The sequence below is a fragment of the Rhizophagus irregularis genome, chromosome 32 (assembly GCF_026210795.1).
Source record: "Rhizophagus irregularis chromosome 32, complete sequence".
Lineage (NCBI taxonomy): Eukaryota > Fungi > Glomeromycota > Glomeromycetes > Glomerales > Glomeraceae > Rhizophagus > Rhizophagus irregularis.
The window spans coordinates 1,935,654-2,078,756 of NC_089460.1; the positions used below are offsets into that span (position 1 = coordinate 1,935,654).

The 143,103-nt window shown below is 26.2% G+C and overlaps 29 protein-coding genes across 31 annotated transcripts; 13 read left to right on the plus strand and 16 right to left on the minus strand.

Moving 5' to 3' along the window:
* Positions 1–429: 429 nt before the first annotated feature.
* OCT59_023219 (uncharacterized protein) lies at positions 430–2,850 on the minus strand (the record flags this gene model as incomplete). The annotated part of the gene is made up of 12 exons (XM_025313810.2): positions 430–676; positions 751–955; positions 1,041–1,086; positions 1,151–1,428; positions 1,495–1,586; positions 1,670–1,738; positions 1,804–1,866; positions 1,937–2,002; positions 2,076–2,129; positions 2,199–2,242; positions 2,312–2,319; positions 2,407–2,850. The coding sequence occupies 12 exons, from the start codon at positions 2,848–2,850 to the stop codon at positions 603–605; spliced, it is 1,443 nt and encodes a 480-aa protein (XP_025186540.1). The 3' UTR covers positions 430–602.
* A 145-nt stretch (positions 2,851–2,995) lies between these two features.
* OCT59_023220 (uncharacterized protein) lies at positions 2,996–4,607 on the plus strand. The gene is made up of 7 exons (XM_025313809.2): positions 2,996–3,040; positions 3,110–3,192; positions 3,288–3,366; positions 3,434–3,579; positions 3,659–3,768; positions 3,855–4,050; positions 4,123–4,607. The coding sequence occupies exons 1-7, from the start codon at positions 3,014–3,016 to the stop codon at positions 4,472–4,474; spliced, it is 993 nt and encodes a 330-aa protein (XP_025186539.1). The 5' UTR covers positions 2,996–3,013; the 3' UTR covers positions 4,475–4,607.
* A 3,852-nt stretch (positions 4,608–8,459) lies between these two features.
* OCT59_023221 (uncharacterized protein) lies at positions 8,460–10,395 on the minus strand. The gene has a single exon (XM_025313808.2). The coding sequence runs from the start codon at positions 10,260–10,262 to the stop codon at positions 8,676–8,678; it is 1,587 nt and encodes a 528-aa protein (XP_025186538.1). The 5' UTR covers positions 10,263–10,395; the 3' UTR covers positions 8,460–8,675.
* A 7,117-nt stretch (positions 10,396–17,512) lies between these two features.
* Positions 17,513–19,055, minus strand: OCT59_023222 (uncharacterized protein; the record flags this gene model as incomplete). Its single annotated transcript, XM_025313807.2, has 2 exons — positions 17,513–18,500; positions 18,688–19,055. The coding sequence occupies 2 exons, from the start codon at positions 19,053–19,055 to the stop codon at positions 17,588–17,590; spliced, it is 1,281 nt and encodes a 426-aa protein (XP_025186537.2). The 3' UTR covers positions 17,513–17,587.
* A 19,354-nt stretch (positions 19,056–38,409) lies between these two features.
* Positions 38,410–39,583, minus strand: OCT59_023223 (uncharacterized protein). The gene has a single exon (XM_025313806.2). It carries the CDS (start codon positions 39,350–39,352, stop codon positions 38,672–38,674), a length of 681 nt encoding a protein of 226 aa, XP_025186536.1. The 5' UTR covers positions 39,353–39,583; the 3' UTR covers positions 38,410–38,671.
* A 161-nt stretch (positions 39,584–39,744) lies between these two features.
* OCT59_023224 (uncharacterized protein) lies at positions 39,745–40,648 on the plus strand (the record flags this gene model as incomplete). The annotated part of the gene is made up of 3 exons (XM_066131915.1): positions 39,745–40,137; positions 40,211–40,286; positions 40,482–40,648. 3 exons carry the CDS (start codon positions 39,745–39,747, stop codon positions 40,646–40,648), a joined length of 636 nt encoding a protein of 211 aa, XP_066006630.1.
* A 27-nt stretch (positions 40,649–40,675) lies between these two features.
* Positions 40,676–42,040, plus strand: OCT59_023225 (uncharacterized protein; the record flags this gene model as incomplete). The annotated part of the gene is made up of 5 exons (XM_066131916.1): positions 40,676–40,889; positions 40,990–41,005; positions 41,078–41,291; positions 41,370–41,910; positions 41,985–42,040. 5 exons carry the CDS (start codon positions 40,676–40,678, stop codon positions 42,038–42,040), a joined length of 1,041 nt encoding a protein of 346 aa, XP_066006631.1.
* Positions 42,041–44,444: 2,404 nt separating this feature from the next.
* On the plus strand, positions 44,445–47,038 carry OCT59_023226 (uncharacterized protein). Its single transcript, XM_066131917.1, has 7 exons — positions 44,445–44,779; positions 44,863–44,938; positions 45,102–45,509; positions 45,611–45,626; positions 45,707–45,920; positions 45,999–46,539; positions 46,619–47,038. The coding sequence occupies exons 1-7, from the start codon at positions 44,507–44,509 to the stop codon at positions 46,672–46,674; spliced, it is 1,584 nt and encodes a 527-aa protein (XP_066006632.1). The 5' UTR covers positions 44,445–44,506; the 3' UTR covers positions 46,675–47,038.
* Positions 47,039–51,430: 4,392 nt separating this feature from the next.
* Positions 51,431–53,530, plus strand: OCT59_023227 (uncharacterized protein; the record flags this gene model as incomplete). The annotated part of the gene is made up of 6 exons (XM_025313803.2): positions 51,431–51,469; positions 51,539–51,836; positions 51,909–52,318; positions 52,388–52,796; positions 52,862–52,921; positions 52,990–53,530. 6 exons carry the CDS (start codon positions 51,431–51,433, stop codon positions 53,301–53,303), a joined length of 1,530 nt encoding a protein of 509 aa, XP_025186533.1. The 3' UTR covers positions 53,304–53,530.
* OCT59_023228 (uncharacterized protein) lies at positions 53,425–58,485 on the minus strand. Its single transcript, XM_066131918.1, has 21 exons — positions 58,289–58,485; positions 58,139–58,208; positions 57,962–58,063; positions 57,750–57,881; positions 57,434–57,656; positions 57,252–57,338; positions 57,101–57,183; positions 56,953–57,029; positions 56,457–56,882; positions 56,177–56,378; positions 55,913–56,105; positions 55,656–55,834; positions 55,389–55,595; positions 55,247–55,307; positions 54,869–55,158; positions 54,652–54,795; positions 54,462–54,578; positions 54,200–54,367; positions 54,034–54,123; positions 53,817–53,967; positions 53,425–53,741 (listed from the first exon to the last, which is right to left on the minus strand). Exons 1-21 carry the CDS (start codon positions 58,345–58,347, stop codon positions 53,521–53,523), a joined length of 3,282 nt encoding a protein of 1,093 aa, XP_066006633.1. The 5' UTR covers positions 58,348–58,485; the 3' UTR covers positions 53,425–53,520.
* A 165-nt stretch (positions 58,486–58,650) lies between these two features.
* Positions 58,651–60,546, minus strand: OCT59_023229 (uncharacterized protein; the record flags this gene model as incomplete). The annotated part of the gene is made up of 1 exon (XM_025313802.2): positions 58,651–60,546. The coding sequence occupies one exon, from the start codon at positions 60,544–60,546 to the stop codon at positions 59,005–59,007; it is 1,542 nt and encodes a 513-aa protein (XP_025186531.1). The 3' UTR covers positions 58,651–59,004.
* Positions 60,547–60,847: 301 nt separating this feature from the next.
* OCT59_023230 (Cytochrome c oxidase subunit 6A mitochondrial) lies at positions 60,848–61,801 on the plus strand. Its single transcript, XM_025313801.2, has 4 exons — positions 60,848–60,938; positions 61,004–61,038; positions 61,125–61,279; positions 61,417–61,801. The coding sequence occupies exons 1-4, from the start codon at positions 60,928–60,930 to the stop codon at positions 61,474–61,476; spliced, it is 261 nt and encodes an 86-aa protein (XP_025186530.1). The 5' UTR covers positions 60,848–60,927; the 3' UTR covers positions 61,477–61,801.
* On the plus strand, positions 61,676–63,071 carry OCT59_023231. 2 transcript variants are annotated; one of them, XM_025313800.2, is made up of 5 exons: positions 61,676–61,913; positions 62,088–62,347; positions 62,437–62,687; positions 62,770–62,802; positions 62,914–63,070. In XM_025313800.2, the coding sequence occupies exons 1-5, from the start codon at positions 61,823–61,825 to the stop codon at positions 62,924–62,926; spliced, it is 648 nt and encodes a 215-aa protein (XP_025186529.1). In that variant the 5' UTR covers positions 61,676–61,822; the 3' UTR covers positions 62,927–63,070. The 2 variants fall into 2 exon arrangements, with proteins under 2 accessions (XP_025186529.1, XP_066006634.1); XM_066131919.1 differs by having other exon boundaries at positions 62,770–63,071.
* Positions 63,072–63,291: 220 nt separating this feature from the next.
* Positions 63,292–64,231, plus strand: OCT59_023232 (uncharacterized protein). Its single transcript, XM_025313799.2, has 3 exons — positions 63,292–63,596; positions 63,665–63,746; positions 63,837–64,231. Exons 1-3 carry the CDS (start codon positions 63,357–63,359, stop codon positions 64,019–64,021), a joined length of 507 nt encoding a protein of 168 aa, XP_025186528.1. The 5' UTR covers positions 63,292–63,356; the 3' UTR covers positions 64,022–64,231.
* Positions 64,232–64,728: 497 nt separating this feature from the next.
* OCT59_023233 (uncharacterized protein) lies at positions 64,729–66,844 on the minus strand (the record flags this gene model as incomplete). The annotated part of the gene is made up of 1 exon (XM_066131921.1): positions 64,729–66,844. The coding sequence occupies exon 1, from the start codon at positions 66,529–66,531 to the stop codon at positions 64,729–64,731; it is 1,803 nt and encodes a 600-aa protein (XP_066006635.1). The 5' UTR covers positions 66,532–66,844.
* Positions 66,845–68,159: 1,315 nt separating this feature from the next.
* OCT59_023234 (uncharacterized protein) lies at positions 68,160–69,713 on the plus strand (the record flags this gene model as incomplete). The annotated part of the gene is made up of 2 exons (XM_025313798.2): positions 68,160–69,090; positions 69,170–69,713. 2 exons carry the CDS (start codon positions 68,160–68,162, stop codon positions 69,409–69,411), a joined length of 1,173 nt encoding a protein of 390 aa, XP_025186526.1. The 3' UTR covers positions 69,412–69,713.
* A 295-nt stretch (positions 69,714–70,008) lies between these two features.
* Positions 70,009–73,340, minus strand: OCT59_023235 (uncharacterized protein; the record flags this gene model as incomplete). The annotated part of the gene is made up of 7 exons (XM_066131922.1): positions 70,009–70,014; positions 70,092–70,140; positions 70,239–70,283; positions 70,397–71,965; positions 72,066–73,028; positions 73,102–73,181; positions 73,266–73,340. 7 exons carry the CDS (start codon positions 73,338–73,340, stop codon positions 70,009–70,011), a joined length of 2,787 nt encoding a protein of 928 aa, XP_066006636.1.
* Positions 73,341–75,276: 1,936 nt separating this feature from the next.
* On the plus strand, positions 75,277–79,674 carry OCT59_023236 (uncharacterized protein). The gene is made up of 11 exons (XM_066131923.1): positions 75,277–75,883; positions 75,964–76,284; positions 76,368–76,710; positions 76,782–76,924; positions 77,002–77,253; positions 77,435–77,665; positions 77,742–78,083; positions 78,166–78,405; positions 78,498–79,064; positions 79,146–79,492; positions 79,627–79,674. Exons 1-10 carry the CDS (start codon positions 75,398–75,400, stop codon positions 79,152–79,154), a joined length of 2,934 nt encoding a protein of 977 aa, XP_066006637.1. The 5' UTR covers positions 75,277–75,397; the 3' UTR covers positions 79,155–79,492; positions 79,627–79,674.
* Positions 79,675–81,696: 2,022 nt separating this feature from the next.
* OCT59_023237 (uncharacterized protein) lies at positions 81,697–83,630 on the plus strand. Of its 2 annotated transcripts, XM_025313797.2 has the most exons (7): positions 81,697–81,878; positions 81,953–82,253; positions 82,338–82,368; positions 82,440–82,482; positions 82,562–83,107; positions 83,203–83,263; positions 83,339–83,437. In XM_025313797.2, the coding sequence occupies exons 2-7, from the start codon at positions 81,975–81,977 to the stop codon at positions 83,390–83,392; spliced, it is 1,014 nt and encodes a 337-aa protein (XP_025186523.1). In that variant the 5' UTR covers positions 81,697–81,878; positions 81,953–81,974; the 3' UTR covers positions 83,393–83,437. The 2 variants fall into 2 exon arrangements, with proteins under 2 accessions (XP_025186523.1, XP_066006638.1); XM_066131924.1 differs by having other exon boundaries at positions 83,203–83,630.
* Positions 83,631–83,788: 158 nt separating this feature from the next.
* Positions 83,789–85,271, minus strand: OCT59_023238 (uncharacterized protein; the record flags this gene model as incomplete). Its single annotated transcript, XM_025313796.2, has 6 exons — positions 83,789–83,900; positions 83,977–84,158; positions 84,256–84,343; positions 84,440–84,733; positions 84,817–85,149; positions 85,222–85,271. 6 exons carry the CDS (start codon positions 85,269–85,271, stop codon positions 83,789–83,791), a joined length of 1,059 nt encoding a protein of 352 aa, XP_025186522.1.
* A 3,618-nt stretch (positions 85,272–88,889) lies between these two features.
* Positions 88,890–89,205, minus strand: OCT59_023239 (uncharacterized protein; the record flags this gene model as incomplete). Its single annotated transcript, XM_066131925.1, has 2 exons — positions 88,890–89,138; positions 89,203–89,205. The coding sequence occupies 2 exons, from the start codon at positions 89,203–89,205 to the stop codon at positions 88,890–88,892; spliced, it is 252 nt and encodes an 83-aa protein (XP_066006639.1).
* Positions 89,206–89,727: 522 nt separating this feature from the next.
* Positions 89,728–91,582, minus strand: OCT59_023240 (uncharacterized protein; the record flags this gene model as incomplete). Its single annotated transcript, XM_066131926.1, has 4 exons — positions 89,728–89,880; positions 89,958–89,985; positions 90,639–91,212; positions 91,408–91,582. The coding sequence occupies 4 exons, from the start codon at positions 91,580–91,582 to the stop codon at positions 89,728–89,730; spliced, it is 930 nt and encodes a 309-aa protein (XP_066006640.1).
* Positions 91,583–98,083: 6,501 nt separating this feature from the next.
* On the minus strand, positions 98,084–98,821 carry OCT59_023241 (uncharacterized protein). Its single transcript, XM_025313795.2, has one exon. It carries the CDS (start codon positions 98,797–98,799, stop codon positions 98,203–98,205), a length of 597 nt encoding a protein of 198 aa, XP_025186521.1. The 5' UTR covers positions 98,800–98,821; the 3' UTR covers positions 98,084–98,202.
* A 1,171-nt stretch (positions 98,822–99,992) lies between these two features.
* OCT59_023242 (uncharacterized protein) lies at positions 99,993–104,132 on the plus strand. Its single transcript, XM_025333516.2, has 6 exons — positions 99,993–100,848; positions 100,931–102,787; positions 102,866–103,312; positions 103,388–103,563; positions 103,657–103,730; positions 103,809–104,132. The coding sequence occupies exons 1-6, from the start codon at positions 100,017–100,019 to the stop codon at positions 104,122–104,124; spliced, it is 3,702 nt and encodes a 1,233-aa protein (XP_025186520.2). The 5' UTR covers positions 99,993–100,016; the 3' UTR covers positions 104,125–104,132.
* A 5,894-nt stretch (positions 104,133–110,026) lies between these two features.
* On the minus strand, positions 110,027–111,867 carry OCT59_023243 (uncharacterized protein; the record flags this gene model as incomplete). The annotated part of the gene is made up of 4 exons (XM_066131927.1): positions 110,027–110,336; positions 110,729–110,828; positions 110,897–111,167; positions 111,859–111,867. The coding sequence occupies 4 exons, from the start codon at positions 111,865–111,867 to the stop codon at positions 110,027–110,029; spliced, it is 690 nt and encodes a 229-aa protein (XP_066006641.1).
* Positions 111,868–120,071: 8,204 nt separating this feature from the next.
* Positions 120,072–122,190, minus strand: OCT59_023244 (uncharacterized protein). The gene is made up of 3 exons (XM_066131928.1): positions 121,344–122,190; positions 120,442–121,256; positions 120,072–120,318 (listed from the first exon to the last, which is right to left on the minus strand). The coding sequence occupies exons 1-2, from the start codon at positions 121,969–121,971 to the stop codon at positions 120,454–120,456; spliced, it is 1,431 nt and encodes a 476-aa protein (XP_066006642.1). The 5' UTR covers positions 121,972–122,190; the 3' UTR covers positions 120,072–120,318; positions 120,442–120,453.
* Positions 122,191–122,632: 442 nt separating this feature from the next.
* Positions 122,633–125,519, minus strand: OCT59_023245 (uncharacterized protein). Its single transcript, XM_025310069.2, has 11 exons — positions 125,420–125,519; positions 125,209–125,353; positions 124,969–125,137; positions 124,788–124,879; positions 124,291–124,720; positions 124,083–124,224; positions 123,925–124,005; positions 123,471–123,857; positions 123,246–123,400; positions 123,009–123,169; positions 122,633–122,923 (listed from the first exon to the last, which is right to left on the minus strand). Exons 1-11 carry the CDS (start codon positions 125,498–125,500, stop codon positions 122,766–122,768), a joined length of 2,001 nt encoding a protein of 666 aa, XP_025186515.1. The 5' UTR covers positions 125,501–125,519; the 3' UTR covers positions 122,633–122,765.
* A 123-nt stretch (positions 125,520–125,642) lies between these two features.
* Positions 125,643–127,053, plus strand: OCT59_023246 (uncharacterized protein; the record flags this gene model as incomplete). The annotated part of the gene is made up of 3 exons (XM_025331515.2): positions 125,643–126,373; positions 126,472–126,503; positions 126,591–127,053. Exons 1-3 carry the CDS (start codon positions 125,648–125,650, stop codon positions 127,051–127,053), a joined length of 1,221 nt encoding a protein of 406 aa, XP_025186514.1. The 5' UTR covers positions 125,643–125,647.
* Positions 127,054–129,652: 2,599 nt separating this feature from the next.
* OCT59_023247 (uncharacterized protein) lies at positions 129,653–131,695 on the minus strand (the record flags this gene model as incomplete). Its single annotated transcript, XM_025313791.2, has 4 exons — positions 131,259–131,695; positions 130,477–130,990; positions 129,998–130,381; positions 129,653–129,922 (listed from the first exon to the last, which is right to left on the minus strand). The coding sequence occupies exons 1-4, from the start codon at positions 131,531–131,533 to the stop codon at positions 129,653–129,655; spliced, it is 1,443 nt and encodes a 480-aa protein (XP_025186513.1). The 5' UTR covers positions 131,534–131,695.
* Between the last annotated feature and the right edge of the window lie 11,408 nt (positions 131,696–143,103).

Here is a 143,103-nt window from a genome sequence, read left to right on the forward strand (position 1 = left end):
TTAATTTGCACGAGCCGACTGCAAGTTCTTTTATTAGAGGAGCCGAATATCCGTTGCAATGTATTAATACCGTTTTTTTAATGAAATTTACATAGATATTAATTGCGTAATAAAGTTTATGTATTAATTGCTTAAATCACAAATTTCCTTTACGGCTTTCTAAATAGAGGCCTAACAAAACATTAGAAGCTTCGCTTGAAATCCTAAAGTAAATTAAATAATTAATATTCACTTATTTTATAATTATTAGATAATAAATTTTTTTTCGATATTATATTCTTTTAGATATGCTGGTTTTATTAGATTCAAATTTATTGCTGAAATTTATTTTTTTTCTATTTATTTCCGCGTGTTAAAGTAGTAAAATAAAACGGCAAGAACATTTTATATTTGGTAATTTTCAAGAACATTTTAGAGTATAAGGTTATTGCAAGTCTTTTTATATCTTGATAGAATTATTTATGTAATTATACGTTTTAGAAATCTATTTACAAACTAGCAATTTAATAGATAAAAGGTTTAATAATGTGAATGCAACTCTATCAATTTCTTATCTGAAACAGCAATTATTGTTTTAATGGAAAGCATATACCAACTAAAAATTAATTTGCCAAACAAATAGATTTCTGTTCTGTGAAAAAATTCATACTATATTCACCACCTTCTCTTCCAATACCTAATCGAAAAAGGTGGATTACTTAAGTACGAAATTAATTATATCTCGTGATATCCATGAATTAAAATACGTACCGCTTTGTTTCACCCCTCCGAAAGGTACTCTTAAATCTCTAACCATCCAACAATTAACCCAAACATATCCAACTTGAATAGATTCTGCAACTCTACGTGCACGCTTTCCATTTTCACTCCAGACAGAACAACTTAGGCCGTACTGATTATTATTGGCTAAATCGATTGCTTCCTCTTCAGTTTCAAATGGGTGTACAGTAACAACCTAGGTACAATATAAATCCATTTTTTATAAATCTTAAATCTTAACGATTTATTAAAATATTTTATAAACCAAATTTTAAGCTTACTGGCCCAAAAATTTCTTCCTGTGCAACCCTACAAGATGGCTTGATGCTAAATAACAAAAAATCCATAAGTTTTTAATTTACTTTAATTTTCATATCTCGTTTTTACTCACTTTGTGATTACAGTAGGTTCAACAAAGTACCCATCGCTAAATTCTCCATCAAGTTGTTTCCTTTCCCCTCCGCATTCAATTACACCACCTTCTTGCTTCGCTAATTCAATATATCCAAGGACCTTTTCCATATGTTGTTTGCTAATCAATGCACCAACTTTAGTTTTAGGATCTCTTGGATCCCCAACAACTAATTGACGTACTTTTGGAACAAAAGATTCTAGAAACTTTTTATAAATTGATTTTTGAACAAATATTCGTGATCCACATAAACATATCTATAAAATTCAGAAGTACTAATTATCAAGATAATTTTTTAAATTTGTGAATGATTTAATCATTACCTCTCCTTGATTAGAAAATGCGGCTCTTATGCTTGTGTCAACTGCTTTTTCAAAATCGCAATCTTCAAATATTATATTAGCATTCTTTCCGCCTATAAATAAATATATATAATTTTTTAAGAAAAAAAATGATGCATATGTTTTGCAGCTAAAATGTATTTTGCAAAATAAATACCTAGTTCCAAAGAAACCTTCTTGAATAATGGTGCACAAGTTTCATTCAATTTTTTCCCTGTTACCGTCCCTGAATTATGATAAATATTATTATCTTATCTAAAATGGTTTACACAATTGAGCAATTTCAATTACCGCCAGTGAAGGAAATCAACGGTACTTTAGGATGAGACACGAGCGCCTGTCCGGCTTTTGGTCCTGATAAATAGGATTTATAGTTATTAAATCAGACTTACAAAAGTTAATTGAATGTTCAAGTAACGCTTACCTTTGCCAAATACCATGTTGACTACACCCTCAGGCAAACCAGCTTGTTTGAAAATATCACAAAGCACTTTTTGAAGAAAATAATAAATATCATAAATTAAAATAAAATCAATAAAAATTTCATAATTTTAATTTCTTACTGTATGCAGTCACGCTAGTAAATTCACTAGGTTTGGCTACACAGGTACAACCAGCTACAAAAAAAAAATAATTTAAAATAATAAATAAGACGAGGCAAAATAAAATAAAATAATATTCATCACCTGCAATACAAGGAGCAATTTTCCAAGTTAAAAGATACAAAGGTCTACAAATCAATCAAAAATATATTAACAAGCATATACATGATACATAATTAAATGTAGATAATACTTACAAATTCCACTATTAACAAAAACCATTAAATATAGATAAACATTAATTCTGTATGCTTTTAAAAGGAATTGTTTTACGAGCTTAAATCAAACCTACCGGGGAAATTAACCCAGCAACACCTAAAGGAGATCTTTGAACATAATTCAAATATCCATTATCCATAACAGTAGCTTTTTCTTCCATATGTAATATATGTCCAGCAAAATATCTAAAATTATATATTGACCTAGGAATATCGACATTCTTTGCAAATTCCAAAGTTTTTCCTTGATCTTTAGATTCTGCCATAGCGAATTCATCCAATTTTGATTCAAGAATATCAGCTATTCTGTACATTATTTGAGCTCTTGTTGAGCATGGCGTCTTTGACCATGTATGAAAAGCTTTTTGGGCTGCTTCGACTGCCAAATTAATTTCATGTTCTGAAGAGTCTGGAATTTGTGCATAAACTTTTCCTATTGAAGGATCATAATTATCAATATATAAATTTTCTTCGAGAGAAGCAAATTCTCCACCAATAAAATTAGATAATTTTAACATTGAGCGTCAAAGTCAAAAGAATTTAGATTAAGGTTTGTGGATCTGATTGACTGATTTACAGTAATGTAATTTGTCGATCTGAGAAATTTATTACTAATCCAAATTTATTTATTTTTCAAAGATTTTTCTTTTTTCGAAATGTTTTATCTTCGAAAAAGCAAAAATGTGTGGAAGATATATTGTATATTCAGTAAGTCCTTTTTTTTTTATTTATTATGAAGTTCAAAATAGTTATAATAATTCTAATAAAATGATATAGAGACCGGATCCGTTGCGGCAATCTCTCGAAAGATCAAATTTAAAGTTTACCAAGTGGATTGATGAAGAAAAGTATCGGTCTTCGTAAGTTATTATCATTTCGATTTATGATTCCCCATTTTTAGTCAATTTTTGATAACATTTTCTAAATTTGAAGAAATTCAAATAAATTTAAATAGATACAATGTTGCTCCTTGTCATTTTCAACCTGTTGTTCGCGTCGATTATGATTCACGTGAGACAATTCTTCATACAATGGTATTTATTTTATTGTTAGCCTTTTTTTGTTTAAAAAAAAAATTAATTCAAAAAATCAATAATCTAGAGATGGGGTTTAATCCCTTCTTGGACAAAGACAAAACCTGAATATTCTAAGCTGATAATCAATTGTCGTGATGACTCTTTAACAGATAATAAATCCGTATTTAATTCTATGAAGAATAGAAAACGTTGTATTGTAATTGCTGATGGGTATTACATTTGTTATATATAGTAATGTGAAATATATTTTTTTTTTTGCTTTAAGTAAATTAATTTTGATTTTGTCTAGATTTTATGAATGGCTAAAAAAAGGAAAACAGAGGATTCCTTATTTCATCAAAAGAAAGGATGGAAATTTATTTTTATTTGCTGGATTGTATGATTCTGTAAAGTTTGAAGGTAAAAAAAAAATTTTTTTTTTTATATCAATCTTTTATCAAATTATACTTAATTTAATTCATTATTATTTTAAAAAATCACAACAGATGAAGAGACCACACTTTATACTTATACTATCATTACTACGACATCGTCATCAACTTCGATTGAATTTTTGCATGATAGAATGCCAGTAGTTTTAGAAAATGGCTCAGAAGAATTGTCTACATGGTTAGATCCTCGAACTCCTTGGAGTCCCGAATTGGCTAGGCTTTTAACCCCATTTACAGGTGAACTAGAATTGTAAGTGCCGAATCAATATATTGATTATGTTCAACATTATGCGAATTAAATCAATAACATCTTTATTATTAGTTACCCTGTCTCTGATGATGTTGGAAAAGTTAGCAATAATTCTCCAGATTTAATTATTCCTCTTGATATAAAAAGATCAAAGAATAGTATTGCCAACTTTTTCAAAAAGAAACAAGAGACAAATGAAGATGAGAACGATGGGTCAATTATTCCGGCAAAACGTTCTTCTCATACATCAGATGATGAAACGACTAATAATATGGAAGAGTCCTTATCAAAACCATCATCACCTACAAGGGCACTTAAAAAGTCATTAAGATCCACACCAAAGAAACAAACATCTAAGAAAAAGAAAGTAGATAATGTTAAAGAATCTGAAAAAATTACGAATTATTTTCCCAATCCTCCTTAACTCGCCGTATAATGATATTTTTAACACAAAAGAAAATTTATTACAGTTTAGTGAAGTTAATAATTGTATGTTATATTGAAATTTTTTGTACACAAGGATCAAATAAAGTAAATAACGAAAAAATTTTTTTTAAAAAAACAATGGAAAGTTGCAAATGCTCCAGTTTCATCCCTAGGGAGGGTTCTTAGATGCTGAGTCGACCAGTCCCAAATTGTATTCCTGCTTGAATTCATATTAACGGGAATTCTTCCAACAACTAATCTTGAATGGTGTTCATGGTCGCCTCAGACAGTCAGACCTTAATGAACAGATTTTTTGATGGGAAATTAACTGGATTAAAAATCAAAGTATTCAATCAATTAGGATTTAAGCTTACGCTGGAAAGCGTCATTAGGAATATGTGAAAATATATTTGAGATATTTAAGTTTAACATAGGATTCTATAAGCAAATTATTTTCAGTAGTATTGATATTTTCAGTAATAATCAAATTCTTGTTCTAACACGTGACCGTGAAATTACGTTAAATTGACTCGTGAAAACGTTACGCTCAAGTTTTCTCGCGTTCTCGAACTCTTATTTGAAAAGGAACCGCTCTTTTTTTTTCAAACTTCGATAAAGAGCAAATTTTGATGACGTTGAAATTTCTTCAGGGAGAAAAGCATACAGTCTCGGGGCATGAATTAGACCGATTCAAGCGAGCGAAAGTTGATTGCAAAATTGCCAACGCTTTATTTGCAAGAAAAAGAAGCATTATAGACCAAAGTTAAGAAACATACCTAGGTAGAATTGAAAAGAAAACTCATTGTCACATTTGGCTAATATATGGTTTAAGAATGTCAACTTGAACATATCTGTGACTTTCATGGATATTTATTAATTGTCTCTTTGTGGTGGTTTATATATGCAGAAAGATATGATAGTGTTTATAAGTTTCGATAGTAGTTTAAATGGGGAGATAGAAATTGTGTATAATTTTTCGATCAATATTTGACAATTTTACGATTATTTTGTATAAAGATATACAAAATTTTACGTTAAATTTCATGAAAAGCAAATATTGGTTAATTGGTCGTTGTATTCAAAGTACATTTTCTTCTTTACCTACTTGATCTATATCACTTCCTTTATCTCCGCTACTTTCTTCATTGATGGCATTATTCTTCAATTCTTGATTGAAATATTTCCTTCAGTGCATCAAATAACTAAAATCTTCTGTTAATTAGGAATGTTCGTTGGGCAAGAAATCTTATAGATCTTTGACCAATGTTTGGTATTATTGGCCCGAAAACTCAGAAAGGAATTTTGAAAGAGAGTTGGTAGTTTGTAGACAAATACATCTATAGAGAAATAGATTATTTTTACGCTGTATTAAAAACAACTCAAATGTTGCCTATTCATCAATAGGTATATTCGAATGCACAATTCAAAGTCATCTTTAGCACATCTTGATTAGAGTGCAGGTTATAGTTAAAAGCTACATATAGAATAATTTTTGGAAAAGGGCTAGACTTGCAAAAAAAAAAAATATAAATGAGATGAATTTAGATGTTATTATTTATGAGGCAGTTTGAATGGATATGTAGAGTATAATTGATTTCCAATACAAACTCTTAGTTAATTGTTTTGGAACATTTTTATATCAATCGAAAATGCAAATTCTCCTACTTAATTTTTTTAAAAGTCATTTAATTATTTATCAAAATTTAAGTTTAAATGAAGGTTATTTACGGCCGCTTGTACCAACATCGCTTATTGGATTAAACACTATAGACAACATATAGTACATAAATTAATTAGGTGGGAAGATACGAAAATGCCAAAACTACAATTGTGTATAAGCAGTGATGTACTCTCGGAAGATTGGAAGCATAATTTTCTAATAAAACTTTGGATTGGAAGCTTCCAACCAAATTTTTAAACTATTGGAAGTATAAATGCACATCACTGTGTATAAGTAAGTTTTAATTGTATTAATTATAAAGATGTATATTTCTTTTTAACTTACTATTTTGTTTATTCTAGATTTCACACTACAATAATACCTGCATTTTGAATTGGCCTTGAACTAAATAATGTAAACAATGCGATTTAACAATGCAGAAAAAAAAAGAACCTAATGTTAAAATAACTGCCGGAATCTCTAATTTATTGGGAACGGCCTGTTAAGCGTACATTCTACATAATTGATTCTTGGGCTCCCTGCCGTAATTTCTGATTTAACCAAGAAAGAGAAGGATATTCAATAGTAAATAGAAAATTCAAACATCATCAAACTGTATTATACTAATACAAGAATCTTTTTATTACTTATATTTAAGAATGCAATTACATTACGTGTAACGTACCCGGCATACCAAAATCAAAATCAACTTTTTATAACTAAAATTGGAGGTTTAAAACATTGTTCATTCCATGGAATACTGAAAAATTAAATAATATTCTACGGACTAGGGTTTGGACGGACTAAGGTTTGGCAGTTTTGATAAATAGCTTGGATAAGTTTTTCATAATATATTGAGTTAATGATTATATAAAATAGTATTTTAGCTTATGCAAAATGATATATTCAATGCCATTTAATTGGGTAGAAATGTAATTTTATTTATAAGAATGGGAGTCGAATGTATCGTAGCTATAATGCAGGGGATGAAATACTAGATTTTAACCAAAATTCTCCAAAAAAAATAAAGTTGATATAATTATAAGTGGAGGGTTAAAAGAAATTTAGATCATCTAAGGCATAGATTAATCATTAATGGTATTAATTTTATGATTTATTCACGAATAGTTACTGACTCACCGTATACATACTATCACGTTTAAAATTCGAATTTACGTATAAATTTTACACCAAAAGGTATTAATAAATTATGTGATGGAAAAAAGGAAAAATTGGCAAGAGAAAAATCGAAGTTACGCTGTCCGCTCATAATTTCGTGTCCAGACAATAGGAAGGCTTTAGAGATAGTACATATTACCAGAAAAAGAGACCAAATTGAAACACTAATTCGAACATTTGGCCCTGTTACTCCTGTTACTCTAATCATATTTGTTCAAAAGATTTGCCCGTAATATTATCTATAGCATTAATTGAAAATAATAAAATTTTCGTTCATTCCAGGATTTGTATACGCGTATGCGGTATGATGTGCATGTTGCTAAACTGTATGATCGCGAATGGTTTCTTTTATACATGTTGCCGAAATATTTCGGCTATTTCGCCCACATGACAAACTCTTCAAAGCAAAATCATCTGATTTCATAGATCTGGCTGAAATTAGGCTTCAAATAGGTTAATCCGGGTCTGAAGAACCTATGAAAGAACTTTTGAGGAATTTCGACCAACTTACATAATTTCGGCAGGGCTCTGGAATTTCGGACAACCTATATTTAATATATGGCCAAAACTTTAAAGTCCGATTCGAAATTATTACAGATTATGCCGAAATTTTCTGAAGTCTGCTAAAAGTTGCTGCAGATCTGGCCCAAATTATCTGAGGTTTAAAAAAATTTATTGATATATCTACAAGTAGCTATATTTTGGAGCCGAAATGCGGCCGAAATTGAAAAAAAGTTTCGGCAACATGTATAGTTTCTTTTATCTTGGTGAAAGAATTTCACGCGCGCACAAAGATTTCATATTTGTCGGCAAAGAATTTCATGCGCGCACTTGTTGCCATACTAAACTTTCTGAACGATTTTGATAAAAATCGTGACACTTAAAAAAATATGTTGAAACTAACCATATCAAACATGAATGAATGAATATACGCAGACAACATGGGTATATCTCAAATAAAAATGGGAAAATTTTTTTTTATTTCAATATTTTCAAAAATATATACAAACACACGAAGAATAAAGAAACCTAAAAAAAAAAAAACCAAAAAAAATTTCTACAAAAATCTGCCCAAATAAATAAAGATAAATAAATAAATAAAAAAAATAATGTACATTTTAAACGAAAATCTTTTTTTTTTTTTTTTGAATTATTTTACAAATATATTTACAACAGTATGAAAAGGTTCATAACTAAAGTCACAAAAAGAAAAATAAAAAATCACTATATCTTTTATCACGTTCCTTTTCATCAAATCTTCTTTGATCCAAAATTCTTTCATCTTTCTCTCATCTCTTCCTCAATTTCTTTAGACCTTCTTCTATATATCATCTCATTTTCTCACCTTTCTTCATTATTTTCATATTTCTTCACCTCTTAATTTATCTAAATCAACAGTAAAAAGATATTTTTGTACTTCATCATCTATTTCTTTAGTAAATATTTTATTCACCAAACCAGATTCCCAAGATAAATTAAGGTATAAAAATTTTAAAGATGATTTATCTTTAACATAACCAATAATTTCTGTAAGATATCCTGTATCAATAGACATATTAGGGAATAAAGTTAATTCTTCTAAAGGAACTTTACAAGAATCCAAGAATGTTCCCAAATGACGTAAAGAAAATTCTTGTTCTATATTTAAATGACGTAAAGTATTTGGTAATACTGTTATCATAGCTGATAAAAGATTATTTATATCACTTGGTGTTGAAGAAGTAAGATGTAAATATCTTAATATTTTTAAACCACCAATAATTCTTAAATGTTGAGAAAAATCTAATTGAGGAGTTTCAGATATATCTAAAGAAAGACGAGTTATACGAGTTCCAGATCTTAATATTGAACTAACAATTTCAGATGTTACAGTATTTAATGATAAACTTCTTAAAGAACTTCCACCCATTCTAATTAATTGAGCAGACAATTTTGGAGATTGATTTAATAATTTTAAAGTACGAAGATTGAAAGAAGAACCATTGGCAACAATAGATGAATCATCAGGAACTTCACGAGATACAGGACATAAAGATGATACTATATCAAGAGATTTCAAATTTGAACATTTTCCAAGAATATCTAAAGATTGCCATTGATAATTAATTCTTGAAAATTTTATACTAGTAAGAGATTCTACTTGACTTTCTAAAGCGGATAAGATAGGAATTACTTGATTATGAGATCCACTAAGTCCAAAAGTATTCAAACTTTGTTGAGATTTAATAATATTAGCAATATTTTCAGCTTCAATATTACCATCAAGATCGAATTCAATTGATAAATCACGTATTCCAGTACAAATTTGAGGTAATTTTTTAATAAAATTCGACATATTAGAAGCAAAATTTGTCCAATAAATTTTTAAATTAATTAAATTACTAAAACAATTACCTCTAGTAAATAAAGGTACATTAGGTATATCATCATAAGAATCTAATACTAAAGATTCTAAACGAGACATTCTCATAAATAAATTACAAAGAGCTTTCATTATCGTAATTTGACGATTAGGATTCACTTCAACTTCAGGTTTTGTTGGTTTAATTCTTTTACTAAATTCTTTATCACCTAAATTTCTATAACAATTTCTAACAGCCAAACGAAGTAAAGGATAATTTAATTCTTTCAAAAAGACAGCATATTCAAATAAAGGACTTTTTAAACGATCCATTTGTGATAAATCTTCTTCAGCAAATAATATAGATTTTTCTTCATCATCAAAACAAGATACATAAGTTTCTATAAGACTTCTTGATGCTCGTTCTTTATATATAGGAGGTTTAGGTCTTGCCCATAAGATTGGTACGATTTTTCTACACCAAGCTCTATTTACGAATAAACATGAAAATAATGTAGGTTCATGTTGAATATGTTTGAATATTTCATAAATTGTTTCAGAAGGTAATGAAGGAAAATTATGTTTATTTGAACTTTTCGTTGACATTATTAATAATTAATAATTAATTATTAATAATTTATTATAACGTTATTATTATAATATTATTATAATATTATTATAATTTTTTTAATACAATTTTTTCGAATTTTCAAAATAATATTTTCATCAAAGATACCTTATGAAAAGAAAAAAAAGATCCATTGTTATAAAAATCATTGTTTAAATATCTTTAGATATGTTGTGACCACAGATTATTTCGGAAGGAGGCATCCGTACGATTTCACACGCCATTTGTTTATCGACTAATAGTAAAACCTCCTTCATTGGTTAAAATAATGCTGCAAGGATGATCTGAACTATGGAATTTATCACTATGAAATTATCATTAGTATGATATTCCATGTAAGAAATGTTGTGCTTGAGAGTTAATACCTTGATCGAATAATAGGGAAAAAAAAAGATAATTAAGATTATAAGATACAGATATCGTTATGATAAATTCATTTGATTTTCAGGGGGGCAAACATACCTTACGATTTCCATTAAAATAAACACATGTTCTTACACTTTTTTTTTTTTTTTTTTTGAATAATATTCAAAATGCAAAAATATTCTCAGGCTATCAATGTTCGTAAGTAAATGCATGTGTATTATACCGATTGCATTTCTTTTTCATCGTAAAATCTCTGATTTTCGAGAGAAAAAAAAAAAAAAATGTCTTTGATGCATTTAACGTAAACAATCATTGTTTTTGATCCGGCATATATATACAAACAATCATGGTAAAATTAAAATTACGACATCAATTAATTAAATATATATTAGGTTTCATTCATGTTAAGAAAAAAAAATTTTTTTTTTTTTTGACTATTTTCACGAGTAAACTGATCGTTATCACTTATCAGTTATTACCAGATTAGTATAATTATTAAAAATATGATGGTTAATTAGGTTAATTATAGTAATTTTAATATTACATAAGAAAAAAAAATTTTACCATTGTTTTAAAAATAAAATTTTACGTAGTATAATAAGTATAAAAATGTTTGTCGTCAGATTAATGCTTAGCGCGGTAAAATTCAGATTAATACTTAGCGCGGTAAAATTCAGATTAATGCTTAGCGCGGTAAAACTCAGATTGATACTTAGCGCGGTAAAATTCAGATTAATACTTAGCGCGGTAAAATTCAGATTAATACTTAGCGCGGTAAAATTCAGATTAATGCTTAGTGCGATAAAACTCAGATTGATACTTAGCGCGGTAAAATTCAGATTAGTGCTTAGTGCGGGAAGTTAAGATAGATGCTTTGTGCGGTGAAATTCAGATTGAAGTTTTAGTTCAGATTGCGGTAAAATGCTTTAGCGCGGTAAAATGCTTAACACGGTAGTGCGGTAAAAAAAGAAATTTCGAATTAATGCTTAATTGGGGTAAAAACTCTAAAAAAGAAATTTCAAATAATTTGAAGTGCGGTAAAAACTAATTAATTCTCAATGCGGTAAAAATTTCAAAATAATTTCAGTGCGGTAAGACTCTAAAATTTAAATAATTTAAATAATTTGATTAATTAGTGCGCTAAGACTCTAAAATTCTGAATAAGTTGATATTAAATAATTAATTTATCAATATATTTAAAAAATATATATGTATATATACTGTATGTATATATTATTAATAAACCTGAATTTTCTTCTGATTAAATTGGTTAAATTATTATGAATGATACCGAAAATGAGCTGAATAAATTTGAAAAAAGTATAGGGAAAACTTTTTACCATGATTGAAATAATAATGAATAGATTAATATAGAGCGTTCAAAATTTTAAATATATTGGAATACATATATTTTATTATACTATCAATAGTTTACGTGATGTGAAATGAGTCATTCGACGGGGAATCGTGGAATATCCATTACTTATATATGAAGTATGAAAGGGTTTTTATCGGGGTTCATTTAGAGTTGATGCATATAAGCATATTGCATAATTGGAGCCAATTGGGGATTTGCCAACTGAATTTATCCATTCTATTAATCCAAAGATGGATTCCATGCATTTACAGCTGATCTTTAGTCAGAAAATAGTATTTTCACGAGATACAACGAATATTAGTCGCGTAAATAATTTCAGATCTTTGGACGCGTGATTATCAATTAGGTAGATACTACACGGTGGCAACTACTGTATAAGACTAATAATTGAAATTAAAAAAAATGGCTAGTGCATGGATAAACATACAATTAGTTTAATAAAATAAAGGGATATCCTTATAACGGTAATGTGGAACTATATTGGAAATTTGGAATAGACAGAATAAAAATAAATATAAAAGAAATTCGCTTAAAATTGGAAATACCATGTTATACATGTACCATGGCTGGATATATTGGAATAAATAGAATATAAAAGAATTTTATACCAGTAGATTTCTACGTCATGCAAACATGCATCTGGATGGTCTACTATGCCGAAATAAATAGAATAAATATAAAGAAATTCAAGCAATTCTTCATATATTATATTCCTATCATACCGGTAGATTTCCAACATGACTGGATATGTTGGAATAAAAGAAATTTATACCGGGTTTGATTGTTAGATTGCTACGTCATGCAAACATGTCCACTATGTTGAAATAAATAGTAGAATAAATATAAAGAAATTCAAGCAATTCTTTATATTTAAAATTAGAAATCATATTCCTATTATACCAGTTTTGATTAACGTATACCATAATTATATAATTATAAGTCGAATATGTCTGGATGGTCCACTATATGTTGGAATAGACAGAAATAAAATGTGAATATTTTAAAATCGGAAATACTATGCCAACACGTACCATAATTATTAATTGATTATATGTTACCTGTTTCGGCCTGTCTATGCCTGTCTATTACAGTCTATGAACTCATCCCATTAATAATGTAATGATCCACTCAAGCCGCATAAACTTTTTAGAACTAATAATTCCAAAAAAAAATACATCAATCATAATTATCATGTGATGACAGGCTACTTTGGTATATTATGTAACTGTAATAAGTATCAGGCTGAAAAGAATAAATTCGCCACAATTTTGACCGTTTATTTACCTTTATTACCCCTTTCTAATTAATTATTCAAAAAAAAAGAAAAAATTTTTCAACTTAATAAATCACATGACATAATATAATTTCGCCCTGAATTAAAAATTGAATTTTTACAGCCCAAAAAAAAAAAAATTTATAATCAACATGTAACAAAAAACTTCACACCCCCTACATACCGTTTAACCCCCACATCAAAAGACCCGGGGTATTTTATTTTCTAAGCAGAACGTGTTTGTGTCTGGTTATGTTCTCGTTGTTTTTTTGTGGGCAAAACATAAGCAAAAATTGCATCGCATCAGAGAAATTCAATAAAAATTATTCATAAACTTTATATTCCGTTTTGGATTAAAAAAAAATGTATGTATGTATTTTGTATTTTTTCCGTAAACAAATATGCAAAAAAAAAAAAATTTTTTTTTTTTTGAAAATTTTGAAAATTCAAAAAAAACGTGGCATCATGGCTAATGACTCGTGTGTATTATAAATATTTTACTTATACCAAATATTGTATCATATCAAAAAAATAATACTAAAAAAAAAATTTATTTTATTTATTTGTTTTTTTTTTGTGATATCATTTATTAATTTCCAAATTCACGAAAGGACACGAAAAAAAAAATCAAGTTTTGTTGTTGTGGCTTAGGTTATTTTTTCTTGTTTTTCTTGTAATCTCAATTTTTTTTTAACTAAACCTTATAATGCAAATTGTTTATCAAATCAAAAACGATACAAAAAAAATTATTAATAGTAAACATTGGTAAAGAATTTAGGAATTTAAGAAGTTTTTTTATTTTAAAAACAACAATTTTATTTTAGCCCCTTCCATTTCAAAAAACTCCCCAATCCCCATCCCCCCCAAAAATATGCGTAGTAAAAAAAAACTATATATATTATTATTATTATTATATTGATATTATATTTATTATATATTGAACTTTGAACCCCCAAACAACTTAAATTTCAAGTATATTAACTTGTCCTATTAATAATATTTCTATTTTTCTATTTTTTCTATTTTTTCTATTTTGTATGGGCGGGTTTAAATGTTAAAACAATACATTTACATTGTTATCCTTTGTCATTTCTTTTTCTCTTTAGACCAAAAAAAAAAACCTGTTTATTTTTAAAATAAGATAAAAATGTTATAGAAAAAGAACTTTTTAAAAGAAAAAAAAACGAAAACATTACATAATAATAGAGATCGATCAAAAAAAAAAAAAATTTTAAATGTCTTACAGTCTCAAGTCTCACACAATCTATCTTTTAGTACAATTCCCCCCACGCATTGGTCTCGTTATGTTTGTGTCATTTTTTGTGTTTCAATAATAATAATGTACTAAATGTACGATTATCTTTTATAATAAACAAAATTGAAATTGTTTTCTTTTTATTGATAAGACAAAAGAAGAAAAAAATTACGCCAAGAACTAACAGATTTTAAGATTTTCCAGGAATAATAAATAAATAAGATTCCTTTAGTGATACATACCATACGATAAATTATTTTTCTCTTCCGGTCTTCTCCCCCAATATTTGTTCTATTTAATTTGTCAATTCCCTATTCGTCCCCGTTATTCACCGATCAAATTAGGATTTTTTTAACGAATGTCATAATTTGGGGAACGATTTTTTTTAAAAATATTATGACAACATGACAAATTTATTTACGTGTTACCACAAAGAGTCCATTCCGAATAAGGATGAAGTACATTTTCTTAGTGGATAACTTTATAAACTTTATCAGGATTTAAATCTTGTTCATTGTTTGCATCGCACAAATTGTTTTTTCCAAATGAATATAAAGTAAAAATTTCATGGGGGAATGACCTTTTCCGAACTTCCTTTAGTTCAATATCTTTTTATTATCCTCAATATAAGTAAACAAATCAAAGTTAGATTAAACCCCGGTATATCATGGAAATATTCGGTAATTATGAATTATTATCTTTTTTATAATGTAGATGAAGTCATGAGATTTTAATCTCTTTTAAAAGAAATTTCCCGGTTTTTTTTCTCTTAATAACAATGAAGAGATAACAAAATTTTCTCTTGTTGCACTATTTTGGTATTCTATTTAACCTTCCGAAAGCGGCTATCACCGAAAATGTATACTTATTTGTTATACAGTTAACTTGTCAAATTTTTTTAGTGTCACTATGAAATCGACTGCGGAAATGTCCGTCTAATATAAGAATATAAAGTCCGATATATTATTATATTATTATATGTATATTATGTATTATATGTGAATCAAAATAAAGATAAACGATAAAATAATAAATTTATCGATTTTAAGTTGGTTTTTATTATTATTTTTTTTTTATTTATCCAAATTTAGATTACAATGATTTTTTATTATTAATCATTTTTCAAATTTTCTAACCAAAAAAAAAATAGAAACGAAAGGGAAATAAAAAATCCTATTTTAAATTTTACGACTATGATTTTTTTTTTATTTTTAAATAAAAAAAAATAAAAAACGCCATGATTTTCAAAAGGCTAAATACTAAATTGTATAATTATGTCGTCATTTTTTGCTGCACATTTTTTTTTTAGCTATTTGATAATCATCTATTATTATAATCTCTCTTTTCCCTAAATCCTGAAATGGAATTTGTTGTCAAAATTTGTACTTGTTAATAATAATTTTCCGATATGGTAAGAATCGCGTTTTTTTTTTTATCATGAAAGAATTTTCTGCGAAAGATTTTACAATGATTACAATATTTACAATATTACAATGGGCTCAGCAAAATAAAAATCTCCAAAAATGGATACAGAAGAATTCAGAATTGTAATGCACGCATCATAAAAAAAATATCTCATTTTTTAAAAATAAATTTGCAGACAAGTATTTTTTTTTGTTTGAGAAAAAAAAAAGACGTAATGACCTTTGAAGGGGCCATTCGTTTTTTTTTAATAGATAAACTTTAATAATTTTTTTTTTCTGTTAAATATTAGCTAATTAAGATATATAATGAATAATAGATAAAATATATATATAAAAGAAAAATAAAATATGTAAGAATAGCCTATTTATTAACATCTAAAGAGCAAAAAAAAAAATTAATTGAAAAAGAAAGCAAAAAAGAGCCTTTTCTATTTCCTATTTATCCCAAACAATAAAAATGATCTTTTTCTAACTGTGACAAAAGAAAACCCCAAGTAAAAAGCCAAATCGCAAAAAAAAAATGTAAAAAAGAACAAAAAAATCCCAACTTAAATAATAAGATAAAGGACTATTTTTTCTCGAACCGATGATTCAAACTTGGTATCATACCATGTTCTTCTCTATTGCAAATGTTTTTTAAGATATCATCAATAATTAAAAGAGGACTAATTTAAAAGGACTAATTTAATCTGATATAAGAGGAATCAGATTATTAAAAGAACTACAAATTGATAAAAGAATAATATATATATATAATATAGGTCGTTAAAATAATAAAAAATATATATAATACTTCGACAAAGAACGAAAATTAAGGAAATAAAAAAAAAATTGAATTTTTTTTTTTTTTAAAAAAAATAAAATAAAATAAAATAAAAAAAATAAAACGCATAAAAATAATAAATCTTATGTTTGTCATATTCAGATTTTGCCAATTTGATTTTGCCATAATTAAAAATACTTATATAAAAACCTTATATAAATCATAATATAAAATTAAAGAAACCGAAGTTTTCGTTAAAGTCCATAATTTTTTTAATCCTACAAGAGGATAACATAAATTATTTCCTCAACTTCCGTTTCTTTGCGAGTAAATTCAGATGTAGTTCGTTCGTGTTTTGCCAATTTGCCAATTATAAGAAATACGAGAATGTAAATGTTTGAATTGGAACGATATCGAATCATCGTTCGGAGAATTTTCTAAGTTGGTTTGCGACTGGCGACGGGATCCATACGAGGATATATCCCTTTGCCACGTTATCGTTAAAAGATTTTAAATGAATAAAATGCGATGTGAAAAAAAAAATTTTTTTTTTTTGAAAGGTTTGAAAGGTATTAAAAATTTACAAGCAGGAGATATCTCCTAAAGGGGAATTATCTAAAGAATAAAGTCTAATGAATATGAATAGATAATATATATATATAGAAAAGAAAAAAAAATAATGTGAAGAATATTTATATGTGAGAAATATAGTTCTGAATAAGTAAAATATACTTTTTTTTTTTTGATAAGAAATTTTTTTTTTTTTTTTAAAAGGAAAACTTCCCAAAATTAAGTATTAATGAGATAAAGAAGGGAAGGATGTGTCAAAACAAAAATCATTCATTTAATCCTCATAATAAACACCAGAATCTTCAGGTCTAGTATGAACCATTACAGGTTCATCATCTATAGGTGAAGGTGGTCTTGAAACTAATTTGTAAACAGGGTGACCATCTTTTGTTGCACCAGTTCTTTCGGCCAAAAGAACTATATCATTACACTCCAGAGTATAAAGATTTCGAACTGAATGACGTTTTTGATTTAATGTTGGTGATGACATTACTGTTAAAGATTTTCGAAGAGATGGTTGTTTTTTGAGAGTGAATGATGTTTGACATGCTGGACTTTCCTTAAGAAGTTGACGATTATTGATAGCTAAACGAAATTGTCCAAGACCATGAATTCTTGTTTCAAGTTCTCGAAGTCGTTCCATATTATCATGTTCTCGTTTTTGTTCTTCAACATCAGCAAGAACTTCATCAAGTTTTAATTTAAGTGATACTGTTTTATCATAATCGAAACCATCTTTATCTGTTCCTTTAAGTAAATTTGTGATAAGAAGTGGGTATTTAAGAAGACGTTGAAATGGTTTAAGAAGGTATGTGGTCAAAGGCATATTTCTGCAAGATGGAGATTTTTGTTGTTTTCGGACAAGACGACCTAATTTATCCTTCTTTCTAATAGATTCATCAAGTTCTCTTAATGCATCTTCATAATGAATAAGATATGGTGCATAAGCTCGGAATACCCAAACATATGATAAAAGGATGTCAGAAATACTTCGAACCAATGGGAATTGGTTTTCTTGACGTTCATTTAAACAATTACTAATGACTTCGTGAATGAATAAAAAGTATGAAATTGAATTGAAAACTTTATTCAAATTTTCTGGTACTATATGTTTGCGATGTTTTTCTTCTGCTTGTTTAATAGGATTGATAAAATATTCTTCAATTAAACGTAAATCGCGAACATACCTAAAAAAAAGAGGATAAAAAAGGAAAAAGAAAATCGTTAATCATGTGACTATAAAAAGGACAAATATGACAAATACTAAAAGGAAATTATTAGGAAAATCTTAAGGGGGAGGAAAGAAAGAGAGAGGAAAGAGAAAAAAAAAAAAAAAAAAAGCTTAAAAAGAGAATGATATAAATAAATACTTACTCATGCTCAGTTTTAATAATTTCAAAAAGTACTTCTTGACGATTTAACTCTTTTGGAGCCAAATTTGCAACAAGCTCTTCATCAACATTATCTGACCAAATTGTATTTCGACGACAATCAGTATGATGAACGATAGTTCTACGTCTTAAACTTGGACTATTTTTCTTTTGTGTGGAAGCTAAAACGCTTTGAAGAGTAGAATCTTTTGCTGGAGCAGTTTTTGAGGTATTATGAAAAAATGGGACGTGAAATTTCTTTTTAAATGAAGATGTTGCCATTTTATCTTGTGTCGTTGTGTGTTGTTGTTCTTGAATTTGATTCTTTTTTTGTGAACTATCACGACGACGAATCGTACTTAATAGCGGCATTATTTTTAGTATTTAATTTTTCTTTTAATTATTGTTTAGGTTTTTTATAATTATTAAACGAGACCGCTAATATGGGAGTAATATTAAAAAAAAAAGAAAATTTTTTTTTTTAAAATTTTTTTGAACCATGGGAATTGGGCGTTCCTTTTATAACTGATCTTATCGTGTTCTATTATTGTTGATTTTATTGAAGCTTGTTGGTGACACAAGGATTTTTTTTTTATATTATAGGTGTAATAGTTACGATAAAAACAATTTATATTGTGTATATTAATTACTTTTTTTACTTTATATTTTATTTATATATATTATACTACAAGTCAGTGTGACACAAGAGGATCACCAATTATTTAAGGTTAACATAAAAAAAATTTTTTTCAATTGAGGGCGGCGCGCAAAACCAATTATTACAATTAATTATATATAAATATATATATAAATATACAAAAAAATATACATATACATATACTGTATATAAAAAAAAAATAAAAAAAAAAATAATAATAATAATTTAACTCAGTTCCATAGGAAATAAAATTTTTTTTTTTATTTTTTATTTTTTTTTTAAAAAAAATAAAATAAAATAAAATAAATATATTTATTATTTAATCATTTTATTATCGGTTTGTAAAATTGAGTTTAGTATGTAATAAAGTGAGTAATAAGTTTTATGTGGTAAAATTACTAATTAGTTATTCTAATAATAAATAATATAATATAAGTAATAATATAAGTAATAGTTTAGTAATAGTTAGTAAAGTAGTATTTTTAATCAATGTGGATAATGTGGATTATACAAAATATAAATAATATTAATTAAATGTTTATCTATAAATTACCGATAAAAAAAAAGTCATATATATTATATATAACATTTATTAATTATTACTCATAATTTATTGCTCATATTGCTCATGTGAATCAATAATTGATGGATTGAATCACTCATCTACTCCCCCCTTTTGAGAGAAAGGAAAAAGTTTCGGGAAATGTCCATGTCACGTGATTATACTGTGTAAAATTTTTTATTCACTAGTAATTTTTTTTTTCGCTTGTCCCCGAATTACGAATCGGGATTTTTTTCCTACGATTTTTCTTTTTTATTTTATTCTATTTTAAAAAGAAAGACCTATCATTATCATTAGCCAATGCAATCAAATGATTATTTTTTTTTGCGGCATATTAAAAATTTAATAATCTTTTGTAATCTTTTGGAAACAAATTTTTAGCACTGCCCTACTATTTACCAAACAAATACGTCTGCTGGTTGCCACATTTTTTCATCTTTTGACATTGTTCTCGTGATCCTCGAGATTTTTTTAATCATCACAAATAAGCTACAACAGCTTACAACATTAATTAATAATGTTTCACTATAAACTTATTATAAACTTAGTTATACTTTATTATACTTTTATTATACTTTTATTATACTTTACCTCTTGGCGAAAATTATTTAATAAGGAAATAATATTAACAAGAGATTTTGTAAAGTATAATACCAAAAATATATGGAACAAAGTCAAAATATCTGAAACATCAAAAAAAAGAAGAAACAACGGGCGGGAAAATCATTTCACCACCACATCACATCACATTTAATCAAAGAGAAAATGTAATATAAAGTATTAATATTAAAAATTTTGTTATACGAATGTATTATGTATTGAAAAAAAATTTTGATACATTTTTAATACGTTTTAATACTTATTTACATATATATTACATCCCATTAATGCTTTTATATTAAAACTCTCGAAAATTACTGGTTATAGTAATACCAAAATATGCACAAATATGCATAAAAAGAAATTTTGTTGGAAAACAATAAACAGGAACGGAGAAAGATATTATTAATAAAAGTTACATATACCTTATATACAAGTACGTCAAACATTATTATTACATAATGATGAAATCATTTGTAAACTTTTTTAAACCTTTTTAAAACCGTAATTAACGTAATTAATGTAATTATAATTCGATCGGTTTTAAAAAACAAACAAGAAACAAGAAAGAAATATTTTTTAATGAATTTAATTCCCACATTAATCAATTTTTTATCCCAAAAACAGATTTCCTTTATCTTTTTTTTTTAATTAAAAAAAAAAGTTTCTTTATCCATTTTTTTTTACGTTGTTTGTATTCTTTAATGTTTAACCGAAAATCTTTATGACCATTTTGGATACAATACATGCATCATGTCGCTTATTAACATTTTTTTTTTTTAATTATATTAACTCGGAATAAAAAATGTGTTAATTTTTTTTTGGAAATATAATTATGGCGTAATTTTCTAATTTTCTCTAACAAATTAATAATACAATTAAAAATAATAAAATATTAACAATAATTATAAAACAATTATAAAAAATTATTATTATTATTTTTTTCCATATTTGAAACTATTATAATAAAAAAAAATTGTATTAATTATATTAATTTGTAATTTGTATATAAGGTTATGTATTGTCATGTAACGTATTTAATACTTATTAGTCGGTTATTAAAAAAATAGAATTAGCCGGCTAACCCGGCTCAACTCTAATACCTTTACTTAAAAATCCCCCTTTAGAACCTAAAAAAGAAATTTTTTCATAATGGTGTGTGTTCAGAATGATTTGAACAATACTAATTACTTTGTACAACAAATGTTAAACCAAATTTAGTTATGAGATATGCACATTATCCCATTTAGAAGAAATTCTTTTGCATTATTCATTCGATAATTAGAATGTTTTTTTTTATTCCTAATCAATGAGTGGGTAAAAGTAAAAACTATAAAGCTTTAGAAATCATATTTGTGATGCAGTGAGAAAAAAATTATTTTTTTTTTTGTCAACTTTATTTTATTTAGTTGTGTTTCAATAAACAACACATAACAGCACATATACAACATATATAACACATATATACAACACATATACAACACATATACAACACGTATACAACACATTACAGTACTTTAAACTCTAGAACTCTCTTTTTTTTTTTTTTTTTTATTCGCTATATATTAAATATATTTATGAAGAAAATGTTATTTTTAAAGTTCGAATAATGACAAAAAGTTTATTTTAAAAAAAGAACTGGTTTTATGTGTTATTATTTATTAGGGCTAAGAAAATAAATTAGTAAAAGATTAACGTAAAATTATTATTTTTTTTTTTTTTTCTTGTGAAAAGATAATTGAAACATTCCGGATATATATATTTGATATAATTTTTTTTCCGAATCTTCAAAAAAGTTAATTTATTATTCAATTTCATATATGGATAAATACTAGTATTACTAGTATTACATTTTTACTATTAGACTATTTTAGTTCTTATACACCTGATCTCCGGTATTTTTTTTTCATTTACTTTTTATAATGAATTAAAATGAATAAACTTTTAAACGGAAATATTTAAAAAAAAAAAAATTTTTTTTTTTACCTTCTTCTTATCGACTTCAAACGCCAAATTGCCAAGTTAATTATAATGTTCAAAACTTTATTAGCATTCATTCAATAATAATAAAAAAAAAAATGAGAAGAAGATCGTAGTTGTAAATTATTCGATTACATCGATATAATCTCAAACACAATGTTATTAAAATGAATGATATTATAGTAATATGCCATCAGAACAGAAAATGCAATGTTTGAAGTGAAGAGATTTTCTTTGAATTACTAGGCTTACGCAAACCCTCATCACAAAAAAAAATTACAGCATGAATAATAATTGCATCATACCTTTTTATTTCACAATGAAGATTTATTTTTATATTTTTTTAGAATTATAAATTTTTTTTTTTTAAAACGCGATAATAAATTGATAATGCGAGAATGCGAGATTTTTATTTTTTTTTTATGTATGAAAAGGAGTTTATGTAGTATGAAAAAGGAGTTCATGTAGTGTAGTAATATCAAGTCATGCTCATATATTTCATAATGATTACAATTTAATTCTATAATATTTTAACAGGGGGAACGGATACTCATTAGAGTCAAAGACCAAACCATAAACGCATTGTGTAACGTTTGAAATGGTACATATTGTTTTACATGCATATATTAAAAAAAATAAGGGTCTCAGAATTAAATCCTGCAATAAAAGTCTTGATTAGGTCTCACCAAATTTTCAGCCTTCGCTTAAATATTTTCGACCTACAGACCTAGACCCTATCAACAAGGATTGATCTGTCAAAAGGATCTCTTTTTTTAAAAAAGAAATAGAATTTTATTCTCTTGTTTTACTTAATAAAGTTATTTGATCTAATAATCGTTATCTATACTTTCTTTAATGCCACAACTTTTTACTTGATAAAGAAAAATGTACTCTACGAATCATGTATAATTTTTTAAAACAGAAATCTTCTAGCGTGTAACTAAATATATGCATTAAAAGATATATATATTATGAAAAATATGTGTAATATGTATAATATGTAAGTATGTAATAATATATAATATGTCACCTCCTTTAATGTTATAAGATTTTATAACGATAATGCATGAAAATATGCAATTTTTCACACCATGTGAGTTTCAATTAATACGTGGCCTATAGAAAATTCTAATTAATAATAATAATAATAAGATGATATGTTGGAACATTAGAATAGAATTCATATTTGCTTCACTTGTTTTGATTTTTGATATATATACACATTTGACTTTTATAACCGTAATTTTGTACATCATATACATATCATATACATATCATATACACATCATACACATCATATACACATTATATACACATCATATACACATTACATACACATCATATACACATAATATACACATCATCATATACACATTATATACACATTATATATACATAAAAAGGATCATTTGAAATTTTAAAACTTTTGAAAATAATCATCAACAATCAACAAAAGAGTACAAGAAGATATTATCAGGAGCTTTTACATCGAAGATACCCCTGCACGAAAAAAAAAAAAAAAAAAAAAAAGATTCAAAACTTTAATGAAGATTAAATAAAAAGCAAGGAGAATGTTCGTAATGTATCATATAACAAACAAGGTACGAAATGATGAAAATCATCACGGCATCTGAAACCAATTATCAATGTTCATTAAAAGGAAATCCATATGACATATTATTTTTAAGTCATGAATGAAGAAAAATTAAACTTTTGATTAAATAAAATTAATTATTTACTTTGTTGGTTAGAAGAAATAAATAGATTTCTAATTTAATATTGTAAATGTTGTATAACCTGGCTGTCTTCTTCTGTCTTTGTTCTAAATAAAAACTTTTTTACTAAAAAAGCGTTCAATCAAAATAAATATATAAAAAACTTCATATTTCCCGCGCAAATTTCCTAAATTACAAATAAGATTTCTATATGCAGGGTAATAAATGTCTTACATTTTGGTTTTATATTATGTATCATAACAAAAATATATATTTTTTTTTTTTAGACACACTACATTTTTGACGGAAATTTGTTTGATTTTTTATTCGAATATAGAAGAATTAATTGGTGAGATTGGCTTATATTTATTTTTTTTTACCAGTTTGTTTTTTTTTTTTTTGAAATCTGCTTACTAGTTTGGAATATCTTTTTTTTAAAAAACAAACAACTTGTAATTTAATACTTGATTATGTACAATTATTATTATTTGTTATTAGAGGTTAATCAAAAATTTTCTAAAAAAACGATTATCGAACATGATGAATAAATTTATGAATTTTAAGAAGATACTGTAATTGGAGTAATGATGTTTATTATTTTATTACTATTTAATTAATTAATAATTAATAATATTAATATTACTGGTCAAATGCAATTGGACGATCAAAAAAATGCATTGTCACATAGTACGATCGCTTACAGGTAAACATTATTCGGAGGATGTTCATCCAATTAAATTTCCAATCAAAGCGTGGTAATAAATATAAATATATAAAAAAAAAAATATTTATATATATACTAGGTATATTATCTTAAAATTTATAAACATAAAATTATTTATGCTATGCATATCCATTCTAGTAATAATAATAATCTATACATACATTGCATACTATGCATACGCCACACAACGTATATCTAATTACTAAATTAATTAAACCGTATTACTTATATGCATCGGATAAAAGTTTATGAAATTTTACAACCTTTTTATTTTGAAAGGAGGAAAATAGTAATATGTCCACGTTGCCTACGTTTACTTTTAAAGATTTACATCAAAACCCCCCCCTTTTTTTTTATTAAAAATATCTAAAGGAGACCTGTATAAATTATTTATATTTTTTTTAAAAAAAGAAAAAATCATTATTTATAATCAATCTTTTTTAATTTCTTTTTATTTTATTTTATTTTATTTTTTAAACGAGGGAAATTTCCGTATAGCGAAATTAACATTGTGAATTTGTTTATATTCAACTTATTATTATTGTGATATCTGTGCTTTTAATTTCGAAATTTACCAATCATCTAAAATAACATTTCATCATATGTATAACATGAATTATATCAAAAAAAAAATTACAAATATTTTTAAATAACAAAATAACAAATAAATTTGAATTTTGATTACTTTTTATTTGAAACAAGATTTTTTTGTTAATCTACTCCGTGTTATTATGTTTTATTTATATACCTATCATATTTCATAAATTTATTTATGGATTACCAATAAATTAAAAGAAATGGAATAATAAGAATCCTAATTGTTAAATTAAATTTGATGATGTAAACCATGGAACCATGGAACCATGGAAAGTTGGAAACCATGGATAATAATAGGTAATAATTCATTATTAAAATTAAATTAATTAAATAATCTTGGTACTTCTTGGAACTTTTTATTCAAGATCATTTCCTATTCGTTTGTTAAAATATTAAAATATGCACTTTTATTAAATCTATATAATTTTTTTTAATCCTTTTCTTCCCCCGGTGAATTGGTTTATGAAAAATATCCTCAACCTAAATTAGGCAGAATGTTTGTTTTTTATGAATTTTTTATGCACAGGTCAACCCCTTAATTTGGGATATAAACCCTCCCCTCCCCGCAAGTTGCGTAGTGTTTTGTAAATAAAACTGTTAAATGTTAAACCATTTGCATAATACATTAAGTAATATAAATTTAAGCTTAATAAATATGGCAGAATCTTAAAAAATTTTGGAAAGATCTGGTAATTTTTATCAAAAAGAACCCATAAAAAGAATGTGTTGTACAAATATGTATAAGAACAAAAGATAAAAAATTCCACTTTGTTATAAAACTTTAATAACTTGGAGGGAAACAAGTTTTCTTGATGTATTTGATGTATGAATATCAATCAATGTACAGTATGTAACAGTATGTAAGATGTCGGTAATGATGGGTAAAATGTGAGGGAAAATTTTGAACTATTGTACTTTTATCGCTTTTAACCATAAATTCTGCTCTTCGTTACACCACAACTGCAGATCATACATATATGCGTTGATTAAAGGACCCTTCCGAAAAGAAAAAAAAAACAAGTTCAAAAACCTACGGAAAAAAAAGAGATTTTATTTCATAAAAAATAGATGATAATTTTTGAAATTCACGGTAATTTACATTATCATACATTTACTGCGCCAACCTAATTTTTTCTCACTTATTATTGCATTTGCATTTTTTTTTTTTTGATGATGAATGGATACCTATTGTCATATCGTCATATCGTTTTCACAGGTTTTCATAATAAAGAAATTTTTTTTTTGTTCAATTAATAACCTTACACTTACATAACCCCACATAAAAAATTGACAGCATAACAATGATCTTTTTTTCAATTTTTTTTAACTAAAAAAAAAATCGATTCTGATTCGTTATAAAACCGTAACCGTTCCATATTTTTGATAAATCCAAATCCCTTTTTTTTTTCCATTTTTTCTTTTAACCACATGAAAAGTAAGTATTTATCATGTGTCATTTACATACATTTATAATTCATTTAATCCTATTAAAGAAAATGACGTGAATATAGGATTTCCTACGATAAAATGATTTACACTGCGGCTTAATAATATGAATGGGTCAACTTTATTTGGGTATGAACCCCCGGAGTTAAAACATTTTTTTAGAGAAATTAATTTTGTAATCATATCACAACATCATCACACATATTCATTATTCGAAGATTTTTTTTTTCTTTTTAATTAAAAATTAAATGGTTAAAAATTATCAGTTTATAGTATAAAAAAAATTTTTTTTTTATCTAATTTTATTTAATAAAAAAAATTTTCTTTGTTTTTTTTTTTTGAAATTTTCTTTGTTCTTTCAATTTTTTTTTTTTTTAGTACCGGGGATAATGAATTTTTTGAATTCATTATATTTTCATTATATTTTCATTATATTTTTCTAAAGTAATATTTGAAAGAAAATGAATCCTTTATAGAACTGAAACAAGAATTCCCCACGTTTGTGCGACACAAGGCCCCACTGTCAATCTCCTAACAAGTATTGTTTCTTATCTGTTATATTTATAAAACTTTAAAAAAAGTTTTTCCCGAACTACTCCATTTGTTATACTTAAAAGGACTTATTGATGATGATGACAATAAGGATAAAATATTATTAAAAAACTGAAAACGAGATTTATTTCCTGTGAATTTATTATTTATTCACGTGATTTTTTCGGTGTCGTACTTTTTGGGCGAAAAGGATGTGTTACACATGTATTTAATGACTTGGTGCTTGTATGATGTTTTTTTTTTTAGCCAATTAAAATTCATGAGAAAAGAAAAAAGAAGAAAAAAAAAAATTAATCATGTTTTACATGTTTCAGATTCAAAGTTTAACAGATGAGAAACAATAATTAAAAATTTGACTTTGGTTTCGTATAATTGTAATAATTGTTTATAAAATATTGTTGGCGTTTATAATTAAGTCCTTGAGGCGTTTTTTTAAATATAATCATATACATATCTATTTTATATTACATATCTATTTTATATACATATTTTATATATATATATATATCAGATTGATATATATATATAATATTTATATATAATTTGTTTTAAAAAAAGAATTTTTAAAGTTTGTAACATTTTTTTTTTGATCTTTCAATTGTTTTTTTTGAAAAAAAAAAAGATTTGATTTTTTAGTAATCTGACATTTAAATGAAAACAAAGAAAATTCAATTTTTTGGTTTAATTAAAAATTTTATTGCGATTTTCATTTTTTCATTGAAAAAAAAAATATTTTTTTGTTTTTTTTTTATACATGTTTAATGACATAATTTTACGGTATGTAATTACGGCAATATTTCGGTTCAATCCATTTTTTTAAAACAAAATCAACAAAGTCACTTATTCTTTTTTACTATATTTGGAGATATTGTTTTACTTAACATTTTTTTTTTTCACGGGATCTTAACATTGTTTAATAATAGATCAAAATAATAATAATCATTATTGATTTTAACAATTCAAAATCATTGTACAATATGATTTCTCGGAATTAAGTACAATAAGTAGAGGATTATTGAAAAGTAGAGGATTATTAATAAGTACATTGAGTTATTCAAGTAGATGACTTAAGACTTACGTCAAGTAGAGGACTTGTAAATGACTATTAATAATTCATTCATGTATGTTAACATAGTAGAGGATTGTTAATAATTCATTCATGTATATCAACATAAGAAACTATTAATGATTCATTCATGTATATCAAAAACATAAGAATAATTAATTCATGTATATCAACTAATAATTTCGTTCATAAGAATAATATTAGTTCTTAAGTATATTAAGAATATTAAATAAGACTAATAATAATTCATACTTGAGAATAATATATATTAATAATAATTCATTCATAAGTATACTTTAAAAGATTCTTATTGGATAAGTGTGATTTAGGTTCAGAAAATATCGGAGATAACAGATAACATGCAAATTGTTCAGCAGCATAGGATGACTGCATTTATTGCTTATTGTGATTTTAACAATAAAGAGAGGAAATGCGTATGTGTGTGTGTACGTGTTGCTCCTTTTGGCACACTTAAGATCGTTACATGTTTATTATGATAATCTGCATATCAAATCGATGAATTTCTCGGCGATAACGCAGAACCGTACTTTTAATATATTTCCTCTTCCGTAGTCTTTTAATCCTATCGATCAATTTTCGACCGAATATTAGCATTTGATTATAATTTACCAAAATTGGTTAGATCTTAGAATAGGTTTCCTGTATGTAAAAGATTTCCTGTATGTAAAGATTATTAACTGTAAGTTCTTTCTCTTTGATCTCTTTTTAAATTGTCAATCCATAACAGTAAGAAAACGAACAAAAGTTTAAAGGGATACACAAATTGTTACTCATTGTTCTTTTTAACTATTTTGGCTAGATCTAATCCTCATAATAAGAAGGTGTATCTTTAGAAATTAATTTCCGATCGTGCAACTTATGATTACATATAAGGAAGAATAATAACATTTGATGGAATGATGAACCTATTCGTTAAAAGTAAAATAAGATTGATTAAAGGCATGTGATTTTGACATATCAGTTCTTTCCGATATATATTAAAAATTAATGAAGTTTTATTAACAAATATTTCGTTTTGTTGTTAATCGCTTATTTGTTTATTAAAAAGTCATTGAATGATTAATGATTGTTGTTTTTGTTATACTTGAAGAATATGAAATCTGCCCATGTTTTTTTTTGCCACATGAGTAGGATCGTTCATACTAACTATAATAAAGATCTTCAATAAACATATGACGACCGACGACATTATGCGATGATATAAATACTGAAAAACATGGTATAGTAATAGTAATGATATAAAAGGTAATATAATAACAATACTATAAATATCAAAATAAATGAAAAATATTAAAATATTAAAATATTAAAATATTTTTTTTTTTTTCATAGTCAATATTATTAAATTGGGTGATACAATATAAATTATGTCAAAGAGAAAAAAAAAAAAAAAAAAGATTTCGTAAAGAATGACATTATATTTCGGACATATCCGATATTTTAGTATTAAATCGATTTAATAATATATCTTAAAAAAAAGTAGTCAAATATTTGTTTATTTTTAAAACAAATCTGTACTTGTTGCAAGAAAAAAAAAAACCTTAAAAATAAAAATAAAAAATACAATGAAAAAAAAACCGTAAACCGTAAACTCTTAAAATCGAAGTGGCGTTTTCAAGGACAGAAAGTCATAACTAAATTGAGTTAATTTTGCCCAACTTATGTACCGTTTATTTATGTTCCAAATATAGTCATTTTGTATTACTTTCTCTCTATATATCTATTATATCCTCCCTAAATATTTTCCGAAAAAAAAAAAGAATAAAATTTCTAGAAACTTTTCCTTTAGGAGGGAACTGAAGATAGAGAGAAAGAGAAAAGAATTTCAAATATTAAAAAAAAAAATCCCGAAAATTTCCGGGAATTACAAATTTTTACTTTCCTTTACTAATGAAAATTTTTTGCAAGTTATTTTGTGTAAATAAAAACATGCAAGTATTTGGTTTCTACGCCCAAATCTTTTTTTACGCCAATTATCTTTAAATAAAGAATTTCAAATTTTTCTAAAAAAAAAAAAAAATTCACTTAATTAAATATTTCTGGGTTAAAAAAATATAATCACTATTGGTAGAAAATTTTCAGCCTGCTAACTGGATAAACAAAATAATAATAAAAAAAAAACAAAAAAACAAAAAAACAAAAAAAATGTAAAAATAATTCAATCGTAAGCAAACAAAAACTTTAAAAATTTTCGCTCTTTTTTTATCCATTAGTAAAAAAAAATATATATATATATATTCTTAATCTTAAACATTTTTATTTCTTGAATTGAAAATAATGGCAACATTCGCATATTTATTTACCAAAGATTCATGCAAAACAGTTTGATATTTTAATAAATAAAATATAACCCAAAATTGGATCATAGCAAAAAAATGAGCCAGTCCAGTGAAGTCATTTGAAAATATCATAATACCATAATACCATTAAAAGAACAGTTTTTAATTCCGTGATATTTCTCTTTAACCAGATATGATTTCAATAATAACATACAGTAATTATTATAATATTATTAATATTATTATAATTTCATTTGAACTTTTTAAAATACTATATAAAGTAACGATGCTTGTCAAGTTATGTCAATGAAATCACTGCATTTATTATTTATTTCAGATAATCTTGCGATCAATATAATTACGTTGTATTTCGCCCAAATTTTTTTCCATGCGAAATCGATATCATTCATCCTTTCTGTGTTACAAATATAATGCGAGATAATCCCGTCAAGCTATATTCCGAAAATTTAATTTTCTATATCTTTTTTTTTTGTGTTACTATTTTTGATAAGAAAAAAAAACGAGTTTCCCTATTTCTCCATTTTCTTTCAGCCGTAACAGCCATAATCAAAGAAACTGAAGATCTTACTTTTTATAAATAAATTAAGTTACGTACTAAGATCATTGTGTACTTACATTTGTTGTTGTTGTCCCTCCCTTTCTCGGATTCTCCTCAGTCTCTTACATTTCACAAATCCACATTACGTTCTTTTGCATAATGATTTGTTGATATATTATGCGTTATACGAAAACAAATGACTTTTTTTTATAGGATGTTTGTTTTTTTTGACATTCTTTGTTTAAATTTTATTCAAAGAGCGCATATTTCTTCTTAAGAGGCGTTTTATTTTATTACTTTGGTATGTTTTTTAAAGGGCGTACATTATAATAATTAATAATAATTAATAATAATTCAACCAGTTCAACTAAATTACTATGAAAGATACGAGAACGGAAAGTATTATTTACATGTATATAAATTTTATAATTGTAAAATTGTAAATAATTCCTAACTCTAAGTAACCTGGTTTATTTTAACTGACTGACTTTAACCTTTTTGATTTATAATTTTGCCAGGATTTAATTGACCGCAATTCTTAATATTAATACGTTCTAATACGTTCTAATACATTCTAATACGTTCTAATACGTTCTAATACGTTTTTCTAATACGTTATAAGGACTTTAGATTTCGGATTAAAGGTCATTAAAATCATCACTTAAACTTTGAAAATATGTGATCTCGTGATTTCTCTGAGAAATTCTTAATATTTATTTATTTATCTGTTTATTGTTTGTCATTTGTTATTTATAAAACTCATGATTATTTTATTTGAATTTAACTTTAGTTGGAATCAATTATATGTTGGCTAAATGTTAATTAAAAATATAAGGTTTTATTAAAATTATTAAAAATGTAAATTATTTAACTGTTTACAAGAAGCACATCCGCCATTGTTATTTATCCACTAGACACTTGCAGTAATATTTGTTTTAACACTGCATTTTTGCTTTTTAGTTTTTTTTTTTTAAATTTTCTAATTTGTCGTCAGTAATGAATTTCTGACTATTCTTTTTTTAATCTCTCATGTGAATTCCACAGAATTCCTAGGGAAAATTCATGTTTGATGTTATACATATCCTACATAAATGTTTGCGTTTTTTTTAAAAAAAAAGTTGTCTTCTTAATCCTTTTTTTCTTAATGCCTAATGTTCGGATTCCTAATGTTCGGTCAAATCTTTAATTTCAGCCGATACCCCAAACTTAATTAAAATGTTTCAAAGAAAGGTATTACAAATATTCAATTACCTAAACCAGAATTCTTCATTTGAATCTGAAACATATTATTATTCTATATCGGATAGAATGCTTAATATACAGTCGAATTAAAACTCACTTTCTGATCTTGGTACTATTAAGTATTAACATATCTAAAAATATCCTTCCCCCAAGGTTTGGTATGTTCTAATGAAACGGATGAGTTCTGTTTATATAAACAGTAGATATAACCAGTGATGTGCATTGAAAGCTTCCAATAACTTTTTATTGGAATTGGAATTGAAAGAATTGGAATTGGAAGGCTTGGAATTAATAGAATTGGAATTGGAGGAATTGAAATTAATATAATTGGAATTGGAAGAATTGGAATTAATATAATTGGAATTGGAAGAATTGGAAGATTCCAATATTCCAATAATTTCAACACATATTAGTTTTATATATACTAATATACGGATATATATATTTCTATGTGCTCCAATAAAATTTATTGATATTGGAAGGCTTGGAATTGGAAGAATTGGAAGATTCCAATAGCTTCCAATCTTCCAATGCACATCACTGGATATAACCCATTTGGTGACGAACTTCGCCTAAAGCCAATAGGTGTAGGCCTAGGGAACTATAATATGGACTATCTCACGTACCTTTATCTTGTTCTTTAATTAACCTTACTTTGTGATTATGTTTTAGTTGTACACTTTAAAAAAAACGCGTCAATTCGCAATTAAAATCAAGGAAATTCAAGTCGTCATCTTTACTGCATATTTGGATATTTGGAAATTTTCTTAAAAAAAAGTTTAATTTCTCCAGAATCAGTGGATTTCACATAGGATATTCAATATTGTATGGTAGAGAAATTCTAAATATGCGTATGTCCTATTTTCATATCTGTTTAAAAACTTACTATATTGAAAAATGAGATGCATGAATTTGTATTGTATTGTTCCTTTTATTCATTTTCTTAATATACGCGTTCTTTTTTTACACAAGTTGTAATTCACCATCTATCAGAGGATTGTTTAATTTCTTTCACCTTATATAAATCTAGTCGCCAATTCCTTTTTCTTTGGGATCGTGCATTGACAAAAAAGAAAACAAGTGATAGTCTTGCGTTATTTAAGTAATTTATCAAATTATTTGGATTTATTTATAATTGAATTACTCTTCCAATTCTCTTGTTTAAATTTTATTTTTATTTCTCAACGTGAACAAAGTTACAGTAAAAATTACAAAGAAACTATATACTAGAATCGAAAGTAATTCAAACAAACTGATAACCACCACCTTGGTGTGATAAAAGGAAAAAGAACGAGGATGCTATAAAAAGGTATGCTATAAAAACATAGCCGGACTCCTAATTCTCTTGATTAAAGATTCATTAATCTTAATTGTCTCTTGTATTTCATTTATTGTTATCTTAGTCTGCGGCCCTTGTATCCCCACTTTTTGTTTACTTGTTTCTTTGTTATAATGACGAGTAAACCAATCGGACTCAATCAATATCAATTTTTAATATACCTGATTTTTTTCCTGTTATTGATTACTTTGATTTTCTGGATTAAAGATTATAAGATTATCTATCTTATCTTTAATGATTGTAAATTATTAAATTGAGTAATGAATTTCATTTTCTTTATTGTGAACTTTTTTCCCATAATAAATTGAGGTAAATATTTTGAGTTCACGGGATATGATAATCATGTGATATTCCCAACTACCAACAAAAAGCTCGGGCACGTGATTTTGTGTGCTGCCGAAAATTGCATTTTTTTTTGATTCGAATTTAATATTTAATACATTATGTAATTTTAAAAAGAAATGATAAAGTAACCTTAATAAACAAAATAATTCTTTTTAAAAAATAAATTTTATTTTTTAATATCATAATAAAATTTTCTAACTGAGCATATAAGTATTCATTTATAATATTCTACTGATGGCCCTTCCATGTTAATGGAATAGTTCTCTTTCTTTATTACTTTTCAACTTCTTTAACTAATTTAGTAATGTCATTAAAGGATTTCATTACACTTTTACACCATTTAACATTACCAGCTAATTTTTGTTTCTCTAAGAGAGCACTTCCTGGTTATGTCAATTAAATCATCAAACATTCCAATGTTTTCTTCAGCTGATTCATGCATAATATCTGAATTTTTCCTTTATTATCATTTATATATGTTAATTGATAATTGATTATATTCAATTAAAAAGGGAGGTTGGTAATTTCCATCTTATATTTTCAAAAAATTTATCTGTTATCCCTTAAACGGTTTTGCCGGCAAATTTGCCTGCAATTTTTCAAAATAAATTTATATCCAAATATAAAGTTTGTCAATATGATTTGGATTATCCTATAATTCCGCAGCTATATTGATCTACATTTTTAGCATCAATTGTATGGTTTTGATATGTGGTTAATGACTGCTAATCACCGAAATTAGTCACAAATTAACCTCAAAAAAATAACATCAGAATTTTTATATAATAAATTAATTTTCTTTACCATAATATTCTGCTTCATTACAAAGCATTTTAATATATTTTTTTATTTTTATTATGAAACTTCACACTCTAATGAACAAAATAGAGATGATAAAATTTAACTTTATGCATTTTTTACAAGTTCACAAAAATAATTCTTTTTTTAGGGTTCTATGTAAAGTCAAAATGCCACTTCTAAACATTAAAAATCATCATAACAAAAGTTGTTCATCATAGAAATTTCTACATATTCAATTAAGCTTTAATATAGCTGCAATCAAATCCCAATGAGATCGTCAAAGTTAAATGCAAAATTTTTCGAAATTTTTTGTCATTTAAAAAATATAACTTTTGACCAATGGTCAATCTTCAATCTTATAATATGTAATTAATAAATAATGATTATTGTCACATAAATTATGATTTAAGCTCTTTGCGAAAAAAAATTTTATTAGAATAACTTCATTTTTCATAAAATTAGATGAGAACTGAATTTTCGGTAAAATTGCAGGCAAATTTGCCGGCAATGTTTTACCGTTTAAGGGATAATAATCTAAACCTATTAGTTAAGTAATATGGACATCCACAGATCCAGTTTTCTACATCAGTTATATATTCATTAGAAAATAAGTTGTTTGGACAAACTTTTCCATTTAGATTTGAAATCCTTGATCCAGTTTGACTTCTTCCTTTTATTATGAATCTGTTGCAATTTTCTCAGTTAATGGATAACTTGTTTCATTAAAATATATGCAACAAGATTCATTCTTGAATAAAAAAACTTGTATAAAAAGTCTCTTTTAATTGTTTTCCAATGTCCTTCAATAAACATTGTAGTTTTTAATACAGATATCATATCTTTACATCTATTTAATACATTTATAAACTCAATTAATACATTTTCTTATCTTGATTATATATGGATATTACAGGATTTAATAACAAAATCATATACTAGTGATAAGTATATCCATAATAATTATTTTGATTCACTATACCATTCTATCCATAGATATTGCTAAAGTAAAATTAATGAATTATTCTTGCAAATCTATATATCTCTTAAACAGATACTTCATAAATATTATTTTTACTTAGAAAATTTCCTTTATTTATAGGGATCAAAGGATGTTGGTGAAAATGTTTATCCATTATTTTTCACAATAGTTCTTAAATTCTTTAGAACAAAATTATGCTGCTTGTTGAATTCCATTAAAGGGAAATTTTTTTTCCAAATTCTAATAGTGAGTTGAAACTAAAAGACCTGATATTTTTGTTATTTGATAATCATATAATTATAGCTTTTTTAATATGCTATTTGCACAATTGAATCTTAGTATAAAATCATATAAATCATGCTGCATTAATTTGAGAAAATCTTTGTCTATTAAAAAGAATTTTGGTTATAATTTCTGATCTTAAAAGATAATAAAATACTTTTGTAATATGCTTATTTTTAGTCTATTTTTACATTTACTATTATTTTCAAAAAAGAAATATAATAGTAAGAAACCAATACCATTTACCTTTACATGTAATATATATGATTCAAATCCCAAATTATTAGTATTATAAATTGCATCTATTCTATATTTATTAATATTAATCCCTAATTTATTTAATTGTTTAAAGATATTAATTTCAGCATAAATAGATTTCACTTTCTTTAAGATTATGGAATAAAAAACACCTTCACATTCTTTATATTATTTTTATTCTAAATATATTTACTAGAAATAGATTTAATCTTATTTAATTAATATATCAAGTTCCTTATTAGCAAAATATGTGTATAGGACCCCGGATATCTAATATAAAGGTCATAATGGACTTTTGGCCAAAAACACCCCTTTTTGCTAAAACTCAAAAAATCGTTTTTTGTAAATATCTCAGCATCCAGTAATTCAATTTTAATGAACTTTTTTTTATTTTGTAGCCCTCATTTAGCTCTACAATTTAAAAAAAGTTCATCAAAATTGGACCACTGGATGCCGAGATATTTACAAAAAACGATTTTTTGGGCCCCTGAAAAATGGGCCAATCTGCCGAAAGTGTGACTTATGACCTGTTTTGGAGATATCCGGGGTCCTATGTGTATATTTTTCTTGAAAAAAAACTCAGATTTTTTTCTATAAATTCCTTTATATTTTGATAAAAATTTATCAACTAGTCTTACATATAAATCTTTATAATAGAAAGATATTTCAGCTATCTGAATATACTTATTAATAGAAATTTTTATAATACCATTATAATTGTATTATTCTTTAGATAATACATCCTTTTGCTTTAATGGATCTAAATATTTATATAGTTTTTTTGCTAAATTATCTCTTTGTAAATAGTAATACCAATATATAGTTGTTTTATTACCAATATATTAATGTTAATAATTGTTTAAGTATAATATAGTTAATAAAAAATATATATCTAATTATAAAGAAATTAATATAAAGAATCTATATTCAATTATTATATCTTCAATAAATTCAATTAATTTATTTGCAAATTTCTTTGAATTTTCCAAGACTATTAATCTTTAGTCTTTATTTCATAATGCAAATATAACAAATTATTTGCTATATTATTTTTTAAAAAATTTATTATTATTTTGTTTAAAGTTAATATTAATGATTTCAAACTGATTGTTAAATAATGATATTTATTAAATATTTAAATTTTTTAAAAATATTTTTGGTTTTATAACTTATAAATTCAGAAGATAATTTAGAAGTCTTATAGTTATAATAATAAAAATATGTTGAAAAATAAAGATTTCATTTTTACAATATTTATAATATGTAAAAAAAATTGAAAAGAAATATGAAAATTTTATCACACATTATAAAATTTATTTTGTAATACTTAAATCACAACCATACAAAATCACATATCTAAATTTTTTTTGTTAATTACATCAGTTAGAAAAGATAAAAGAAATTTCAAGTTTAATGGTAAATTACAAAGTATATAAAGAAGTCAAAGAATTACAAAATAAAATTCAATGATTTTATAAAAATAACTATAGATGAATGATTAAAAAAATGATTAATAATAGTGATATGATTGTAAATATTTCAGACAAAGATATTTGATAAATATTACAAATTAATTAAAATAAATAAAGAAATAAAATATAAGATATTTTATAATGAAATAATATATTTATAAAAAAATAATATAAAAATAAAAAATAACATGATAAAAGATATTAATAATAAATATTTGAGAATATTTAAGGAAAAGTATATATGAATTAGTTTTATGATAACCTTTTATATTCTTTATTTTCTTCCATTAAATTATTATTTTTCTTTTTTCTTTTAAATTTTTACATTCTTCTTTTAAAAATTCATATTGTGTTTCAAATACTTGCATTTTTTGTTTTTTAATAGCTTCAGTTTTAATGGATTTGTATCTCTATTAATATATATAAACTTGCTTATATTCTATTATTACTACTATTATTAATTATCCTTATTTTTTATTATAAAAATAAATTTTAGAAAATTATAAAAATTTTAATCATCCTCACAATAAATTCTTATATCTTTTTCTGTTAACCAAATATCTTTCTTATATTTTTCATTATTAATCCTTAACCGTCTAAATATATATGTATATTTATCAATACTAGACTCTCCAAAATCAAAACTTTCAAATTCTTCTACCAAATCTTCTTCATAATAACATCTTATACATTTAATAATTAATTTATCTTTTTTATCTAATTCTTTATTTACTAAATACTCGTTTGTATCCCAATCATATTCTATTTCTTTTCCATAAACGAACATATGTCTATTATTTCTTCTTATGAAACAATTATTACACATTAATGCCTTATTTTCACAATCATTACAATGATATTTATACCCTTTTGGTAAATAAGTCATATCATAACTTTCCCCTTTTATGATTATTCCATAATTATGCTCATCTTCATTATGAAATATTATTCTCTCATATTTTTTATTATATTCCTTTTTAAATACCCCAACAATTATTTTAAATTTATCTGGAAATCCATCTTGAATCATTTTTACATCAACTTTTATTTTTATATTACAATTTTCATACTCCTCAACAGCTCGTTTCCATTTTTTATTTATTAACTTTTTCTCTAATAATTCATACCAATTTCCATAATTAAAATGCCATTTAATAATTTCATATAATATATCAATATTTAATTTATCCATTTTAAATTTTAGGATAGGATTTATGTTAATTTGAAAAAGAAATGATAAATGAATTTGTAGGACGATTATACAAATTTTTGTATATAATTATAATCAAATATTTAAAATAATGTTTGCGCACCAAAGATAACAGTTAAGTTGATTTAAGTATCTATTTAGATCAGTATATAATAAATTTTATAGGAAATAATATAAAAAATGTGGAGTCACAATCCCATTAGAATTATTTTTTCCTCACTTCGAATTTCAAAGGTATTTTTTTTTTTTGATGTCAAACAGATCAAAAATTTTTTTTATTACCCGTAATAAGAAAGGATCAACCAATTTATTTACTATGAAATTTTTAATTTTTTTTTCCTTACTCATATTTCATTATTTTTTATTTATTATTAATGTTTCGCTCTCTAACAAATCTTTGTCAAAAAAATTTAAAATCATCATATTATTTAAGAAGACAAATTTTATTCTTTAACCATATAAATCATAATCATATAAATCATTATAGATTTAATTCAACTAATAAACTCTCGGATTTCGATGGGTTGGTTTTGGGTACTTATAAAGATGGATCATTATCTGAGATAGCATCAAAAGAAATTTCAAATAATATTCAACAAACTATTAAGCAACAACTTCAATGTGCTGGAGTTAAAGGAAAATTGGGTGAAGTAAGAGTTTTATATGGAATTGGCAAGGAAGAAGGTTTACCATCAAAAATTGCCATCGTTAGTTTGGGAACTAAATCCGAAAACCTAAAAGATTCTTTAAATAAAGCCCGTGTTGCGGTATATTTTTATTTCTGTTATACTATATGTCACATGATAAATGTTTGCGTAACTACAAATTTTAAAATTGTAGGCTGCTGCGGGTGTTCGTACCTTATGTGATCAAGGAGCTAAGAATATTGCGATTGATGTTATGACCAGTGAACACGGTATATTTATTTTTTATTATTGTCCGAGAGCAGAGCGCGAAGAATTATATATTATTCTACGCATAAATTACATTTTTGATAATTTTTCAAATACGTAACTTTTGTAACTTTTAAAGTTATCCGTTTGTCTGCCACGATATCGTTAAAAAATAAAATATTACACTATGAATAATATAACGCCTGTTTCTTAATTAGGTGTATCTGAAGGTGCAACTCTTGGTCTCTATAAACCGGATAAGTTAAAATCTATTCAAAATCAAGAAGAATCTGTTAAGATTTCACCATTTGGATCTTTAAATTCAATACAAGATTTCACATGGGAGACTGGTTTAATTTATGCAGATGCTCAAAATTTTGCTTGAACATTAGGAAATTCTCCAGCAAATCATATGACACCTACTATTTTTACTGAAAATGTAAAATCTTTTTTAAAAGATCTGCCGAAAGTTGAAGTTATTGTTAGAGATGAAAAATGGGCTGAAGAAAAAAAAATGGGTTCTTTCCTATCCGTTGGTAGAGGTTCAAATGAACCTTCAAAGTTTTTGGAAATTCATTATAAAGGTGGAAAAGAAGGCGATAAACCTTTGGCCTTGGTTGGAAAAGGTATAGATTTTACGATTTCCCGATTTTTATGATTTTATGATTATATATATATGCTTTTTTTTTAAAATAAATTATGACCTATATTTATATTTAATTTTAGGTGTCACATTCGATTCGTAAGTTTTCAATTTATCAGAAAAATATTTTAATAAATTTGATTATTTATAAAAATACCATAATATCTTTAGCGGTGGTATTTCAATCAAACCTTCTAAACACATGTCTGAAATGAAGATAGATATGGGTGGTGGTGCGGCAGTATCAGCTGCATTATATGGTATAGCAAAACTTGAATTGCCAATCAATGTGGTTGTAACTGTTCCTTTATGTGAAAATTTACTTTCTGGTCATGCAACAAAACCAGGAGATGTGGTTATTGCCATGAATGGTAAATCTATTGAGGTATGGATTTGTTTGATCTAATTATACCTTTTTGTATATCAGATAATAATATCATCACTTATAAAATTTAAAATTTAGGTTGATGATACAGATGCTGAAGGACGTTTAATCTTAGCTGATGCATTATATTATACGAGTTCAACATTTAAACCTCATAGTCTTATTGACATTGCAACCTTAACATATTCAATAATGGCGGGTCTTGGTACTGATAAATATTCTGGAGTTTTTTCTAATTCTGACAAATTATGGGAAGAACTTTTTAAAGCAGGAAAAATAACAAATGATCATTTTTGGCGAATGCCACTTGATGATTTCTATTTAAAAGCTATGACTAAATCTGATGTAGCAGATTATATTAATTGTAGTGATAGTGATTATGGAGATGCATGTAATGCTGCTATTTTCCTTAAAGAGTTTGTTTATGGATTAAGTGATGAAGGAACTGTAGGCAAGGATATTACTTTTATTGATAAAGAAAAAAAAGATGATGTAACCAAAGGAAATATTATTGATAAGGATGCTGATGAGATTAATAAAATCAGATATGCTCATATTGATATGGCAGGTATTATGAATACCAGTGAAGATTCTTGTTGTGATGTTAAAGGCGCAACTGGTAATTATTCAGTTGTATTTTTTTTCTTTTTTTATTGATATCTTTTTTTATTGATTTTTTTTCTTTTACTTTAGGTCGTCCAACCCGTTCTATTATTGAAATTGCTAGAAGGATAGCTGTTTATAAATAAATTTTTTGTCAGTACGTATGAATAATTTTCCTACTTTCATAGAAAGCTGTAAATATAAACTTATTGTACTTTTATGAAGTTCACTCAACTTACTTAATAAATTTTAAGTATTGATTTCAATTTTTATCTTAATTTAATGTATATCTCAAAAATCTCAACCGAACACTAATATTAATATTCATTCGAACCTGTTTAATCACAGAAAGTAAGTAATTTTAATCGTAGGACTAGAGCCTTAGAGTTAGGTATTGGTTTTAATTGACACAAACCACCATAATCCTCCGCGTTCCATATTTATTAAGTAATCTGGGAACAATTTATTCAGTGCAAAAAAAACACTATTTGTTCACTAATTATAAGTCCAAATCTCAATATACTAAACTTTAGGTATATGCCACTCTTCTATCATCATACAGTTCAAGCTTTCTTAGATCTTACTTTTGAATTTACGTGTTTCTTTTTATTGTTTTAAATATTCACATTGAGAATTCCATAGCTTCTTATAGGAAACATGCGTTTTCTTATGAGATATAATTTACTCATACACTTCTAGAAATGCCCCCAGGTATAATATAAATTACCGTCACCTATCCGCAGATTTAACATTTTTCGGTATCTCATATTACTATGTACTAGCATAATAATAAAATTAGTAAAAATTGCATGAACGGTTCCGTCAAGCAGATAATATTATCGTTGGATGATTACTATATCATCCGCACTGCATCAAAAACTGACAATGCCACTATACCAGTGAGGTTATTAGTATATGCCGAATTTTTAGAAATTAAAATGACCTATAACTTTACATAGGGATACTCTCAATAGGGATACTCTCAATGGGGATATTTTAAGCAGCGGTAAATAATTGCGAACAACCTAACCTTAAGCCCTATTTTAACATAAATCCACACGGTTAATTCTAACTGATCGATAACACTAAACTTTTGATTTATAGAAGTTAATATAACAACAATCAATCATCCACAAATCGTTTTTTTTATATGAAAGATGATCTCATAAATCTCCATATATAAGCAGTAATGACGACGAACTGAATTTTCCTGATTTTTAATTGCGAATCGATACGTTTTTTCAAAAACATCGGATTTACTTAGTTAATTTTTGAGTTTTTGATTATTTGCGAGATACTTATCACTTGTATGGCTGTAGGATAGCATAAAATTTTCCAATTAGAATTTCAAATGTGATCTTGTTTGCCTGGAATCAAAACTGCTACTAAAATTGCAAAAATAAAAACGGACGTAAATTTTCTTTTTAGAATAAAAGTTTACAGTAAGAGATTTACTCTTAATCAAAATCTTTTTTTCTATATAAATATTATAAATATAAAATCTTAAAAAATCACTTTATAGTGAAATTCGTTATATCGCATAGCAATTATCTTACAACTCCGATATAACGATATATTAATATCGTTATATCAAATTATACAGATATTTTTATAGTGGTAAAGTAAAATTTTATCGTTATATCGAGTTTTTAATATAATCCAATATATTATATATATATATAATATGTACCACTTAAATCCCTACGGCAAACCGGTAATTTGCTTCGAAAAGTAGAAAAGTAAAATCTACATATTCTGATAGTCAATGTAAATTAATTATCACAAATTGGGTTTAACAGAATGGAAATACAAAAACTCCGTCGCCGATTCCTTCAAATTTTGAGATCGTATTGATAAGTAGATTTCAAATTGTATAAATTATATAATTATTTTATCAACTTTATATCATTAAATAGTACCTCTTACATTTGATATAATAGAATTTGTCAATTTTACCTTCTTTAGAACGAAACTATTATTCCATTTAATGATTTTTTGAAACGATATTCTTGAAAAAACATTTCTTTCAATAATAAATCTTTGACTTATTTTAATTATATTCACAAAGTATATTTATGGATCAAAGATACATAAATCTTAATACCCCTTACTTTAAAATCATGTTTTTTTCTTTTTTTTTACTTATTTTATTGTATAAATTAAAGAAATCAATGATTTTGATTATAAGATAAGATTATCGTATTCTTAAAATGATTGTCAAATTGTCAAATCGAGTAATGAACTTAATGAACTTTATTATAAATGGACCTTTTGAAAAAAATCTATATATAGTTTTATTAATATTTTTGATAATATAAATCTAACTATATTAATCTTAAAGGTATAAAAATGAGCAGATTTCTTCAACCTATCCGTTTAGATTTGTTTTTTCTCTCTCCGAATTTCAGAGGTAAAATTTGATTTTTCTTTGAAGAGAAAAGATTAACCAATCTAATTTATATATGTCATAATTAAAAAAATTCATTATATTATAAATGTTTCGAATATCTCTAACAAATCTTTATAAAAAAAATATAAAATTATCATACTATTTAGGAAAACAAGTTTGTTTTTTTAACAATATAAATCATTATCGATTTAATTCAACGACAATGAGCAATAAACTCGCAAATTTTGATGGATTGGTTTTGGGTGTTTATAAAGATGGATCATTATCTGAATCAGCATCAAAAGAAGTTTCAAATAATGTCCAACAAACTATTAAACAACAACTTCAATGTGCTGGAGTTAAAGGAAAATTGGGTGAAGTAAGAGTTTTATATGGAATTGGTAGGGAAGAAGGGTTACCATCAAAAATTGCCGTAGTTAATTTGGGACCTAAATCCGAAAGTCTGAAAGAATCTTTGAATAAAGCTCGTGTTGCGGTATATTTTATTAAATATTTTTCTATTGTTACTATATTTTGCATGATAAACGGTTGCGTAACTACAAATTTTTAAAATTTTAGGCTGCTGCAGGTGTTCGTTCTTTACGTGATCAAGGAGCTAAGAATATTGCGATTGATGTTATGACTAATGAACACGGTATTTTTATTTCTTATTATTGTCCTATTTCTATGCATAAATTAAAGTTTTGGTATATTATCAAAAACGTAACTTCTTTGTGCGCCACATGATACATAAAACCCGATGAAAAATATAACTCAAGTTTCTGTTAATATCCTGATTTTATCATTTGTTTAATTAGGTGCATCCGAAGGTGCAACTCTCGGTCTTTTTAAACCGGATAATTTAAAATCTATTCAAAATAAAAAAGAATCTGTTAAGATTTCACCATTTGGTTCTTCGTCATCAGCACAAGGTTTCACATGGGAGACTGGTTTAATTTATGCAGATGCTCAAAATTTTGCTCGAATATTAGGAAATTCTCCAGCAAATCATATGACACCTACTATTTTTACTGAAAATGTAAAATCTTTTTTAAAAGATCTGCCGAAAGTTGAAGTTATTGTTAGAGATGAAAAATGGGCTGAAGAAAAAAAAATGGGTTCTTTCCTATCCGTTGGTAGAGGTTCAAATGAACCTTCAAAGTTTTTGGAAATTCATTATAAAGGTGGAAAAGAAGGTGATAAACCTTTGGCTTTGGTTGGAAAAGGTACTGATTTTATGATTTTATGATTTCATGATTTTATGTTCGTCATTTTTTTCAGTTTCATCAAAGTATGACCTATATTTATATGTATTTTTTTAATTTAGGTGTCACATTTGATTCGTAAGTTTCTATAATTCTTACATTATATCATTAAAATATTTTTATTTGTTTATTTATAAAAATATCATTGATAACTTTAGTGGTGGTATTTCATTAAAATCTTCCGCAAACATGTCTGAAATGAAGATAGATATGGGTGGTGGTGCGGCAGTATCAGCTGCATTATATGGTATAGCAAAACTTGAATTGCCAATAAATGTGGTTGTAGCTGTTCCTTTATGTGAGAATTTACCTTCTGGTCATGCAACAAAACCGGGAGATGTAATCATCGCTATGAATGGTAAATCTATTGAGGTATGGATCCATTAGTCTAATTTTATTTACCTTATTAATAGTATGTCAGAAATAACATCACTTATAACATTAATATAGGTTGATAATACAGATGCTGAAGGACGTTTGATTTTAGCTGATGCATTATATTATACGAGTTCAACATTTAAACCTCATAGTCTTATTGACATTGCAACCTTGACAGGTGCAATGGCAGTGGCTCTTGGTGCTGATAGATATTCTGGAGTTTTTTCTAATTCTGACAAATTATGGGAAGAGCTTTTGGAAGCAGGAAAGATAACCAATGATAATTTTTGGCGAATGCCACTTGATGATTTCTATTTGAAAGCTATGACTAAATCTGATGTAGCAGATTACATTAATGCTAGCGGTAGCAGATATGGGGGTGCATGTACTGCTGCTATTTTCCTTAAAGAGTTTGTTTATGGATTAGGTGATGAAGGAACTGTAGGCAAGGATATTACTTCTATTGATAAAGAAAAAAAAGATGATGTAGTCGAAGGAAATATTATTGATAAGGATGCTGATGAGATTAATAAAATCAGATATGCTCATATTGATATGGCAGGTGTCATGATTACTAGTGAAGATTCTTGTTATGATGTTAAAGGCGCAACTGGTATTTATTTAACCATATTGTATTTTTTTTGTTTATTGATATCCTTTTTTATTGAAATTTTTTTTTTCTTTTATTTTAGGACGGCCAACTCGTTCTATTATTGAAGTTGCCAGAAGATTAGCTGCTCCTAAATAAGTTTTTATCAGTACCTATGAATAATTTTCTTATTTTACTGAAAGTTGTAAATATAAATTACACCTATTGTACTTTAAATAACTTATTTTTTATTAATAAATTTAAGTATTGATTTCAAATAATAACTGATAAACAATTTTTCATCTTAATTTGATGTATTCCTTAAATTTTTGGTATTAAATTTAAACAAATACTATTCTGGATGAACAAAAATATATGCTTGTTTAAAAATGTTGCTTTTTAATAAATTTATATAATATTTATTATAAAACAGTGAAGATATTTTTTAAGAACTAATTTGTAAGAAATTGGGCATTATTTTAATAATAAATTTTGGAGGAGATGATACTTCGATAATTCAACATCTAGTAATTATAGAAGTGTACAATTTTGATAAACATTTTTTTTAAAATTATAGAGCTTAATAAAAACTACAAAACAAAGAAAAAAGTTTATCAAAATTGGACTACTAAATGCCAAAAAAATTGCATAACCCTACTTTTTAATCCATTTTATTGAATGGTGGTAATTTTATTTTTCTAAAACTAATATATAGTAAGGTATAATAAAATATAATATTTTTAAAAAATTCAGATTTGCTATTGGTAAAGAAATTATAAATTTTAAAAAATTGATTTTTTGAACTTTATAGAAAAATATCTTTTATTTCTAAAAGAATCTTAAGAATCTTTGAAAATTTGTTAAAGAATATCTAATTGGCAGAACTGTTTTATTTATTTATATAACAGTTATAAATTTCAGAAGTATATTTACAAATTAGCATTTAATTTTGATTTAAAACTTTATTAATTATATATACAGTTAGACTTCTATATACCGATATCCTATGCTAATATCGATAATTATCTATACTAATAAATTTTCTATATTTCATTTTACAATTAATTTAAATCATTTAACTAACACTCCATATATCTCTTTTTAATCAACAATATTTATATTATGCTAATATACATGGATTAATTAGTTAAACAAGCTAATTAGATTGTCTGTAAATATTGTACTTCTCAATTGAATAAATTATAAGTTGATCAGAAAAATATTGGTCAAAATCCAATTGGAAATCCAATAATTAGATGTTCAAGAATTAAGATTTAATAAACCTTTAGAAAATTTATCTAATTTTAATAAATATAGGATAGTATTATGCAACTTGTCTATTACTCTATCTAATTCCAATATAAAAAAAGAAAATAATAATAAATTGATAAGCTTTTTTCAGTTGCTAAAATATACCAAATAATTATTATAAAGACATATATTAAAAAATGTGTATTGCTAAATTTTTAAAAATTATTATTACTTTTTATTGATTTTTATACATGCATAAAATTTTAATTTAATTAGTATTAATAAATTTATATACATTTAAAATTTTATATATATAATGAGTAAAATTTGCATAGTTCTTATTTCTGTAACTTTTAATTATATATTTATTAGTAAAATTTAAATTTTCAAAAGATATGTTAATTAAGATTTATCTGAAATGTTTGCTTATGTTATTACTTTTTTAACTTCATTTTTATTGAAAATATAATATATTCTTTATTAAAATATAAGAAAAGTGAAATGTAAGAAGAATTTAAAATGATACATAACCTTTTGATTAGCAATTATATTTAGTAAATGAATAGATAAAAGATAAAAATGTAATCAGAATGTAATAACAGAACCCACTTACTTATAATAAAGATTACTGTAAAAAATTGGCCTTTTACTAATGATTTTTACTTTACTTTTTCTTAAATTCTATTGGTTAATTAGTTAAAAAAGAAAAAAATCATAACAATATAATATAAAATTTCCTTTTATAGTAGGATCTGCAAAGAATTTTATATATGATTTTTACTTTAGATCTGGAGGTAACCTATCTTATAAGTAAGTGGAGTTCTGTAATAATACCAATATTATGAATATCTTACCGATGTTGTTATTGGATTTTTGCTGCTAAAATTATAGTTATAGTAATAATATAAGCTTCATTGAATTCATTAATTTTAGTTTCAAATAATACTTTTAATATCTAAAATAAAATAATAAAATGGTATAAATAAAGTTAATAATTATATAGAAATTTACAATAATTTACTAGATTTTTTTTAATACTTAATAATCTTCAAATTGCATAAAAAGTCTAAGTTTCTAATAAATTTCATTCAAAATTTTTTATTTAATAGCTAAATATCATAGTTTTTAAATATCAAAAATAAATAGTTAAATAGTTTTAAAATATAAAAAAAATTTTGGATGTAAAGTATAACAACTTTTTATAATTATATTACATATTAATTATATTTAAATAACTCAATATAAAATACTATATCTTTAATTATATTTTTAGAAGTTATAATTGATTAGTTTTTAAATAAAAAAAAATTGATTACAATATATTAAATTTTGACAAACTTTTATATATCTTAAAAATGCTAATTTTACTATAAATTACTAATAATTTTAAAAAATCCTGTAAATTACTGTATATAATCCTATAAGAACTATTTATATTATATTAATTATAAAGATTTAAATATTTTATGCAATTTATCTCTTTTTTCCTCTATTTTTAGTAACAATTTTTTGGTTAAATCATAACAATGTTTATATAAATTTTCAGTACATTTTTTTCCATAAAATTTCAACCATTTTAAAAATAAAAAAAAATTATTTAAACCAAAATTATTTAATTTCTAAGGATGTGTTGAAGCACCCATTGCTCAAGAAAGTAGTTTTTGTGGCGAATGCTATTACTTATTAGTTATTAGTGCATGTTTTTAACAAGTTAATTATATTTACAAAAATTTTGATGTAATAATACCCTACGAAAGGAGTGGGCTTAAAACATATGTCAAAACACTTATGAAGTTGTTGAGTCAATTGTGCGCAATAAAAAGATTGGAAGAGTTATTGATTTAGTTTTAAATACCGTAGTGCAGGTATGACATATTTAATAACAATTATTATATAGATATGAGAAAATTAGGAACAATTTTAATCCGAGAGATTTTTGTAATGATACGAATCATTTGGTTATTACCTCCATTTAAAAAGGCAACCTTAGTTTTAGGTCCTGCAGAAAATAATATCCATTTAGTTATAGTTGGGGACGCAATAAATAAATTCACCGAAATGCTCGCGAAATCATTTATTTACAATGAAACGGTACGGTTGAAATTTTATCTTATAACTCAATTGCGTGATTACCGTTTTGGAAACCATTTATTTACCTGAATTTTTTTTACGGCAAACGTAAACAAAGAATGCAATTCAATCACTGAAAAAATCTTCCGTTATAGCATTTCAAATGTGATATTCAAAAATATGATTCTCAATACACAACTAAGTCTTAAGATTAAAGAAGGTAATGAGTAGGCAGTAATTGATTTAATAACAAAATTAGAAAGAGAAGAGGATTTAGAAAAAGAAGTGCGATAATTTGGATAATTTTTTTTACTCATTAATTGTAATGTATTAGTATTAGAATTTTGATTTTATAGTATATTACATTACAAAAAATATGCGATGGGCTTGTACTAAAAACGTACAACCTCAATGAATGCAAAAAAATATTAACTCTGCTACTATCCATACAGTGTAAATCGCACAAGCTTGCCTCGAGCGCATAGCAAGCATAAATATTAAATATTGAAACAATGAATTTTTTTTCCGATTTATATTGATTGTTTTGTTACTTCTGGAATAAAATTTGTTACAAGTGGGAACCACAACGTTTTTTGATACGTGAGTAGTTTGTTATAGTGTTGCCTGCCGTAAATAGTTGTAAGTCTAAAAATCAAGTAATTATAATGATTGTAAATCAGAATTATCATCTTTTAGTTAACCACAATAGCATAGTATTTACAACCAAATTACAACTTATGTTTATAATATTACAACCCGCTTAGGTTGTAATTCGAAATATAATAATCAATACTTACGGCACACAACCTTAAGTTTGTTACTCTTCATATGGGTGTAACGAATGTCGAAACCATATCCCATTATATTGAACCTTTTTCAAGCTCGATTTTTATTCTTTTCGTAACAAATATCGAATTTGATAATAATATCGCATCAAAGATAGGAGATGTGGTTAAGGCGCAATATTCTCCCGATATTCAAGTTTTAAATAATCAGCCTGACATGTTTATTTTAGCATTGTAATTTATCAATAATAATTTTTTTGTCTGAAACTGATGTCTTCACGAAAAGTCGAAAAGTGGTTGAAAGCAGTGACGTCCTTGAAAGTTTCCAATGACTTTTCATTGGAATTGTAACTTTCAATCCTTTCCAATTCCAATATTACAATACAACAATCCTAAGAACTCTAATTTAGGCCTAAATTAAAGAATTAAGGAAATTTGGTATGTAATACGAAATTTGTATATGTGATCACACTGGACCATTATTATTGGAGGAATAGGAAATTTATTGTAAATGAATCATTTAAAAACTATTATAATTGGCTCCCACTTGTAAATTAAACTTTAATTGCTGATTAGGGAATATTTTTTTTTTTCTATAATACGTCGTATCCACACAATATAGAGATGGGTGCTACTTTGAAATTTATCTTCATGGAGCGGTTTGAAGTCATTAAAAATAAAAAATAATTTCATCAAAGAGTTTGAGAAACACTTTCTATCACATGCGGATCAGCAATTAATTAAAATAAACGGATTGACCTTGAAACCCAGCTTATTTCTTTTCATTAAAAATTTGAAATTTCGTAAAAATGGTATTGGAATTTAATGACGTTAATGAATTTCCTCAGGTAAGGAGTTTCTTTTTTTTCAATTAATATTATAAATTAATTAATATCGTTAAACATTTTATTTAATAGCTCATAGAAGATCTTCGAACTTCCTTTGCTAAACATCTTACAAAACCACTGGGATATCGTAAAAAACAACTCGAACAATTATATAATTTACTCGATGAAAACCAAGATGAATTGTGTGAGGCACTGTATAAAGATCTGCATAAATCTAAAATTCAGTCAATGCTTTCAGAAATAGGACTTGTTAGGGAAGAATGTTTAGAAGCGCTTAATAATTTGGATAGATGGGCTTCTCCAGAATATGTCAAAACGAGTTTGATGTTTAAGATAAATAAGTGTCATATTAAAAAAGATCCTGTTGGTACGCGGATAATTTTTACAAATGGTATCACGTGATTAATTATAAAAAGCTAAATTCAAATTTATTTTTTAGGTACTGTGCTCATAATCGGAGCGTGGAATTATCCTGTGAACGTCTTATTATTACCATTAGTAGGGGCTATCGCAGCTGGTTGTACTGCAGTAATAAAACCATCAGAATTGGCAGCTAATACTGCTGCAGTAATCACAAAACTCTCTTCACAATATTTGGACAAAAATGCTTATCGAATTGTAAATGGAGGAGCCACTGAGACAATGTCTTTATTAGAATATCGGTTTGATCATATATTTTACACAGGTTCCGGGGCTGTTGGAAAGATTATTATGGCAGCAGCTGCTAAGCATTTGACTCCAGTTACTTTGGAATTAGGAGGAAAGAGTCCAGTTATTCTAGCTAATGATGTTGATATTCCTATCACTGCTAAGAGACTCATTTGGGGTAAAACTTTTAATAATGGGCAGGTTAGCAAAACAAAGACGGTAAATCTTTTATATTTAAAAATTCTACTAATGTTGATTCTTTATTAATAGACATGTATTGCACCAGATTATATTCTTTGTACACGAGAAATACAAGAAGCTTTAATTAAGGAGATGCCCAAAGCTATCAAGGATTCTTATGGAAGCGATCCGCAAAATTCTCCAGATTATGGTCGTATAATTAATCAACGACATTTTGATCGCTTGTCAAATCTACTTTCACGAACCAGAGGAAAGAAAGTAATTGGTGGCAACTCTGATCGTGATGACTTATATATTGAACCAACTGTAGTTAGTGATGTGCCCAAAGACGATAGTTTAATGCAGGAAGAAATATTTGGACCTATTTTGCCTATTGTTGTGGTTGAAAGCATTGATGATGCCATTAAGTATATTAATGAAAGAGATACTCCGTTAGCTTTGTATCCATTCAGTAAAAATGACAAAACTATAAAATACAGTAAGTGTTAATACGAGAGAGCAACATTACTTTTGAATTTCTTTAATTACTTTTCTTTTTAATAGTTTTGGATAACACACGGTCAGGTGGTACAGTTATTAATGATACTATGTTGCAAGGGTCTGGTAAGCACTACGCAAAGCTAAATTATTCATTTGTCTTTCTGTCTTTTAACTTATCATTCTTGTTTTAGTGCCAGCTCTTCCATTTGGCGGAACTGGAATGTCAGGCATGGGAGCATACCATGGTCGTTACACGTTTGATACATTCACGCACAAAAGAAGTGTAATGAGTTCACCATTAGCAATTGAAAAGTTATTAGCAAGCAGATACGCACCGCACAAAAAATCCGACTTCAAATTTGCAAGTTATTTTATGTTCTCTAAACCTAAGTTTAAGAACAAAAATTATCAGGGAAGTGACGGAGTGCTAAATTTTAAAAATGTAATTTTAATTGTATGTATGATATTAATTGCTTATATTGCTTTTAATGAATTATCGAATTGAGTTTGATTTTAAAAAAGGAAAAGTTATTTAGATTTCTTTGTCCATTTATTTAATTTCTTTATAAGATGCGTAAATTTATAGTGATGTTGTAGTTCCAAGTCAAAAAGTTTTATTGAGTTATAATAATACATTTTAAATTATAAATAATCTTTTATTTAGTACAATTTTAAGTATATAAAGTATATGACAAAACAAATAAATGAATGACAGAAAGATTTCAGGTGTCTAATACATCTAGCTTAGCTGCCTCCTTTGATGCTTCTTTCTTTGCGGCTTTCTTTGCAATTTTTTTAAATTGTTCGATATTTGGGGCTGATACTTTACATTTACCTAACATTACTAAAGTCATTTCTGTATCAGGTATACTTTTTACAAGTTCTTTTTCTCGTGGTGTCAATTGTGGATCATTTAAGAAGAATGATATTGCTGTCTTACATGCTTTAATAATAAAATAAGAGGAAGATAAGTAATTAATCAATAAAATATAAATCAAATTCACTTGATAATACTTACCTTTTCCTTTCTTTGTTGATCCGGGAGTTAATTTAACCTTATATTTGTATTTTTGTAAAGAAATATATGGCGCACAAACCGGAACAGCAAAAAGTAAATTATCTTCAGGTAATGGTGATCCTGTTAAAGTGTCTAATACCGTCAAACTTTCCTATAAAATGAAAATCTGAATTAAATACCACATTATATTATTAGAAGTTAGATTTAATATAAGTACCATTGTTTCAGGTTCCAATACAGTAATATTCTCTTCCTTAAGAAGTTGTCGGATTTCCTCAGCTTCTTCTTCATCCTTTACACCAGAAGCCTAAAATAATAATAAGAGAAAATAATGTCTAATAAATATAAATTTTCACGTATTTATGATGAACATTTATACTTACTAATTTTTCCTCATCAATATCTTCCTTATCAGCTTCTGGATCTTGTGAAAGGTTATTTTGAAAATTTTGTTCTTTTTCTGGTTTACTTCCCTTGACTGAATTTGGCACACCTTTGTTTGTAGATTCTTTTTTGCCTTTCTTTCCTTTGTTTTTAGGTGCTTTGTTTGACTATTATAGTGTGAATTTACGTTATAATAGTTAATAAAGAAATAACATCGCATATTTTAAAAAGTAGGATTTAAGAAATAATTAAAATAATTACTCCAAGCAATTCCATACGAATTGCCCTTTCCTCTTCATCTTGGTCAGCATATTTATCTTTTAGCTTTTTCATTTTGCCTTTTTTACCGCGTGGAATCTGTGTTGACTTTTTCGCTTGCTGATAAAAAAAAGGAAAACGTAAATATATATTTATCAAGAAAAAAAAACTAATTAAGTAAATTAAACTCTACCTTTTCTTTATCCTCAATATTTGAATCTTTGTTATTAATTTGCTGATTATTATCTATCCTTCCAGAGTCGGTATCTCCTTTGCCTTGTTTTTGTTTTTTCATCGTTCTTTTTTCTTTTACCGATATATATTTCTTTTTCGTGGTCTTTATCATATAAAATATGATTCAATTATAAGAATCAATAAAATTTAAAAAAAGAGTTATAGTAAATATGTACCGGCTTTTCATTACTTCCTTCAATTTCATATTGGTCTTCACCATATTCATCTAAATTGTATTTATCCCATAGGGATTTGTCTATAGTAATAGCAGATCGAACTTTTTCGGAAGACATGTCGTCTATAGTAATAGCAGATCGCACTTTTTCGGAAGACATGTCATCATTAGATTCATCTGAACGTTGCTGTTGTGGCTCTTGTACTTCCTCTAATTCGGGAGAAACTCCGCTGACCTTATGATATATAATATCTGAACGAAATTCCATAACATCATCTTTTTTTTCCTGAGCTTTTTTAGGCAATGAAATAATTCAGGAATCAGCAACTGGATAAAATTCTAAAAACCGTTCATTGTATATTATAATCCAAGTACTTACAATTCATATCTTTTTCGTTTATATAATTATCATTCAGTAAATCATCTTTGATGTTTTGTCCCTATAATAATATTGGGAAAAGTTAATTTATCATTCATTTCGTCATAATAAGAGAAAATAACTTTAAAGAATAATAACATACTTCCGATGCCTGAATTTCTTCGTCTATTTCTTCTTCATTCCTTATTGGACGACGCTCGTGTAAATGATTTGGAATACTTTGTTCATCCAATCGGAAAAGTAAACCAAAACCGTACACCAAATGAACAGGGGGTAAGAAATTCTTTTTACCTCGAATCATAAAAGAGCCCGTTGTGAGGTACTCACCAGTCGGAGCGGTTTTGGAAACCTAAAGTAAATAACGTTAATAAATATTTGGCGAATTATTAAAATTAGATATATGACAAACCTGTTCCGCATGAACCCAATAAGCGCTAGTTATTATTTTAGCTTCCCATGCTTTGCTTTGACAAACGGACATGACTCCAGCTTGGAAAAGTGTACTTGGAGGTATTGGTTGACCTTCATTAGGGTTTTTAATAATTACTGATGCAGCACCATGTAATTCAGCGTGTACATACACGTCACCTATAAAAAATTTATTGAATTAGCAATGAAAAAAAAAAAGAATATGTATAAAAATAGGGAAATAGTTATCGGAATTACCCTTCCTAAGGTATCTCTTTACTAACAGTTCATTTTGTTGCATGTCATGTCCAGCAATAACAAGGTAATTCTCAGAAGAAATAAACCATACAAATTTTTCAAACCAAAAAGGTTTGCGGATCTTGTTAATAGATGCAGTAATTTTCGTCTCTTTGAGATCTTGTTTAATTTTCTGCTCGGCACTTTTGAAAGCCTATCAACAAGATATTAGACACAATTTTTTGGTATTAAAAATTAAAAACCTTACATTGTTATAATTCATACTTTATCAGCAGCAGCTAACGTTTTTTCTTGTTTAAGCGAAGACTGTTTTTTCATATCATAATACTTTCTGGCATTCGCAAATGCAGTTAAATTAATATCAACATCAATTTTCTCTTGTATTATTGACTGAGATATGTTGTTTTCATCTTCAGATTCAGTATTGGCCGAATCGTAGAAAGCTGCTTCATCTTTTTCATGTTCCCTATAAAATTTTTAAGGATTACATTTAAAGTGTTGAATTATACTAATTCTCTCACTTAGATAGGTTTAATTATAATACCTTAATAATAAGGTGATCTGATTTATTTCCAACTTAAATCCAGCAATTACTTCTGCTATAGGAGTGCCTTTCTTCTTCTCCTCTAGCACTAAATTTTCTAAATCTTTCCAATCCATTCCGGAAGCAATCGCGTTTCTTATAATCAAAATCGCTTGATCTACCGTATCCACATTGCTCTCTATCAACCAAGCCTTGCGAATATTTGATAATTGAGAATTTTGAAGATTTTCAACACGTGAATACTGTTCTTTTTTGATGGCCTCTAATTTCTTAAACGCAGACTTTTCTTGATTTCTTTGCTTAAGGGTTAGTTTTTGACTTTCCATCGAGGAATAATATTCATCGACAGCTAAATCAAACGAATCAAATTCTTTGTGTGATTTAGATTTGTGTTGCTCAAAGAGGTAGGGGTTGAATTCATCATAACTTCACGTAAAGTAAGATATATTAGAAACGGATTAATCAATAAAGTTCAAAAGTGATAAGAAAAACTCACGTCTCCCAATCCTCTTGCTGTGAACCATCATCTGTTGTGGAATTTTGTTCTGAATGATGAAGCATGATGATATATCCCTTGATAAAATTTAATAACCATGTTGTTACATAATGTAAATTCCATCCAGATAAAATATTGTCAAACATACCTTTTGTTTAGTATTTCCAATTTCTTCTAAAATTCGATCTGCTTCTTTAAACCCTTTTTCTAATTCAATTAAATGCTCCGAATCTAAAACATTAAATATCGTTACTATACACCATAATACGTAAGTAAAAGATTATGCGAAATTAACTAACCATCGGAGATGTCTATGGTCCCAACTTTCATATTAGGATCTATTTGAGCAAAACGAATTGCGTGCTCAGTCAATGCCTGTCCATAACCTATATTCAACATAATTGGAAGCATAAATCAATTCAATATATCAGAAATGGAATTGTTTTGTAGTATTAACATATAATAAGATTATTCAACCTACTCAATTTATTATTCAAAACCTTTTTTAATGATTCTTTAGATTCTTTACTAGATGAGGTAGTTAATGCTTTTTGTAGTCGTGATCGTGTTACTGGTTCAGTAACACGTGCAACAGAACTAATATCATAAGTTTGCCCAACTGCCATTTTTTCATTTTCTTTAGGCTGAACAACACGTAACAAAGCCAAAATGGTATAATCCTGATCGGTAAAAATAATATTACCCTATAATTCGATTATTTCGATCAATGATTGACGTTAACTTACAAATCTCATAAATATACTTTTGACATAGGAAAAGACATGAATATAAATTACCGATGCGTAAAATTCTGCTATAATATGATATGTGGTGCCCTCTCCAAAACCCGCAAATTCAAAATCAACAATTCTATCAACACCAAGTTGTCTGACGTTGGTCAATCTTCTTGTTCTAATGTGTTTTCGCAACTTAATAAAGAAATACCGTGATCTCATAATTAAGTATCTTAAATAACATCAATTATGATATAATTTAATATTATATATACCTTCATACAAAAATGCGAAGGTGTCATCGATTTATCACGAGAATATTGTGTTGTATGAATTCGAATTCCAGATTCAATCAACAAAAGTTCCTTTTTGTCTGGCTTAATTGTTCAAAATTTAAAAAGTTAATAAAATGCTAAGCCCTGAATATAATAAAGAAATGCATTGAAAAACACCTTTGAAAATTTGAAAAGATAAGTTTTTGGGTTGATATCGTAAACATTCTGTAACCTAAGGCCAACAATCCTAATAAATTGAAAAAAAAAGGAATATTAAAATAACAATAGATCCAGGGCGAATTATTATGTCCCCTATAATTTAAATACCTTTCTTTCAAATCGGATACTGTTGCCCGGACGTCTAGTGCTGAAAACCTTTGTTTCATTTTTTAAATAATTTTGCGATTGAAAAGTAAACGGGTCTCTAAAGTTTTTACAGGCTTTATAAATGCTGCTGTATCTACTTTCTGACTAAGTAAGAATAACCTGATCTCTCCTCCAATTGACCACTTGTTTTATATAACTGATAAGTTCTTCATATAGATTGGTGATTTTTATCAAAAATTTGACATGTTGCACAAAAGAATAGCCCAGTTTAGATTAAAGACACGTGTGACTTTTTCTTATTATTAACCCGTGACTTAATACATATTTGACAGAAATTATAAAGAAATTTTTTCTTGAGTATCTTTCGTTTTAAATCTGAAAATGCATTGAAAGGTGAGAAAGAATATGAAGAGATAAGAAATTAATCTGGATGTTCTTTATCTTCAGCATAAAACCTATATTTAATCTTTCATTTAAATTGTTGAAGTTTGTAAATCATTTTATTTTAAAAGTTGCGATAGTGTAAAGAAAGTATAATAAGACCATGCAAAGCAATTATTTTATTGTTATTATTCAATTGTTAAAAACTACATAGTATTAGTTGATAATTAGATGCAATTAATTCATTATATCAAATTCTAAGTTTACATATTAATTTTCAGCTATAAAACCCTAATGAAAATCTGATTTATATTATTGAATCACTCTTCCATCTTTCAATTAAGAAATCGACAATGAGATGGATTATAAACTGGTGGCTCCCAATATTCATCAAAACACTCACTTTTAATTGTACGATGCTTTTTTACTTTTGAATTCTTAGCCATTTCCATTAATCCACTTGATATTTTTATACAAGGATGTCCTAAATAGATACAAATTCCAATCAAGTGTAAAGTGTATTGAACATCCTTTTGAGCAATACCAGTTTGGTAAGCAATATCATCAATCGAAATTTCTTCATTTGCTTCATTAGCTTTTAGTAATAACTCAGTAATGGCTTCTATCCAATATTGCTGATAAGTTAATAAACCAAGATCTGATAAAGGCTCTTCAGGTGCACCAACTTTATCTTGCATTTTTGATATTGTATATGAAAATGCTATTAAGAATCTACCATAACCTTTTCTTTGATGTTGAGGTAATGTAAGAATACATGCGAGATTATTATTCATATTATATTTTTCTTTTGAGAAATACCCAATTATACAATACCCAATATCATTATAGCAACATAATATATAAAATAGAAATGGTAAAGTATCATAAACAAGTAACTTATGATCAAGAAACAGCTTAGAAAGTAAGCATAAGTTTTTACAATAAGTTTGTTGTCTTTCTCCATCAATTTCAAACACAGCGAGATTCTCTACTTCATCCTTGTAAATTTGATTTCCAGGAGGATGAAATAAATTACATTTCGTTTTATGACGTTTGAATTGAAATTCGCTCATGTAATAACTCAAGCAAAACTCACAAATATATACAATAGGTGCATCTTTAAATTCTTCAGGATATGGTGAGAAATACCAAGGTTCAATCAGATCTTCTCCAATTTGAATTTCTTTGATATTTTTTACACGTATTTTAATTGGTTTATTATTCATACCACCAGAAGTAATTTGTGAATTATTCTGAATTACTTGTGATTTGACTATTTTTGGGCTTGAACTAATCCTACAAGGTGAACTGTCATATGTGATTGAAGATGATGGAGTTGAACATCTTAAATTTGGGACTTCATCACATATAAAATTCGAACCACTATAATCATTCACTTCTGAAGAAACTGGTATTTGTAATGTAAATGATTCTTGACTATAAAATGAATCACCCTGTGAGAATTTGTTTTTTACATGAATTCCCGAAGTAGTAAAAAAATCATCTTGAGAATCTTCAATTATCATAGCAGTTGCATCAGAAATCGCGTTATCTTGATGTATTTTTCTCTTTTTAGGTAATTTGATATCTATCTCTCTTTTAGTATCAATTTGATCAGCTTTAACCCATTCATCAAGTCTTCTATTATAAAACGCGTACGTAATATAATACTCGGGAACATTATCATCACTAAATTTAACAGCAAGAACTTTTCCTACTCGATAATTTTGTTCATCCTCTAAGTTATTTTTGACTGTTACGTAATAATAACTACCAATTGTGATTTGTTCCAACGACTCTTTAACTGGAGTTGTTGAACATGATTCACGCTTTTTTGAAGGAAGGCTAATAGAATCTCTCTTTGATCTCAACCTCATTTTATTAATGGTAGATAGATCTGCTAATACATAGAATCAAAAAATAAATGAATTTTTTTCATTCTTAATGCCGCAGCATATATGAATGTGAATTCCTTTGTATCGTCAAATTAACCAAAAACTGTCAAAATATTTTTGATCTCATATTTAAAAATTACTTATGAATATACCTCAATAAAGCGGATAATATTTGCTAGACAGAGTCAACAGAAAACAACCACAATTTTAACCGCAGTTTCGAAATGTGAGAGCTTGAGCTCCCTGCCTTAAATATAATGCGCCACAGCCGATCACTGTCGTACATAGTTTTTAATAAAATAATTATTAGCTTATGTACCATCTTCACTTTTCATATTCAACATTTGCTATCGATTGAAAACGATGTCTGATAAGTATGTATTAAGACGAATGTAGTTATACTTTATTCCTTATAATACTTACGTAAATTTTGTAACAGCGAAACCGAGACTAAAGCTATTAACATTCGTACCGGTAACTGTACAAACTAATGAACTATTTTCCTTTTTTTAAAAGTTAACCGACTTTTTTTTATTAAGACTAATTGTTTTATTTTTTAGCTGGCTTTGACGCGCGCTTTCCAAATACCAATCAAACTAAACATTGTTGGCAAAATTATGTAGATTATTTTAAGTGTATTAAAGCGCGTGGAGAAGATTTTGCTCCTTGTCAACAATTTTTTAGAGCATACCATAGTTTGTGTCCTAATGATTTTGTAAGTGTTCAAAAGGAAAGAAATTCGATATTTATACAATTATTAATTATTCTAGGAGAGGAATATTTTAATTTTGTTTAATATATGTATACTTTTTTTAAAAAAAAAAAAATATTAAAAAAAATCCATCTTTATAGATTTCAAAGTGGGACACTCAAAGAGAAGAAGGAAATTTTCCAGTTAAACTCGATCCTTAATAAATAATCCTTTGAGATCTAAATCTTTAATATTCAACAAAAATTTGATGAATGGTCATTAAAAAAAAGTTATAGTTCTTCTTTAATAAAATTATTTATTAATAAAGTTAATCCTTATCAAATGAGAATATGCTATTTGCTAATAAATTATTGGATAATCATCATAGCATAAAATCACAAAATCATAAAACGGATCTTCATACAAAAATCATATTACCAAAAACTTTCTTTTCTTGCTTTCTTGTGAATAACGAGCTTAGCATCTTTTCTTTTTTTATTGAAAATTAGCTCTTTTTTATTTATTTTATATAAATATTTTCAATTTAAAGATAACAAATAATTAAAGATGAATATTTTCCGACTTGTAGCAGATTTAATGCATTTGGCGTCTATTTTTATTTTACTTTTAAAAATTCAAAAGACGCGGTCATGTGCTGGTAAGTTTGAATGTTCTTAGAGGAAAGAAGAACTTATGGGAAGTTAATGAATTTCCAACAAAAATCTATAGGACTTATTTATTACATTAAATTAAATTCTCTTATGTCGGAAAATTAGCATTTTTTATTTTAAAAACTAATACACGTTTAAAATTAATCTTAATCTTTTTATAGGTATCTCATTTAAAACCCAATTACTTTATGCTATTGTATTTGTCACAAGATATCTCGACTTATTTACAACATGGATTTCATTGTATAATACAATAATGAAAATATTTTTTATTGCATCATCTATTTATATTTTGTATTTAATGAAATATAAATTCCGAGCTACGTATGATCCCATTTTGGATACTTTTAGAATAGAGTTTTTATTAGGAGGAAGTGTAATATTGGCTTTAATATTTAATTATGACTTTATACCTATGGAGGTAAATTGAAAATTTTTCTTTTTGAAGATTATTCTTTTGCATTACCCTTTGACGAGGAAACTAATTTTTTTTTTATTCGACAATTAAAGATTTTATGGTCATTTTCGATTTTTCTTGAATCAGTCGCAATTCTTCCACAATTATTTATGTTAAGTCGTACGGGAGAAGCAGAAACAATTACTACACATTATATATTCGCACTAGGAGGATATAGAGCTTTGTATTTGTGCAATTGGTTATGGAGATATATATTTGATGGACATGTTGAAGTATATGCATGGATCGCTGGTGTAATTCAAACTGCTTTGTATAGTGACTTCTTTTATATTTATTATACAAAGTAAGTATTTTGATACATACTTCCAAATATTGCAAAGCATTAAATTTCATTAAGCAATTTTACTAATAATTTTCTACTACAGAGTATTACACGGAAAAAAATTCGAATTACCTCAGTCAGTATAAATAATAATTTAATATTGAAATTTATTAAGAAAATATTATTATTTTTAAATTTAATCAATAAACATTATATTATTAACAAAAACATTGCATTTTTATTTTAGGGGTGTTGTATAAAACATCTTTATTTACAAGTTTAAATTGGATTTAAATGAAATAGTTTTTGATTTCAGGTTCTATAATAATATTTGTTATAGTGAGAGTTTTTTTTTATTTCTATGTATTTGACAATCATTTTCAATATAAATTATTGTTATTTTAAAAAAAAATGCGTATTTTTCTTTAGTGTATATCTTATTTAGTTTTCGACGGTTGTAACGCCCATCTCTTTCTTGTGTGTGGCGTAATAGTGAAATAATGATGACGTCTAGTTAATTACGCCATGTATCAATATTAACTTATTAATATAATAATTAAAACTTAGTTCCTTTTCGACTTTCTTTTAAATAATGCAAATAAAAAAAAATATTTATTATTTCCCCAAATTTTTTTATTTGAAAGAATTTTTTTTCTTTAAAGAAAAAAAAAATTATAATTATATATAAAGATGTTTGTTAAAAAAATTTCGACAAATTCTTCCCTCAATCAGATTTTTACAAGAAATGCGAAATTAATGACTAACAAAAAGACCAATATTAATAATCTATTATTCGGAAATAATATTCGTCAATCATCATCATCACAAGAAGAGACTTCTCATATTTCTCGAGGACAAATCGATAACATAACTGATGTTAATCGACCTCCACCGGGACTTGATGCATCTATTATCAAAAATGCTACAAGGGTAAGTTGTATCAAGCGGGTTAACTTATAGAATTATATATATATATTAAAGGAATATTTGATTTACAGGATAAAGAAAATCAAGAAGCAAGAAAAGAATATGATCCTGATGATGCACCTACTACGGTAGATAGTCAAGCTCCCGCAGCTTGTAAGTTTATATGATTTGATTTATTACAATTAATTACAACCATAAGTTTTACAATGAATTTTCTTCAATGATTAATTTGTTTATTTTTAGCTGAATCTGCTAAGCCAGCACAAATTTTTGATCCAAAAGAAAATAAATTTATTGATGCTAATTCTGCGAGCAAAGAATATCAGGGTAAACCCGATGAAAATGAATCTGATTCTGGTGGTAAAAAAATTGGTGATAAGTATGATGATGTGATTGCGGAATTGCCTAGTGAACAAGGTAGCGGATAATCATGTTTTTAAGTGTTAAAATTTTAATTCGAGTTCTTATAGTAAAATTGAATGAACCATTTAATACTTAAAATAGTATACCAATTAACTTAAATTCATATCTTTTATACCATTTGATGATAAAAATAATTCTTTAATAAAAAAAAAAAAAAGTTTGAAACCCTTATTATGAAGAATTGAATAAAAAAAGAAAATTATTTTTTTTTAAAAAAAATCTTTTCAATTTAATAGCAATAATTAATAAAACTAATAAATCCTTACCAAAAATAAATAATATGAACAATAATAATAATATATCACAAATATAACAACAACAACAATAATAAATTCTATCTATCATACAACTAAATAATTTTTTAATGATAATAATAAGAAAAACAATACAATTAATATTTATATATATATATAATAAGGAAAGAGAAAAGATACTAGTAAAGCTTTTTTTTTTTTGGTTTTTTGAGTATGAATGTATTTATGAAAGTGATTAATGAAAGTTGTAAATGTGTATGAAAAATACATAATTACATGTAACAAAATAATAAATATCTACATGTTCTGAATGAATGAAAAGAAATATCGAACAAAAAAAAAAATCGTACATATAATCATCACCAACCATCAAGCATTCTATTTATAATTCCCATTACCTATTATCTTAATGTCTTATTTTAGTGTATTTTTTTTTTCATTTCTTAATAAATTTTCCTTCATTGATCCAAAGAAAGTAATAACTTGTTGCCAATTTTTAAAGCTTTATTCAGAGCAGCTTCATCTTGTAATCTTACAAATTCGCCATTGCTATCTCTATATTTTAAATCGTCGAGATTACCAAACCGATCAAACAATTTCTTTTGGAATCTCGAAAAATTCATATCATCTTTGCTCAGAAGAATAGCGTATAAATCCCCACGATATTCTATTTTAATTCTTAAACCTTCCATTTTATGGGAGGATGTATATGTCGGTGAAGGTGTTGAAGTTGGATCATTCGAACTTTCATCATGAACACGCGATGATCTCATAAACGGAGGCTGTCCTCCAGAAGTGAACGATGAGCCACCTGTATTATGTTTAAAACCTCCATTAAGAGAAGGTTGTTTTTTAGGTTGTTGAAAAACGTTATAAGATGAGGGTTGATATTGCGTAGATGACATTGGAGGGGTAGGATCAATTGGGGAGGAGTCTAAACCTAACAAAGAAGCTCTTCCATTTTCACCAGCTACTTCACCCGGTTGTCTTGGATTATCAGTTTCCACATCATCACTTTTTAATCCGAATAAATCATTCATTAAAGGATCTGACAATATATATCCTGGTAAAGTTAACAACTCTTTAACATAAACATCTAAATCTGTTCTTCTTTGAGATGTAATCATATCATTAACATATGATAATGGACCTGGCATAAATGGTAAAATACGTTGTTTTCCTGTACGTCCTGCTTCCTCTCGAAATTTATTTAAAAGTGCTATTTGAAATTCATAAAAATCTTCATATAATCTGTATAAAAATCTAAACCGTCCTGTAGCCATTTCGACTCTAACCACGAACCAATATTTGTCATCTTTAAAATGAAATGATTCGACTGAAGCCGAAATTATATCATTAATATACCCTTCGTTTACAGGTAAGGTGTCAGAAGCATCAGAATTTCTATTATCATCTCCATTAACTTGACCATAATAATAATCGACATTATCATTATCATCATAATTATCATTATCATTATTATTAAAATCTTGAGGAGAACTTAATTTATCAAACGTTACTGGAGATAAATTAACAGGATCCATTCCTATAGGAGCTAATTTTACATCTTTAGAAAAATCTAAACGACCTAAAGAAATACTATTTTCTTGATAATCTTGAGTCATTTTTTTCCATTCCTCAACTTTTGGAACCACCGATTTATCCATTAATTCTTGAACATTTTCTATTGCTCTACCAGTTGAATGATCCCTTATTTCAATAAAAGATACGGGAATAAGTCCAGGACCTCCTAACCTTCCAATAGGTTTGGCGACAAACCATTCATGATTTGATTGAGCAATTACGATAATTGGTTCACCCGCTTTAGCATCCAATTCATCGGGACGTTCAGCAACGAAATCATAAAGTACAATACCATATAATGGTTGAGGTTTATTCCCTCCAGTTACACCAAAATTATATGATGAATCTAATAAAGGAGTTCCACTCATTCTTCCAACTTTTTCTAATACTTGAAAATAGGAAACAGGAACTAAACCTTGTTTATTTGTTGCAGGGTTACATGCTTCATACCAATCTGGATCATTTTCATTACCAACTACATGAAAGAAATCACCTTTAGAAAATGATAATTCTTTAGGGCCATTCGCATCATAATCATATAATGCTTTTATGACTTTTTTTGGAGGAAGAATTGAAGGGGGTGCTTTTGTTGGGATAGCAATAGGTGTCGAAATTTTATCTTTTGTAACAGACCTACGGAAATCTAAAGGTTTAAAATTTCTAGGAACTTTTTTCATTTTTTAATAAAAGAATTTTTATTTAGGAATTAGGAATGATTTTTAGAGTAATTTTGCAAATTTGTTAACAAGAACTGATAAAATTGCAAAAAAAATGAGATCCAGATAAAAAAGAATGTTGGCTTAGTAATTCAAAAAAATCACGTACATTAATAAAATAAATTATTTTTTTCTTTAAAAAAATAAAAACTTACTATAAAGAGATAAATTTTTTTAATTCAATTAATTAGAGGTTCAAATTTGCATAACACCCAACGTAAATTTATTTACGGTAAACCAATTCAAATAGGTAAACGTAGATTTCTCCTTTTTTTAAAAAAAAAATTAAGAGAAAAGGAAAAAAAAATCCAATTGTCAAAGTTACCATACATGGATTTATTTCATATTGTCATTCCACAATGTGAAACATTGGGAAAAACCGGTCTTTAATTTACTAATTTAGTTAGATTTTTCGTATAACATTTATAAAACCATTTCATCATATTTATTTTCTTGTTTATAAATTCTATACGTCTAATTAAAAAAAAAACATAATATTAATTTTATTTAACCATTAAAGTGACAATATCTATATTTATTTAGCTACATATTTTATCTTTAACCGAAAAGATACGTTATTTTAAAGTTCTTTCTCTTGTTTTATTTGTTACGTTTTTTATATTTCTAGCGGCACAATAATTAAGAGATACTTGAAAAGTCTAGAAGAATAGAATGCAAATTCTCCGATTCTCTATATGTAACATCACGTGATTAATAATAAGTTTCGTTTTTTTTTAAAGCGCGAAAAAAAACACGATATTGTTTGCATAAGGTAACAAATAGACAACATAGGGGGATATAGAGATTAAGAGAGTTTTACTTATTTATAAGGGATTTACTTATTGCAGAAAATTCGATCATTATAATCACGTTTCTATATATATCATATCTATCTAACGATTATATTGTCACACAAAAATCAGCCACACAATTTTGGATTAAAATATAATTGACAGGTTACTACGCCTAATTTAGATGTAGAGATTAGCTAGATTAAATATGGTGCGATCGATCTCGGTAGTTGGATTCATTTTTATCTGAGAATATTAAAAGAATATTACTATTCTTTGGTTATAGTAGATATTGTCTAATATTGAAAAAATTAAATTGTACTACGAGTCTACGATAAACAATAGTTTATCAATTTCATTTTCATGTGACAATTTGTGATTTACTTTTATAATTATGCCACGTTTTTTTTTTAGTTTCCGAGTGCACATGTTTATATGCAAACGAAAATCAGTTGTTTCTTCCCAAAATGACGCAAAATACTCAATAATGCAAATAGTACGATTTAGTTAATTAGCCAATTTTTGGGGATAATCAAAAAAAAATTTTTTTAATGTATATCAAATTTGGAAAATTTTTCAAGATATGAATCTTTTGGGGCTCAAAAAGATTGTCTTTTATTAATGTACTCCTTACATTCATTTTAAAATAAATATGTATATATATATATATCGGGAAAGTATAAAATAAACTGATTCGAATTCATTTTTTGATTTTAAAAAAAAAATTTTTTTTCTTTTTTCTTTTTTTTCGATTATCATTTTCATTATAATTTCATTTGTATATAAATTAAAAAGAATATGGCACCACCTAACACAGAAAAGCTTCAATCTGAATTAACACATCGTCAATCATCATCTGCAATAAAATTTGAACGTGATTATTTACCACCAAATTTCACTATTAAAGAACTTCGACAAACAATACCACCACATTGTTTTGAAAGAGATACACTAAAATCATTTGGTTATACTATTAAAGATTTGGCTATCGTTGGGGCTTTAGCTTATGCTGCTACTTTTATAGACTCTCATCTACCACTCGCTTTACGATATATAGCATGGCCAACTTATTGGTTCTTTTGTGGGGCTTTTGCTACAGGAATTTGGGTGATTGCTCATGAATGTGGTCATCAAGCTTTCTCCCCTTCGAAAAAAATTAATAATACGGTTGGATTTATACTTCATTCAGCTTTATTAGTTCCTTATCATTCATGGAGAATTTCTCATTCAAAACATCATAAACATACTGGTCACGTGGATAAAGACCAAGTCTTTGTACCTAAAACTAGATCACTTTTAAGCTTACCTTTGAAAGATGTAGATACTCCGCAAATGAATCATTCTGTACTTGAAGACACTCCTTTTATAACTTTAATAAATTTAATTGGTCAACAACTACTTGGTTGGCCTTTATATTTAATATTCAATTGTTCTGGTCAAGTTTATGATGGTCGTTGGGCAAATCATTTTAATCCTAATTCACCTATTTTTGATCCTAAAAATTTTACGGATATCATTATTTCAGACATTGGTATCATTATTGGTTTATCAGCTATCTTTTATTTCTCTTATATCTATTCTTTTATTACCGTTGTTAAATATTATTTGATTCCTTACTTTATTGTAAATCATTGGCTTGTCTTAATCACTTACCTTCAACATACTGATCCTAAATTACCTCATTATCGTGAAAATCAATGGAATTTTGTTCGTGGTGCAGTTTGTACAGGTGAATATTTACTTTTTTCTTTTTTTTTTATTTTCTTTCTTTTTGTCAAGATTATTTACTGATTTTATTTATTTTACAGTTGATCGTCATATTGGTTTTCTTGATTCAATCTTTCATAGAATTACTTCAACTCATGTAGCCCATCATTTATTTAGTACAATGCCTCATTATCATGCTGAAGAAGCTACAATTCATATTAAAAAAGTACTTGGACATTATTATATTTTTGATGATACTCCAATATTTGAAGCACTTTGGAGAAGTTTTGCTTCTTGTAAATTTATTGAAGATGAAGGTGATATCATTTTTTATAAAAATTAAAAAGAAAAAGAAAAAGGAAAAAAAAGATAGACATTTGTAATTTTAAAGATTATTATATTATATATATATATTTTGTATAATCACATTTTATAAATAAATCTTTTCTCATTACATACACATGCAGTCTTCAAAATATAATTTAAAAATATTGCATGTTGTATATTTAATCTATAAATAATTTCATCTAATTGATTATTAAATTAGTATAAAATTGATTTTAATAATTTATTTATTCAATTTTTTTTTATAAAAAAAAAACACTTAAAAAAAAATAGTATACAGCACATTATTATTCACAACTAAAGATTACCAACCCGAAAAAAAATATATATATTTAAAATGTTTTTTTTTTTGGTTAACGAAATTATGAATGTTAGATATTTTTTTTGGAATCTTAAATGAATTAATTAATTATACTTCCCGAATTTGCATTCTGATCCAAAAAACATTTCTTTTTACTGGCTATCTTTTTTTTTCTGTCAAAATGTTCTGCTGCTTTACGGTAAAAAAACAAAAAGCTATTTTTTTTTATACCTTTTCCCGTCCGAAACTCATTTATCAAGTGCAGTATAGTATAGTCACGTACACCATTTCTTATTAAAACTAAAGGGAAGACTTTTAATATTCAATCAACAATATTAACAATGTTCTGTAATATGATCACATTTAGCCCGAAATACCTGTCCAATACTTAATTTTCTTGTATTAACTATACAATTATTTTCCTTCCTTTTCAATAATTAAACGGATTAAACGTTCATTAAAAAATCGGTCGAATTCTAACGGGGCAAAATGCGTAACGATGTACGATCTAATCTCATACGTACATTGTGTTAATTAATAATATGGTAAAGGCACAGTTGAATTGTCTCCTGTACCACCGTTATTTCCACCAGTATTAGAGTTATTGAATGTGTTAACTCGCTTGCCTCCATTATTACTTATCCCCATAACATCTGATATCAGCGGATGATTATCAGCAAACATATTAACATCATTCCCGTCACTATGTAGCAATACATGCTGTTGCTGTTGTTGTCGTTGTAAAGAAGATAAAGATCCTGCAGATGAAGAAATTGAAGAAATTCTTGGAATCGGTAAATTTGTAGGTTGAGAGGGTAACGTTGGTGATGCATATTGTGATCCAAGAAATGATGTCCAATCATCTAGATTTGCATTGTGAGGAATACCCCAAAACCCGGAATTTAACGGTTCAAATGTATTATTTCCGACGCTATTATTTGTTGCCATACCTGGAGCAGCGTAGGGATCTGTATCACCTATTGTTGGTTGATTTTGTGGATCGTTCGTGTTTGATGTCATGTACCTAAATCCAAGAGTATTATTGAACATTTGTGCTGACTCAGGTAAATCATGTCTTAACTGTTGCCTTGCAGGTTGTTGCTGAGTAAACTGTGTTGCACTAAATTGTGTAGGTTGAGATGTTATTGGAGCGTGATTAAAACTTAATACCGGTGGTAATCGTTGGTAGGTTGTAGATGGGTTTATTGAGGAGGGAACTGTATTAAATTGCGGAGGCGGTGTTATTGTAGAATTATCGTTATTATTGTCATTTTCTGACGTAGGTTGATTATATTGTGCACGGTATCGAGCCTGCCTCACATGTCTATCAACAACTCCGACAGGTGGAGGTTGTTGATTTGTATTATTGGAAGAATTTACACGTTTCTTCGACCCACGAGATCCATCTGTATTTGTGCTGCCTTTTAGACTTAAAGAAGAATCCAATTGTACATCCTTTAAATCTACTAATCCATTTAAAAGATCAACATATTTGTGTGCTGTTGGCCAAATATTTTTTAATTCATTCAATACATTTATTGATTTAGCAAGATTAACTTTTGCGGGTTGAGATATAGAATTATCTTCTTGTGTAGCATTATATGTGTGAATAACACTAGCAGTGAAAACACAATAGACAACAACATTTAATGAATGCTTTAATATATTACGTTTCATTAATGTTTCCGCTATCTCAGTAATAGCGTTTGCGGCTTGAGAACATATATTATGTGATGATTGTTGTCCTGCTGAATAAGGTTGATGTAATAACATTAAAGCAGAATAATAAAGTATGTGAAGAACAAGTGTAGGTGGATCTGAAGGTTGATCTGAAGAAGGATTATATCGTAAATGTGGAGGTAAAGATATATACCATGAAGTAAGAGAAGAGTCCAAAATTGACAGAACAGTATCGGTTGTCATAGAAACATGTGCACTTCTAATAGCATATACATTCTGTATGACTCGACCCATAATTTCACAAAGTTTCAATAAATGATTAAACCGAGATACAGAATGCGCTCGACAACCGGAATTTTTCTGAGAATGATTTGAATTATTCGATGACACCGGTGATCCTATTAAACTGTTATTACTTGACGATATTGGGGATGAAGTCGATGAAACTGTTACGTGTTCCATTTTAAATGGAAGTGGTTCAAATTCATCTTCCTCTTCTTCCGAAGGATGTGCAGCATCAACATCCTTTTCATCAATAGCTAATGGTCGACCCAAATGTGCACTTGGTATCCTAAAAATTCGGTTGGGAAAAAACATATAAATATATGTAATATTTTTTTTTTAAAAAAAAAATAAAATTCTAAATTCTTATCAATCTAGAATGTATTTACCTATCAAGCACAAAACAAGCCCAAAATACTCGTTTTTGTTCTTCCCGTTCTTCACGAGTCAAATTAATTGGATGCCATTTTTCATTATTACGATGCATTCCTAAATCCTGAGCCATACGAGCGGCCATACCAGACCAAAGCCAAGCTCTTGTGACTCTACCAACACCATATTCCCTTAGAGATAAAGCAAGCAAAGCCTGAATAGTGGACACACGTGCTTTATCATAATCGTTGTCAAGTAACGCCTTTGCACGATCAAAGTAAATATCACCAGCTGTTGTACGATCCTCAGGAATTCTTCGAATATCAATTCTATCAGAGAATAAAGCAGCAAATGAATAAATTGCATTTAATAAAAGATGAGGTAAATGATTTTTATCTTTTAACTGATCAAAAAAGCGTGGTTTGTAAATAAAAGGTAATATAGGGTGCACATGAGTAAAAAAAAGTTCTAACAAATGATCAGATATTTCTTGAGAAGGTAATTCTGTTAATTCTGATCGTTTTAATAAATCGAAATTTTGAGTAGAAGCAATTACTTCACCCTGGTGACCCCAATTTGAACGATTTTTGATTGATAAAATACCATCCTTATATTTATCACTTTTTCTCAATAGATAAAGCCCACTACTTCTACCATGATATCTAACTTGTTTGTTTTCGTCAATACTAAGAATACCCATAACTTCATTTAAATCATCAATTATTGGACTATCTTTACCATCTAGTGTCGGTAAACTAGTATTTAAAACTCCAGATTGTGAACTATCACTAGAAGTAGATGATGAACTATTACGATAAGATGTGAAATCAGCTTTATGTTGAGAACGTAAATCATCATGCATTAATTCTGCTAAAACAGCTTCAGCTCTTGGATCATTACTATGAACTAATCCACCTAAAAGGGATTCCATTCTATGTAATCGAGTTTCAATAGCTTCAATGTAACCTTTTGGAGGTCCTCTAATAAAATAATAAATAATTTTAATATTAAAATAAGATCATGAAAGAATTTTTAAATTTTAAAATGGTTCACCTCTTCTTCGTTGTATCATTATATGTACATTCTAAGTTAAAGGCAGAACAGTTACCGCAAGTTGGTTGAATACCATCACACTAAATTATATATATAAAATTTATGAAATAAATAAGTAAAAAAATTAACTTTAATAAAGAAAGTTTAGAGATTAAATAAAATACCTTCACTTTCTTGCGACGACAAGAATCACAAGCTTTAGAAACGCGTTGTCTTTTGTAAGGAACGTCGTCAGGCATATTGACTATATAGGGAAAGAAAAAAGCTTTTTCTAGGGCAAAAATATTTTCCGGTGTTTATATATTTATTTTTTATAATTATATCGTGGGATTTTTGAAAGAAAAAGTTTCTAAAAAGAAGAGAAATTCAGATATATTTTTTATTTTTTTACTATATAAATTTCACTATTATGGTTACTGTCGTACGACATGAATCAATTAAGGTTTCGATGGTAAAAAAAATAAATTATCAGGTTAGATTTTGGCTGAGTATATGAATTTTGAAGAAATTTGGTAATTTTTATCCATTTCTTGTGTAACGCAGTTTAAATTAGCTGCATTTTTAACGATAATAACGATAATCGTGAATTTTTTCCAAATAAATTTCGGAAAATTCCGAATTTCTCACGGTCTAATGACTATCTTAATAATTCAGGGTTGCTTTTTGTGTTGGGTATGCTGGGACAGCTGGGTACTTGGCATTTCCAAATTACTATAAATAAAATTTTTCGTCCCGCTCTTCCCGTATTATATCATTCACGTGATACACATGAATTAAATTAATCAAATGGATCCGAATAGATCCGATAATCCTAATATTAAATCTGATCCTCTAAATAGAGTTTGGTCTTATAATTCCAATCTGTTAATCAATCATTAATTTTAGATTTATTAGTGAATTTCTATTTTTTTAAAAAAATGAATTATGATAATAAAAGCAAGAATCTTATTGGTGTCTTTAAGAATGTCATTTGACGAACGGATTAACTTCAATCTAAACCTAAATGGTCGAATCCGATTACATTTTATTAATACCTCTCCGACAGGTAAATGCATATTTGAATTTAACAGAATTTTTTTTGTCGATTGTGACTCATTATTAAATAAGGATATTCATAATTTTTAACCTCAATGAAAAAATTAACGATTGTTTCCATGAAAGGAAAACATGAAGAGTTTTCGTGATTTTTAAACATATAATAAAAAAATTCATAATGTCACATGGAACCTCCATTTTTTTTTTCTAAAAAAAAAAAAAAAAAGGTCAAAAAATCCGGAACTCAATTACGAATCACAATTTGTCTAAAAGTGTCAAAATTACAATGCTAAAATATCATTGTGACACAATCTGAGGCTAATTATATCACGTGAAGATTTGTAATACAGCTTTATTAATATTAAATAAATAAAAATTTTATATTTAGAATAGAATTGAATGAAATAAGGAAATCTTAACCATCAAAAATATTAAAATGTGATACATTCTTTTTTTTTTTAATAATAAAATATATTGTATATTCCTTTCTTAATTTATTATTGAGACATTTGAGAATCAAATAAATATAAAGTTATTCATTCTCATGTATTTGGAGTCATACAAAATGATGTTATCAGCTGAATAATAAAAATTAATTACGAAATTAAAGGCGCGAGTTCATCTATTATATAAACTTGCATGCTGTCAGTCAAATTGTTAGCCCATGCCAAGTCAAGTTCTAAACCTGTCCTTTGATGCATAATTTGGTTGCAAAATTTCTCGTAAACGGGTTTTAGGAGTTTGTCACACCACATTTATCACAATATCACAATGAAAATTATAGCACGGTTACTATGCACTTTTCATTACACATTCAAATTGTGTAACTACTGACAAAAAATACGTATTACTGCGTAAAAAAAAAAAAGAAGCGTAGTCAAATTCTCGTAATAACTGATAATTGAATGAAAGCCCTTTGTCCTGATTTTTTTTTTTTTCAGAAACCTAATAATCTGTCCAATCATATATCGCAAAGCCACTGATTGTGTAACGGTAAATGGTGTACAGTAGGGGTAAGTCATCATCATTCAGTAGGTTTTTTTTTGTTGTTGAAAAAAACAGAGTCCTCATCAATCTCATCCAGGGGTCGAAAAAAAAAAAAGTATAAGAATTGAAATTGTTTTATCGACTTCTTTTCTTGTTGTTTAAAATTGTTCTAAACGAATACACCATTTATAACTCTTTAATTTTATTATACCAAAATCTTTTATTGATCTTTGAAAAACGAAAACTTTATTTTCTTTCAAAGAATTAAATAAAGATGACCAAACCAAATGGTAAAAAAGCCCCTTCTACAAGAGGTGCTGCTAAGTCTACTGAAAGTAATGGAAAGAGTGCACCAGCAAAACCTGTTAGGGCAAATGCAAATAAACGTTCACAAGTTATTAAACAAGAACTTGAAGACAAAGAAGCTGAGGCTTCGGGATCTGAAAGTGATGTTCCTATTAGAGAAAGGCTAGGAGCTACATCTAACGGTAAAAGGGTTACAAGGTCAAACGGCCAAACCAAAGAAGTAACTATAAAAAAAGAAGACCCAAGTAACTTCGAAGATCAACAGACGAGGCGTAAGACCAAGAAAAAAATAATACCTGATTCAGAAGAGGATTCTGAAAGCGATGTACCAATTGCCAAGAGAATATCTAAGGGTACTAAGTCTTCAACTAATTCTCTGTCGTCTAAAGGGAAACAGCCAAAGGTCTCTTCTCCTTCCTCTTCGAGACAAACAATACCTGTTAAGAAAGAGCCGGTATATGTTATTTAAATATAGCCTTTATTATTATCATTTTTTTTTTTTGTTTTTAGAATATTCTTTTATGATCTAAATAGGTGGTGAAAACAAAGAGGAAGCGAATAGAGTCCGACTCTGAAGGAGATGATAATAAAAAAACTACACAAAATAAGACAATTAAGACAGAGACAGATAAGGACGTTGAAATGAAAGACGCCGAATTAGAAAGTGTTAAAAAGGTGGGAAAAGCAAATGGTAAAAAGTCGGCTGTTAAGGAAGAACTTTCTGATTCCGAAAGTGATGTACCGCTCGGAAAAAGAGGTAATAAAGGGAAAAAGTCAGCGACTCCTAGTAAAAGAACTACAAGAGCTAATACAGCTAATGCTGCACAGGTCAAACAAGAGAATAAGACACCAAAGGTAAAAATTAATGAAATGATATTAGTTAAACGTGAATATTATATTTGGTTTTTTTTTGAAAATTTAATTGTGTTTAATTATAGACTAATGATACTAAAGCCAAGCGAAAGCGGAATGAGTCTGATTCCGAATTTGACGATAAAAAAAGACCCGCCAAGTCTACTGCCAAAAGCGCAGTAAAAAAGGCCAGTCCTCAGAAAAAGAAAAAAAAGGAAGACCCCGCAGAAAAAGATATGTCAGAAAAAAAGAAGGGTAAACAAAAGGTTGTAAAAGAAGAATCAGATGAGGAAGACGATGAAGAATATCGTTGGTGGGAAGCTGAAAATGCTAAGGGTGATGGTACTGTCAAATGGAATACTCTAGAACATAATGGAGTATATTTTCCTCCTGAATATGTTCCGCATAATGTGAAGATGAAGTATGATGGTAAGCTTTATAATGAATTCTTATTTATTTGAATTAATATTTTATATTTAGTCTTTCGATTTTCTATTTAGGCAAAGAGGTGCATCTTGAACCTGAAGCAGAAGAAGTTGCAACATTTTATGCTGCTGCCTTAAATACTGAACATGTCGAAAACCCCACATTCAATGAAAATTTTTTCAGAGACTTTAAGGCAATTTTGGATAAGTCTGACAAGGTAATTTTGTGTGATCAAAAAAGTAATTATTTTATTATCTTGCTATTAACGATGCAATACGTAATTATAATTTATAGAATCCGCCCATTGAGGATTTCAAGAAATGTGACTTCACGCCAATCTTAGACCACCTTGAACGAGAAAAGGAAAAACGGAAAGCAATGTCAAAGGAAGAAAAACAAAAACTCAAAGAAGAAAAACTTCAATTGGAAGAGAAGTATGGTTATTGTTATTTAGATGGTCGAAAGCAAAAAGTTGGCAATTTCCGAATTGAACCTCCAAGCTTATTCCGTGGTCGTGGTAAACACCCAAAGACAGGTTCATTGAAGGTAATAATCGTAATTCGTAACTGAAACTGATATTTTCATTGCGACCTTGGTTATATCATTGGGATGGAAGCTTATATTCGACGTGAAAGAGCGGATTATAAAATTAATTCTTAGAAATGGTTAATAAATTTAACATATGATTAGTAAGTTAATATTAATTGTATCGAATTTATTTATCTAGCTTCGAGTTCAACCGGAGCAAGTAACTATCAATATTGGCAAAGCGGCAAAGGTTCCTGAACCTCCAGCAGGTCATAACTGGAACAAAGTTATCCATGATAACACAGTAACTTGGCTTGCAACATGGAAAGAGAATGTCAACGAGAATATTAAATATGTTTTTTTAGCCGCCAACAGTACACTAAAAGGTCAAAGCGATTTTAAGAAATTTGAAAAGGCTCGTGAACTTAAGGTAAGAAATATAAAAAAAAAAAATTAAATTTCTTAATAAATTTATACGTTGTATTTAATTTTAATTTGGTTTAAAGGATATTGTTGCAAAAATTCGACATGATTACAATAAAGACATGACGAACAAAGTAACAGCAATTCGCCAACGTGCTACAGCTATGTATTTTATTGACCGTCTTGCACTCAGAGCTGGCAATGAGAAGAAGGAGGGTGAAGAAGCCGATACAGTAGGCTGTTGTTCGCTTCGTTTCGAACATATAAGGCTGGAAGCGGGAAATACTGTTCATTTTGACTTCCTTGGTAAAGATTCAATACGATATCAGAACACTGTAACTGTAGATGGTCAAGTTTTCAAAAACCTCAAGCTTTTCCAAAGACACAAGGAATCCGATAAAGATCAATTGTTTGATAGAGTAAACGTATGTACTTTCCCGCTTATATATCGTCGTATAATTTTTTTTTTTATAATTAATAAATTTTGACGTTTCCATTTAAATTTAGACACAAGAATTGAATAAACATCTTTCGTCATACATGGATGGCTTAACAGCTAAAGTGTTCCGTACTTATAATGCTTCACATACTTTTCAAGAACAACTTAAAAATACTCCGGTAAGTGGATCCGTCAACGAAAAGATTTTAGCGTATAATCGAGCAAACCGTGAAGTGGCTATTCTATGTAACCATCAACGTACTGTCAGTAAAACATTTGATAATCAAATGAATAGAATTGAAGATAAGGTAAATAAAGATTTCATTTTAATTTTCATTTCATTTTTCTATTAGTATGTAACATTATCAACGCTTAAACACTATATGATCATCTATAATAGATACGTGCTTTGAAATATCAAAAGATGAGACTTAAGAAGACGATGTTGACATTGGATCCAAAGCTGAAAAAGAAAAGACCTGAACTCGATGAACCGGAGTCCGATTTAGGAGAAGAATGGTGTGAAGAATATGAGAAGCACTTAGAAGAAAAAGAAAAAGATAGACTTCGAAAGAAGTTTGAAAAAGATAATGAAAAACGCAAGTCAGAGGGTAAGGGGCCGCTCTCTGAAAGTGAATTGAATGAACAGCTCGAGGAGGCTGAGGAAAAAACTAAGCAATTATCTAAAGAACGTAAGACAGGAAAAATGGAAGTGAAGAAAAGTCAAACAGTTGAGAAAGTTGAAGCTCAAATTGAAAAAGTTAATGAACGTATCAAGGTAGTTAATCTCACAAAAGTCGAAAAAGAAGAAAATAAAACTACTGCATTAGGGACCTCGAAGATAAATTATATTGATCCTCGTATTTCGGCTGCTTGGTGTTATAAACATGATGTACCGATTGACAAAATTTTCAACAAAAGCCTACGTGACAAGTTCAAGTGGGCTATGGAAGTAGATAAGAACTGGGTAAGTGTCTATCTATTATTTAATTAGTGATTTCAATTGTATTCTAATTTACTTATACTTGTATATTATATATTATAACAGAAATTTTGAAGATCAGTTCTTCAACACAAGTTATTATAAACAATTTTTTTAAAAAAAATTCATTATATATATATTATTATTTTATTTGCTATGCACTTTTCTTTCTGCATTTTTGCAATTATATATTTAGTAAAAAAAAGCGGGAAAAATTCCCCTCTCCCTTTTTAATAGGCAGTTTACCCTTAGAGAAATAGATTTTATTTGTTATAATTTGGATTATAGATTTATATCCTTTAACAATAGGACTTCTTTGTGATTTTTGATAAAATTGATTTTTTATCAAAAAATCTTTAATGTTAAAATTATCAATAAAATAATATACATAAGAATCGTTTAGTTAATAAGAGGTAAAGAATACAAAGTGTAAAATTACACCTTTTTTCATTTATATTTAAATTTTTTAAATTTTAGTATAAGTTTATCTTTATGTGTTTATGATTTCTTTGTATATATTTTATTAAAAAAAATTCTATGCATTTAGATAATAAACGTTATTATTTATTTTTAATAAAAATTTTTTAAGAACGAAATATTATATTTATTATACTTGCCATGTCATCTCTTACGAATATCAACACTAGTCGTAAATTTATAATGTTATTTACACTATTTTCTGGATGGTAAATAAACTTTTGGTGAGTTATGACGGAAATGATAATTACAATTATCGATGAAGCGTATTACAGGATTAAGAATTGGATTAAATATCAAACTAACAAAATTTCACCTAGATTTATTGAAAATGCAAAAATACAGGAGTTTTTATTATTATCACTAATTATTAAAATATAATCTGATTAATTACACAAATTATAATATCATTAAATTTTACTATAATATTTGTAAATACTACTTATTAATAAATGTGAATTAAGCAGATCACTCTTCTTTATCTATTTTTTCACATGCCAGTAAATAATGAGTATTCTTAAATTAATTAGTATAATTATACTAGAACTAGTTCTCTTCTATACAAGTGCTTTCGCTTTGAAGGACTGAAGTCAACTAGTTGTTCAACATGTAATTTTCAATGCACCAATTACCTTCAAGCATTTAAACATGTTTTATCTCAGTTCCTGCAGACAATTGGATTGAACTCACTTCTTTTGTAAGCTTTCACACTTGCACACTTCCACACTTCCAATCCTGCAAGAAGACATTCCAGTGCCTTTAATTAACAAGATTATCTACACCATCTTTTCTTTTACGTTCAACAAGCTGTTTTCATCTAGATCAAGAATAACTACAGTAAAAGTATAGTTATATCTTACATTTCGATCGACAACTAATTCTGATTTTATGTATTCCCTCCAACGAAGACGATGAGCTCCCACGTCGCTTAAGAAAGAGTTCTCGGTTGTTTTCTTTTACTAGCTTTCTGTAGCTGTAGTTAACAAGCAGATATAGAAGTCTTGAGGAGGAGTACTTATTTCCATAACTACGGCAGGGATCAACTTATTAGTTGCCATTTACCTGTGTTAATAACCACTCATAAACTCTTATTATTTATTTCTGTCTAAAAGGACTATCGGGGGATGACTTGCAGATCATTGGTAAACGAATAGATAGACTCGTCATCAACTGTAACACGATCCTTTTATACATCAGAGTTGGCATTTTTTTCCCATAGGAGAAACAGTAGGAAGAAAGAATATTTAAAATAATTAAATTATAATTGAATTTATGTTTGTCTACACGGGGTAATATTAAAAATATTATTCTCTTAGTGTAATTCTTCTAATACACGGTATATGAAATGCAATAAAATTTTTTGTTATTATTATTCTTTTGATTAATAAATCATAACATACTATCTATTTCAAAAAAAAACTGATCAAATTCGTACGGTGATAAGAAATCGGTTTGATTTAAAACTATTGATTCACATACTTTCGATTTTCCACTTTTATGATTACTTTTGCTACAAATTACTCTTTTCCAAACATTCATCACACAAACCTTCCTCTTCAAATAATTCACATACGCACTACTCTCCTTTATGTACTTTATCTTATCTTTATAATTTATATAATATATATGCCTTGTAAAAAATGAATCTATTTCGTAAAAGTAGCAGAATCATGGAATTTTTGGATAAATTTTTTATGGATGCGTTCTTCTTTAAATGATTCATTCATTCTATATACAATATATACATGCACTCTAGATAGTTAATACATTTTCTTTATGCTCTTCTTTTTAAATAATTTTATATATACAACCTTTAGAAAATTATATTAATCTTTCTCCTTTTAACGCTACTACATTTACTGCTTCATTCTTTTATGTAGCCAGTTTATCTCTTTTTTTAATACAGAATTTTTGAATGAAAGGAATTGTTCAAGACATAGAACAAATTATGTGCTTTCATAAAGATACTATCTTTTTTGACACTTTGGATAACAGGTATGGGCTTAGGTAAGGGAACATATTTATATAAATTAAATTACCTTTTTTGTCGTACTGTTATAAAATGCTGTGTTACGTTACTGCTCTATCAAGAAAAAAAAATGCATACCGTTAATCTATCAAGATTGTACCATATTAATTAGTGACAAGTATTAGCAGGAATGCTATTAGCAGGAATGATCACCATTCATAATAAATAGAACAAACGCGTTTATATTATATTCTTTATTATTAAAAAAATTTTTTTTAGTAGCATTCGAGAAATTTTAAACTTTTTTTTTTATATTAGATACCTCGTAATCTATAGTATACTAGATAGTCTTTGTAAGTATCAACATGAACTCGTATTTCTTAGTAATTTATTTACTAACTGAATTTATCCTTTTTTTTTTATTTAGCATAAACTTTGTAGATTATTAAATGACAAAATTAGCATCAACGAGTTTCGAGTTTAATATGGTAACTACAGAGGATAATTCTTCAGATATTAGCGAAGAGATTGATGAATTAGCAGGAGATCTGGAATTTGATTCTAATCATAATGAGACGCCGAATAACGATAAACGAGTTTCTTTTAGTAGCGACAAAATCAACAATGATGAAAAGAAACAACAACAACAGCAACATGAAGAAGATGAAGATGAAGATGATGACGAGATCTTTGAAATTGAGAAAATAGTTGATCATCGGACGTATAGAGTATTGTCATTTTTTTTCCTTTCTGAACTAGAATTCTAAAAAAAAAAAATTAATAAAAAAAAAATATCTTTATAATTTGTTTAGGGATCAATACAATATATGATTAAGTGGAAAGGTAAAAATATTTGGATTACTTAAAAAATAATAAGTAAATAAATAATTGATCTTATTTTTATTTTTATTTAGGATATCCTGATAAACATAATTCTTGGGTGTCAAAAGAACATGTGTATATATATTTTTAATTTATTTATAATAAATGTTAAATATTCTTTCTTTTTCTTTTTAAATTCTTTTAATTTTTTTAGATATGCAGAACAAAAAGAAAGTGAATATTGGAATAACAAAGAAATAGAAGCAAAGGAAAAAATAAAGTCATTGGTAGATAAACATAATATTAATGCAAGTAAATCAATGAAAAGACCGAAATCAAATAGAATTAAAAAAATTAAAGACAAACAGATTAAAAAGAAAAGTTTTGTTGAATTAAAAACAACAAAAACTAAGGGTAAATTAGTGAATAATAATAATGGTAGCAACAAAGACAAAGGTGGTTATAAAAATGGTGTTAACAGGAATAATGATATTAATAATAATGGCAAAATATCCTCGGCTAGTTATTATACTACCCCATTACAATCTACTGAAAATTCTGAATTTGGTGAAGCAAATAATAATAGTGATAATGAAGGACGATATGAAAATGAAGAAATGTTAAAATATGATTATGACGATGATGAATATGAAAATTTTACACCTGCTGCTATATCTGGAAGTTGGGAACCTTTTGTTAAAGATGTTGCCACCATTCAACAAGATCCATGCACGGGAACACTAATAGTTTTTCTGAATTGGTTTGTACTTAAATTTAAACTTTTTTATATTTAAATTTCTTTCAAAAAATTAATAAGATACCATTGATTATTTCTTTTTTCTTTAATTATAATAGGAAAAATGGACATCGTACATCACACACTAACAAAGTAACAAATGTCAAATGTCCACAAAAAGTATAATTTTTTTTTCTCTCGAGTATATTTATTAATTTATGTTTTTTCGTTAAATATACATTTTATTTCTTTTAGATGTTGGAATTTTATCAGCAACATGTACAATTCGTTGCAACGAATCATCAATAACATTTGGTTGGTATAAAAAGAGAATGTGCGAAAAAAATGGTATAAAAAAAGGGGAGAAAGAAAGATGACATACACTTTGTGGTTGTAATATTGAAATAGTAGTGTAACAGGTATTTGTTAATTAATGTTCTTTGGTAATAACAAATAGATAATTAATTATTACAGCATTTCTTTAATTAACCATTCTGATTTGGTGGAACACTATTATAATTAATAAAAGGATTTTGAATTGTGAAAGAAATGTTTTTATGTAAATAAATATGTAATAAATATAAAAATATATATTAACAAATAATCGAAAACAAAATTTATGATAATTAGATTCCATGATTATATTGATGCTTATTAAAATTCCTTCGTGCAATAGGTCGAATTCATATCACAATATAACCAAGATCAACACTCTTGTTCACTAATAATAATACTGTCATCAAAATCTGATATTGGGGGATCGTTATTTTTTTCATCATTTGGGCCTGCTAGAGTAATTATTGGTGCTATTATTTCACTATTTCATATATCAATGTTAGTAAGTTAATTTCATAATTTTTTTAAGATTAAAAGTAAATTCCTCAAGCACTTACTTATAAAATAATGCGCAAACAATAGTCAATGCAGCCACAACTGACATTATTTCAATCATAAAAGCGAATATTTTATTTATCATCTCGTAAGAATAAATTTGTTTTCTCCAAAGTGCAAATATTGTTAATCCTAATATATACAATATAAATACAAATGATAATGTCACATTAAACAATCTTATCTGTTAAATTAAAATTTGGAGAGAGAAAAAAAAACTTAGTAGGAAATTGAAACGCGAAAAAAAAATTTAAAAAAAGAATTTTCAAAATAAAACGCACCTTGTATAAGAATATTCTATATTTTTGTTTTTCGAATTCGTCATTTGATAATGATACTGATTTTTCAGTCAATCGTACCAGCATTCGACTATGCAAAAGAAAATTTTAAATATATATTTATTTAAAATTTCATTCAAATTTACGCATTTATAATAAATACTGTGATTCACGTTTTCTGACTTACCCGTAATAAGTCAACACGATAGTCAATAATCCAAATGATATAGCATATGTTAAAAAATGAATAGGCCAAAAAATATCTTTCAATTTATCATTATTATTTTGTTCGGCAATAGCAGCAATTATTAAAGGAACGAATGTCATTATAAAAAAAAATATAATAAAAATCCAATAAAAGTGTGAAACAACATGCGGACGGGGAAGATATATTTGATTTTTTATGAAATCTTGTTTAGGTGTCGTTGGTTCTTGTGTTATAGAATGTCGATTAAAATTTATTCGCGGTATAGCATAAAATCTTCGAATACAAAAAAAATTTTGCGGAGAAAGTCAATCAGAGAGATAATCAACATTAAATGCATTTTTTTATATAATACTTACAATCCTGAAGTATAAGTCGCAACAGCAATTATTGGAGGGAAAGCCATAATTTCGAATAAAATATATCTAAATATTATAGAACCTTTTGTAAAGTTTCCTAACTCATCAATGATGAATATTATTCTTCCTATACACCAAATATCGGCCCAAAAAAGAAATCCATCTAAAGCAGTAAAACATTGTCCATTCCATATTACACTATTACATCTTATTTTTCTGTAAAGTAACAAACTTGTACTTATAATAAATACAATTATATGTAATGTTAATGTTATTCCTATAATTATACGAAAGAATGAGGCATCCTTGCATCCTTCAATTTTTATTTCCCACCTGCGATATGAAGTATTTACTATGAGAAAAATTATAATTAGGGAAAAAGAAACATATAGGTAGATTACTCACCGACATTCCGTTATATCTGTCGTAATCATTGTATCATTTAAACCATTCATTATTGGTGTAATTATCAAAAAGAAAATATCAAATTTTCTTCCTATCAATTTATTAATTTTATGTTCTTTGTTTTTTTTAAAAGAAAAGAAAATATCAAATCTTCTTCCTTATGAATTCTATGTTTTTTTATAATGAAATTTTCAAGAAAGAAATGAAGATACGCGGGGGGTAAAGAAATATTGATGTTTTTAAAGAAAGAAAGAAATGGAGATATGCGGGGGTAAAAAAATATTGATATCATTTTGATGTTATTTATTGCAATTACACACTGGCAGATTCAACAAAAAATTTTTCTTTGTCCGTTTTTTTGTATTGACTTTTCTCCAAATCAAGTAAAACGTATTTCCTTTTAAAATGTAAATAATTGTTTCCTAGAATGTTCATTGCTAATACGTAACACGAGAAGTATTATTGCATTAAATTAGAAATCAAATTTGCTGCTCATTTCTAAAGTTTTCGAAAATTTGTAATACTCATTAAGCTTTGTGTCATTTTTTATATTGAAGTTTACTCTGTTGCACGCACATGTTTCGGAACACTTTGTTCAGCAGACAAAGACTCATTATATTAATATAAATTGTAACTATCATTTTGAAGCTGCTTTATACTAAATAAAAATAAATAAAAAATCTTTGGCTATTCGTTAGGGAAGAATTTGAATGTAAAAACATCTTCATTTAGGCAAAATAAAATTCATTCAGAAAAAATATTTCTCATTGGTGCAGTTCTTTTTAATCACATGCCACGAAATTTATTGAAGTTTGACGCAATATCACAATTCCATCAAGAAATTCACCCGTATTCTGGTAAAAAGAACTATATCGCTCTCTCTTTGATAGTATCACTTATTTCACTTGTATATCATTTTCTGATTCTCTATATATCTAAAAAACCATCAATAAAGTTATGCAAACTTTCTGATGATATCAGATATGACCTACAAAAAAAAGCAATGGTCACGTGACTATGCAAAAATCATCACATCCATCAGTGTTTTATCTAGGGGTTAGATAAATTAACGGGGGGGACAACTCTAGACTGATTAATAATACAGTCAAACTCTTCTTATCAAAAATTTTTAAAAATTCAAAAATATTTATGATATACGAATTTTACAATATAACGGATCTTCAGTGTGGTACAGATTTTAACATATGAAAAAAAAGCTCATTATACCGAATTTTACTAATTAAATGCCGTATACCATTTAACGAAGTAAATTTTATAAACTGTATATGAAAAATGTACCTTTTAATAACGAATTTTCTTTTATAATGATATTTTGTGTAACTTGCGTTTTTGCATTATAAAATACAATTATTATACAACAATATACCATAATATACAAAAATTTTCTGGGTTATACCAGATTTTCCATCATATTAATATAACGAAGCCCAGACGCCAACTTCGTTATATTAAGAGTTGACTGTAATCTGCATTTACAGATCACCACTAATCATTAAAAAATTGTGCAGAGATTATAAAATCACAAATCAAAATTTCCCAATGTTATTTTTAACCATTTTACGGGTATAGCAATTTATAGTTGATTTTAGCATTTTTAGCAATTTCAGTGTGTTATATTGATTCTTTATCAACCTATACTAGAGAATATCATTATTCAAATTTATACAGATTTACTGGTTAAGAGATTTCTAGCAGTTTTGATGCTTTATAGTGACTTTATTGATTTGTAGCCGATTTAGTGAGACTATACAGTAGTAAATCCAAATTCATTTTTATTTGAATTGTTTGGGTAAAGATAGATTTATAATTTTTTGATTCAGTTAAATTAGATCTGATTACTATAGACAGCTAAACTATAAAATTTGTATCACATATGATCTCCCTAAATTACTGCCAGTTTCTTGATAGTTTCTTGATAGTTCTAGGAGAGTTCTAAAAGCTGGTGAATTTCTATAAATCACAAGATGATCAGCCAATCAGATTTCACCTTACTTGATCTATTAACATGATAGCTAAGCTACCATTATTGTTCATTACATTAATCAATTAATTGTTTTACAATGATCTAATGCACTTGATATTGTTTTATAAAACAGACCCTAGAAGAATATCTTTACCATGTAAAAAAGAAATCAACTATAGAGTTCTTTAATACCTAGCTAAAGATGTTAGCCGTAATTCAAAAAAGTGTCGTAATACAAAATTTTTATATGCCGTAATTAATTAAGGCTATAAAAATCTTATAGCCGTAATTTAAAATTTTTTAAAAAATAATTAAGGCTAACATCTTTATACCTAGCTTCACATATTCTCATTGACGAATAAAAATATAGAAATGTGAAGTATCATGATATTACAAACAAAAAGAAGTATCTTTTTTGAAATAAATTTGCAAAAAAAATAAATGATCAAGAAAATACTAATTATTTCACTAGTAAAGCCTATTATAAAGAATTCTTAGATCTTATGAAAGTTTTTTACATAAGTAAAATCACTTACTTATGTTTTATAAAAGCCTATTTGGTCAATAATACTTATTATTATTTTAGATAGTGGAAAAATATAAAGAAGTGACCAGAAATAAAATGAATCTAGTTGGAAAAGATATTTATAAAAAGTTTTGGCTAAAGCCTAGTATGCTTTTAGAAAAAATTTTTTTGAGGGGTTTTTTTATTATTAATAACATTTATTTTTATTTGAGGACGTGCTAAAAATCAGCTGATTTCCCTCAATTAGTAGCCTTAACCCCCACCCCTACCTGATTGAAATCTGATTGGCTAAAAAAATTATTACTATTAAATATTAAATATTATACATAATAATTAGTATTATATAATTATCTTGGCTTCTAGTGATTATTTAAACAAACTTTTTTTTGTTTTGTAAAGTTAGATTTATAGAACTAAATAAGTGCTATAAATTAAAAAAAAGTTTATTAAAATTGGATTACTGGAAGTCAAGATAATTGCATTATAATTAAAGCTCTAACCAGTCTGAACAGGATCCTACTTACTTATAATAAAGGTCACTGTAGAAAATTAGCCCTTTATTAATAGTTTTTACCTTACTTTTTTCTTAAATTCTATTGGTTAATTAGCTAAAAAGGAAAAAAATCATAACAATGTAATATAAAATTTCCTTTTATAGTAGGATTTGCAAAGAATTTTATATATGATTTTACTCTAGGATCAGTGTTGCATGCTGACAATGACACGGACATGGGACAGCGTGACCGGACAGTCCCCTGTCCAGTGTCCTGCACTTTTTATGTCCCAGACATATCACGGACATTATATATAAATCACATGATTATTTTATTTTACGATTTAAATAAAAGTTTACGTTTAGAACAATGATTATTGATTAATAATTAGTATATTTATGTTTAAACGTAAAATCCATTTATTATTTTGCAGAATTAACATCAGAGATACAGTAAATTTACATCAATTATTAGAATGGTAAATTTACATCTATATTATTAAAGAGTGTTAACAAATCCCATTTAGCACTAATATCATTAGCGGGATGAGTAACATCATCTATTTGTGTATTACTTTGTTCTTCAGTTTCTTCATCAAGCTCGGCATTTTTTCTCTTCCTCTAGCATTTCGGCCCAACCTCAAGATATTCACCAAAATCATTTTCTAGTTCAGTTGGCTGATTTCATCATCTGAATCATCTTCTATTGATTCAGAATTAGTTTCAAAATTAGCAGCTGGACTATTATCTCTAACATTTTCCGAACCATTTATATTATTGAAATGTTGATTAATATCAGTTTCATTTGCATTATTAATATCTAATGTAGGTTCAATAGATGGTGGATTATTATAAAGACGGTGGCCATATGTAATTTCAGCTCTTAATTTGCTCATTTGGAGAGCTTTAGATGACTATATATTAAAAAATTAATGTTAGAATAATATATTTTTAACAAAATATGAATATAAAATATACCATTAATCTATTACGCCGATTTGTTTGTAAAAATCATGCAGCTCCAAAGCCTTTCTACAGAAGCTGCATTTACGCATATACCAAAAATTCTACAAGCTACAAAACCCAATTCATTTGTAGAAACACTAATATAGCACCAATAACGCCAAATGTCATTATCAAATTGTCTATAAGATTCAAGATCAAATGGATATTTAGCTAGCCAGAAATCATCAAACTACGGAGTATACATTTTGGTTCTTTTCCAGACCATGCACAATAATAATACATTAGCCACTTTCCAAATGCTGAATAATTACTAGAAATTGTATTATTAAATTGATTCATTCGTCTTTCAGGATGTAATAAATAAGATAGTAAAAGGAGAGGTTGTTCCCAATCTTTCCAACGTTTTTCCAATCGTCCAATAATTCGTTTAGCAAGTGTATCATCTGAATAATTCAACCAAAATTGAACCAAATAATTCATACTATGTACTACCTGAAATAAACGCGCCTTATCACATTGTAGTAAATTAAGCAATTTTCAATATGGATCAAGAATTTCATTAATAAGCGTAATTTGATTCCAGAATGTAGAAGAGTCAATAATCTCAAATATTTCACGTGGTAAAGTTGATGTTTCTCCTTGCTGATGACGTGTTTCAACAATTGGTGGTTTGAAATTGATAGCTAGAATCTAATAAAAAAATTAGAATTAAGTTTATATTTATTGCTAATTTTTAATAAATGATTAAATTATTTAAATATGCTTACTTGTAATGCTTGTTGAGTTTTTAAAAGACTAACACACATATTATAAAGACTGTTCCATCATGTCTCTCCTGGAACAGATATTGCAATATGTTTTTTATATGTTTCATATTGCTGATTTCGTAAATGTCCAATAAAGAATTTATGATTTGAATTGTTAAAATAAGTAGCAAGCCAGATACCACGATCAACAGTAATCTTAAATTCAGGACCCCGGATATCTAATATAAAGGTCATAATGGACTTTTGGCCAAAAACACCCCTTTTTGCTGAAACTCAAAAAATCGTTTTTTGTAAATATCTCAGCATCCAGTAATTCAATTTTAATGAACTTTTTTTTATTTTGTAGCCCTCATTTAGCTCTACAATTTAAAAAAAGTTCATCAAAATTGGACCACTGGATGCTGAGATATTTACAAAAAACGATTTTTTTGACCCCCTTTGAAAATGGGCCAATCTGCCGAAAGTGATGACACTGTTTGGAGATATCCGGGGTCCTTTAAATTCAGTAGATTCTTTGAAAATTTCGCCCACACATAGGTTAATCTGATGGGCAAAACATGGTAAAAATATTATTGACCTATTCGAAATTCTCATCCGGCGTCTTATATAATATAATATAAAAGATATGTAAATCTTTAAATATTTAAATAAATTAAATCAAATAATAAAAAAATACAATACCGAGCTGCAGCATATGCAGATGCACTATCAGTAACTATAGTGCAAACAGTTATTTCTTTATTTTTTAACTCAGTAAGCATTGCTTCAGTTTTATTTATTACTGCAGCATTATTTTCGCGTTCAGATGTGATATCAACTGCTTTCCAAACATAAGGCTTTCCTTCAGAAGATAATATAACTATTCCTAACAATTGCTCATTCTTTACATTGGTCCATCCATCAAAAGTTAAAGTCACACCAACAGGATCTTCTTTAAGTGCAGTTTCCATAGCTTTATCTGCATCAGCTACAACTTGTTTTAAAATATCACCCCCAAGAACACGGCGATCAGGTAGTTTAAGAAAAGGATTTAAAAAATCGAATAACTCCTTAGCTTTAGGATTATTTACCCATGATAATGCCCATCCACAGGAGACCGTAAGTCGAAGTAGTAACATGTTAAACTTTTTTAAATCTTCTTTGGATAAGGATCGCACAATATAATTATCCATAAGCCCATAACATGATGAACGGTTAATCACTGCTACTTTATGAGAAGAACTTGATGCCAGAGAAGCTTGAGAGGATGTAGAGTCTGGAATTAAAATAAATATACATGTTATGAAATATTATTTATTAATGAATAATATGCTATTAAATTCTTTAAAATATGATTTACATGTTCTCTTTTAAGGAATTATATTCGTAATAACATTATTGTTATTAGTTTGTAATAATTCAAATATTTCTTTTCGTTGCTCTTCATTTGTTTGGGCAAAAAAATTAGTACATTTCTTAAAATGTTGAATTATTCGATCTTTTTTATTTGGAAACCATGTTTTTTGCCCTTCCTCCTCTCCCAATTCTTCTATACAAGGTTTACAAAAAGTTTTGAGGTTGCTTTTGTTAACTTTAATATCAGTTCTAATAATATATGGAGCTAACAAAGAAGGAAGCGGTGGCATAATGAAAATTTTTTGTGAAAATTTTTATTGTGGCTTAGATACGGACATCCCGGACTGGCCGAACATATAAAATTATCCCGAACAATTTGGAAATATGCTTGGACACTGTCCGTATGACAAGTGATGATTGGGACATTTTCTGGGACATGGACAACAGACACGGGACATGGACATTGTTGTCCAAGCAAAATGCTGCGGACAGTGTCTGTGTACAACACTGCTTAGACCCTATGAAAAGTTTTTATACTTAAAATATACTTAAAATTTTATTAAAATATACTTAAAATAAGTATCAATTTTAATTCATGATATACTTATAATATACCTAAAATATGACTAAAATACTCTCAAAATATACTTTTAATGTACTTGTTTTTTGCCCAAGTACTTAAATTATACTTAAAGTATACTTAAACTAGAATTTAAGTACAATATAAGTGTATTTTTACATGTTTAAAATATTCTTAAAATATGCTTAATTGCCGATCTGCCTAAAATCGGCACTGCGTTACTAATAAAATTCGGGAATAATAGCGATAATAAAAAAAAGCATTTTTTGCATCTCACGCGTGAAATAAGTTTCAACCATTTTACAAACAGAAATATCATAAATACAATATTTTCTTTCATTTTATGACAAGTTATATTTGCCAAAAAATTTTATAATTATATTTCTGTAACTGGTTTTCTTCAACTTTCACTTGTTTTTAATAATAAAAATATTTTAAAAATCTTTTAAAAACAACTTTAAAAACTAAAAATTATAGGTTTTTAATGTAAATAATGCAATATAGTAAAATGAAATATTGAAATTTCGTATATTATAAGGTGTAAATCTGATGCGCGCGTATAATAAACTCATTATTTTGCATATGAATGTATAACTTTTTTTTGCAAATTCGTTTTTTTCAAGTATTTTTTCAGTATATCATATGATTTTTTTTTATAGTCAATATATCATCTATGAGATATCCTTTTTTGAAGTTTGTGTTTTAGCACAAAATCGGCAAATTTAACCCCGAATTTTATTAGTAACGCAGTGCCGATTTTAGGCAGATCTGCAATTAAACTAAAATTTAAGTACAATATAAGTGTATTTTTTTATATGTTTAAAATATTCTTAAAATATACTTAAAATTCAATTTAAATATATTTTAAATATATAAAAAATACACTTATATTGTACTTAAATTTTAATTTAAGCATATTTTAAAAATATTTTAAACATGTAAAAAATACACTTATATTGTACTTAAATTCTAGTTTAAGTATACTTTGAGTATAATTTAAATACTTGGGCAAAAAACAAGTACATTAAAAGTATATTTTAAAAGTATTTTAGTCATATTTTAAGTATATTATAAGTATATCACGAATTAAAATTGATACTTATTTTAAGTATATTTTAATAAAATTTTAAGTATATTTTAAGTATAAAAACTTTTCATAGAGAGGCCTGGGGGTGACCTATCTTATAAGTAAGTGGGGTCCTGTCTGGGCCTAATTCAGCAATCTGAACCAAAAATTAGGATTGGTCCAGTCTGGGTTAATGCTTCAACCTGAACCAAAATATTTGGTCTGGTTCAATCTGGTCTAGGATTATAAATATAACCCAGACTGAATTAAACAGGTTAGGACCAGGGGCATTCTTAACGTACAGTAGGGGTGTACAATATTAACGTACAAACTGGCCTGAGTTTAGGAGTTATGCACTTGCACGTGATAGCGTTAACGTTAATTCTGGCCAGTTCGTACATTAATATTGTATACTCCACTGTACATTAAGGAATCCCTAGGACTAGACTATACTTCTCAGTAGAATTAAAAAGTCAATATCAAAATATTACAGCATAGCCAAAAACAATTACGTCAGTACAAATGTTTACTAATAAAACATATAATTACAGCAAATTACGGCATTTTAATTACGTCTGTCATAATTCAAAAATTCAATTCTGCTGATAAGTATAGACCAGACCAGACCGAAAATTTACCAAAATTATAACTGTGTTCTAATTCTATAATTCTGGCTCCATATATAGCAATCTTTCTAACATGTGTAATTTTGTTTTAAGCATATGTTCACTTTGTGTAATATACTAATATTAGTGCATAAAGACGCATAATTTCCTTATATAGTATATACGTTACATGAAGCGAATATAGGCTTAAATCAAAGTTATACATGTCAGGTAGATTGCTACAGAGCCAGAATTATGGAATTAGAATACAGTTATAATTTTGATAAAAATTTTAATTTTGGTCACGTGATATTATAACAGCCAATCAGAATTTCAGATTTTTTAGTATAGAATCAGACTGGACTGAATTAAATAACTGATCTGGTCTGGTCCAATCCTGGATTATCTTTTTAACATAATCTGGATCAAACCGAAATAAAGCAATTTTTTGGTCTGGTCCTGGGTTACTTTTCAACCCAGACCAATCTGGACCATTTAGAGCTTTAATTATAATAATTATTATAATGTAAATACAAATATCTTGGCTTCTAGTGATTCAATTTGAACAAACTTTTTTTTTGTTTTATAAAGCTAGATTTGTAGAGCTAAATGAAAACTATAAATTAAAAAAAAAGTTTATTAAAATTGGATCACTAGAAGTCAAGATAATTGCATTATATAATTTTAAGTAAGCAAGGTTCTGTATCATAATAAGAAGCCATCAAAATCTTTAAATTATATAAAAATTAAGTAAATTGAATTCCAACTTTTTACAAGTTTTTTAGAATTAATGCAAAATTCACGTAAGTACATAGAAAATTTATTGGAAAGTGATAGCCATTCCTTCTGGATTATACAGGATTCTGCTTATTCTTAATAAAAGTCTCTGGAAAAAATTTCAAATTTACTAGTAATTTTACCAGCAATCCTATTGATTAATTGATTTAAAAAGAAAAAAAATCATAACAACTTAGTGTAACATTTTCTTTTTTAGGTGTAATTTATCTATATATAGTAGGATCTTTAAAAATTTTCAATTACCTTGGGTTTTCGGTGACCTATCTTATAAGTAAGCAGATCCTAGTTACACAGTGATTTTTTTTCAAATTATTTACTCATGATCATCAGTCTATTTTAACATAATAACATGGAAGAAAAAGATTTATTATTTATTTTCACTTTTAAAGAACAACTTCAAGTCTTTGAAACTTTCACAAGTGGAAATTAAAGATATTTCTAATTTACTGGATCATTCTGCTATTATATATGAAATTTTTAAAGAAACATAATATAAAATTCCAGCTTGATGAAGATTTTTTATTTTAAAAACAATAAAATTTTGGACGTAAACTTTCTCACTTTAAAAAAGAAAGTATCTTTATAGAACTAGTCTAAAGACTGGTCCAGTTGTATCACTTCACAATTTTATAAAAGATATTAATTCAAGTAAAGTTTATTTTGATTAAATAAATGATTTTTCTATTTTAATTTATTCGCAGGTCAGGTTAGGGGAGTTACACATATCACGTAATATTCATTTTCTTATAAACCTTACCCCCCCCCCCCCCTGTTAGATTTCATAACCAATCAAATTATAATATTTATAAATCATATGATTTAAATAAGTGTAACGTAAAATTTTAACTACCCCCCTCCCCCCCTATAATAATTACATAATATGTGTAAGCTCCCTTAATGATATTTTTATAAATCAAGAAAAAGTTAAGTTACGATTTTAATTCATTCGTTAATTAAATAAAATAAATATTTATGATGAATTTAATAATATTATAAATATGAGCTTATTACGTACTACTTGTATGTTGATGTAGTAGGGAACAACAGGAAATCATTTCGAAATCAAATTTAGTTCTTGAATTAAAAGTTATATCAATGTGGGGGAAACGAAGAAAGTGAATAAAAATATTGATTATGATTCATTAAAGGCATTGGACAATGAATTAAAAAATAAACCAGAAAATGAATTATTAAACATGGATTATTATTTTTTTTTGTTCAGAAAAAAATAATTATCAGATCGTTACATTACAAATCATATTGGATAATGCATTAAAACAAATTAAATGGATATATAGAATTATTAAAAAATGGTAAAGTCAGTAACAATAAAGTCAAAGTAGTGAATGCATTGGATGGAATTAGTATTCTTGGCAAAAACCTACAAAAAAAAAAATGAAACGCATTACGCTTTTCAAAAATAAATAAAAGGTAAATAAATACCTTCAAAGTTCTGCTAACTATACTCTCTGAAACCTAATAAAAGAAATAAACGAAACATTAGAATGTCCAAGAGTTGTTCAAGAAGAAAAAAAAAAGTTGAATTACTAGGAAAAAAATTTAATCAGGAATTATGTTTTAATGTAGAAATTAATTTGTCTTATCCCCTGATCAACATCATTTACGTGGTTATGCTTATGCAAGTGATTTATGCTTACTAGACGATCAATTCATATATATTTATTTATGCATTTCCATTTCCAGTACATATAATAACTATAATTTATTTTGTGATATTAATAGTAATGTTTTTACATTTAATAAATTTAAGTTTACTATTGTTAAAAAGTAAGTCATTTTTACGTTTTGAAGGAACTGTATTTTGGATTTCAGATAGTGGTTCCCTTTCTGTTTCAGATGATATATCAATTTCCTCAGCATTAGAAATTGCTGCTTCATTAAGGTTTTCTTTTGCATTGGATTTTTTCACGTTTGAATTTTCTGTTGTATTAAAATTTTCTGGCACATCCTTGTAAATAAAATATACAAAATAATTAATAATATTTAAATAAAATTATTTCAATGGTTAATAACAATATAGTCAATATACTTTAGAAACACTTGGGAGGGTTAACTTAGCGATAGTTAGCTTTTGTTTTTCATTCCGTTTTCGATATCTAATAAGCAAGACAAATTAATAATTTGGTAGCAACATAAAATTAATAAATTAATAGTTACTTACGCATTTAATCCTGCTAAAGATCGATGTAATGTTACATTCATTATTGCTTGTGAATCTAATTTCTCGTCATTTAATTTCTGAGCAGTATATTTTCGTAATGAATGATTTACAATTCTTTTATTTGTACAATCAATTCCTGTAATATTGCAGATCTCTTTTAATATTCCAGATAATTTGTCTCGACCCATATGAGAAGTAGTATACCAGTTTCCATTTTCAATTTTTAAACAATAAATATAATTTTTAATCAATGATTACTAGTTTTATTAAATGTGTAATTTAGGAAATAAATTAATACCTTTAGGATCTTTATTTATGCGAAGAAAAAAATTTGCTTCAGCATTTCTTGGACGCAATTTTAAATATTTCTTGATATTACAGCATGTGCCATGTACCCCTATTTCATCTAGTGGAATAATATGTATAGGATGTTGATTAGAATTTGTTTTATGGTAATACCCACCTTGGTGAGTTTTATCATGAATTGTTATAACATTAAATCCACCATCATCTCGTTCTTTAAAATATTTAGCCATAATATTATGGTAAGATCCACCTCTCCGTGCTGTACAACATTCAACCCATAAAAAGACCCTTCTTAATAGTCCATCAGGCATATTATTTGACATATCAGGATGTTCAAATATTTGGATCATTTCTTCATTAGTAAGAGGATCAGCTCCATTATAATCGCCATTATTAATTTCTTCTAATTCAATCATTCTAGCATGTAAAGTATCACGTACAGATCTAAACTCATGATCTTCATGTATATTAAATGATTCATTAGTTTTAAATATTTCCTGATAGAACCTATTTATAGCACATATCCCATTGTATAAAGAGTTTGCTTTGTATTCTTTATTCTCCCTTGTTTTTATAACTATTATAAATTCACATAAATGTAGTGCAATAACCTTTTTATCATAAAGAGTAAGTAAATCTATAGCAGGTTGTGTATTTTTTACAAATTCGTCAAATCTAGAAAACCATAAACGTGTATTTTGTTGAGTATTTTTAGGTTTTGCAACTGTAGTATACTTTTGTAAAGTTTCTATACAAGGACGGTTATATGTTTCTTTAAAAGTGGATGATTTTGAAGGTTCTTTGTATATTTCAGAAAGTTGTGCATTTTCTATATGACTTAACTTTTCTTTTAGTTCGTCTAAAATAACAGTATTATTTTTTGAAATCAATAATTCGAAAGCTTTCATAAAACTAGCCATGTTAATATAGAGAAAAGGAGAAATAAGCTTTTAAAATTAAATTTGGGGCTTTTTAGACTATTAGACTATTAGTAAGCTTTGATTACGTAAATGACAGGGGATAAATCAATTATATCCTGGCTAATTGGAATAGTAAAATTTTACTTTAGAATCGGAACATGATCGGCCTATCGGCCGATCATTTATCCGATCCTAGTAAAATTTTACTTATTCCTAATTAGCCAGGATATAAGTAATACAAGTTGTTCATTTAATAACTATTTCTTTAACAAAATTTTTAACAAAATACGATGATGTTAGTTTTACCATGAATCTTAGTAAAACACCAATATAATTATAGTAAAATAAAAAAAAACACTTTTTATTTCATAAAATGATAATTAAATACAAAGATAAAAGAAAATAGAAATAATTCAAAATAATTTAGATATAAAAACAGATGGTTAAATCATTTTAATCAAAAGTTATATCCTCCCTTTCCTGGCCCGGCATCCTCCTACCAGGACCGAATCTACGACCATGTTCTTGGGGATTTATTGTATTTATAATATATTTGCTTTTTTCTGATTTGGTAATATATTCTCTTTCGAGTTCAGGTTGTTCAGGTTCGGATTCAGGTTCGGATTCAGGTTCGGGCTCAAATTCGGATTCGGGTTTGAGTTCAAGTTCGGGCTCAGGTTGGGATTTGACGCGCTCGCTTGTAATAAATTCATACTCTTCACCGTTAATTGTCGTTTTAGTAATAACCCCACCGGTTAAAGTCGTAATGTATTCTATAATATCTTCACCACCAGAAGTAAATTTGGTAATGTATTTTCCTTCAGTTGAAGTGGTAATATGTTTGTTGTTAACTTCTTCGGTAACATATCGTTTACCATCATCGGATGATGTGACGATTCTTCTAATATCTTTAATACTTTGTTCTTTTTTTTCTTTTTTGTCAATAATAATAAGATACCATTGATTCCATTCTGTTGCACCACATACAGCTACCATCCCAGCAATTGCTGCTCCGGTGGCAATTCTTAATTCATCGATATTATTACTCATATTATAATCTGTATGTAAGAAAGTCACAATGAGACGATTGAGACTTGAAAAGTCTGAAATTTTTCTCTTTGCTTGTCGTTTTATAATTTTTCAATCAAAACGGATTTTGATGCTCTCTGATATGCATGTGGTGATTTAGCCTTACTATTTATATTAAGTACAATAGTTCAGTGTAATGATTATCATGTGGTGATTTTTGATATAACGCCTTTTGATTTAGTCTTACTATTTATATTAAGTACAATAGTTCAGTGTAACGAAGGCTACGCAAAGTGGTATTGTTACTGATATGCATGTGATGTACATTGGAAATTGGAACTTCCAATTCTTTCAATTCCAATAATACTTCCAATTCCAATAAAAAATCATTGAAAGTTTCCAATGCACATAGAAACATATAAATTTTATATCTAGTGAAAATTGGAAGTACTTTTGGACTTCCAAATCACTGATTTTGGTATAACGCCTTTTTGATTTAGCCTTTACAATTAACAATTTTTTTTGGCCAGTTTTGCGTGTTAAAACCTGTTTATACTGTGCGATTCACCCGGGTAACCGATTTCAAAAATGATACGGACTAATTTTACCATTTATATTTAATAACGTCTTGTTATCAAAAAAAGACTAACCATAATATACAAAAAATGAATTGCATGCGTACAGTACAGGTTTACAAGACTTCCAAGTTAGATGAATTGATTGATTAAGTAACTAAATAATAACAAGCCGTTAATAAATTTCTATCCAAAAAAAAATGAAAAATAATTTGTTGATATGATATTGTACATAATTATACGAAGCAAATGCTTCATTTATCAATAAATCTAATGAACTAAAATAATTATCAAAAAATTCTGGAACTCAGACATATCACCTTACGTAGCCTTCGTTACACTGAACTAAAATTTGTAAAAAAAGCGCTCTTATTTTTTTTTTGTCAAATAAAAAAATTTTTATTGTTTTATTGTACTTGATATAAATAGTAAGGCTAAACCAAAAAGGCGGTATACCAAAAATCACCACATGCATATAAATAGTAAGGCTAAATTAAAAAGGCGTTATGCATCAAAATCCCGTTTTGATTATTTTACCATGCTCCAGATCATGTATGGCGTAATTTTTGACAACAATTTGGACTGAACTAAAAATTTATAAAAAAAAGCGCTCTTATATATATATTTTTTTTTTGTCAAATAAAAAATTTTGATACATTGACAATGGAAACCGCGATAGATATAATTGATACGAAAAGAGATGATCTTGATCTCATTCAACCACATAATGAGAAAGTAACTGATGATTATAAACCACATAATGGGAAAAAAATTAGTAAACTTTTTATTTCTCAAGATGATTCATATGTTATTTCTTACAGTGTGGAAGATGAATCAATTCAAGGATGGTTAGTTAATGTTGAGGGGAATTGGCAACAACTACTCGATAATAATGTTTATTTTAAGGTTGGTCAATTATATAATAAAGTTAAATTTTATAAAAAATCTTTTTTATCCTATGATTATGATAGCGAGAACAATCGTATTGTAAAACATAACTTTATTGATTTAAGTGATAAAAAAGGTCAAAATTTTCAACTAAAACATGTAGATAAATTATTCACCTATGAACGTTGGATAGGGTTCACTTCTAATGGTGATTTAATTATAACGTCATTAGATGAAAAGTTAAAAGATTACAAAATTTACTTGTATTCAATCAATTCAAAAAACGCAACTCTTTTGGAATATTCTCAAATGTACAAAATAAAATTTCATAAAAGTTTAAATGAACATAATAATATTAATTGCTTTATACAATATCAAAAGTTATTCCTTTTTAACAATGGTCATCTGGTTCAATGGGAATTATCGGAAACGACAACAGTTACAACATTTGAAAAACCTGAAATGCAATACAATTTATTTCTTGAGAAGTTAAAATATATAAAGATAAACAAAAATAAAACATTATTAGCAGCATGTGGTGAAGTTGATGAGATTAATGTAATTTATATATATTCAATGGAAACTGGATTATGTATTTCAAGATATGGTTAGTAACTTATTATTATTTTTTTTTTTTCGTGATATTAGTTTTTTAAATGATCTAATTATATTTTATTTTTTATTTACAGATTTTGAAAATTATTTTCCAGTGGACTTTTTAACTTTAAAGGATGGTTCTGAAAGATTTATTATTTGTTCATACAGTAACCATAACCATTTCAAAACTCTAGATCCTTTTCATCCTTCTGAAAATAGCCAAGAAAAAACCCAAGTGAAAGAACAATCTAAGAAAGCCTTAGCTGAATATCACACTAAAAAAGAAAACCAAGTTGCAATCGACATTACTGATAATATTACCAATATCAGTGGTCCTGTTAAAATAACTTTTAATTCAAACAAATTATTTCACGTTAAAGAAAATCATGTTTGGGTCACAGATTGGGTGAATGAGACTACATTTCAACAAATGTTAAACAAGACTTGTCATAGTAATATTTATACTTTACCTATTTTCCAAACTATACAAGATATGCTTAATGATATTATTAAAGGCAAGATTCATAGTTTTCCAAAAAGTAATAAAATTAAATTAACAGATGGTAAAAATTTTCATTTTAATCTTGAAAATTTAGTGAGAGGTTATGGTAACGAAATTGAAGTTAAAGGATTTACACAAATTAATAATGAATGGAAAAAGACATCAAATAGTAGTATTGCTAATGGTATATTGGTATCATGTATACAATTAAATAACCAGGGTTTGGCTTTAATTACTACTTATGGAATCTATATTTATACAATTGTTGAAGATTTCTTAAGACTTCGATACCTTTGGAGTAATAAGGAATTGATAGATTATAATAAGAATTGTAAGGATAATGAACTTGTTGAGTATAAAAAAATTATTCAGGGAATTTTAAAACAAGAATTTAATTGTGAGGATAATGAGGATAATGTAGTTGTACTTGTTGAGGATAATGTACTTGTTGAGTATAAAAAAATTATTCGGGGAATTTTAAAACAAGAATTTAAAGAATCATTACCCTTACCAAATTTGAAATTTTGCATGGTGGAATTTTCAGAACGTGATGATTTATTTTTGGGTATTATAAATGATCGAGATGATTTTCCAAAATTTATATCAGAAATATTAGACATAGCAATCAACGCAGTTAAATCAAGTGAATCAAGTGATAAAGATATGAGAAAAACTGGTGATAAAACACTTAAATCAATTTTTGAAAAAATATTTGATTTAATTAAAAAGGAAGATTACAGTTTATATATGAAATTATTACCTTTTATTTGTTTAAAATTACCTAAATTATGTGATCTTCATTATACTAATTTAGTAACGACATATATCTTACATACAATTATTTTATTAGATCCCTCTTGTTTGTCAGTTAAAAATTTATCAAATACTTCACTTTATGCATACTCAAAAGATATTTATGTTAAAAAAATAATTTTATCAAATAGTTATTTTAAAAGTTTACTTTTATCATTTTACAAAAACTTGAGCCATCTTGGTCATTATTTAAGAACTCAAATTTCATCATTTTATCATAAGTTAAGATCGGAAAAAATTTTAACTCCAACAATTAGTTTTATTGTTCCTTTTCCAAAACTTTGTAAATATCAAAAGAATGATAATACTTGGAATGACATGTTATACCAACCAAAATCTATTCTATTTTATAGTATAGATAGTAGTAACTCTTATGAATGGTGGAATTTTGCTGCTATTATAGATTTTAAATGGAAAACTTTTGGAATATTTTATTATTTGTTAATTTGGTTTTTTTATGCTATTTTTGTTCTTTGTTTTGCATTAGCTGTCACATTAAATTTTAGTGATGAATTATATAGAAAAATACTTTTTATAATATCAATTTTATTTGGTTTTATACATTTATTTTTTGAATTTCGGCAATTGTTATGGAATCCAAGATACTATACTAAAGATCCATGGAATTTTTTCGGTAATTAAATTTATATAATAATTACTTTTTTACTTCTTTTAAAAAATATTAATATTAATATTTTTTTATTATTAATAGATATAGCCGCATATTCTTTACCTGTTATAACATCCATATATTGGCTTATTAATGGTCAACTCCTTGAACTTGCAGCCATTACTATTATCGTATTAAATTTTAAATTTTTAATGTTTTTTAGAGTATTTGAATCATATGGAAAATATTTTGCCATAATTATTGGCGTTGCTGAAGAAGTTTTTCCATTCTTAATTGTTTTATGCTTTATTATATTTGGATTTGGATTTGGCTTTTTTATTCTCTTAAGACCAATTACCAATATTTCGTTAGATAGGCCTGATTTTAATGAAGATAATAATAATCCATGGAATCTTGCTACTAAATATAATTATTTGAAAGATGGAATCATAGATCCTGATAATTCATTAATCCAAATTCCTGATTCAAATACAAATATGTTTACCTGGTTTCAAACTTCAATTTTTGCAATGTATTTGTTGCTTACAGGTAAATAATTTATCAATTACTTAAAATTTATTATTATTCGAATTTTTAATTTAATTTAATTTTACATATTTATAGGTGATTCTGGATCTTTATCAGCATGGACTTATCTTGATAATCCTACAGTGACATTTTTATTATTTGTATTCACATTTTTTACATCAATTTATCTGATGAACTTGTTTATTGGATTGCTTGGTATGGCAATTGACAATTATAACAAACATGAAGAATTTTTACTTTCAAAAGCAAAGGTATTTATTTTATTTATCATTTTATTATAAATATTAATATTTGATTGAATGGATTTTTCAAATTCTAATATAATTTTATTATAACTTTAAAAGATTATCATGGATATTGAATTATTTTATATGTTACCTTCTCAAAGAAATAAAAAAGATTGGTTTCCGGACTGGATGTATGTATAAAATTTGTTAATATCAAATATATTTTATATTTAAAGATTTTTCTAATTCAAATTTATTAAATATTTTAGTTATTATAATTTACCTACTGATAATGTTTATAAATTAATTTATGCAATTGATAACGGTAAAACTGAATTTAATTTTCCTCCATTCATCAGTAAGAAATTAAAAGAATTAATGAAAATTCAAAAACCTAAAAAGAAAATTAAAAACAAAATTAAACAAACAAAAGATGAACTTAATGATAAACTTGAACATACAAAAGATGAACTTTATGATAAACTTGAACAAACAAAAGATGAACTTAAACAAGAACTTAAAGAAGTTAAAACATTGTTAACTAATCTCATTAATAATTTAAATATTAATAGTAATAATATTTAGGATATTAAATATTTTATATAAGCTGATTTTTTTTATATTCTTTATTATTTTATATGTATCACAGTATATGTATTACTATTTATATTAAAAATAAATATTTTTTTTTATGTTAATTTGTAAATTAAATACTTTTAAAATATCTAAAACAAAAAATACAAATATAAATTTAAAAAGAAAATTAATGTAAAACTCTTTTTCATAAACATTACAACCAAAAAATTACAATTTTCTATTTACCATTTTAATATTTTTTTTTGGAGAACTATTTTTTGACCATTTTCATCAGTATCGCTAAGAATCAAGAATTACTAAATGTTGCCTGGATGATTATTGCCTAGGTAATTGTTACTTAAGTAATCATTACTTGGATTTTTTTGAATATATTACATACTATATAATATATAATTAAAACTATTGTCCATTATAATTATTAAATTTGCTCAATTTGTTTAATGATTAGAATGCTAGATAATTTTTTTTTATCTTAAAAATGCAGATTTAATTCCTTCATAACTTTTTGTAAAGTCATACAAATGTAAAATTTCTTCATAATTAGAACGAACAGCTTTTTAAAACATATAGATTATACATTTGGCTGTAACAGAAAATTGTTATTTTTTATCGATTACTGGCGTGTAAGCAAAATTTTTGTGTCTATACTAGTAAATGGAACAGATAATTATTGCATTAAATCATGTTCTACTACCTACTTAGAAGAACGGTGAAATCGCTATTCTCAGGTAAATCCTTTCTGAAGGATAAGTCACAGTCCAACCAGTTATCTTCTATAAATTTGTCAATATTTTAATTATAAAAATTGTAAATTTTATTTACAAAATTACCAAAAAGTTCCGATTTTTCCAAAATTCTCTGATTTTTTAGTTATTTATTTACAAAATTACCAAAAAGTTCTGATTTTTCCAAAATTCTCTGATTTTTTAGTTATCATCATTATTATAATATAACCTGTTTAATCTTATCTACTCCAATCTTTTGGAATAACTTAAAAATCTTCACAGCCCTTTGAATTTTTTTACACAAAGTATTCTTAGTAAATTTGCCAGTGAGATATTCCATTATATCATCATACACTTGATTTCTTACTGATTGATTACTAACTTCTCTCTAAATGTTCTTGATCTCTTTAATTCTCTCTTCATATGCCTTTTCATAGTAATACCAACATGAAATTTCTTCTCATAACACGTGTCTCTGCTTTACAAGCTTTTTGAAACAAGTGGGCTAAAGTCTTTGGTATTAAAACCCATAATCATTCTTGAATACATCATTATTTTCAGCAGATTTTCCCTAACAGGCATAGATAATTCTTGCAATAAGCCTTACAAGATATTGTGCTCCTGATTATTATTTCTAGAGGTAACTAATTGTCTTGATAAATGTTTTAATGAACATCTCAATTTAAGTAATATTATTTCCATCATTTGTAGCTGAATTCTGAAAATCATTTTCACTATTTTCATTAGATGTATTTTCCAAATTATTTTGTACATTGGCAGAGCGGTTTGATGCATCTGGTATTCTTTCATCATCATTATTTTCAGAAGTATCATCCTCAATTATGATTGCTTATTACCTGATTCTACATAGTGACTTATTTCGATTGACCTCTGAAAGCCACCTTTTACCAATTCTAGTGAAGTCATGAGCTCTTCATCATCCTGTCCAGTATCAGTTTATTTTTTCTGAAAGTGATATTTACTAGAGGCCACTACTGCTTCTTCTTTAACCAAATAAATTGTCACAGAACACAAAGGACAAAAAAGGTATTTTGTTTCTCTTTACATAATATACTTCTTAAGATATGTCCTATGAAAAAGGTATTCACAATCCAACACAACAAATGATTGGAATCAGAATTTTAGGATTACTTTTTGGTAAATACTGCAAGAATTGAGTTTCAGAATACTGGTGAGAATAGTTGAAATCTCTTGATTTTGAAGATAATTTAATGCAAGTACTTTGAGTTGGAAAGGCTCAAAAGTATCTGTTTGAATTTCAAAAGTATTGGTTGAGTCCATAATGATGAAGTGAGAAAGAAAATAAGTGCTTCTATATATATTTTCTCCTACTTATATATGTTCTCTTGATCTGATTGCTTTTTGATTTGCAGGTAAATAAAATAACCTAAAATTAGTGAATAAACGTACCTATTACACTGGATTCACAGAGATAGTAGTTGCAAAACAAAGAAATATTTTTCTCAAAAATATTTTTTTTTAAAAAGAAAATCTTATCATTATTCTCTTGCTAATTTAATCTTAAAAAATACCATTAAAATGGTTATATTTTCTCTTACAGAAACTATGCTTTATAAAGAAGGGATTTTCACTAAAAATTCAACTTACCAATCATAAATTAAGATTTTGTCATTAATTTGTTCTACATTAATGCATATGCTTTCTAACAATTTGTATCAAAAATTTTATAATGTAATATTAAATAATAATATCTGTAAAACTAACAAATATAATATATATTTGAATGTCTTTATAATGAAAAATTTTAAAATATAGCTAATAAGAATTCTACCTATTAGGTTACTATTAAGATATGTTACTAGTAGAAATTTTACTTTCATATGAAACCTTACCTTAGAATTTACTTAAATTCTATTGATTAATTAATTAAAAAAAAAAATTATAATAATGTAACATAAAATATTCTTTTATAGTAAAATTTTTAAAAAGTTTTATATGTAAACTATCTTAATAATAGGTGGATCCTAGCTAATACTTTAATAGAAGATAAAATAGCATCAACATGTATTTAGATTTTAAAATGTTTAATATAAATAACTAATAAAATAACTTCAAAAGTATTTTAAACTGATTCAGAATTTGGTTTATTTTTTTTATATTTACAAAATATTATTAAATATCTTAAAAACAAATTAGGTGAAGTATTTCTATCTTTTAATAGGATATTTTATTTATATAAAAATACAGGATTTTGCTTATTTATAGTAAAAATCACTATAGAAAATTAATCCTTTACTAATGATTTTTACCTTATTTTTTTCTTAAATTCTATTGGTTAATTAGCTAAAAAGGAAAAAAATCATAATAATATAATATAAAATTTTCTTTTATAATAGAATTTGCAAAGAATTTTATATATCTTTAAACCTGAAAGTAACCTATCTTATACAGTGCAGAACCTTTATAATAGGAACTTTAAAAAATTTAAATAAAATTTGATTCTATGATTGGATTTTAATTTTATAAAAAAATTTAAACTTTATTTATTAAAAGGAATTGATTTATAAAATAAAAAAAAAGTCTCAATTTTTCAGATTACAGTCAAACCTCTATATACCGATATTACTGTTTTGAGGAAAAAGCATCAGTATATCGAATTATCAGTTTATAAAAAAAATTTTGTATACTAATATTATTATAAGTAACGTGATTAATATCAGTATAAATATTTTAATATATATAAATATACAACTTTATTCTATATTTATAAAATTCAAAAAATTTATTAACAAAATTGTATCAATTATATCAATCATGTATTACATTAGGGATTAGAAGTAAATATCAATTATATAATTACGTTATTAGAATTAGAAGTAAAATAACTATCTAATGTAGTCTGCTTTAAATTGATGATATGTGATCTTAATACTTCATGTCTTAATTTTTGTAATGTATTTAATTCACTTTGATTAATAGAATTACACAGGCAATCTCAATAAATTGGATCAGTTAGTTCCAGTAAAAATATCTGATATATCAAGACATCTGATATATCGAAAAAATCTCACCAAACCAGATTTATATAAAAATATATGAAAAATCTGAAATACCAAGAAATCACGTGATTTTTTGTTCAAAATTTTCAAAATTTTATTCAAAAATGAATATAATTTTATTATTATAAAAGAACTATCTGTCATACATTAAAATCAAAATATTCATTTAGTTTACTTTGCCTTTTTTTCATTTATATTATCAAAAAAAATCCTTTTTTTCAATTTAATTAAATTTTTCATTTCTAAATTACCAATTTCTAAATCTTTTTGTTGAATATATTTAATTACATTTTCAATGCTATTTAACACAACTATTGTAGAGATTTCATCTTGCTCCTCTTCCTCTTCAATTTCCCTTTCATTTGTTCCCTTTACAACATCAACAATTTCTTGTAATGATAATTCCTCTTCAGCAGATGCTCTATTATCAATATTAATATAGTCATTCACAGCTAAAGGATCTACAAATCCTAACTTATCAATTAATAATTGTAATTCATGTCCAATATTATCTTCTTCATAATCAGAATTGTCTGAACATTCAGAATCTTCCATATTATTATTGGAAAGGATTCCAACTTTAACCCAACTGTTAAGAATTGTTTTTTTAGATACTTTTTTCCAGGCATCTGCAATTAAATTGATTGAATCAAAAATATCAATTGGGGTGGAATGGGGTCTCCCTCTTCATAAAAATCATAAGTTTGAATACGATTTTGACATAACAATTTGCGATATTGTGCTTTTAAACTATAAATAATACCTTGATCTAATGGTTGAAGAAATGATGTTGTATTTGGTGGTAAAAAATGAACCTTAACATTTGAAAGACTATTGATATTCTCAGATTCATGACATCTAGCATTATCTATTAGTAAAATAATATGCCGATTTTCTTTAAGCATTTTGGAATTTAATCTTTCAAGATAATGTTTGAAAATACTCCTTTGCATCCAAACTTTAGAGTTCCAATAATATCAAACAGGGAAAGATTTTTTTTCAATTCCCTTTAATGCACATGGTGTTTCATATTTATGAATAAAAACTAAAGGCAATCTTTCATCACCAGAAGTATTACAAGTTGCCAAAATACTAACACATTCTTTAGGACGTTTTTTACCAACTGAAGTACAGGATCATGTACTATTGTTTTGGATGGTTCATCACAGTTCCAGATATCTTTTAGTTCATATGCTTGAAGAATTTCTCGTAATTCAGCTCTCATTTATAGAAGTTTATCAATAGGAGCACTGCCAGCTTCTCCTTTTTTTTATATATATGCAAATTATTTCTCTGTTTAAAGTTGCTTAACCATCCTGCAGATGCTGAAAAGTTGGTGATATCAAGTAAGTTAGTACACTCTACTGCTTTTTGTTGGATAATAGGCCCATTTATAATTAAATTTCTTGAAATTTATTGATCAACCTAAATGCTCATTACTTCTTCTAATTGTGGATAAACACTAGATTTTTCACGAAAATTATTTGCATTTGGTAAAGTGGTATCAATGGAAAGCCAATATTCTAATCCTTTTAAAATATCAGAAACTGTGCTAGTGGAAATTCCATATTGTGCTGCTAATTTAACACCACTAAATTTTTGATCTCTTCGTTTTTTGCAGAGTTCTTTCTTTTGAGCTAATGTTAAAAATTTCTTCTTTTTATTATTCGTATCTTTGTTTTCTCTCATGCTAAAGTATAGTTTGAAAAAAAAAACAGTGAGAAAAATTGTTTGCCTAATTAATAAATGATTGACATAATTATTTCGGACTTCGAAAAAATTAATACATCATATCAAGATTTTTTAACTATAGTTGATCTAGAATAAAATCCATTTTACGAAATATCGAGATTTTACTAATAAAGTCTGATATATCAAGATTGTTTTAATATAAATGATTTGGTTTCAGAAGAAAAATCCAAAATAGTGCCAAATCTGGTTTATCGAGGATCTGATTTATCGAGATTGCCTGTGTATTTAATGATGAAGATTTAAAAAACATAACAAAATCATCCAAATTATTTAAGGCCTGAACTTTTGAAATTACTGATGGAATTTCTTTATCAGATTCAACTTTTAGTTCATTTTTATCTAAATTTACTAAAGATATAATTTCTTCATCAGTTAGCCTTTTGTTACATCATCAACATAAATAAATTCATCTGTGGCGTCCATATAATCATCAAATGGGAGTTGATCAATTAGAAATTGTATTTCTTCCCATTCCACTTGATTATCTTCTTCTAATTGATTAACACTTTCATCCACTTCCTCTTGATTTACTAATGGAAGTATACCTGTATGCTTCCAACAATTATAAATTATTTCTTGTGTTACTGCATTCCAAGCATTTGTACAAAAAACAATAGTATCATGAATATTTAAAGAATTGGCTCCTTTATTCAATTGCTGTGAGATTTCATATGCTTCAACCCTATTTTTTACAAGAAGTTTTCAATACTTCGCCTAAAATTAAGTGAGTGTATGTTAAAACATTAAAAAATAATAAAAGAAAAAAAAAATGCTAACCTTAAAGGAATTAATGATTCCTGCATCACATGGTTGCAAATGAGAAGTAGTATTTGGTGGTAAAAAATGTAGAGTTACATTTGTTAATTGAGTATTTTCATTTGTGAATTTTGTGATTTTGCAATCGCATTTTTGTATACAATTTTTTGAGATAATCGTTCCAAATAGAGACCTGCATTCACGCTGTTTTATTCCAATAATAATTAACAGGCAAATCATCTTTTTTTTACCTTTTAGTGCTTGTGGATTTTTAGAGGTATGAATAAAAAATGGCGTTAATTTCTCTGTTCCAGTTACGTTATATGTAAAAAGAATTGTAACTTTTTTTTTGATTTTTTTTTTCCAGAGAGCAGACCTCTTGCTAGAGTTTTTGAAGATTCAAGATTCCAATATAAACCTAAAATAACAAAAAAAAAATATTAACACAAATAAGTACATGTAAAATCTGAAAAATTCAGTATTTACCTGTTTTATCACAATTAAAGACATCATTTAAATCATAATCCTTAATTATTTCATGCAACTTTTGTCTTTCTTCATCTAAAGTTTCAAGTGGAGCACTTACTGCTTCACCACATTTAACATATTCTTTTATGTTATGACATTTTTTAAAATTAGAAATCCAACCATTAGAAGCTTTAAAATTATTAACTTCAAAACTCCTAGCAAAAAATTCTGCTTTTTCACGTAAAATATCAGTATTAATAACAAGATCTGTTTTAAGCACGTTTGTAACCTATAGTGTCATAGCCTTCTCCACTTCTGGAAATTGTATAGGTCTTTCTCTTTGTTTTTACTTTCCTCAAAGTCTAAATCTAGAAATAACCACTAGAGTTCCGAACAGGTTGACCAAATTCAGGTAACCTGACAGGTTGACCTGAATTTTTCAGATCAGGTTTAGCAATTGCAATTCAGAATCAGTTCAGATTGTAACATCAATATAACCTGAATGACCTATTGACCTGAAACTATGATTTTATATAATAAGTAAGTTATGGTATTATAATTCACTTTTTATATTGATTTTATATAATAAAAGTGAATTGTGATAATTGGAAAATTGACTTTTTTATATTGATTTTATATAATAAAAGTGAATTGTGATATTGGGATTCACTTTTTTATATTGATTTTATATAATAAAAGTGAATTGCGATATCAGAATTCACTTTTTTATATTGATTTTATATTTAAAAAGTTAGTTGTGATATTGCAATTCACCTTTTTATACAATTTTAATATAAAAAACTGAATCACAATATTTCAAAAAAAATGGTTTGCATCATTTTTTTGATTTTTTTAATATAAATCCTGAAAATTTTCAGGTTTCAGTTCAGGTTAGGTCAAATAGATAACCTGATATAACCTGACCTAATCTGACCTAAAAAAAAATTTCAGGTCAGGTTTATCAATTTACCTGACCTGACCTGACCCATTCAGAACTCTAGTAACCACTTATCTTTATCTTCAAAATATCAGAAACTGTGTTCTGTTTAATATCATATTGAATAGCAAGTTGTTCTTGGATAAGTCATGGTTTTTTCTGATAGTCTAAGCAAAGTTGATACTTTTGTGCTTTTATTAAAGTTTCTCTTTTTCGTGGCTGTGAAAGAGTTTGAACAGCTTTTCTTTTTTCTGATATTGAGAAAAATAAAAATCACATAACTTCATTTACGTAATCTAACTTTAAATATTTAATATATCGGTATATAAACCAGATCTATATATACGTTACTATATGAGGAACAAATGAATAGTATCAAATAACATTATATCGTAAAATCATATAAAAAATCGGTATAATGAGGTTTTTTTATTAGATAAAAAATGGAAAATTAAAAATCATTGGTATAAGCAAATATCAGTATATATTGTATCAGTATATAGAGGTCTAACTGTATATAAGCATCACATTGTAACTTCGAATATCAAGCTTAATTGCGTAATATAGATAAATAATATACTGAATAGATATGGATAAATGAAATACTGAAAAGAAGATTACGTGATTATGAGTAATATAATATTTATAATTAGATCATATGATAAAAGTTACATGATAAAAGTCACATGATATAATGTAATGATAGGACATTGTGATATGATCTATTTATAGGTTAGAGATGAAAGAATAATAGAATAGAAAATAATAGAATAACAGATTAAAAAATAACAGATTAGAAAGACAACATATTAAAAAAATAATATCACAAATTACAGAATTAGATTACAGAATATTTTTAGGATACATCAATTTTGATCACTAAAAAAAAGATTAAGTAGTAGTAGTTTTTGATCAAGTTTCTGTAGTTGAGAATAACTCAAATACTTTTTAATTAATAAAATATAAATATACATTATTTAATTATTTTGATTCTTTTATACTATTTTTTTAGATGAAAAAGTACATTATTATGATCCTGATACTTTAATAAAAATATTAATTATTAAAAGTTATTTTGAATATGCTCATTGTTCACTTGAGATTTAATTGATATTTTATTTTATTAAAGTATAAATTATAAGTTGAATTAAAATATATAACTTTTATGATGAGAACTATCGAAGTTTGAAAGTTAAAATACGGATAAAATATCATAATGAGAGCTATTGTAGTTTGAAAGTTAAGTACAAAATATAAATTTAAACCAAACAAAAGAATATTAATATTTCGTTGAGAACAAAGATAATAGGGTAAATACCTTTTGTTTATTGATAGGTAAGGTGGCAGACGTTAGTGATAACGTAATACATATATTAACCAATCAGAAATTAGGATATTTATTCATTGTATTTTATTATAAACTAATAAATTAGATATACAATAATGAGATTTGTATTTTATTATATGCATTTTTTGACCAAATTAAAGTAAAATTACTTAATTTTTAAAATCTGAATTGTCTTTTAAATATTTACTTAATGGTATATAATTATCATCTATAATATTAAATTGACTTATATTTAAACAACCTTATTCATTAAATCTTTTTTTTCTTAGCATATTAAAAAAAAATCTGTATATTAAATGTGACTAAAAAAAATCTGTAATACAAAAATTTAAACTAGTCTTAATTTTGACTAAATTTAATCAACATATTTAAATTACAGATTTTTAAATAGTTAAAACTCAACCAAAATTTAATTTAGAAAAAAATAACCAATAATTTTTAAAGCTAATGGTCATATCTATAAAAATTATTGGTTAAATTTTTTTACTTTAATGTAAAAAAATTTTTTTTTAGGAATTTATAATCAATCAAATAATCAATTATTACTATATATAAGTAATTGAGTATAAAGGTTCTGCACTATAAGTAAATGAAGTCCTAAAAATGCATTAAGTATTAAGTTATTTAAATAATATTGAAAAGTTATGATAAGTATATTTTCAAAAAGCTATTCATATATAAGGTTGCTTGCCGAAACCTAGGGGTTTAGGCAAGATGGCGTTTTGCCGAAAAGCGAAATTCTGCTGAAACTATATTAAAGTTATATTAAAAAACTGGCGAAACTTTGGAGAAAGGCGAAACTGCCGAAACTTATTATAAATGCCGAAACTGCCGAAACTCTGCCGAAACTATAATAAATCTATAGTAAAATTTTGACGAAACTAATCGTAGGATTTTGAAGAGGTTTAGACAAGCAACCTTATTCATATATGACTAGAATATTATATTTAAATCATTTTAATTAAGTTAAATTGTATTTGCTATTTCAATTTAATACAGGTATTTAAAGTACTTAAGTATTGAATTATTTAATGTTATTAAAAAGATAGTAATTAGTATTAATTCTCTTTGTGATATTGAAAAGCAATCAATAAAAAATACAAAAATGTATTTCAATATTATAATTGATCTTAGAGTATAACAAATAATAGTTGAATTGTCATTAATTTTACAATTTTTCTTTAATATTAATATAATTTTTAATCATTTTTTAATACCTCTTGTATTATCCTAGTAAAGATTTCAAATTTTCAATTACTTACTTATAAAGGTCAACTAGTTTTATCATTTAATAATGTAATTATTGAATTTATTTATTAAATTATATTATATTTTATTATTGTTAATTAAGTTTATTTATTATATTATTATGCATAATATATAGATTTTAAAATCTAATACTGTTGATAATTATTTTATAGAAAATATAATTGATAAATTACAATTAATATTGCAATCTTTTTAAATGGTATTGATTCTATAAATATTATTGAAACATAAAGAATACATTGTGAAAATAGATTTTTAAAACATGAAAATTTAGTAATATTATTAAATGATGGTAATACTTTATATATGTATAAAAAGTATAACTAAAGGTATAATTTGTCAACATTTTTAGCATATTATATTATACTCAAATATAGTAAAATTTCATATTAATATTATACCAAATAGATAGTATAAAGATAGTATTTTAATAAACTTAGAGGGTAATATTAAAAATTCACAAATGATAATTTATCATTATTATTTTATCAAATTAATTTTACATTTCAAAATATGCAATATTTTCAAAAATTGAATAATAATAAAAGTGTTTATTAGCAAAATACTTCTTAAAGAAATTAATTTGGTATAGCATTTTCAATAGTAAAAACAGCTGTTAATACTTAATATTACTTTAAAAACTAATAGTAATTGTAAATTAATTCAGTTATTGAAAGAATTTATTGCAATAAAACATGAAAGAAGTACAGAAGTTGGTGATGATAATAATTTAGAAGAAATTAATGATATAAAAAGAGCTGTACAGAATACTAATATAATTTCATTACAAAAAGATTTAATTAATCAAATTATTGATTCTAGTATTATTAAAATTTGGAAAATTACTTTTAAAAGAAGATTAAAGAGTATGTTAGAATTGTTAAAAAGAAAAATTTTAATATAAAAAATTACAGATAGAAACAAATGATAATCAAATTACAAGAATACAGTGAAAATATCTTTTATATAGTTAATTTAAATATTACCAAAAAAAAATGTCTAATCAGTAAAAGATAAATATAAAAATATTAATACAAAATATAATATATAAATATATATAGATTTATTAAGGTATTTGATGATTTAATATCAAGAAAATAATATATATATGTGCATTTATTAATTTATAATTTAATTGCATCACAAATTACTTAATTGAAGTGAATGTGAAAATGTATAATAATATAATGCATTTTTTTAAAAGGTTTAAAAAAAACCATATAAAGACTAGCTATTTTTTGGTAAATAAAGGTTTAAAAAGTTAGGAAAAAAATGTGTTTTTTTTTATATTATTTCTTTTAATAAAATTTAATCATTTTTTACTTAATAGCTATAATAAAACATTTATTAGAAAGAGAAAAAAATTCTACATATGAGCACTTTACAGTAGAAAGAGATGAAACTACTAAAAAAAATAAAAAATAAGTTAATATAAAATCTGAAAAAATTATAGCATTTAAAATATTTTTAACATATAAAAGAAAATTTGAATTTTTTCAGTAGTTTTATTTTTTTTTACTATAAAGCGCTTATATTATTTATGTATTTTACTAAAAATAAAAAGAATATTTTAAATTACTTTTAAATTTTAAGATTTTTCATGTAAAAAATTTAAATAAAATTACAAAATCAAAATCACATAATTAGGTGATTTTTACTTAAATAAAATTTTTTTATATTTTTAAATTTAAGTATATTTTAATAAAAATTTTTTTATAAAATTAATATATAATCTAAAATTTTTAAAATTCAAATTTAACTATTAGAACTATTAATTTCAGCATTTTTTTTTTTTATTTTTATATATAAAAATGCTAAAACTATTAGTTTTAGTTTTGGCATTTTTTTTTGCATTTTTTATAGCTATATTTATTAGTTTTAGCATTTTTTTTCATATTTTTTTCATATATATGATTAGAAAATTTACAGATATTATGTAATTATTAAAAAGGAGAATTAAAATCTTATATTACACTTAATAAAATCATATAATTTATAAATATTATAATTTAATTAGTTATATTATTAGTTATTAAATCTAATAAGAGGTTTATATTAAACTGAATATTACATAATATATAACTTTTTTTTAATGTTTAATAGTATTTACAGTAATTATATTAAATGTAATTATTTATAAATACATTTAATTAATTATGAAGATATTAATAATTATGATTAATAATTATATATAATTAATTATGAAATATGTAATTATTTATATATTTTAAATTACGAATTACATTTTTAGTTGATGATTTATCAAACCTAGAGCTCCGAACGGGTTGGATCAGGTCAGGTTACCTGGTTAACCCAAACCGAAATTTTTTTTCAGGTCAGGTCGGGTCGGGTAAACCGTTCTGACCTGACCCGACCTATTTGACCCGAAAGTTTATTATTAAATATTGTAAAAAAACGTTTTGTAACGTTTTTTACTTTTTGTTTATATATATAAAATGCCGAAACTATTTGTTTCAGCGTTTTTCCTTTTGATTTTACATGTAAAAATGCCAAAACTGATAGTTTCAGCATTTTTTTTTTAATTTTACATGTAAAAATACCGAAATCATTAGTTCCAGCATTTTTCTTTTTGATTTTACATATAAAAACGCCGAAACTGATAGTTTCAGCATTTTTTTTCAATTTTACATGTAAAAACGCCGGAATCATTAGGTCCAGCATTTTTCTTTTTGATTTTACATGTAAAAACGCCAGAATCATTAGTTCTGGCAGTTTTCTTTTGATTTTACATGTAAAAACGCCGAAACTGATAGTTTCGGCGTTTATTTTTCGATTTTACATGTAAAAACGCTGGAATCATTAGTTCCGGTATTTTTCCTTTTTGATTTTACATGTAAAAATGCCAGAATCATTAGTTCCGGCATTTTTCCTTTTTGATTTTACATGTAAAAACGCTGGAATCATTAGTTCTGGCGTTTTTCTTTTGATTTTACATGTAAAAATGCCGGAATCATTATAAGTTTTGGCGTTATTTAATTTATTTGACCCAAATATATGTCAGGTCAACGGGTCGGGTCAGGTACCGACCAGCACTGATCTGACCCGTGTCAGGTTATGAATTTGATGACCTGACCTGAATATTTCAGGTCAACTCGTCAGGTCACCCGATCTGTCGGGTCAGGTTTCGGAGCTCTAATCAAACCATATATAGCAAAATTACAATACTATAAATTATACAACAGTTTCTCATCTTTCTTCTCTTCCTTCTTTACACTTTATATACATTATATTTAGCTTTACAGATGAATATAAAACTTCTTGAAGCAGATATTAAAATTACTTTTAAAAAACCAGCTGAATTAGTATTATCATTACAATAAATCAGTAATATATCTATTATTTAAGAAATTATATTGATGAATATAAAAATTTTGGATAAACTAGTGTACCAACCAATAGTTATATTATAATTAATAATAATGAAATTTAGATATAAAAGCCACATTTTTTACTTTAAAAGGCAAGAATAAGCCAATTAGTTATATAGAAATAGTCAAATAAAATGCAAATAATAATAACAATAAATTTAGCTTACCATTCCTTAATAATAATACTGTAAATAAAAAATATTAGTACTAGAAGCATAATATATTTAATATGGGGTCTTTGCAATAGAAAAGTATGAAACTCAAAAAAAATTTTAATATGCTAATTATGTTTTTTTTACTGAAATAAATGCAAATTTAATATTAATTTAATTTTTAATTTTTTTTGAGTTTCATACCTTTCTATTGCAAAAACCCTATATGTCTTCAAAAGTAAAGGAAAAGACTATATACATTTCCAAAAAATATATTTCAACAATTATGATTAAATATTATGAACTACTAAGAATTAAATTTATAAATTAATTATATATGATATTCTTTTCACTTAGTTTCAATTCAATATTTTTAATTACCTAAATAATTGAAATTATATAATCATGATAAAAATTAAGATACAGAAGAAATATATTTTAATTATTATATTGATAGATCTTTTCCCTCTTATTAGAATATTCAAAAAAAAGGATTTATATTATAATATAAAGAAGTATAAATAGCTTCTCTTGAAAAACTCCTTGTTAAATAGTTTTTAGCATCTTAAGATTTGAAATAATGGAAAAAGTAAGAATAATTTTAAGTAGTTTTGGTGGATATTTTTAATATTAATACTATTAATATTTTATATTCAGATAATTTACTTGCAGTCTTGCACCTATCTATTGGATGCAAAGTATTTAAAATAGTTTAAAATAAAAAAAGATGCAAATTAATTATATATTACAAATCATAGGAGACTTGAATAGAGTTATCAATATAAATTTCACTTTACATGAAGTCACTAATACTTAAAAAATATACTTTTTATTTAACTTGAACTAATCTAAAAATCAACCATTAAAAAGAGATTATTAATAGAAGAAAAACCAAAATAATACTCTTAAAAACTTGCAAAAATCTATTAATAAATATGCAAACAATAATGAGTCAAAAAAAAGTAAATCTGTCAAAAAAAATAAAAATAAAAGTTTAGTATTTTACAAATTATACTACAGTCAGACCTCTATATATTAATACTATTGTTTTAGAGAAAATATATCAGTATATCAAATTATCGTTATATATACCATCATTAGTAAATTATAATGCAGACTAAAATCCAATTTTTGCCAGCATTATGCAAACTTTGAATAGCTAATATATTAAAATATCATGTGATTTTGATGAAATCTAATGTTAACTCTGGCCAAATTTATAGTGGTAGCTCGAATTAATACCAGTGTAATCTAAAGTATTGGTACATCTTACTATGTATTAATTATAAAAGGGCAAAGAAAAGTATCAGTACATGTTACATTGTGAAACTATATATAATATTGGTACAATGAGATTTTTTATTAATTATAAAATGGAACATAAAAAATTTATTGGTATAAGCAATTATCAGTACATAAGATATCGGTACATAAAGGTCTGACTGTATACTAAAATCAGGTATACTAGAGGTAAAGAAAGATTTTAATATATATAGTGTAATATAAAATTTTATATATTACATGAAGGTAGAAGATTAAGTTTATAATAAATGGATATTATATAATAAATATCACTGCCTTGACTATTATCCTTATTTTTTCATTTTCATTTTTTTTTTTATCTTTCTTTACTTTTTTAGTTCATTTTAGTATAATTTTATGACAGTGTTATTTGAATATTTCTATTGTACAGTAGAAGTGAGGTTTAATGTAAAATTATATGTTAAATATAACTGTTAAATTTTTTAATAAAGTTATACTTTGAAATAAAAAAAAAATTCTTTAAATAAGATTTGATTATATATATCAGTTATATATAAAATATTAATTTTAACCAATAAAAATACCTAATTTTAGCTAATAGCTAATATATATTTACTTTATTTTAATTAATTATATTATTATAAAAAAAAAAATCAAGATTAAAAAAATTATTTACTAATATGTTTATTATTAATGAATAAAATAATTAATTTAATGTATTTTTCATTACAATTTTTTTTTTAAAAAAAAAATAATAGTATAAAATCAAGAAAAAAAAATAATAAAAGTACTAAATTTTATATTCAATTATAAAATGATGAAAAAAATAGCATATGATTGAACTATTGAATTTAATTCCTTACATAATATTGAGTATACTACTTACATGGAAATTCTATTCACAAATATGCCTTTAAAAGTAGGGTTTTTTTTTTCTTTTGTTCACCCTCTTTTTTTATATGACTTGCATACAAGAGTCCAGAAAAAAGAATTGATCAAAAGCAAAACTAATAAAGTCATCATAAGGAATAAAATATCATATTGATAAAATGATAATAGAATAATGTAAATAAATTGAAAGTCTATGTCCATATGGTAAAATATATAACAAAAAAAAACGAACAAACATAATAAAAAATAAATTAGTAAAAATGCAGCCAACCCATGTGATCAAAATAGAAATAAAGAAAAATTAAAGTTCATACTAAAGAAACTATTTAATATTTCTGCAGGCTTCCAGATAAAATTTCCTGTTGAAATTCGCTATTCAATTTTTCTTCTTCAGAATTAATAGCGGGTTGCAACATTGGTTTCTGCCTATCGCGTGGTAAAAAGTATTTCGCATAACCCAATATTGTAAGCGTTACATTAAGTGGCAAGAAAATAACTTGCATCATACTACGTGAAAGTGTCGCTGCTTGCTCTTCTTGTAACTTATAAGCAATAAATGTATCATATTCTCGTAATTTTGTTTCCAAATAAGCAAATCTTTCTTCTGAATAATTTCGAAGATATTGTTCTTTTTTCTCATATCTTCTTACTGCTTTATTCAGCTGTGAAAGAGTAGGTTCAAATCCATCTCTAACATTGCTAATGTCACGTTTTGTAGCAAATCCGCGACGCAATTGAGAAAACTCATATTCCAAGTGTTGTACGCGTCGTTTTAATAATTCAACTTCTGTACTTGGATAATGAACTTGCTCTTGAAGGTGCAAAGTTCGATTTTTTGCAAGACTAGCAATGTGCATTAAAGGACGGATACCCGCAGCAAACACAAAAAGGACAATATTGAAATGGGAAATGTACTTGTCATAATTCAAATACATTTTTGCCCCATGCAACGCATAACCTCCAATAATTGGCGAGGCGACTACGAGCAATAAAGCCCACATTTCTTGACGACGAAGCTCTTTAGCAGCCTGACTTCGTTGTTGTTCTTGAGCTGGATCTGCAGTCTGCCCAGAAAGATTCTCATTCATAACACGTCTAGTTCTAGCTGCATAATAAAGTTCCCAAGGTACTAAAAATAAATAGAGAATTTTTTTTTTTTAGTATAAAAAATAATAATTTTAAGTCTAATAAAGTAAAAATTTTTTTTTTTCCATACCTTTGATAATATTGTAAAGATAAAATGCAATCAGTAGTAATAGCAGGAAATCACTCCATACATCAGATTTGCCATAAATAAGAGCACCCATTGGTGGTATTACAGCAAAAGCAATGGGCCAACTGTAAGCATGAGAAGAGAATGAATTGGATGTAGGATCTTTCATCGATTCCGGAGGACCTGTTGGTATTTCACTATTATTTGATTTCTCTCGATGTTGTTGTTTACGATCATTCCTTGATGAATTTATTGATCGATTTTGGTTATTTGGATGTGTGCCTTCATTATCATTATCATCATTATTATTAGATAATATATGCATAGTATTATGTGAATTTGTCATACTGATTATAGAAGGAGTTGAACCATTATGAGATACTGGTAAGGACATGTCAGAAGCGTCACCAAAATTAAAACTATTTGAATTGGTTTTATTTTTAGTTTTTCTAGATCGAAACTGTTTATCAACTAATAATTCTGGGTGTAAATTAAAGCCGGAAGTATTGGTTGCCGTAGGAGTTGGAGGTTGAGGTAATTGACTCCCAAGCTTTTGTGCGGCAATTAGCTCTTGGATACTTAAGTCTTCGTCCTTGTCATATAAAGCCTGCGTCGTTTCGGTAAGTGTCATTAGTTCTCTTTTTATTGTTGTTATTTGAACAAAGACTTGTAAGATTCTTTCCCAAGAGCTTAAAGAGACTAAGAGGACTAATAATAAATATAAAGAATTAAAATATTATCATTTAATGTATGCTACCTTAAATAGCATACATACCTTTTAATTTAATTTATTTATTAATTTTAAAAACAAGTCTGGAATGATTTTTTTTTAAAAAAAAAAGGGAAGAAACGATTTTGAAAAGGAAAAATTTTTACGTTTCATAAAATAGATAAAGTAGATGTTATTCTAACTATAAATATATAGTCTATTCTACAAATATATTTACTCCCAGCCAGTCCCAGGTGCGAACCATGTGCTTGGATGATCCATCGATCTTGGGCGCAGTTTTGCTGAAAACCAACAAATTTGGCACAGATGGGCAACTCGGGCTGGTTTGGGTGAGTAATAAAAGTAACCTAATTAGTCAATTTATATGTAATTAAAAATTTTAGATCAGTGGGAATTCTTATAACAGTTTAAACTAATATTTTATTCTTAACTCTTTTTTGAAATTAAAGAAAAATAAATGAATTTATTAAAAGTTTTTTGAAACAAATGAAATTTTCTATTTATATTTTTTATCAAAAGAATTACAAAATGACAAAATGACATAACAAATAAAAAAAAATTTAATAAACATATATTAAAAATGATATAAGATTTAATTTGGACATATGAATGTGCGTGAGAGAAATTAAAAAGTTGGTTACACAATTAGGAATATTATCTACAATTAATTATAAATTAAACTTTACCCGCTATTATTACTTTTTTTGATTATTATACTGATACATCATTTGCCGATATTTAGCTTCAAAGGATTCCGGATCCTTTATATTTTTCATAGCTTTCCAATAGATATTACTGGCTTCTGTTATTTCTTTATTATTTAAATAAAATTGTATGAAATCAAGCCATAAATCTATTATTATATATAAAAAGAATTTTTACCAAAAATTATTAATATGAATAATATGTAAAAACCATAATAAAAAATGTAGACGAACCACTCGGAGTTTCCTTAAATCCACATGCTTGTTCATATAGCCAAATTAAATGAGATTTTGAATCAGATATTGTAGATATTGATTCTTTTTCTAAATATTCCTGTTCAATTTCTATACAATCCTTATAAAATTTCAGAGTCGGTAAGGTTTTATTAAATAAACTAAAGCATAAATTTTATTAAAAAAAAGCGTCAGATGTTAATACAAGTACTTCTAATAAAATAAGATATAAAATACCTCTTATAAACTTTACGGGCATTATCTAATCCTCCCTTTTCTACGGCCCATCTTAAATAACTTGTTATAATTTGATCTTTTACTTCATTAGGTTGATCATCATCATCATTTCTTCGATTATTTCGTGATAACGAAGATATTTTGGAGAGTGAATTCTATATCATAAATCGATATCAATTAATATATAAATAAAAAATAAAAACAATCATATATCTTATTACAAACCAATAACAATTTTTCTAACTCAAAATCTTTCAAATCACCATTCTTAAATTTTTTAAAGATCCAAGAAATATAGGAATCCCATAATATTAAAGAAGTAGGATTTAATTTAAGTGCTAATTTATATAATTCGTCAATTGAATCATTTTCTCCTTCGTTATCGTTTAAAGAAATAGTAATATTAATTCTTTTTTCCCATAATTTTGAACTATTGGGCCAAGTGTCCGTAGCTTTTGTTAATAATCCTTTCATTTTTATAGTATCGTTACTATTACTTTCTTCTTTTTCTAATATCCAATTTATCCAATCTAAATACATTTGTGATGACGCCAAGTTTGATTCTGAGGCTGTTTTATATGTTTTTAATAATTTTTTATTTAAAAAAGCAATCTATCGAAAATTCATAAATTTAGTTCTAAATTCCTTTTTGAAGAAGACAGGAAAATCTTTGACATACCAAATTAGGTTCGGAAACCATACGTGAATATTTTAATAAAAATTTCGAAAACAAGTACCACATTTCATCATTAGGCAATGTCTAAGGAAAAAAGTAATTCGTATTTTAAGTAATGTTGTAATGTTTACAACCGAAATATTTAATTGAACTTACATTACCTCAATGCATTTTTGAAACTCATCGATACTATTCTTAATAGCATGTACAAATTCGACACTCTGCACATCAGAAATATTAGCTACATGCCTTTCAGCAACATAAGATAAGGCTTCCGGATTATTCTCAAAATCTTTAAGTATGCTATAAAGGATTATTAAAATAATTAATTTTTAGAAAGAAGATAATAATTTTTTTTTTTCAAGTCACCTTTCATAAATTTCTTCCTGAATCGTATTTGTATCAGATAATTCTTGACAAACATCAATAAACTCTTTTCTAAAAGACAAATCATTAGGAATAGCTTTAATTGCGTTAGAATAAACAACCTTAGCGAGTTCTCCACGTAATAATAAATTATCATCATCAAGATTAGGTAAATTATCTAGTCCTTTTAATTCTAATTTTTTTGTCTTTAAAAAATCATCATCAGCAGTTATCTCAATAAAATTTTGTGAATCTTTTCGTTCTACGTTAGATTCATCATTAGATTCATCATTAGATTCATCATCTTTATTAGAAATTCCCAATATTTTTCTACGGGCTTTTATCTTTTCAACATATATTAACTCAAGTTTGAAATATTGATGCCATAATTGATGTGAATCGTGATTTAATCGAAGACCACGTTGTAAGAACACTATAAATAAAAAATATTAACATTTAGTATAAAGTATTATATATTATATAGAATTTTTAAAACTTACCTCTAGCAGACATTATATTGGTATTAATTTCATATTCATATTTTGATGCCATTATCCAAAACATAGGATTTGTCGGATGTAATTGTAATACACTATAATTAATATAATTAAATAATTTGATTAAAAAAAAACCTTCAAAAAAAATTTATAAAATTCAATTTTGAAGAAAAAAATATATTACCTCCCAAATATTTTACTAAGCATTTTATGATCTCCTTCATTTTTAGCATATTCGATATACTGTACCCATAATTTAACATCACCAGCAAATTTAATTATAGCCCTATCAAAGATATGATATATCCTTCGTTTTATTGAATAATCTGATATTGTAACTCTTCCTTTGATACCTATTATTATTAATTAATTTAAATTAGATTACATCCAAGTGATTGATTGTTAAAAAAAAAAAAATCCTTACCTAACCGATTTTTTCTCTTCTTTTTTAATAAGTCTAAATTCATTTCATATTCTATATATTTTAAAAAATCAATTATTTGTGCTGGCCTTCTTTTAAGTGCATATTCAAAATTTGTTCGTTTCTTAACAATTGATTTTATTTCTTCCTAAAAAAAAAGAAATTTTAATTTTTTTAAACGCCAACAAGAAAACTCTTCCAGCTAAAAACTAACTTTTGTGAATATTTCTTTACGTTCCAGGTCCTCAAGTTCAGGGACCATTTGCTCAAGGTAATATTGTACTGTTTCCGCCATTTTTGACTAATAATGTTTCAACAGAACGAAAGAAAAAAATTTTCTGATAATCTAATATAAAAAAAGATCTGCGTAGATGATGATTGGACGATGACATTTTAGCTGTTAAAAAAATAACTTTCGTTTTTTTTTTGGATTACACTTAATATGTCCTTAATTCGCTCAACATATGCATTTACTCACTTTTCTAATAATAAAATTCTTTGCAAAAGTTCTTTTTTAATTTTTCGTTGCAAGTCAACTACAACAAATAATAGTGAACATTATAAGGGTCAAAAAGATGATTTTAATAAAGAAAATAATGTGGATAATGAAAACAAGAAATCACCTGCATCAATAAATACGATTATCAAAAATTCATTTATAAAAGATAATGATATACCCTGGACAGGAGAGGAAGATATTAAAACAACAGTATTAAGAATGATAGTGGATAAATATCCTCCATTAAAGATAAAAAGGGAAACGATTAAAGAATATATAGATGCACATAGTAAGGTAGTTAATTTTACGAACAAGGTGCATTTGGAACCCCCATTACAACCACCTGTTCCTGTACCTTCCAATAATATAGCATCAAATAAAAAATCAATATCAAAAGAAGAAAAACTAAAAAAAATTCGTGAAGCGAATCAATCCCGTATTATAAATGCGAAAGATGCCGCAACGGATTATTCAATTAAAAAAAAACTTGGTACACAGAATGATGTTGAGGAAAGTAGTAGGGATAAGCAACCACCGAAAGTTTTACCAAAAAGTATTGCTGGTTGGAACAATTTAGTGGAAAATCGAATTCAAGAAGCTATAGTTGCAGGAGAATTTGAAAATCTTCGTTATCATGGTAAACCTTTACCAACGGACCCTAATGATCGGGTAAATATCAATTGAGAAATAGCATATTTTGATAATTTTCTTTGTTTTTTTTTTTCGACGCGAAACATTTTCCTAAATCTTTCTCATGATTTATCTAGAATCCTTATTTGGACCGTACAGAATTCCTCATGTAAGTGAACAATAAATATCTTCGATTCCCTATATATCTCGTCATTTCATATATGTATGTGTATATGTATATTTCTTTTTATTTTAGGAATCGAATTGTACAAAGACAAGGTTCAGCACCAGCATGGATAGAAGTTCAAAAAGAAGTAAATAATGAAATCTCTTTATTCCGTCAACGTATGCGTGAAAGTTGGTTACGTTATGCAAGTGCTAATAAGATTGATCCGCATAGTCGAAATATTTCTTGGGAAAATGATCAAAAATCGTATTTTGAAAAAACCATTAAAAAACTAAATAGTAGATTACGTTCTTATAATACCGTTGCTCCTTATGTTGTCCGACGTGGTTATTTAAATCTTAAATTGGAATTTGGGAGAATGTATCAAAATGTAAAACAAGATACTAATAACAAAACGAAAGTTATGAATAAAGGTGAAAATGAGAATAAAGATATTAATTTATTTAATGATAACGATAAATTAGAATTTAAGAAGGAAGATAATATATGGGAAAGTTTTGCTAAAAGTATTAAATGGATACTTGGGAGATAAATGGTGATAAATAAGAGTAAAAGTTCTGTCCCTAGAATACTTAATAAAAATATGCTGCAAGTGTGTGACATATACTGACCCGAAATCCTACGAATATGACGCGTGTAATTTATGATTGTCATTCAATTGAATCTCTCTTGGACCTATCCTATAAAATATTCATATGATTTTATTGCAAAAGTCTTTTTAATTATAAATTGATAAATGAATTCTTTCATTATTATTTATTATATGAAACTATTTAAAATTAAAGGTTAAACGTTTATTTTTTATTATGATTAACAGGATACATTATGGCTGAAAACCAATGGTTACACAATCTTCAATTTTTGGTTAGTTAAGAAATTTTATAATCGCGAATTTCTCAAGTTTAAATGAGTTAATCAATCCGGGAAAATAATAGTAAAAACTTTAAAAAAAAACTTTTTACAGTTAAATGAAAATCGCATCAAATATTTCATGCATTATCAAAAGAAGCAGGATTCCATATGAAGATCGTATCAATAAATAAAATATAAAATATTTAATGTATAAGTTCGTTTCAATTATATATTTATATAAATAATAATTTTTAATTAAAGAAATTTTCATCTTACATATTTAGATATTCGAGACAAAAAAAAAACAAGATTAATAATAATGTATTAATTAAAATTATTCGATTCGCGTAAAAAAATTCACATAAATCCAAAATAAGTTGTACTTCTTAACTTTTAATAGTAATTTATTGTTACATTAATAATGATCTGTTACCTATAATGCCAAAAATAGAATATCAGATCTTTTAGTATTTCGAGAAAAGATAAAAAAAAACTTATCGCAAATTATCGGAATTTCCCCGTACTTAAAAAAATTTTTTTTTTTTATAATAAATTAGTTTCACTTATTATAAGATCTGACGCGATTTTCCTTAAACTAAAACTATAAAAAATGAGAGATAGCAATTTTGGCCAATCAAATTTTAAATTAGGTTACACAATGAGCGATAAGCTATAAACCGTTGGTTTTTCTTACAGTTTAGTTAGACCTTTAAATATGCAAAAATAAAAATATTATTATAAAAAAAGTGTTGTCATTAAATAGTTTAATTAATAGCTTCTTATAGCTTATTTGAAGTTTGATATAATCTACGTCACGTGAATTTCTTACGCGAAGAAAGCTAGTTCTTTTGACCGATCCAAAAAAAAAGATAATCTGGACTTTGTTTATTTTAAGGCTAGTCAGGAGAATACATAATCTGGACTTTGACATTCTAATCATTCTAATTAATCATTCTAATCTGATATCACGTGATTTTATAAATTTTAAGGATGAAAAAAAGTGAGCTGTCATTCAATAATCTACATCACGAATCTTTAATGGCTAAACCCATTTGGTACAACGGAGAACTAATTTAGTTTTGTGCGTGAGATATTTTTTATATATCAAATTAACGTAAGAATTCTTTTTTAGGTTTTTTTTTATGGTTCATATGAATAACGAAAATTTTCAAGAACGTTATCATTACTTTAACAATATATTTTTTTTATTTTCTACATTATCACATTTACTTTACTTGGCAGTTCATTAATCATAATATTAAAGGGTCAAAAATAAATAAAAAAAAAATTTTTTTTTTATTTTATTTTATTTTATTTCTGAATCAAATGTTCTTTATTGCACAAAAAGAAAAAAACTTTTCTCTATTTGTTCATATTAATTGTTATTGTGTAGTATTATTAATACCAAAATATTAATCAACTATGATTGTTTAAAATAATTTCAACATATATAGTTTCAATGAATTATAATTATAATACTATTATTATTTTCATAACTAATAAAATGTAACAAATATATATATTATAATATTATCTTCTAAATATCGAATAATAAATCTTTTAATAAATACGCTAATCCATTTTGGTAAAAAAAAGGTATATTATCAAATTACTCAATTTTAACTTCCACTCGTGTTACTACTTGATTTCATTATTTGTCACCTAACTTAATTCCGCATACTAATATTAAAAATCAATTAATCCAATTTTAGAATCATTACATAAAATGTCAAATGTCAAATTACTTTTATGAGATATTTTAGATAAATGAGAACAATCATTGTTCCATTATATTACTATTATATTATTATTAATTATTATATTATTATTATACTACCATAAACTAATAATTTTAGTATATATATATATAAAATAATAAATTAATATTATATTATACGTATAAAAATACAATATATTTATATATTTTTTTATTTTTAAATAAAATCTCAATTTTTTTTAAAAAAGATTCATCACGAAGATTTTTTTCTATTCATATATTCCCCAATAAATGATCCATTCTATTCTTACTTCTACTTTGTATATTTATGTATGATCGAAATCCAATGATTGAGTTCAAAGAAGATTATAAAAATTTTAATGACGACGCGTAAAAAAAAAAGCAAAAATAAAATAAAATAAATTGAAACAAATGAAAATATTATGATTCTATTCTTAAAATATTTTTTTTTTTTTGTTAAATCTTCTTTGAACTTGTTTACATTATAAAGTGTATGTCTACCTCTACCTTAATAAAAAATTTAACGTAAAAGTTCCCTGATCTATTTTGCATAATTACCTAATCCTTGATCAGGTAAAGACTTTTTGGGAGCAATTTGAAGATGATGATGTGCATTCCAACAACTTGATGATGTGAATTGATGATATTGTTTCCCGCTGGATTGACGTGGAATTAATGGTGCAATTGGAACTGGTGGTGCTGGTGCTATATTTCTTTTTAAATGAGAATTGATTCCGTGTGATGTTGATGTTGATGTTACTAACTGTAAAGAAGAACTAGAAGAGGGAGGAGAGATAGGAGGAAGTCCATTCTTTTTGATTTCATAGATAGAATTATCAGTATTAATGTTTAAAAAAACAAAGAGAAAGTTTTATAATAAACTTACAGTTTTTAGTATAACGTCTTGTTTTCCTCCAATATTAGCCGCAGCGGTGATGATACTCTCAATACCACAATTATTATTGTTAGCCTGTAAATTTTTATCATTTATGGAAATTTGATGGTTTGATATCTTCTTACAGCTTCTTCCGTCGTTGTTATCATTATTATCGCTAATTAATCTTTTTCTTACAGTTTTCTCTGGTGGTGGATAAGGCGTTCTCTTCTCTTTTGCAGCGACTGGCCTTCGATTTTTTTTATATACACCATCAGTAAATTGAGATTCACATTCAGGATCAATTGTCCACCATGCTCCTTTACCAGGTTCATGATCATTACGTGGGACTTTAACAAAAGCTGAGTTTAATGACAAATTATGACGAATAGAATTCTAAAAAAAAAATAAGATAGTTAGATAGTTAATAAAGTAATTTAAACCGAATAATAATAATAATATTATTATTATTATTGACTTAAGCTACATACCTGCCATCCATTTTGAGCAATTTTATAATAAGGATATTGTGTCGTTATCCAATTATATATTGCATTAAGTGTCATCCTCTTAGAAGGAGCTGATTGTATTGCTTGAGCGATTAAAGAAGCGTATGAGAAAGGAGGTTTAATTTGTCTCGATTGATATTTTGATGTGTCAATCTTTTCAATAGCATGTTGTTCAATAAGATCTTCTTGAGTAGAGGTAGAAGAAGTAGAACCACTTCTTTGACTAACATTTGATGAACCGATTCCACTGTCTAATGAATTAACCTTATTAGTAGTATATCCATGTGAATATTCCTGACTGGTAGTATTAATATATCCATTTGAATAACTTTGACCATTTTCTGATGGAGAGTCATGGTCGAACGTTACTTCTTGATAAGTTGTTTTACCGGTTATATTATACGTGTCATTCTCAGTATTAGTAGACGTAACAACCTCACCATCCATTCTTGGGAGTAAAAATGAGAACACCACCTCGCCAATTTGAATCTTCGTCCTAATTTATAGATTTATTTCAAATTAGTCGCGCGTTAGTAATGACGAAAATTTTTTTTTTTTTCAGAGCACATTATATTTAAAATATGAAAAGATTTCTCGATATTTTTTCTTACGTTACTCATAACGAAATGGTAAACTAAGTCAAATATTTAGTCAAAATAATATACATTACGCAATGTAAATAACTTATTACGCGCTCATGCACTTTGGAATTATAATTAAAACCTATATTTAAAATAAGAACCAAAGAAAAGATAAAAGAATACCTATTCTCTAGCGGTACTGTAACACCTTTTTCACAAAAGACTTCATTAATGTAAGCACCATTCTTCCCGAAAATCATCAGTTCAAAGTGTTGTTCTTGAAAATTGTAATAAAGTCGCGCGTGTTGTCTTGATATTGCTTTAGTTGAACCGAGGTGTATATCAACCTGATCCGAACCACTTGTTTTACGTCCAAGAATTACTTGTAGCGTTTTAATGTAATAACAAAAGTTGTCACCTTCAAGTTTAGCGTAAGCTTGTATTGGTCCATTATCCATTTCTTAGAAATATCTTTGCGTGCGAAATGTTTAATGGAGAGATATTCACTATAAAGCGAAAAAAAAATTAAGGTTTGATAATAATGAAAAAACAAATTCAACGCCACGGAAATGTGATTTTCTTTTTTTTTTTGAAATTTATTTTTTTTTTATCTATTTATCAAAAAAAAAAAAAAAAAAAATTCAAAAAAAAAAAATAATCAAAAGTAAAAATAAATAAAAATAAATAAATAAATAAACCTGATCATGACGATGATTGAGTGTGGATGTTAAACGAACTATTTTCGGTTGAGACGGGGAATTTTTAAATTTACTGCGGTGTTGGTTTTTTTTTTGTAACTGAACATCGGATAAAACGTTTAAAAAAAGATTTGTTCCAAAACATCATTATTAAAAGGTTAAAAAAACAATCTAAAAAATTTTGTGATTTTATTAAACAATTTAAATTTTAAAATTTTAATTTTTTTTAGTATCTCGAAAGATATAATTGCCATCGCTAAGATAATTATAAATTATAATAATTTAATAATTTATCTAAAAAAAATCGAGGAGGAAAAAGGATCAAAAGAGATTAACATTAATTATTTAGAAAAGGCTTTGCTTTTAGGTTACTGAAAAAGTGGTTTCAATTTTTTTTTTTTTTGATGCATTGGATTATCATTTATTATGGGGTAATATATTTTATTATAATCACATGTGTTTTACTTGTAGGTCCAGTTTTTTTTCGTGTTTGTGTACGGTATAATTTTGGAAATTTATTGTTGTGATACAAATGCACTATTATAAAACTTAAAATCAAGTTTTTTTTTTGAAATTTTTTTGTCCTCTATATTTTTTTTTTTACGCTACCGGCATCTTTTGTTTTAATATAATAACTTTATTCCAATAAGTAATAATTATATTAATATAAAAAAAGGGTTTGTTTTGCAAATAAGAAATATCTAAATTAATTATGCTTTTGCAATTAAAATAATCTTTGTTTTTTATTATTATTATTGCAATAAAACTATTTTTTTTTTTTTAAACATAAAAGTCATTTTTAATATAAAATAAATGATTTATTTTTATTACAAATTTTATTAAAATAAATTTAATTAAAAGTGATTCTTTATTCTTAGGGATTCTTTTTATTCCAGAATTCTTAAGGTTCTTTATATTTAATGTAGAATTCTTTAAAATTTCAATATAACTAAATATAATCTTTAAATTTGCAATATAAAGAGATATGAAATTCTTACAAATTTTGAATTTTTAAACTAAAAAGGAAATCTTGAAAATAAATAAAATAAATGATAAATTCTAAGAATCTGATTCAAATATAAAAAAAACAGTAATTCTAAATTGTATATTTATTTTGGTTTGCAAATATTTATTTTATTAAATTCTACTATATTTATTTTGTTAAATTTATAAAAATTAATTATAGAAATTTCTTTACTTCTTATTTTTTTTAAAAAAATATTGCAACTATAATAATAATAAATTGAACTTTATTTTTTACTTAACTAACCATATTAGAATAGAAAATAATAAAAGTATAAAAGTAAAAAATTTAATATATATACAAATGTAAAGATTACCAAATACTAAAAATTTTACTTATTATCTAATTATTCATTTATATATCTATTTTTACTTATTATATTAATTATCTACTAATAAAATAATTTTTTGTTTCTTTTTTTTTCTTTTAAAAATGATAATATATCTTTATTATAAATAGTTATATAAAGTATACTACATTTAGATTACTTTATTTAACTTGCAATTTCCAATATCTTATTATAAAATTTATAATATTTATTATATATTATTTTTCAAGTATTTTGCAAATAAATTTACCTGTGATTTTACTTATTAATTAAAGTCAATTTTATATATATGAGTCTTAAAAGAATAATATTTTTATAATAAATTTTTGCAATATTAGTTTTTAATACTATATAAATATATTTTTTTTCAAATTTTTATATAAAATTAAAAAATTTTAAGATTTTATAAAAATAAAATTTTATATATTATAATAAAAAGGTTGATTTAAATTAATTTAATTATAATTAAACTTTAAATACAAAAATAATTTAATTAATAATTAAATAAACACTTTAAAAATATACTATTCTAAAATATCATATTTTTCCAATATTAAGCACCTCTTGAAATTAAATATTCCTTTACTTTGCAAAATATTAAATATAAACTACTTACCGTATTTTATCAAAATTAAGCACTTTCATTTTGCAAGAATTTTGAACGAAAATTTTGGGGTGGTGCTTATTTTTGATATTATTTTTATTAGAAATATATATAATTTTTGCATAAAAAATTTTGAAAAGTTTATAGGAGTACTTATTTTTAAGAATATTTAATTTCAATAAAATATGGTATTAATTTTATTATATTATTAAAAAAATAAAATTACATTATTATTGAAAAAATATATTTACAAATAAAAGAATCTAACTACCAAAACTTTTTTAAAATTGATTTAAAGATATTTAAAAGACATTTTTTTAAAGCTATCAAAATTAAGCATTTTTTGCACAAAATTCCTGCAAAAAAGGATGGTGCTTAATATTAGAAAAATATAGTACAATAAAATATAAAAATAGAATAAATGTATTTATAATAACTTGTTATATATTATTTACAACATTCTTTTTTTATTATTTTTTTTTTTAATAATAAATTTAGTATATATTTTACAAATAAAATTTTTATATATAAAATTTAATTTGGAAAAAAAACTTTCTGCTAATTAACTTAAATTAGACTAATATCTAGCAATTCTATCAGCTTTTCTAATTAGACCAATTTATATAAATCTAAAGAAAGTCATAATCTTTAAAAACTCTAAAGGGAAAAACTGAATAAAGAAGATAATAAACATTTCTGCCTACAACTTCAACCTTTTAAATATAAAGGAAAAGTTTGTAATTACTTTTATTTCAACTGATACTTCACAAAAAGACCTTCAAATGCTTTCAAAAATAAAGAAAATAACAGGAAATCTTTACACTAATATAAAGTTTAAAGTTTAGTTACCTAATGTGTAACTATTACAACTTTTAAAAATCTGGTAGAGAAAGTTTTATAGAAGTATAATTATCTTTGATAAGAATTACTCCAAGTTAAGTAATTCCACCAAAATAAAAAGTTAAAGGTCTATTTAAGTTTTAAAAAAATTCTCTTGAAATCTTTAAATAACTTTAAAAGTACTTTACAATCATTTAAGTGAGAAAAGCTTAAACTTTTCCTTTAATAACTTTTTCTGGAAAAATGGCTAAGTGATCAGTAAATAAGAAATGTAGTTGATTTTTCAATATAAAATTTAATGACTTATTTTATTAATTAATTATATTTTTAAAAATAAAATTAATTTATTTTATATTAATGTATATAAAAAATTTGGTATAAAATTTTTTTAATAATAATTATTATATATAAATTTGAAATTTGAAATAAAATTTTATATATATATTTTAATATTATTATTTAAAATCAAATATTTATTAATATTTATATTTATAAAATAAAAATCAATGAATTAGTTTTAAAATTTTAAAATTTTATAATAAATATTAAAATATATTATTAATTTTTTTTTTTTAAAAAAAAATTATTCTTAAAAAGAATAGGTCAAATCTTATTAATACTGCTGATAGATTTTAGTACAGAAAATAAAAGATAATTTTTACACAATTAAACTTTAAAAGTAAAGTAAGATATACTCTATGAATATGAACTAAGGTAAAAGGAAAAAATATGGTAATTAGTAGTAATAATAGTAAAAACACTTCAGATAATCTAAAATTATTACTAACTAATTAGAATAAAAAAAATTTCTGAAATAAACTAAAATTTCTATCTGTAAAACAAATAAAAAATTAAAACTATTTACATCTATATAAAATTAAAAATTAACTTTTTAATAAACTAATCAACAGCTTTTTAGTAATTATATCCTGTTTATTAGCTTCTTTAATGTCTCCTTTAATTTTATTTTTATAGTTTAGGTTTAGATTTGCAGTTCTGATTAAAAGATCCTCTTATATTATTATTCTAGTTTTTTGATCTTATTATAGTTAAATATTTAAAAAAATCTGATTAATACCTATAACTTTATTCTTAAGATTGGGATTCTTTTTTTGAGATGTTGTGAAGTCCTTAAATTTATCTTATTTTTAACTTATTTTTGAATTTTTTAGTAAATTGAAAAAAAGTATGGCAGCACTAATTTAGTTTTTTAGCATTAATGTTATAATTTTTTCCTATTTTTCTAAATAAATTATAAGTTTACATTTACAATTCTCTGTAATAAAAACTTTAAAAGCTTTGTAGTCATTAATTATCATTAAAATCAAATAGTATATTGAAAAGTGTTGCTTAAAATTTTTCTTAATAGAGAAACTAGGTGGTTGGAAACTACCTTACTGGAATATTTTTTAATGATGTTATTTAGATATCATTATTCTAAGTTTACTTATATAGTTAACATATCTTTAATTTAAGTCTAATTGTATTGTATTTCTTCTATTAATAGAGATAACCAGAACCCTGCTTACTTCTAATAGAGGTCACCGTAAAATTTTTAAGATTTATATGTAAATTTACCTTACTCCAAATTTTCCTTCTACTAAGTAATTTTACCTCCTTTCCAGTTACATTTTTAAATCACATATATTTTTACCTTACAAGTTCAGTAACATTTATAATTATAGATTATATAAAACATAATTTATTTTATACATTTAGTACTTTTTATTTTTTTTAAAATTGGCCTAATTTTTAGATATAATTATTTTAAAAAAATGTAAAAAAGTTCCTATTTAAAATAAGTTCAAAATTGATCAATAGTTATAGATATATACAGTCAACTCTCTTTATAGTCACACATTTAGGACAGTCCATATTTGGTGATTATAAAGAGATGTGACTATATAAAAAATTTCTTATATTAGTATATCATAATTCCGGCCAAAAATTAACATAATTTTGGCCAAAATTATACTTAAAACTTTATTGTATCGTAACTCCTCCAATATTAATCGTAGAGAGATGATCTTACCGCCATTCGATTCGTCTTGATGAGACGGTTCTAATGGTATAAAATACATCGAAATCCAATCACTAGATTAATTTCCGAAATTAAAAAAATATTAATGGTTTTTGTGTAATAACTCTGCCAATATTGATCCTAGAGAGACGATCTTACTACCATTCGATTCGTCTTGATGCGACGAATCTAATGGTATAAAATACATCGAAATCCAATCACTAGATCAATTTCCGAAATTAAAAAATATTAAATGGTTTTTAAGTAGTAACTCTGTCAATATTGATCATAGAGAGATGAGCTTACCACCATTCGATTCGTCTTGATGAGGCGATTCCAACGAGCTATTAATCGTCTTTTTACAATCACTAGGTACCGAGATATTTAGCAAAATGTTAAATGGCGCAGTAAACGTAAATCAAGGAATATAATAATGCCGATGCTTAACATTTTATTGAATAACTCATCAGCCAGTGATCGTAAAAGGATAAAACTACCACCATTCGATTCGTCTCAGTGAGACGATTCTAACAAGCTATGGTACATCTTTGTACGATTATTAGATGCCAAGTTATTTAATATATTCTTTATATAACTGTGATTATAAACGGTTCTTTTTAATATAAGATTTTTGAGGATAGGTGTGATAGTGACTATAGATAGATTGTGACTATATAGGATAGATTTTAATAATAAAGTGTTTTGAACATTCAACTGGTGTGACTATATAGTAGAATGTGACTATAATGGGAGTGACTATAGAGGGAGTTGACTGTATATTATTTTTTGACAAAAAAAAAATAAAAAAAAATAACTTTAATTTATCCCACCTACCACCCTCAACCCTTTCCGATCTTTACTTTATTTTATAATTTTTTTTTACATATTTATTTTTTTAATTTTACATGTTTGTGTAATAAATTTATACATGTTTGTATTATGAAATTTTACGTGTCTGTGTAATGAACTTATGCTAAAAACAATATAATAAATTTTACGTGTTTGTGTAATGAATTTGTATTAAAAATAGTATAATAAATTTTATGTGTCTGTGTAGCAAATGTATTGTTCTTATACGATCAGGTGCTATGTTCTTATACAACGTATATGTCACATAATATAGGTCGTATAAGATAGTATGTCGTACACGTATAAGAATGATACATTTGCGTCTGTGTAATAAACCTGTAACTAAAAATAGTATAATAAATTTTACATGTTTGTGTAATGAAATTTTACGTGTCTGTGTAATAAACTTTGTGCTAAAAATAGTATATACTAATAAATTTTACAAAATCATAAATTTTACCTTATAATTACAAGTTACATTTTAAAATTCTGTTTAATTTTACCATATACTTAACAGTTACATAAAAAAAACTTACCACAGAATTACATTTACTTTTTTTAATTTATAAAGAATTTTACCTTATGAATTCAACCAGTTTTTTTGACTTTTCTATATAATTTTTACCTTAGACTTGTGGGTGACCTCTATTAGAAGTAAGTGGGTCTTAGATAACCTTATCTTAAACTTTCAGATAGTATAGTAAATCTGTAGTATTACTTTAAGTTAAAAAAACATTATATATTATGATATCATTTATATTGGTTAGAGCTAGCGATTCATAGGCAGTTCAGCTTAATTTGGTTTATGAGTAAATTGGATGAACTATTAATTCACAGCTAAATTCTGCAATTTTGACTGGATTTAATTAATATCATGTAAAATTATACTAATTTCCAAAAAAAGGAAATTTTGTTTCTTACAAAAACTAAAAATGTGTTATATAAACATTTCAAAATAGAATGTTACGTAATTTTCAGATAATTTTGGCCAGTTTTAGAAGTTTTGATCAGAGTTTCAGCTAAGTAATTTTAGTTTTAAAAATCCAAAATTAGCTTTAATTAGCAATATTAAATTTTGGCTATCATTAATTAGATAATCTAAAATATTATAAAAAATTAATTTAGTTAATAGTTCATCCAGTTCACTCATGAATTGAACCAAACTAAATCAAAACTGATTCAAATTTGAGTCATCTATTAGCAAACTGTGATTATCTTTAAAAATAATTCTATTAGTTAATATCCTATTATTATACAATATATATAACCTTCTTTGTAGTAACCTTGATTTTTTTAAGTTTTCTTATCCTTTATTATTTTAGCTTAATTACTATTTTACTAATCTTTAATTCATCTAAACAGTTTAGCAAGTAAAGTTCCTTCTATTTCAGTATAATTTTATTAATAAAAAAATTAGCAGTTTTAGCTTTCTGTTAAAGTTTATTTTTCCTTCTTGCATATTATTAGAAATTACTATATTCAGCAAGTCTGATTTATCATTTAATAAAATTTCCTATTAGCTGGTTATGTTGATCTAATTCTAACTGAAAGATTCTAGTAATTTTTGAATAGAACATGCTAAAAGCTATTAGAGTAATAGTATTAGTTTTATTATTAGCTTAATAGCTTTATTTTTAAAGAGTTTTAATAGTATCTTGAAGATAATTAACTGATAATAAATTTATTTTCATTTTTGACTAGTTCTTATGTTAACTATTGTGGCTACTACTCTTTCAAGAAGACTTTCATTAGGATCCTACTTACTTCTAATAGAGGTCACCTATAAGTCTAAAGTAAAATTACATAAAAAAATTAAAAAAACTGGTTGAATTTATAAGTTATAAATTAAAAAAAGCAAATGTAATTCTGTAGTAAGTTTTTTTTACATAATTGTTAAATATATGGTAAAATTAAATAGGATTTTAAAATGTAACTTATAATTATAAGATAAAATTTATGATTTTGTAAAATTTATTAATATACAGTCAACTCTCTTTATAGTCACACATTTGGGATAGTCCATATTTGGTGATTATGAGCAAACAGTCTTATGACTTTATCTTTTATTATAATTTTAAACGAAAAGTACAATAGTCAAATCGAACAATATTACAAAAGTATTACAAACAAAATATAGAAAAATAAACATAAAAAATAATATTTGGTGATTATGAGCAAACAGTCTTATGACTTTATTTTTATTTAATTTTTAAACGAAAAGTACAATAATCAAATCGAACAATATTACAAATAAAATATAGAAAATAAACATAAAAATAAAAAGAACTAGCTTCACGATTCATACAAGTAAAGAAATCTAAACAAAATAAAATTAAGTAAAGAAAAACTAAACTATTACAGAAAGCAGCATCTCTCAACTTTACCCGAAGGCCAGTGTGAGTCAACTATCCAGCGTCACTAAGATCCAAGTCACGTTACCAAAAAGAAATCCTAAGTAGAGGCTGAACTGTTAAGTAGCGCCAAAAATCCAAGTGCGAAATCCAAGATCCCTCACGGATTACATAAGAGGAAACCCAAGAAACCCAGGAATCCAAGGAAACTGTCGCCAGGGAAGGTGTCAAAAAATCAGGAGAAATATGAGAGAAAGGATGAGAAATAAGAGAAGGACCAATAGCAGACGATTTCATTTTATTAGTAATGCCTTGAGCTGATTCCCAATAATGAAAGAAAACGGAACGGCACAACCAGATTTGAACATAAAGGTCAAAATGAAAGTTGTGTAGGGGTGTATCAAGGATAGACCAAATATTGGATAGTGAAAAATAAGTTCCAAGAAAACTTGTAAGAGACATCGGTATAAGTCCTCGAGCTAATCGCAGACAGAAGTTTGAAGGAGGGTCACATTCCCAACAATCAATAGCCGTAAATTCTGCAATAAAAGAGTCTGATAAAGGTTTCAAAGGAGTCGCGAAAAGAAATTTTTCAAGGTAAACAGTACGAAGGTCCAATAGAAGTGTTTTAAAAGTATTAAATGGGCTAAAATCAGATAGTATATAAGGACAAGTCCATAGGTGGTCTAAAGTCTCAGGAGAGGAGTTGCATTGAGGACAGAGCCAACTCGGATCATAAATATGAGGCTTTCGTTTCTGAAGAGTTGTGAGTGTCAGAAGCATATCCAATAAAATCTTGATACGAAAAGCACAAAATTCAGAGCAGCCATTGCGATGGGAAAATTGTAATTGTTTATTATTAAAGCAAAATTTGGTACAAGCCCAATCGATGTCGGAATAGAGGAATTAAGATTGAATCTTGGTAATAAAGCAAGAGTCAAAAGATTCTTAGCGTCAAAAATTTCTCCAATGAATTTCCGGATATTCATATCCACAGGTAAAGAATTAAATTGTAAAATACAAAGAGCCAAAAGTGCAGGCGACTGAAAGGAAAGACACAAGTCTGTATGAGCAGCTTTTGCTAAATCATCAACGTGATTATTCAAAGAATCGTCAGCGTGAGCAGGAACCTTGATTAAAGTAACTTCTAGGTTCTTTCATGAAATAATAGCATGTGCCGAAGACCATAAAAGGTGGTTGGATTCTTTAAGCATTTTAGGAATAAAAGGAGCATCCACATACGTAGACCATAGAGAAATTAAATGAGCACAATCAGTAGCGACAGTAATCTTGGAATTCTGAGGGAGAGAGTCCAATCCATGCAATAAAGCAAAAATTTCAGAACGCAATGCAGAAGGAATGGTATTATAATGAGATTCAAGAATGAATCCATCAGAATCAATAGCAGTCCATGCATAAGCCATCGAAGGTACCGAATGACTAGGAAAAGGAAGAAAAGAGCCATCGATATAGAGTGTAGACACCAAAGAAGGAAGTTGGATAGCGGAAATCCTAGACAGTTGATCGTTCATAGGAAGTGATCGAACCGGAGCAAAAAGATGAAATAATAATAGAGATTTGGCATAGCCTAACGAGGCGGAAAGTAAGACCGAACGAGTATCCGCATGTATATAAGTACGAGGCTTCGTAGGGTAACGGATAAGAGTGGATAAAGCCACATAAGAAAAGCACTTTTCTGAAGGATATCGTTTAATCAAAGTCTTGGAAGTAGAGGATCGCGGGATAGCAGAGGCACAACCTTGGCATGCAATAAAATCGGATAATAAGTCATCAACAGATGACGCAATCCAATGTGAAATAAGAGCTTCATTTCGCGGAGCAGGATAGGTAATGATCACACGGCCAACAAGAAAAAAATTAGTATCACGATTAAAAGAAATAGCCCATTGTGGATTAAACAAATAATTTCGACTAATATTTATAGAATGGATAGAAGCTACAGTATGGGAATTAGGTATTCTAAATTGCGGTAAAACAAAAAAGGAAGAAGAATTAGAAATAACAACAAAATTAAATAAATAAGTAAACCAAGCAGGCACAGATCCTTTATTCGAAACACGTTTAAGAAAGCATAAATCTTTCCATGAAAGAAGTCTGGAGCCACATGGAGTAACCAGTTGGGCAAGGAAACAAGTACCAAAATTGTTTCGAACATTTTTCATGGAAGTAAATAAATCCTTAGGTAAAATAGACCGGAGTGGAATCGCCGGACATAGATCCTTCTCGGAGGTCGGAACAATAAAGACCACGTGATATTCAATCGAGAAGAGAACAATAAAGAATTAAATAAAGAATGTGTGCGAAGAGAAAAGGTATGGGACCGATGGTTCTAAATCAATAGTAGAAGGACAGGCATCACAATCTAGGAAGCCTTGGAGATAAGTAATTATATAATTGGCAAAATTCTTATATAAAGGGTGAGAAAAAATTCTTTGCCATGAAGCCACATGAGACGATAAAAATCGACCAAATGCTTGTTGGATTGAAAATGGCAACAATGTAAAAAGCGCGGAAAGAGGAGTCGTTGAGGCAAAACCAGCCTTCTGTTGAATGAGAAAAAGCATTGGGAAACCATACGGTTAATGGTGGATTCAGCAAATAATGTGATTTGTAGGCGAAATTCTAGTCTCAGGAGCAAAACAACATTGTAAAGGTAAGCCACATGGTGTGCCAAAAGTTTTTTAGGACTAAGTAAAGCAGCCATATCTTTAACCATGGAAGTACATTGATCATGAACAAAACGAGAGGAAGCCGAAAGGCAAAACCAGACACCTAAAAAACGGAAAGACTTAGATAAAGCTAACGCCTTTAAAGTAAGGGAACAGATCGGGATTAAGGGAGATGGGAAAAGATCAAACACTATAGTTTGAGAAAATTGTTCAGAAGAAAGAAGGATATATTTTGCAGAATTCGCTTGAGTAATATTTAAAGTATAGAATTCAGCGGTAATGGAAAGACAATCTTCAATTCCTCGTTTAGATGAAGCAATCAAAGTAGAATCATCCATAAACGTAATATGTGAAACAGGAAGATTCTGTTGTTCATATTCAATTGGAGAATAATCCAATAATGCAGAGGATTTTAAAATAAAAGGATCACAAGCTTCTCGATTAAGTGTTGTAAGCAAAGGATCTAAATAAATCACCCATAATAACGGGAAAATAATTTCACCCTAGTCAATACCAATTCTAACTCTATATCCAGAAGTATCACCATGATGAGTAATGATTTTGTTGTTGCGTCTTGTAAAAAGGTTGATGATAAACTTAATCAACAAAGACGGTATATGCAGA

Bases quoted from the DNA above. Each gene is read 5' to 3' on its own strand.
- OCT59_023220 (XM_025313809.2), top strand. From the start codon at position 3,014: ATGTGTGGAAGATATATTGTATATTCA. The intron at 3,193-3,287 runs GTAAGTTATTAT...AAATTTAAATAG, and splicing joins GAAGAAAAGTATCGGTCTTC to ATACAATGTTGCTCCTTGTC. The intron at 3,367-3,433 runs GTATTTATTTTA...TCAATAATCTAG, and splicing joins AGACAATTCTTCATACAATG to AGATGGGGTTTAATCCCTTC.
- OCT59_023221 (XM_025313808.2), bottom strand. From the start codon at position 10,262: ATGTCAACGAAAAGTTCAAATAAACATAATTTTCCTTCATTACCTTCT.
- OCT59_023223 (XM_025313806.2), bottom strand. From the start codon at position 39,352: ATGGATAAATTAAATATTGATATATTATATGAAATTATTAAATGGCAT.
- OCT59_023226 (XM_066131917.1), top strand. From the start codon at position 44,507: ATGAGCAATAAACTCGCAAATTTTGATGGATTGGTTTTGGGTGTTTAT. The intron at 44,780-44,862 runs GTATATTTTATT...TTAAAATTTTAG, and splicing joins TGAATAAAGCTCGTGTTGCG to GCTGCTGCAGGTGTTCGTTC. The intron at 46,540-46,618 runs GTATTTATTTAA...CTTTTATTTTAG, and splicing joins TGATGTTAAAGGCGCAACTG to GACGGCCAACTCGTTCTATT.
- OCT59_023228 (XM_066131918.1), bottom strand. From the start codon at position 58,347: ATGAAACAAAGGTTTTCAGCACTAGACGTCCGGGCAACAGTATCCGAT. The intron at 57,184-57,251 runs GTTAGTTAATTT...TTAATGTTTTAG, and splicing joins GACCATAGACATCTCCGATG to ATTCGGAGCATTTAATTGAA. The intron at 56,883-56,952 runs GTGAGTTTTTCT...CTTTACGTGAAG, and splicing joins CAGCAAGAGGATTGGGAGAC to TTATGATGAATTCAACCCCT.
- OCT59_023230 (XM_025313801.2), top strand. The intron at 61,039-61,124 runs GTAACTGTACAA...TTTATTTTTTAG, and splicing joins AGCTATTAACATTCGTACCG to CTGGCTTTGACGCGCGCTTT. The intron at 61,280-61,416 runs GTAAGTGTTCAA...CCATCTTTATAG, and splicing joins GTTTGTGTCCTAATGATTTT to ATTTCAAAGTGGGACACTCA.
- OCT59_023231 (XM_025313800.2), top strand. From the start codon at position 61,823: ATGAATATTTTCCGACTTGTAGCAGATTTAATGCATTTGGCGTCTATT. The intron at 62,348-62,436 runs GTAAATTGAAAA...CGACAATTAAAG, and splicing joins ATGACTTTATACCTATGGAG to ATTTTATGGTCATTTTCGAT. The intron at 62,688-62,769 runs GTAAGTATTTTG...TTTCTACTACAG, and splicing joins TTTTATATTTATTATACAAA to AGTATTACACGGAAAAAAAT.
- OCT59_023232 (XM_025313799.2), top strand. From the start codon at position 63,357: ATGTTTGTTAAAAAAATTTCGACAAATTCTTCCCTCAATCAGATTTTT. The intron at 63,597-63,664 runs GTAAGTTGTATC...TTTGATTTACAG, and splicing joins TTATCAAAAATGCTACAAGG to GATAAAGAAAATCAAGAAGC. The intron at 63,747-63,836 runs GTAAGTTTATAT...GTTTATTTTTAG, and splicing joins TAGTCAAGCTCCCGCAGCTT to CTGAATCTGCTAAGCCAGCA.
- OCT59_023236 (XM_066131923.1), top strand. From the start codon at position 75,398: ATGACCAAACCAAATGGTAAAAAAGCCCCTTCTACAAGAGGTGCTGCT. The intron at 76,711-76,781 runs GTAAGCTTTATA...TTTTCTATTTAG, and splicing joins TGTGAAGATGAAGTATGATG to GCAAAGAGGTGCATCTTGAA. The intron at 78,084-78,165 runs GTATGTACTTTC...ATTTAAATTTAG, and splicing joins AATTGTTTGATAGAGTAAAC to ACACAAGAATTGAATAAACA.
- OCT59_023237 (XM_025313797.2), top strand. From the start codon at position 81,975: ATGACAAAATTAGCATCAACGAGTTTCGAGTTTAATATGGTAACTACA. The intron at 82,483-82,561 runs GTATATATATTT...TAATTTTTTTAG, and splicing joins TGGGTGTCAAAAGAACATGT to ATATGCAGAACAAAAAGAAA. The intron at 83,108-83,202 runs GTTTGTACTTAA...TAATTATAATAG, and splicing joins CTAATAGTTTTTCTGAATTG to GAAAAATGGACATCGTACAT.
- OCT59_023241 (XM_025313795.2), bottom strand. From the start codon at position 98,799: ATGAGTAATAATATCGATGAATTAAGAATTGCCACCGGAGCAGCAATT.
- OCT59_023242 (XM_025333516.2), top strand. From the start codon at position 100,017: ATGGAAACCGCGATAGATATAATTGATACGAAAAGAGATGATCTTGAT. The intron at 100,849-100,930 runs GTTAGTAACTTA...TTTTATTTACAG, and splicing joins ATTATGTATTTCAAGATATG to ATTTTGAAAATTATTTTCCA. The intron at 103,564-103,656 runs GTATTTATTTTA...TAACTTTAAAAG, and splicing joins TTTTACTTTCAAAAGCAAAG to ATTATCATGGATATTGAATT.
- OCT59_023244 (XM_066131928.1), bottom strand. From the start codon at position 121,971: ATGACACTTACCGAAACGACGCAGGCTTTATATGACAAGGACGAAGAC. The intron at 121,257-121,343 runs GTATGGAAAAAA...ATTTATTTTTAG, and splicing joins TCTTTACAATATTATCAAAG to TACCTTGGGAACTTTATTAT.
- OCT59_023245 (XM_025310069.2), bottom strand. From the start codon at position 125,500: ATGGCGGAAACAGTACAATATTACCTTGAGCAAATGGTCCCTGAACTT. The intron at 124,880-124,968 runs GTAATATATTTT...TATTAATTATAG, and splicing joins CTTAGTAAAATATTTGGGAG to TGTATTACAATTACATCCGA. The intron at 122,924-123,008 runs GTTCGTCTACAT...ATATAATAATAG, and splicing joins ATTTAAGGAAACTCCGAGTG to ATTTATGGCTTGATTTCATA.